The sequence below is a fragment of the Galleria mellonella genome, unplaced genomic scaffold, assembly GCF_026898425.1.
Source record: "Galleria mellonella isolate WM207_F2 unplaced genomic scaffold, CSIRO_AGI_GalMel_v1 utg28, whole genome shotgun sequence".
NCBI classification, from domain to species: Eukaryota; Metazoa; Arthropoda; class Insecta; order Lepidoptera; family Pyralidae; genus Galleria; species Galleria mellonella.
The window spans coordinates 2,521,394-2,635,546 of NW_026442064.1; the positions used below are offsets into that span (position 1 = coordinate 2,521,394).

The window sequence follows — 114,153 nt, forward strand, 5'->3', positions numbered from 1 at the left end:
ATACGATGAAAAATTGAAAATTGTTACAGATAAACAATTACATGTACATATCCATATTGACTTACAAATCACAGCCCATATAATGGAGAACTACTGCACATAATGATTATATAAATATACATGCATTGATACATTAAACAAATAATACTTAGGGGGCATCCATTAATTACGTGAGCTCTTTTTCGATCAGTTTAGACTCCCCCCCCCCCTTAGGTGAGATTTAGTGAGATTTGCCTTGATCCCCCCCCCCTTACGTGAGATTGACGCAAAAAATATTTTAACCTTAATTTATATTTATTATTCGGGAAAATAATAAATCGTTCAGGTATACTATAATTAATTTATTTAAATTAAATAAAATTCAAAGTAAAAACATAAAAACAACACTTTCTTTTAAATTTTTACTCAATCCATGGAGGCTCGTGTATTTTTTCAATCGAAATAATTGGACACATATCATCTGGGATTTCTAGTAGTGCAGGAAGACAATCACTGGAAACGTCTACGTTTATTTTTAATATTTTAGTAATATCCTTAATATTTTATATTTTTTTAAGTTGACGTGGGATTTTTGATTTACCCCCCCCCCCCCTCGGTTTAAATGAGATTTGGTGAGAATTCATTAGACCCCTCCTCCCCTATTCTGAGCTCACGTAATTAATGGATGCCCCCTTACACATATTTATAGAATATTGAATTTATTTAAAATACACGTTTACATACAATATTACGTTGAATTTAAATTATACCTATATCTAATTATTTCCCATAGAAAAAGATGCTGAAAGAAAGTGGGCCCAGCCCGAGAATCAAGCTCCAAAGTGTTACACACAGTGCATAACACTTTGGGCCCCGACTTGACCCTCGCCGCGGGTTCCTTGGAGAATGCAAACAGGACGTTAGATAGACAGAAGATAGAAAGAGGTGAAATATCTATGTACAATTAAATTAACCTACTTGATGGAAAAGAAAGTAATGATGTTGACAAGTGGCTATGTGATGAATATTTACAATATTTATTTACAGACGCCACATGTTAATAAGATATAATGGCGGAGAACCAGTGGAGGATAAAACGATGACAAAGACCTTGCAGAGTAGCTAACGATAAAATAAATGACTGAAAGAATAAATAATAAATTAATGAATATATTATTGTATTAATCACTGTATGTTACATATAAAAATAACGTATGATAATTGTACTTTATTAAGTAAACAATGTGACCTAAGTGGCAAAATTGTATCAAGAGAGTTCAGTAAAGGATTTGCAAGAGGTCAACGACCCCACGTCTCCCGGCCGCGGACCGTAAACTGGATGTGAAGGGTTCGTTGGATAAAACAATAAAAATATAAGATACTGAATAAAGATATATTATATTGTTCCCTAGTACAATAATAGATGTTTTAAAAATAATGACGTTTCTCTAATAACAAAATATTCATTGACATAAAAAGAAAACAAATAAGTTCTATTTTTAAAAGTAACATAAATATAACCTCAACACCGGAGGAACTCAAGCGGTTGATTGAACAGGTAAATACCATTTATTTATTCTACCAAACTATTTGTTCTACCAAAGTATCTATAGATTATATTACAATCAATGGCAACCATATTTTTATCATCATTATCACATCAGCGGTTAACTATTTTAATTGATTGAAAAATTTTAAAGCGTGCAGGATTTCAACTCTCACACGCTACACCATGCCGGAATCGATGCTTTTACCGACAAAGTTACCGTTTTCGTTTTCGAAATCAACAATCATTACATTCACGCTTACTTTAACACCTACTTCAAAATGTTCAATCGCTCGATAGTTATTGAAATATTATTTTTTTGATGGGTGAAAATGGTATGGTAACTCTGCCTGCGCTAGCGGGATACGGTGGCGGAACACCAGTGAAGGGTTAGATATGAGAATGAAAACAGACCAGTTAGCCCATCATGATGAATTCATCAGGAATTAACCATGATAGTTTCCAGGGGGAACCGCGAGGAGGTCGACCTGGTTGGGTATATTGCTAGCAATGGGATTCTCAGTCTCCATTACTAACAATCCCTTTCCCCCGTTATTAAAATATTATTTTCATATTTTATACCAATTTTTACCTATCTATTTTTATTAGTAACACACAAGTTTAAGGTCTGAATCTAAAATAATTACAACGGCTTTAAAACCAAAACTCTCTTACTTAATCTGTTATCCTTTTATGTACATAATAAATAAAATACAATTTCACGTGAATAGGCGAGAACAGTAGCCAACCGTATCCAAGTGGGAGTCAGTTTCGACAGCCAGTCGACGCTGCAGCCGCGCCTGCCCGACAACCTGGATGAAATGGCCACCACCACCAACGTCTCGGCCTACTTCCGCACCAAAAGGAAGGACGGCTTCCTTCTGTATCTTGGCAACCCTAAGGGCACCAATTTGAGGAAAACAGAATCTTTAAGTCTGATAGAATGAACTTGCAGGTATACTTTGGCTTTATTTATCAATCATTGTTATTGTACATGCAAAAAAAATGTAAAATTCGTCACGCCAAGAACTCAGCCGACGAGACTGAGGCAGCTGACAGGATGGCCACGAATATCGTATTTTTTTTTTTATTTATTCTTTATTGACCACATTACAAAAAAAAATGTCTGGTACATCTTCAAATTATTATTATATTATATATTTATTTAATTTTATTGCACCATAAATAAAAATATACAATGACAAGTGAATAATTCAAGTGAAATACAGTAACATAAATACACATTGAAATATATACATAAAGGTACAAAAGGCGGTGTTATCGCTAGGGCAATCTCTTACAGACAACCTTTGGTTAATCTTTGGAGAACAGATAGAAATGGGCAGGTGGCGCAAAAGTGAATAAATAATTTTTCGTGCATAAAATACAAAAACCTGTAACGTACCTGCATAACTTCCGTAGTTACATCATATAGCAAAACTTATAAATTTAAAAAAATTTAGAATAATCAAATTGTCTTCCAATTTATTATACTCACATACCCCCTTAGACATATTTTTATAAATAAATACCAATAATAAATATGGTAAATGAGAATGTAAAAAGCAGTAATATGTAGATATGTACTATCAGTCTCTCCCTCCACCCGTCTCATATATTAAATCATTCCATGAAAGCTAAATTATCATCATCATCATGATATCAGCCTTTAGCTGTCCACTGCTGAACATAAACCTCCCCCTTGGTAAGTTTTGCCAGTAATATATATATATATATATATATATATATATATATATATATATATATATATATATATATATATATATATATTACCTTGTTTGCCTTTCTTTCATTCCCTTAATCGCCTTTTATGACACCCACAGGAAAGGAAGGAATAACCTGTTCTAGGCCAGGATCACAAAGAGGTTTCGATGTTTGGGCTACATAAAATAGATATAACAAAAACAAAATATCATTGAGACAAAATATGTTTTTAATAAAGAAATCATAGCAACAATGAACGCAGTTTATCAATTATATTTATTTTCTTTAATTGTAAAAAAAAAATATAATTAAACATTGGTTCAATAAAAACAATATTATACTTCTAATATGACCTAATGTGGTAGATTAATACATAGGAATTATTTTAATTTAATTTACACAAAGCCGCCAGATACACTGACTGTAACTACAAAACATATAAACATTTCATACAAACCCGTCACAGATTTTGCCGTTATAGATCCACATATTAGTTTGATACAAACAGATATACAGTAGAATCTAGATTATCCGAACACCAGTTATCTAAATAATGAATTATCCGGACTTATTCTTTATGGTTCTAATTATCGATTTAGAAGTGGTATTATGTATTAATTGGATAAATAGGTATCACATAATACATTACCTTTATAACTCGTAATTTTATTACATCCTATTTGTTTAAATGACATATGCAAAACTCTTTACAAATTAACAAAATATTAAAATTTAATTGCATATTGTTTGATTTGTCTTTGAAAGCGATTATCCGGATTTTCGATTATACGGAATACCCCTGATTTTGTTTGATTCCGTAATCGTGATGCTATTGTAGCACCTATCTATACATAGTACAAAAACTTAACTTATATAAAGGTGCCACTACTGCCAAATTATATATAAATTTGGTCAAGAAATTTATTGAAATAAAAAAAAATACTAATGAAAGACAGTAAAAAATATAAATAAAGACAGTAATATAATAATAATAAAATGGAGGAATATCGAGATAAGAACTACTCACGATCAAACCGAGTACAAAATGACGTCACAGGCTTGTAGTGAAATCGTCACATTACAGTAGATGGAATGTATCACTGGTGCTGCTGCATGTCCGTGTGTATGGTGGCCACGGAGGGACAGACACTCGATCTGGTGCGACGCCCAGTCGAGCTTCTGGCAGTACGTCGAGCAGTACGGAGTGCGCCGGCGGAGCGAACTACGATTCGAAACTACAATTTGTCAAGTTTTGTCACATGGCCCTTATAATGTCAAATGTCTGTTTAAAGCAAATAAATATTTCATTTCATTTCATTTCATTATAAAACTTGCAAATGAATGTACAGGATGTAACCAACCAGTAATCATCATCATACGAGTATACACGAAACTTTAAAACTCGCACAAATTTCAATTCAACTAATATTTTAAAGTGCAAAAATTTGTTAAAATACTTATTATACTTATAATATGACCCCAATGTGAAAGGTTAATACATAGGATTTATTAATTTTATTTACACAAAACTGCCAGATACATGCAAAACATGTAAACCTTTCATAACAACCCCTCACAGATCTGCCATACAGTATTTATAATACATTTATTTGATACAAATCTATCTTTGATAAAATCATATCTAAACATAGTACTAAAACTGAACTTCATATAATTCAAAATAACGTGACGAATCGTTATTACAGCGATTAAAGGAGTCACTGCTGCCAAACTTATACATAAATTTTTTGAGATAACTTAAGGCCTTTTTCTAAAATTACCAAAAAATCATTACATACTTTACTTTTTTTACAACAATTATATGTTTTAAACTGTTGTCTTTTCCCCCATTAATTACAGGTATCTCTGCATCAACCGCTAAGTTTTTTGTGGCACAGAATATTTAAGACCTTTTTCTAGAAAGGAAAACTAATCAGGGTTAAACTTAACATCTAAGATTGTACTCTTGAATAAAATGTATGTATGCATTTAGTGAATTTCATTTAAATTTATTTTTGTCGAATTAGGGCTCAGTTAAATTATAAAATTTAAATTATTTCTGATAAATTTTGAAATGTAATCTCGAGTCTTTTGGTCCAATGTATCAAGCTCTATGTTGTGTAATGTTGATGTGTTATGATTCAGAATACAGGACATTTAAGTGGGATTTTAAATTAACTCTATTTGCAAACCATCTACGTAACTCTTCATTAAGCGAGACCAACAATCAGTGCTTTCTTTAATGCGATACTAGCAGTCTTTAAAAAGACCTTGTTATGAATAGATGTATAGTTTATAATCATAGACCATAACACCATACCTCCTTATTAATAAAAATTCAAATAGGTTTGAAATTTTTATATTTATTTTCATCATCATCATCATATCAAAGAAGTTAAACTTCAGGAGAAAAGACGTACTGAGGAGTGTTGTGAGCTCACAAAGTGTACTCTCAAGTAGGTCTACAGAATTGTTCGTAACTGTATGTAACAGTTACCACTTCCTATATATTTTTGCTATATAAAAATACCGATGTATAGACGCTTATTAAGACTTCATAAAAAATAATTAGAAGAACATAACACCCGAAAACAATTCATAATCATAATTTGTATATGCGAAGCCATATAACATCCTTTGAAAAGGGCATTAATCCATTTGATATATTTACACAATAAGTAGTCACAAATCATTAACACTTCCCAAATCGATTAACAGATTATAAAATGTTCACAATAATATATATAAAAAAAAAACATTACATTGACTGTACAAGTAAAAAAAAAGAATAGGAAGCGACTAAATACTATATTTGGTAAATAAAAATACATCAAATTTCACTCGCTATGGTAACTCTTAAAACGATGATTTCATTACATTATCCATAATTTTAATATATAACTTGCCAACCCGGCAAAGTTTTGGCCTCCAACGCCACCTAACCGGCCCGTTTTTCACACATGTATATATATAATACAACTGTAGAGGTCGAATGTCTGTACACAGAAAAAAAACGGTAAAAACCAAGTCAGGGGAATGTTAGAAGTGAAATAGAACGTATTTAATTTTTTTCAAAGTTTTTGTTTCTCTAAAAACATAGATATAAGACAAATTCAAGGATTAGAGTTAACTTTTTATTTTAAATTGATATGCATTGGTTATGTTTAAAATATTCTTAGTGTACTCTTATACGCGAGACAATAATAAACTAGCAGCTAAGACAAAAAAAAATGGATAATGTTATGAACATATAAATAGCAAGTTACGATTTAAAATTAAATACAACAACGTTTAGAAGAGAAATATTAATTATAACAATATTGCAACAAAGGTACTCTACCTCTGGTTATTTCATTAGAATTGCTTTATTTAATTCATTAATATGTATGTGACACTCCAGATTAGAATATTATTAGATGTTTAGGTGAAATTAAATAATTCTGGTCATTACTTGACTAGAATTATTATAGTGATATGGACTTGTACGAGATAATGCCTGGTTCAGTAAAATACATTGCTACTGTCGCAATATACAATTCGACTTTCATAATAATAAATGATACGGTCCCTGTAGAAGAAAATTCCAAAAAGATCTACTGGGAAACCTAACTTCTTCAATATAAAATAATAATAAGACAATATACTTAATTGATAAAATAATTGATAATAATTGACAATTGTGACTGTTGATTGATGCAAATACTATTGTTTTTTTTATCTCTCTATTCTTTGTATTTTTTCAGTCATATTGTAAGTATAATAAAATTATGTTTACAACAAACATTATTTAAACATAAAAATATAGGATATTTTATATGTCGCCATTAAAACTATATGTGGAAGTATAACACTTCAGAACTGTAGACATACCTCAACAAGTGTTTCCATTTTCTATTGTGGTACACAGTTCGCGATCTATAAAAAATAAAGTGCTTGAAAATTCTCACATGGTTGGCAAATTAATATTGTACTGTATATCTCATGAAGGATTGGTTGAATCTAATAAAATATATTTACTAAATAGTCTTGGCTTTGGGTGTTCTGGGTAAAGCCCACAAATTATTGTAATAATCCGAGAACTAGGCAGTTGGTATGATTCTGTGGCACATAGTATATATTATCTACCACTTTAACCTAACACATTTACAGTAGAATCTCGATTATCAAAATCCAATTAAACCAAGGGTATTCCATATAATCGAAAATCCGGATAATCGATTTATCAATCAATAATTAAATTTTGTTTTCATTATATACATCATTTAGACAATGCAATATAGAAAGAAATTACCGAGCTATAAAGATAATAGCTTACGTAATACCTATGTAAATTAAACTTTTGGTTAAAAATTATTAGTTATTAATCTTTGACATAATGAATCACATCTAATCGTCACGGCCAAGTCCCTGATTTGCTTCAGTTGTAACAACTGTATGAGATCCGATTCGTCCTGTCTTTCAAACTATTTAAAAGCAACATCCAGAGCTTCAAAAGCTTCCGCGTACGATGGTACTCGATATATATTACCAATTTCAGTCTCTTCTTCGTCTTCTCAATTCAATTCAATTTATTTATTGCATTCTACAATCTTCTTTCTTGGTATTATTCAAATTGGCAATGATTTCTTCATCAGTTACAATTTGGAATCCAAGATCTTCTCTATCGCAGTTCAGCCACCCTTTAATATTTTCTTCATCACACCCTTTACCAATGCTAAGAATTTTTACTGCTTCTGTTATTTCTTTGAAAACGTCGTGCGGTTTAATAGAAGAATTGAATGGAGTCTATAATAATTAAGCCATGCTATTGTTAATGTTTGCGATTCAACAGAGTTCCACGCTTCTACCAGCATATAGTAACAACTTTTTAAATTTATCCCTTTAAAAAATTCAACATCTTTTCTATTTCACTGCTGTCCGCTGACAAAAGACTACGCAGTAGCTGCTTTCTGTATTATCGGTTTAATGTTTCAATGACACTTTATTCCATAGGTTGCAAAGTCGATGTTATTTAGGGGGCAAAACTTTATTGTAAACTTCCCATTTTCTCGGTTTATTGTTTGCGGAATAGTGAGTTGACGCCTTATATACCAAGAATAACACATAGCACTCTTTTTCCACCTCCTTTTGAATTTCTTTTAAATTTCTTCACCTCAGGAATAAATGTAGTTTTATACCAAATAAAAAAATATCTATGTTCATCCATGTTTTTTGTTGGTTAGCGTAAGTGAAGGGTCTTTTGACATGTTTTAAACAACCTGGATTTTTTGATTTGCCAATAAGGAAAAGTAGCAACGGATGTGTTCCTTTAGCGTTCGCGCAAACCATACCCATAACTCTGCAATACTCACTTTGTGCCCCAGTGCTACATTTTCACGGGGCAATCTACTTGGTAAAGCTTTCCAATTAAAACCTATTTCGTCTGCATTGTATAAAAAATCGTATTCATCATCATTCATTTCTAAATCGATTATTGGAGCTGTGAAGAATAAGTCCAGTTATTCGAATATTCGGATAATCGAGATTCTACTACACTAACATATTTACAGCAAATTTACAAAAAAATTAAAAAAAAAACAATGCAATTTTTATGTATTAGTTGCAATAAACTGTTCATTAAATAATGCAGTCTTCACCACCTTTTAGAATATATTATACAACAATAACAAAATATCATGCTAACGACGGTGATCCATAGCGGAGTAGTATTTACAGTCTAGTTGCAGTGGAAACTTTTGTTTACAGTAATACTATTGTGATGAAATTTAGTCCAATTCATCCCTACTAAGATACAAGACTGCATATTCACCACTAAGAAAACCCTATTTGCTTCAAAATTTCAGAACACGTCCGTTACTATCGCCGAAAATAGTGGGATTCTTGGTATAGACATTTCCAGTACAATTGGGTTCCGAAATCATCTGGAGAACAAAATCGAAGTGGCGTTCAAAAAGCTCGGAATGCTAAATGAAACAAAGCAGTACTTCTCTCCGAAACAGAGACTGCTATTATATAAGTCACAAGTCCAACCCCAATTGGAGTACTGTTCTCACTTGTGGGCGGAAGCTACTGGATATCAGTTTAGTCAACTTTGATGGACCACATAAAGAGGCGTGTTATGAGAATTGTCGATGATACCAGGTTAACAGTCCGTATTGAGCCCCTTAATTTAAGGCGAGACTTTACATCTATTTATATCTTCTATCGCCTTACATAGGCGGTAGAAAATACAATTGTATTCTAAAGAACTCTTCAATATAATTCCTACAGCCACCTTACACCATTGAGCACATCGAATCAATTCTCACACTTTTGAACCAGAAAGTTCACGCACAGTGCAGTTTAAGAAGAGCTTCCTCCCGCGAACACTAAATTTGTGGAATAATCTATCTGCCGAAGCTTTCCCAAGAGACTACTGTATGGAGTTCTTCAAAAATAGGGTATTAAGGTTTTTAAGGTTTTAAGGATCAGCAACACGCGCGTGACGTCATGTCCATAGACTACGGTAAGCCCATTTACTATTAGACAAACCGTATGCTTGGTTGCCACCATAGTTGTATAAAAAAATGTACACTTGACATGGCAACATTTTGACAAAATGTTTACTTCGAGCCTACCGTAATCTCTTAGAATCACAAACACTTATATTTTATGGTGAAGATGACAAACAAGCATACAGCACGTCTGGTGGTAAACGGTTACTGTAACCTATAAACGCCTGCGATAGTAGGGGTTTCACGTGTGCGTTGCCGACTCTTTAGAAGCCTTAATATGCCTTACGACATATACGAGTACATGTGACAATAAGCGAGTCGCACATTCTCACTGCAGCGTCTGTCAGCTTAGAAGAAGTGTACCGTCAGCGAGCTTATTACTATTAGATATAGAATGTATAACTTTAGATCATAAATAAAAACACACTTTCAAAACTCGATTTAGGCTGCGAAGTTAACAAAAAGTGTATATTAACAACAAAAAATGAATATTAACAACAAGTACTATCTGCGAACTCCTATTAAGGTAGGTACCTGCTATAATATCATCTTTTATGTAGTCTCACGTAAAACTACTTGATTTCCTTTATGTTCTATTGAAACAGACTATCCCTATCAATTTATGGCGTATCTTTAATTATACTACTAACCAGAAGGTTATTGGTGCTGGCTCTCGACTATGAGCATGATAGACTGGTGCTGTTGCGTGTCCGTGTGTATGGTAGGCACGGAGCGAAGACACTCGATTTGGTGCGACGCCCAGTCGCGCTTCTGGCAGTATGTGGAGCAGTATGGAGTGCGCCGACAGAGCGAACATTCCGCTGACGCCTCGCGGTTGCAATTCGCGCACTGTCCAAATAATACTACACGTCAGGATGATTGATGACCACCTCTTCCAGAGAGTAATATAACCATTCTGACGTATATTTCTTTACAGAGAGAATAATCCTTAATAAGCTTGTAAACGTGGAAGTGAGTTTGTTGCTTTTTGGCTTGCTAACATCAACTAATATAAAATTTTGTATGCACAAAGTATTTGAAGGACTTATCATCATCATTTCATTATATATCCACTGCTGAACATAGGCCTACCCCATAGATCGCCATAAGGAAGGCTCCTGAGCCACCTGCATGTACTGACTCCCTGCAATGCATTTGAAGTCGTCACTCCATATAGTGGGGTGTCGCTGTACACTGCGTTTGCCGTACGGAGTTGTCACTCAAGGATCTCTTTCCCCCATTGGTTGTCAGTTCTTCGAGCTATGTGACCAGCCCATTGCTACTTCAGCTAGCTTATTCTTCGGGCTATGGCGGTTATTTTGGTTCTTCTGCGGATATCTTCGTGTCGGATTCTATCACGCAAAAAAAAAAAAAAACTCCAAGCATAACCCTCTCCATAGCCCGCTGATTAATTTGAAGCTTTTGCATACGGGCAATCGTGTAGGACCATGTTTCGGTTCCATGACTCACCACTGGCAACACGCACTGGTTAAAGACCGTCGTCTTCAAACTTTGAGGTATTTTGGATGAATAGATAAGGCGTAGTTTTCCGAACGCTGTCCAGCCAAGTTGGATTCGTCGGTTGACCTCTCGCCAAAATTGGACTTACCCCTTCGGACAACTTGTCCCAGGTATACATACTCGTCGACAACTTCGAGAGTAGTGTTCTCAATCGTAATCGATATAGATGTGACATGGACGTCAGACATGATTTTAGTCTTGTCCATGTTCAACTTAAGACCTACCTGTTGAGAAGCACTATTGAGGGCATTGAGCATAGTATTCAGATCCTCCAGGCATTCGGCCATGATTACTATGTCATCGGCAAATCGAAGGTGAGTGATGTATTCGCCATTGATATTTATACCATATCTTTTCCAATCCATTAGTATGCTGTGTTAACGACGTGTACAGTTGTCTATAGAACTTTTCAATCTCACTTAGAATCTCAGTTGTGGCGGAAATTATATCACCTGTATCGGTCTTCAACATTATCAGTTGGATTCGCTCAATAGCCAAATCTCTGGCGAATACTTTGGAATCTTGATTCCGCTCTCTTGACCCTTCAATACATTTGTATTGACCTGGCATATGTCACGCCGTATACATTAAGAGATTTGCATATTAAGCTACCTATATTCTGACGTAGATGTTGAAGACTGGGACCATAATTCACGCCGTTTCTTCATAAGATCTAGAATGCGATCAGAATTTTTGGGGTTTTTTAGCAAGCCCCAAAGCTTGCAAAATTTAGCTCCCACTGCTTGGACAGTTTCCACTAGCTTATTGTTGATATCGTCTGCTGTTTGTTTGAGGCTACAATTGCCACCGTCCATCAGGTCTGTTAGCTTGCTTGTCATGTCTGATATATTGCAAAAAAATATTTAGAATTTCTCTTCTTTGTTGAAACAAAAAAACGAACTGGGATACGACAATGAAATAACATGGTATAGAGGGATAATACTTTAGTTCTTAAGAATGGCAACGCATTAATCGTATCATGGGCTGCTGCAGTACCAAGGACAAAACAGAGTAAATCGTATCTGTATACTCCGTTATGTCCTTGGTACTGTTCATAAAAAACAGTTATCTCTTTCCATCAGGTGGGCCATTAGCTTTTTTGCCATTCTAAGTTGCATAAAAAACACTGGCCTCCATACATGGTCAAGTGGCATGAAAAAACATGCACCTTTTGACACTTGTAAGAACAAGAATTTTGATTGGGGGAAAAGACGTGGTTATCAAAAAAGTGATCTACCGGCCCCAACACTAGCAATATTTACACTGTCAGGTCGATATCTGCGCGGTAGGCCCGGAAATCGTCGTGGTTAATTCTCGACATATTCCTCAACTGACCTGACTTTCTCCTCGCCTATCATACCTCACTATTCTCCTGCCATTGTAAGCGAAGTAACCATTCTATTACTATCCATTACAAAGATCTCTCATGAGAACTTACCTTTTTCGACTCCGATTCATCAACGTTATGCAGTGTAACCTGCTCAGCTTCAACATGAGCGTCTACACTGGCCGCTAGCAGCGCCGACGCTCGCTCCTGCTCGAAACGCTCGATCTGACGAGCGCTAACTATTCTAACGTCTTCGATGCACTGTTTCAGCTCACCAGCCAAGCGAACCAGCCCTTGAGTTATGTCTTCTAAACGTTTTATCACGCCACCCATCTCTGGTAACCCTGTGAAACATAACGCAACTTTAAGCTATTAATTACCATTTTAAAATAAATATTCTTTATGGTAGTCTATGGGAGAGGCCTATGTTCAGCAGCACGGATGATGGCTGAGATGATGACATAAAATTTACTAATGAATTAATACAAAGGACGATTCTTGTCAAAATAAACCTATACAATTGCATAGCACAAAACATAAATGGCAAATCCCTGGATAATTCCACAGAGAATTTATCTTCAGCGAACAATCATTCTTTTGCGCAAACCTAAAAGAACTCATGGTGAAAAAAAAAACCAAGCACGGCACAGTAGTATTAGAAAAAAATCCTTGTAGTTTTATTGATATCTAAGCGAATAAGTATTGACTTATTCGCCTAGCCAGGATGGTGGTAGTTAGTCGACTATCACTAGTATTACATAGGGAAACTAGTCAGTCTCCCTATGTGGATAGGTCTACACCGAGCTGGGAGTAAAATAGTGGTACAAATACACTTTGTCACCATATAGAATTGCATTATATTCCCATCACAAATACTCTGTCATATTTTTAAGAACTCTTATGCATAACCTTATTTCCCTTAGACCATCATATCATTTCCACTACCCATATTGAAGTTCTGGAAATAACTAACAACAAGGTACAACACAAAACAACTTACAAACTAATTGCATATAAGCCTAATGATCCGACTACCTGACACTAAATTACTCGATATACATTTAAAAATTATTTTTATTTAGAAGAAAGATTAATTTATGAATTCAGGTTGTTTATGATAAGTAAATTCGCAATGCAAATAAACAACTGTCATTCAAGACGCATTGTACCACAGATGTACACAGAAATACATATAAATAAATCATTGTGGTAGATAAATTAAATATATAATAATAAAACATGCAGTTGTGTTTGCATGGCTGTGCTTTCGGTTTAAAGAGTGAGATATGGCGTGAATTTACAGGGTATAGAGGAATAATATCTGAGTCCTCAGGAATGGCAACGCATGGGGGGTATCATGGGCAAAACGATATACTCTGTTATGTCCATGGTACTGCTCATGTCTATAGGCGACGGTTACCACTTTTCATCAGGTGGGCCGTCAGCTTGTTTGCCATTCTAAGTTGTATAAATTGTGTATATATGTATGTATTGGAAGGGGTTTTGCCAGTAGTTGCCATGCTTGGCAGACGGGTTTGCAACAGCTTTGCGGTGTTTTAAGAGAAACGCTGTAGCCCATCTCTCGACAATTAAGTTTCTTTAGCTGCCCCTTACTGGAAAGGAACGGGTGGCCTATTCTATACCGGAACCACAGGACAAGGTACATTAATTCGCATTGTTTATGCAATTTGGAATAACAGTCAAGCTGACGGCCCACCTGATGGAAAGTGATAACTGTTAATTGTAGACATGAACAGCGTCAAGAATAACACGATAAATCACTTTATTATTACTATGCGACTGCAGTCTCACATCGTTGCATTGTTATACCAAAATCTAATTGCAGTGCCATACCCTTCATACTGAAACACAGCTATCCACAGCAGTTCAACGACAAAAGTACAAGCTTTTTATGACAAATAGAACGGCAAACCTGTCAGGTCCACCTAAAAATGGTAATCGTTGCCGAATACACAATTATGCATATTTTAAATACATATTCGGGAACAGAGATATTGAGAGGAGAGTAAAAGCGGGAAACAGTGTTAACGGTGCACTGCTCTCGATTATGTCAAGTAAAAATGTATCGAGCAAAGCTCGCCTTGCTATAATTCAAGGAGTACTGACACCAACACTCATGTATGGAAGCGAATCGTGGGTATGGCAGAAGAAGCATGAAAGTAAGATAAATGCTGTACAGATGAGAGCTTTGAGAAGTATGTGTGGTATTACTTTAAAAGATAGAGTAAGAAACAATGTGATTAGAGAGAAGTGTGGACTGAAAGACGATGTAGTGACAAAAATTGAAAAAGGAATGTTGCGTTGGTTTGGTCATTTGGAGAGGATGGATGAAAGAAGAATTACGAAAGAGATTTATCGAGCAAGAATGAATGGAGATGTCGGTAGGGGCCGCCCTAGACGGACGTATGTCGACCAAATAGGCGACGTGCTGAAGAAGGGCCAAATTAAAAGTACCCGTAACCGACGAGCGTGTATGACAAGATTGATGAATGTGGAAGAAGCGAAAGAGGTTTGTTTGAATCGAAGCATTTGGCGTTCCATTGTTTCTGCCTACCCTAATGGGAGACAGGCGTGACAGATATGTATGTATATATGTATATTCGGGAACTAACGCAATGAGAAAAGCTTTGCAGGTAAATAGTACCTACACACCTGCGGGTCTACCATGAAATGAAATTCCGAATTTTCAGACTCAATTTCGTGTTTTTGTTCATATCGAAATCGACCCAGTAAATGGAGCTTAACATTTCATTTGTCATAAATCCTACCATAAAAGTCCAAAGGAACGATACTTCAGCATTTTTAATATTTTTAAACGATATGTATCATGTAATTTTAACATCAAATTTGTGTTTCGTTCGGACCCGAAATTTCGGAAAACATTTCATAGTAGGCCGTCTGTTTCTTTATTGCCGTTTCGACGCGGATTACACCATTGTATACAGGTACTATTTACCTGGAAAAGTTTTTTTATCGGATTAAGTTCCGATTATGTATTTAAAATAAACAATTATGCTCATAGTGCCGCCCTCATGCACTGCCATTCCTGAGGACTACAAAATTACGCCTACGTACCTTGTAATTTCACTGCCCTATCCCACCATTCAACCGAAATGCAAGCAAAGCTGTGGTAGAAAACCAAGTTTGTGGTTAATTAAAATATATCGTTAAAGGCATTTGTGTTTCAGATATCTCTGTCTATCCCATACAGGAACTGACGCGAGGAATATTAAAAGTAAATTGATTTGCATAAAATTTAATTGCGTTTGATAAACTTAAACTTATTTCATAATTGCATTTGCTGTGCATAAATTTATTAAAGACTAGCTATTTCCCGTGACTTTGCCAGTAGTCGTTACGAGTAGCTGAACACCCTATAATCTTACTCAAGAAATTAACTATCAAATGCAAAAAGAATTTTTCAAAACTACTAATTCTAAAGCAACACGTTAAAACAAACAAACATACCCTTCAGCTGTTTTATATTAGTCTAGAATGCTCAGCCGTTTAAGGTCTAAAGTATCCATTTACCGTCAACAATCGCAGTGATTTTATATAAAATACATGCGACAATCTTTATTTATTTTGTTTTTATTTAACTCTTTATTGCACCATAAATAAAAATATACAATGACAAGTGAACAATTCAAGTAAAATACACTAACATAAATACAGATTGAAATATACACATAAAGGTACAAAAGGCGGTCTTATCGCTAGGCCAATCTCTTACAGACAACCTTTGGTTAAAGGAGAACAGATAGAAATGGGCAGGTGGCGCAAGAGTGATTTAAAAATTTTTCGCGCATAAAATACAAAAACATGTAATGCACAAAAATCTTCATGGGCATTTCCAGCAGAAACGTTGAATTAGTGATTAACTTATATGATAATTAGTAGCAGTATAATACAGATTCAAAATTATGCATATATGTAGTAAGTGATACTGCTTTCTAACAAATAAATATATAATGCAATTCATATGAAATAGATTGTTAACAATTCGCATTGGTAGTATTATTGGCAATATGCTAATTAATATATATAAGATACAAATGTTTATACAACCGAGACAAATTATACAATACCATTAGACAATTGATAAATCAATAAAATACGACTAGGGCATTTATTAGACTACACTTTTATAAAATAGCTTTTAGTCGCGACTTAATCTATGTACCGGATATACATTTTTTTTTTTGGGTGGATAAAAATGGAATGGTAACCCCGCCTGTGCTAACGGGATACGCTGGCGGAGCACCAGTGAAGGGTGAGATATGAGAATGAAAACAAGCCAGTTAGCCCATCATAATGAATTCACCAGGAATTAACCATGATAGTTTCCAGGGGTTACCGCGAGGAGGTCGACCTGGTAGAGTATATTGCTAGCAATGAGGTTCTCAGTCTCCATTACTAACGATCCCTTTCCCCCCTATACTCAGATATTACACTTACAAGTACTACAGATTATAAATATGTAGGTATTTTGTCCCATTTATTAGGAGTATGATCATCACTCCAATCAAGTGACAACATTTACTATTGTTGCATGGCTGTATCAAATAACAATTACTATCTACTGCTGACTCGCTGTCATATCGTTACAAACAAGGCTTCTATGGAGAATTCGCTTTGTCAGCCATTAGAAAGATAAATTCCCACTTGTGAACGACAATTACAACTTGAGTACATCATATGAATTTATTCGCAACTGCAGTTGAACGATTAAAGAATGCTTCGAAATATCGCTTAGCGTTAACACTAAATATTTTTTTATATTACTTAGAATAGCAAACAAACGGACGGGCCAACTGATGGACAGTGGTAACCGCCAACGGACATGAACAGCACCATGGACATCAAAGAATACACTGTGCTATACAATTATGCCTCCATACCTATGTAATTTCACTGCCATATCCTCTCAAATCGAAACACGTCCATGTAAACACAACTGCTTCACAGTAAAAACTCGAATAGGGCAGAGGTACACATACAACAGACTTTTGTAGTACATTTTATTAGCAATTTTTGATCACTTTCCAGTTTCATCATCCAATTAACTCATTGTCACCACAATTTCAAATTATTATCTGGCTTGCATAATTATTTATGCAAAACTAGCTTACCCGTGACTTCGTCCTTTTAATCGAGAGATGTTCAATGACCTGGATAGAGAGCAGCCCACGTACTTTTCTATCCCATTTAGTTCTTATATAACAAATTTTATAGTGGTTGTAGACGCCATTAAGGCACTCAGAGATAACAAACAAACACTTCCATATTTATAATACAAACTGTATCCCGCGGTTTTGCATAAATTATAAAAGGAAAAAAATTGTTATTTGTAATTGACAAAATAAAATAAAAAACTGATTTTAAAAATTCTTTCACTTATAGGAACTTGCATCGTCTCCGAATATTATGGGCTGTATTTTAATAAAAAATAAATATGAATCCGAGGCAGATAGCTAGTTATTGAATATGTTAATTTATAAGTTTTCTCAAGAAATATCTAGCATAAATTGTAGATTTAGATTTTCGCAGTCGTTTCTTGGTTTTGCTAAATATACACAATATATTGAAAAATAAAGAAATGTCAGATTCTCACCATATGTAATATGTACATACATTGTGTATGCATTTGCAGAAAACACTGTACAGACATTAAAGTAATTTCGCTGATGCCTATTAGTATAATTATGATGACAAGACTAATATGATAAGGAACATCTCTTTCGCTTTGCTTTTTATATATATAAGATAATATACAATGCAATACATAAAACCAATATCAAATAGCCCTAGTATTATTTCAATAAAAGCTACAGCAACAATATAACATTAACCATCTCCTATATATACACCAATCCATATGATAAATTTCATTCAAATCCATTCAGCAATGTATGAATAACAAACATGCAAATATCTTTACTAACGTCCACATTTACAGTATTAGTAAGATAGTAATAGTAAGGTAATATTCAATTAAACTCATATTATTTTCATACTATAATTAAATCATAGCATATGAAAGAAGACATATTTGGACATACGTAATTGATAAATTTTTACTTAACATGTGCTAAGACAAAATTTGCATGCCTTTAGATAAGGCGAAATGTGTAGCTGAGTTACCATTTAAGACCTTTGTACCACATTTCAAGCAAATAAATTATTCTAAGAAACCAGCATGACAAATAACAGTCAATATCAATTTAGGAGTAGAATATAATGTATATAAGACATATAAAATTGAATTATCTTTTTGAATTGTATTATTATTGTGTTTGAATATGTAATGGGTCAAGAAATGTAATGTGTAATTTCAAAAGCTTTAAAAAACTAAAGTCGATAGAGCTTGTATATTAGAAAAAAAAAATGGAATACATTCAAAATTTCAACCGCTCAGCTGGGGGGAAAGGGATTGTTAACAATGGAGTTTGACAGCTCCAGTGCCAGCAATATGCCCTATTAGGTCGACCTCCACGTGGACTAGAAACCATCGTGAACAATTCTTGTTGAATTCGTCACGATGGGCTAACTGACCTGCTTTCATCCTCACCTATCATCCTTCACTGGTGCCCCGCCGGTGAATACCGATAGCGCGGGTGGGGTTACGATTTCATTATCACCCATAAAAAAGAAAACCGCTCAGCTATGCAATGAAAATGAGATATAGGTATTTGGGAGATTTTATATAAAGTCTTAATCTCATTTCGAGAAATCGTAATATAAAATATACATACCATTGTTGAACACAGGTCCTTAAGGAGGATAAAATAATATAAACAACAGTAATAAAAAATATGCAGGAAACCAACCTGATAGAGGATCTGGATTAGCATCTGTGGTCTCCAGTATGTGGTAGTCAGCATTATTCTCTAGACCTTCAGCAATGGACTGCCATGTTTCTTTTGAATGACTATTGTTACTCGTTTGGTGGATGTTGTCCACGTCACTCTCTGCTATGCTACTATCCCGTTTCACTTTTGACTTCTTCTCCTCTCCGTCATGATTAGCCCTTCTTCTTCGTTTGTATGGTGTGAATAACCGAATCGGTCCCATAGCTGTATGACAAATAAAGAACTAATATTATAAATAGGAAATACTTGATTCTTTTCTGTTATAAATAAACTCATAAACAAGAACAACTGATTTTAAAGATTCTTTCACTTATAAAAAGCTATATTCTACCCATCAACAAAGTAGTTACAAAATTACATCGCTCAGATTAAAATAATATTAAAATTGTTTAAAACCTTTCTATACCATCGTAAACTATCAGAAATTATGTAGAACAAACTCAATGTTTTTGTTCTTCAGAATTTCTTTAATTTGAGGGCTTATAAAGATTCCTTCTTTTATTTTGGCGTCACTTAGACGTGGAAATTTATATGCTGGTCTATCTTAGTTATCAATAGCCTAGTTAATGATGAAGAAAGTTGACTTTTTTTTTCCAGACCACAGATTTGGTCTTAAATTCCAATCTTTCTTTATGTAATGCAAAGATCTAGCCCAAGTATCCTAGTTTCACTTGATCACATACATATATAGCAAAAATAAATTCATATTGGTCCTTACAATAAATGTTTTACTATGATATCAAATTAAAATTTCAATCTTAGCACTAAGAGAAATAGTAACTCCACCGCACTGTCAACATAGCATCCATATTTACTACAATGACAAATAATATAAGTGTAACTAATAAACTCACCTGATTGATCATCACAGCAAGCTCCGCAAGTACAGCTGGTAGCATGTGGAGTGAGAATGCCCTCATCGATCAGTGCTTGTATACTCCTACCACCAAACTTTATAGACCTCTTCCAATCCTTGCTTGAACCTCTACCACATTTAGCTTCAAATTCACTAGGTGTATACCAGTTGGACCCATACTTTATGCATCTTCCTCTGCCTCCTGAACCGAACCTCTGCTTGTGGAACTCTGCAGAAGTATTCTTACACCGAACTGGCAAAACTGGCATGTTGGCTGTCTCGGCCCACGACCGCCCCGTCGCCACTCTTGACGCAGGCGCAGATGCTGCGGCGTTCTCATCCTCATGATGAGGAGCACTTGGCGACGGCGGGTTCTGTATAACTATGTGCGTCGCTTTAATATCGGCTTCTGTAACCGGCCCACCTGATATAAACCCATTATCCACGCACAGCATAGGCTTGAAATGAGGGAGCTGGTCGGACGTTATCACGTTAAAGGTTGTCCCCGTGAGTAAAGTAGCAACAGGCAGAGATACCGGCACCGTGACCACGCCATTAGAGTCACTTGATAATCGCGAATTTTTAATAGCACTCGCCAAAACTGCACCGCCATCAGAACGCTCGGAATCGTGCTCGGCCGCCGCCGCCAGGGGATCGGGTTTGGTTACTTCGGTAATGTCCGGCATAACGACGTTGTCCGAACTCATAGTCTCCGCCATCGTTCTTCCGCCCACCTTGAAATACACCCTTTCGGTGTGACTGTATTTTGAACAATAACATGAACGCCTACAGTTCAATTACGGCGACACATAATGAAAATGAACTTCGCTCCTTCAATGTCCGCCATAGCTAAATTGAAAAACGAAAACATTTCACTTCACGCACGCGGAGGTTAGGGCGGCAAATTCAAATTTTGAATTGTTTTATTTTTCCTACAATATTGATCGTCGAATGACAATTCTGATCTGATGCTATGAATATTAGATATTATTGCGTAATATAATTTCATATACAGGTTATTCATACTATGTTAAAAATTGTCTAAAAATTACCGGCGCTATCCTTAATCTATGTCTAAAATAGAAAGTTATATCTAAATAAATTTGCAATTATTAATATACCTATACAGATTAGAGAGACTATGTCTAAAGATTAATTGGGTAATGGAATATACAGAATGAATATTTAATTTACATAGATGTGTAATGCACTACTCATTCAACCATAGTACAACAGAATAAGTAAAAGATTATTCCACTAATATAGTAAACGACAAATGTGTTTCCCGCCGAGATGTACAGTGTAATTTACAGCAATTTATGTCGGTGACGGTATATGAATAGATTTTTGCAACCACAACAAAAGGAGCAAATCATGTAACATATGCTTTAGGATTTTATTATTGTTATTTTTTTTATGGTTGTATTGTTATTTTTTTTTTTCATTATTCAAATTCGAAGACTAGTACATTTTATAAACGCAACTATTTATCCTTAGTCGTCAATAAGCACAAGACAAGTTTTGTGCAAATTAAAGTGAATAAGAACTTACATTGAATAGTTAATTTCTTATAGTAGATACATATATATAATGTTATCCAAAAACGATATAAAATCATTTTCAAAATAATACTTTATCCACTTGATCTATTAGTTTTAGTAATTTTAGTTTGATTAGTATTACATGAACGCGACTTTTATAAAGTCACTATTGATTTTTCTGAACACGGTTTTATACGATTAAATTAAGCAGGTAATATAATTCACTTTCTCGCCATGCAAATTCATATCTATTCAAGTTAGTCGTTTTACTGAACTAAGCTTCCCGTTTGAACATTATACGAAATTGCCAAACAAAATAGGAGGGAAATATCAAAATAAAATGAAAATATCTTTGAATTCTATCATAAATTAATAAGTATTGTGAAAAAGGCTTCCATTATTAACTAACAAATAAAATGTAAAATTTTCATTATATAGTTTTATCAGTAATCGTATTACTGCGAAGTTTTGCACTTATATCTACAGTAGAATGGAAGAATTACGGTCAAAACATAAGTCGATACAGAGTGCGGCTCATCATATCGCCCTAGAATGTATACACCCTCAGGTTAGTATAAATTACAATAGTCGAATTTAGTATTTCATACAGTTTATTTAGCTTTTCTTGTACGTAACTTGGGCCAGTAGATTTGATAGTCTACTGATCTATATTACTTCCTAATTAGTGACTATTATTTTCATTATAAATAAAACGTCAATTCAAATCAGTCTATTTATACCAACCTTATTTATTATTAAAATATTACACATAAATAAACTGTGATTTTTAACAAAATAATTAGGAAGTACCAATTGTTTTACAAAAATTTCTAATAATGTTATTCATTATTTATTTATTTGGGTAGTCAACGTTTATTAAAAAAAGGCAGGCAATTGCGAGTCCATACAAACAAATAGTTAAAATTTTTTTTTTTGTGAAATAATTACAAATTTATTATTTTCGTATTTTTTTTTCCATTACTTATGCTACATGACGTTGCTTCTTGTCAAATTTAATGATTCTAGATCAATAAAATGTACCTTATAGGTTTTGATTGTTTTTGTAAATGTCAAAATATGCAATATAAATGGAACATAAATGACCTGTCTTTTGATTGCGTCGAATTAGAAACTTGATTTTTTCATTGCTTTAAGAGAACGCAGACTTGAGAATGTGATATTAATTTCAACTTGATACCTTCATGCGTTCATAAGAGGCAATATATATATTTCGAGAGAGACTGTGGGGAGTTTGACCTTACAGAGTAAATTTTTAGCAATGAGACTGATAGTGGACACAAAGTCTTAACCACTTTGTAACATTTATTATCCCCCTATTACTTGACTCAAATATCATAATGTTGTGTATAGAGCTCTCTTTATATTACGAAATATTGTAAACTTTGTTCCGTCTCAATTTCATTACTATCTTAATCTAGTAGGCAGTTAAATGGATGAAACAAGCATGCAAATACTGAATCTCCATCTTATAGACAAAGAAGCAATGTCAGAACTTCAATTTTTATTGGACACATTCAATTGAAATAGTTAAAAAGGGTATATTAAATTATTAATATTATGATTACTGTAAAGCAAGTATTTTAATCTTCTTGATTTTGATCTAGGTTATTAAAGTACTGCAATGTAAAATATTTAATTGATGATTTAAATTTCAGTAGTCATGAAGGATTGCTGGAACAATATCTGCGCATAATATGGACTTCAAAGTATCAGTTGTTTACTATTGTGTGTTTATGATATTAGGGTGAAGCTATGTTTGGATTTATTGGCTATCGTGTTTTGCTATTATTATAATATATATATATATATATATAATGTATATGTTAATATTGTTCATTTATGCATTGTCATGAAATGTACATAAATATTATTTATTATAATGTATAGTTTAGTGTCATGTATATTGATGTGGGTACTTTTATACTTTGTTAAATAATAAAGTGTACTAATGTAGGTAGAACATGTTCCAACATGACATAAACTGATTCAAGCTACACAGCACGTTTTATTGCACAATATCATATAATTAGAACATATTAGTGGCGACGAAGTGTAAAAAGTAATAAAATGGACGTAAAAGCAGTGAAATTCGATGAGTTTAATCCGCAAACAGACAATTGGGACATTTATTTTGACCGTTTAAAATTTTGTTTCGAGGCTAATGGCGTCATAACAGACTCGTCTAAAAGAGCTAACTTCTTCACAGTGTGTGGTTCGCGGGTGTTTGAAACTTTATTGGCATTAATCACACCCAGAAAAGCTAGCGAAGTGACATTCAATGAAATAGAAATTGTTTTGACTAAACACTACAGTCCAAGACCAAATGAAATATCAGTGTCGTTCCAGTTTTATAAACGTGATCAAAAACATGATGAATCTGCGGCAGACTATATAGCTCAATTAAGAAAACTTAGCTCTGGCTGCAATTTCGTTGACTTAGAGCGAATGCTTCGCGACCGGCTCGTATGTGGTATGCGTGACGGACGGTTACAGTATGAACTTTTAAAACGAGATAAGTTACGTTATCAAGATGTAGTGGATGCTATGCTATCATCAGAAAGTGCGGGACGGGATGTCCGCATGATTCAAGTATCTGCCAGCGTGACCGCAGATACTACTGTCGCGCCTGTCCTCTCTCGAACGACTTACACTACATCACCGTCGGGTTCAGAGCCGATGGATATTAATGCAGTTCAGTCAAGAGCGTCCATTCGTTTTTGTTATCGTTGTGGCGACCGTCATAATGGAGAGTGTCGATTTTTAAATGCTATTTGTCGATACTGTAAGAAAAAAGGGCACCTGGAGAAAATTTGTATTAGTAAAAAGAAGAATAAACATAATAATGTAAATTTTACGGAAGAAACAAATGATTGTTTAAATGGAATCTATTGTATATCAAATATGGGTCGCACACCGCCATTGGAAGTGATGCCATTCCTTGCTGAAATTCCAGTTTGTATGCAAGTGGATACAGGAGCAAGTTATTCTATAGTAAATGAGCAAACATGGCATACAATACATAAACAGATGCCACAAAATGCACTACAGCCTACTTCACTAATCCTACGCACATGGACAGAGACTCCAGTCCAACTACTTGGCCAAGTTACACTACCAGTGCGTTATAGAAACATCGCAAAAAACTTGTGTGTGATTGTAGCCAAAGGTAAAGGACCGAACCTACTCGGTCGAGATTGGCTCGCTCCTCTGAACTTGACTATGAATATCAATTTTGTGTCAAATACTGAACAAAATGGAATAGACACGATATTATCTAAACATAAAGAAGTTTTCAAAGATGGACTCGGTACCTACCGCGGACAACCAGTTACTATACACATAAAGCCAGGGGCAACTCCAAAGTTCCTTAAGGCTCGTCAAGTACCATTTGCTTTAAAACAAAGAATAGAAATGGAGATTGATAGATTAGAAAATGAAGGAGTATTACGCCAAACATCCTTTTCTGAATGGGCTACACCAGTAGTGCCAATAATAAAAAAGTCAGGAGAAATAAGATTGTGTGGAGATTACCGCAGTACTGTTAATGAAGCCACCGAGTCAGATACCTATCCTATGCCCACAGCAAATGAAGTCTTTGCTGCGGTCGCGGGTGGAAAATATTTTACAACTTTAGATTTGGATAGAGCATACACACAAGTTACCGTAGACGATGAAACATCTAAACTCTTAACTTTGAATACCTGCAAGGGTCTGTATACCGTACATCGCCTCGCTTTCGGAGTTAAGGCATGTCCTGGAATTTTTCAACGATTAATGACATCTTTGTTGGGTGGCATCGCCGGTGTTGCAGTTCTAATTGATGACATAATCGTCTGTGGCCATACTTTGCTGGAAATGCAAGAAAGACTTGATAAGGTACTTGGGCGAATCGAACGTGCAGGACTTCGATTGAATAAAAATAAATGCAGGTTCGCTCAAGAAAGAGTTGAGTTTCTAGGTTTTGTTATAGATGCTAAGGGTATCCATCCAGCACCAAGCAAAGTAGAATCCATTACTAACACCCCTAAACCTAAAAACAAACGAGAATTACAAGCTTTTCTCGGTCTCTATAATTTTTATGAGAGGTTCATACCTCATAAAGCGACGCTACTAGAGCCATTGCATCGTTTATTAGACACACGTCAGGAGTGGAAATGGACAGAACAAGAACAAAACGCGTTTGACACGGCTAAGCGATTATTGACTTTTGATTTAACACTAGTGCACTATGATATAACTAAACCTATAATACTTACTTGTGATAGTTCAGAATATGGCGTTGGAGCAGTATTGTCACATGTAAAGGATAATGACGAATTTCCTATAGCAATGGCATCCAGAACTTTACATCCTCATGAGCGGCGTTATTCACAGCTGGATAAAGAAGCTACTTCAATTATGTTTGGGATAACCAAATTTCAAAATTACCTCACAGGAAGAAATTTCTCTATAATAACTGATCATAAACCATTGCTCGGTATATTTAATCCTAAAAAGCCTATGCCTAATATGATTTCACCTCGTTTAACTAGAATAGCAATTGCTTTGACATCTCACGACTATGAGATAAAATATAAGCCAGGTCCTGAAATAGGTAATGCAGATTGTTTAAGCCGATGGCCACAGCCAGTACCGTGGGAACTTCAACATCAGCTGGGAGAAGTACTTTTAATGGCTGAAACACCAGAAGATTTTCCATACAATTCAGAGCACATAGCCAGGGAGACGAATAGAGATAAAATCTTGTCAAAAGTTAGTTATTATATACAACGTGGGTGGCCAGCTAAAGAAACTGATGCAGATATACGCCCATTCTGGTTACATCGCACAGAGCTGTCACTGCAAGAAAATTGTATTCTACTAGGATGTCGGGTTGTAGTACCTAGTACTCTCCGTCCTGCAACTCTACGAATGTTACATAAAACACATACAGGTATTGTCCAAACCAAAGCACTGGCCAGAAGCTATGTGTGGTGGCCACACTTAAACGAAGACATAGAATCACTAGTGAGTGGTTGTACCAAGTGCCTTGAAAATCGACATATGCCTCCTAAAACTACACATGAATGGATCACACCTTCAAGGCCATGGTCAAGAATTCATATAGACTTTGCGGGGCCATATCACAATAAATATTTTCTAATTATAGTCGATGCATATTCTCGTTGGCCAGAAGTGTTTATGGTGAACAATACAACAACGACCACTGTGATTCGGTTGCTTAGAACGACTTTTGCAACCCATGGCCTTTGTGAAGTTTTAGTGTCTGATAATGGCACATCATTTGTATCAGGCGAAATTAAGGAATTTCTGCAGGCAAATAATATACGTCACGTTACTACTGCACCTTATCATCCAGCGACCAATGGTTTAGCGGAACGAATGGTCCAGACAGTTAAAGATAAACTAAAAAAAATGGATCATTTATCCTGGGACATTAGAATTCCAAATTTGTTATTAGGTCTGCGTGTCACTCCGTGCTCAGCTACGAATAAAAGTCCAGCTGAACTATTAATGAACAGACATTTGAGGACATTGCTGGATACAATTCATCCAGACAGTTTGAAACATAAAAAAACAGAGTGGCAGATTGACCACAATCAACATAAATCACACAGAGAAACTAATGAGGGACAAAAGATAATGTACAGAAATTACAACAATCAAGGCCCCAAATGGTTACCAGGCGTAGTATTACAGAAGAATGGACCGTCTAATTATAAAATTGAGACAGCTAATGGTAAAGCAATCAATCGTCATATTGATCAGTTGATTAGATACAGATCAAGAAAGGAGGAAGGAGAAGAAGGAATTGCTGGTACATCTGAATCATTGGAAGTTTCCAATAACACAGATAATAATGTTAAGAACCATCAACAAGAACAACAGGAAAGTAACAGCCAAGAGTCTGAGAGGATTATTGAAATACCAGATTCTGAAAAATGGGTTGAGATATTGGGAATCCCACCAACTTCTGAATTGGCTACGCCAGCTACAGGCAAAATAAAAAATAAGTTAAATGTGCATTCTAAAACTCCTTATGAGAGACCACAAGATCTTAAAGACAATCTGTACTTATTCTAAGTGTCATTATATTTTTATATTAGTATTATATATGTCTAAAATGTAATCATAATATCTTTCTATATTTATAATTGATTTAACTATCTTAGAGGGGAGGTATGTCATGTATATTGATGTGGGTACTTTTATACTTTGTTAAATAATAAAGTGTACTAATGTAGGTAGAACATGTTCCAACATGACATAAACTGATTCAAGCTACACAGCACGTTTTATTGCACAATATCATATAATTAGAACATATTATTTAGTTTTCAATTTGTTTCACGTAAACGATGTATATTACTGTGATTGTTTTTACACTATTTTGAGTGTGATATGCACACATCACTAAAACATATATTGAATATATCAGAACATGTGTCCCTAAAGAAATAGAGGTCCAAAATTATTTAAAAAAGTATCAATTTAAAAAAAATTCGAGATATTTATATAAAATTGGATCCTGTTAAATAGTCATTAAACTATTATGCTTTTTAATCTAATATTTGAAAATACATTTTCACTTATTTTGTTTAACATTCTAAATAATAATCAATTATCTACTTAAGTTATCAGGATCCCATACTATTTTTTGTTTAATTGTAGTCTAAAATTTTAGTTAATTTCTTTCAACATGTATAGCAAGATGGTTCATGTAAAAAGAGTCCAGCCTATTCGCTGTCACGCTCTTGATGAGGTTGGGGTTGGCCCGTATTCTGCACATGTGCAGATTTGCAAATAATTACAATTGTAAGGCTCAGTGGGCCACCAAAATGGCCTTATGTCCACCCCTAGATGTGAGCGAAGCTTTGCAAAGACACATCTAAGAGGACATATGCGCCAGAGGCTAGCTTGTCTGGAAAATAATTCTAACTGCTAATTCAAATAATAGTACAGAAACAATTCACAAACATTCCTGACGTACTGCATAATCGAGGCAGCCCCAACAACGGAAAGTATTATTGTAATGCCACAAAGAGTGCAGTAGATTTTGAACCAAGCAACGCTTTGACCACCCGCGTGTAGCACCAGCACCTTGTTCACAGTACTGTTTGTCCACCATGTCTGTGCTATTGGGAACAGTCGGCGCACGGCTCCCCATACCACGTGCACCCGTACCCCTCCCCAGTGCGCCTGCAGCATGCCTTCCAGGCCCACAACAGCCCCAAGATGTTCCATCCAAAGGGGCTTAAACCACACTTTGTGAGTATCTTTTTGGTTCTATAACTATTTTATTTTAAAACTAAATAAGGCGCCAAATGCCCTTTGAAGAAGAGTTCCGGATGAAGTCGAATCAATTGTCCTATATATATATATATATATAGGACAATTGATAAAAAATTAAAAAATTAACATAACTTTTAAAAATATTATAGTATTATGTTGATTGACCGCGACAAATAGTAGCCTATCCCCTTTATTAAAAAAAATTAAAATCTCTTCCAAACCTATTGAAATGTTTCGTCACTGCCTTTCAAATTGATATTTCGACCCAAAAACAGATAAAACAGTTCAATAACTTAAATAAATTTGACGTTTTAATGAATAAGGGTATGTCTTATTCCATCACCAATAAGTATTGTGTTTTTACGTTTTACCGAATTTTCAATTCATCTTTTTTTATATCACTGATGTGGCAAACAAGCATACGGTCCACCTAATGGTAAGCGGTTACCGTAGCCCATGGACGCCTGCAATACCAGGGACATTACAAACGCGTCGCCGACCCTGAAGAAACCTTTGTCGGACTTCCAGTCTGGTCCAACCGTTCTTGAATTTTGCACTTAGCAATATATTAGTGATTTATTTTTATTTATATAAGTAACTCCCCCTCCTAGAATATAGTAAAATACAATGAATCCTGCTCAGTCTATCGTATTTGCTAACAGACGCTGTTTGTAGGAACAGGCCTGTTCAAGATCACTGCAATTGATCGTAAAACATTTTTTTATGTACCAAAAGTCATAATAATAATTTTAAATGACTCATGCCATCCTTACAAATGAATGACAAGGCTTGAATCAATCGCTGTAAAATTTAATATGTATGTTACGTACTATATGGAATGCAGAAGGCTAGAGGCTAATTTTTATCTCGGTCAGTAAACACATCCCGGTCACGCGAACGAAGTAGCGGGTAAAAGCTAGTTAAATATAGGTATGTTTATTGTGATATAATCAATTTAGAAATTTTTGAATCATTATTTTAGAAGTACCTGTTGAGTTTCCTACGGGTTATTCTCAACAACATTCCGAACCATTGGTATGAAATTGAATATTTAAAAATGTTCGTGAACAAGTTTATTTAATGATTATTTCTGTTCTGTTCTATTTTGCTGTCTTTTTCTCTGTTCTAACAATTACTGTCAATTATCGTTTCATTTATTTATTTATTTTATTTATTTATCTTGTGATACATAGGTAACAATGGATGGCAAAACAAGATAAATCGTCTGTGATCAACCTCATCTGTCGAGGTATACAAATTCGCAATTATGTAATTGCGAAAAAATGTATAAGAAAATCAATAATGTCACATTTACAGTAAAAAAATCATAATATTAAGGAAATTTATTGCATGTATCTCCAAGGAAATCGTCGTATCGTAATCGTAATTCATATATATGTGCAGGATGCCCGGGGCACGCCAAACGAAAGCCCTATCTTGGGCAGGGCGCTATGTCTCACGCCGCGCGGCAGCCCGGTGCCGGGTCGCGTGTCCCATCTCAACGAGAAGTTCCAGGATTCCCTGACACTCACATCGGACACGGACGCGCTCGTTGCCAAAATCAGTGCCATGTTCCCTACTGTTAGTGAGACACATATCAAAATATTGTTAAAAAAGTAAGTGGTTAAATCATTTTAATTGACTTTAAATAAAAGGAGATCCTATACCCTTTTTTTATAATACTTCGAATGACAAACAAGCGGATGGCTCACCTGATGGAAAGTGCTAACCGTCTCGTCCGTTAAACATAAACAGTGTACAGTGTATTTTTTGCTATTTTAACCACACCATAGATATTACATGTGGTGTCGCTGTGTGGTCCCTGCATAGAACAGGCCACCCCTTCCTTTCCTGTAGATGTCGTAAGACCCGACTAGGGAGGGCGAGGGATGGGCAGCAGCGTCCCTCTTAAAACATCTCTAAAAGCTTAACTTGGTTGCCACCCTGCCTGCCACGCTTGGCAACTACTGGCAAAACTCCCCTTATGGGGAAAGCTTATGTTCAGCAGTGGACAGTTAACGGCTAAAATAATAATGGATATTAGATATTAGTACACAGTAATGTTAATGGTACACCTTATGGGTTGCTATTCCCATCACTGAAACAACTGCTTCACGGCAGAAACAGGTTAGATAGGAGCATCCCAACAATTTTTATATAAAGCTTGGTATTTAGTCATTATATTTTATTGTCCTATTTTTTTTAATAAATTGCTGACTCAGCAAATTTTTTATCCTATACAGTCAATTGTCGGATACATTTGTGTCACTATCTGTCCTCTCTCAAGTTGGAATAAGTAAAACACATTTATAGAGGCGAAGGGATAATTAGTAATATGGATTAATGGCCCCATTGCTAGCAATATTTCAACCTTGACAGATCGACCTCCATACGACCTCCTCCCCTGGAAACCATTCTGGTTAATTCTTGGTGCAGTAATCACGATGGGCCGTATGATCTGACTACATTCTCACCTATTGTTCCTCACAAACAAAATTATATTTTTTTTTTTATACAACTTAGAATGGTAAACAAGCTGACGGCCCACCTGATGGAAAGTGGTAACCGTCGCCTATAGACATAAGCAGTACCATGGACATAACAGAGTATACTGTTTCGTCCATGATACCCCCCATGCGTTGCCATTCCTAAGGACTCAGATGTTATTCCTCTGTACCCTGTAAATTCACGCCATATCCCACCCTTCAAACCGAAACACAGCCATGCAAACACAGCTGCATGTTTTATTATTATATATTTAATTTATCTACCACAATGACTTATTTATATGTATTTCTGTGTACATCTGTGGTACAATGCCTCTTGAATGACAGTTGTTTAATTTTTTTGCATTGCGAATTTGCTTGTCATAAACAACCTGAATTCATAAATTAATCTTGCTTCTAAATAAAAATAATTTTTAAATGTATATATATCGAGTAATTTAGTGTCAGGTAGTCGTAGTAGTATATATATATATATATATATATATATATATATATATATATATATATATATATATATATATATATATATAACAACAAGGTACAACACAAAACAACTTACTATATATATATATACAAAATTTTATTAAAATATAAGCAATTTGGTAGGTTAGCGCGAACGCATATATATTTAAGATATAATATTATATACATTGGTTGATTATATATAAATTCAACAGATATTACAATCGTGAAGCGGTAGTTATAAGCGCGTTACAAGTGGAAAAGCATCCGATAACGACCCCGGGCCCGCTGAGTATGTCGCCGTCGGCGGCTCGCCTGCAGCGGGGAGCGGTCGGCGTGTACTCGGCGCTGCAACTGGCTAAAGGTGTCTCCGGCTCTATCCAGGGCTCCAGTCACTTCACACCGCTGACGGGCACGCCGCATGGTAGTACTACTCACTGTACGGTCAATGTGAATGAAAGCAATCCAGCTAGCTAGGCCTCCAATGATTTCAATTCAATTCAATTTATTTATTGCATTCTACAATATTGTTATAAAAGATGTTAGTAATTGATACAGTACACTGTAGACCCTGTAGGGCGCAGCAATTAGAAGCGATTAGGGCGTCGATCCTTAAATTTTCATAAAAATTTTTAATAATTAAATAATTCAATTTCAATTTCTTCAATGTAATGAAATTCTAATTAAAATCCAAGTTAATCTAATGATGTTAACAATTTTTTTTTGTTTCCATATGTTTTATTTTAATTTAATGAAATTTAATGTAGTTATTCATATTTTTATATCATTTTACTAGTATACTTATCAATTTTAGTATTATTAACTAAACCAGTAATATTTATATATTATGCGTTTTTTTTTTATTCCAAATTTTTATCATTTAAATATCCATCTATATCGTAATAACATTTTTTAGCTGATAGTTGTTTTAATTGTGATATGAATACTCTATGGTTTTGTTCATTTCGTAATGTTTCCAGTAGGTGATTATAAATTTTTATAGATTTCTTAAACTAAAGTCTAAAATATAACAATAAGGTTGAGTTTTGAACTGTAAAACCCAAGTATTGCATTTATATCAGTGTGATTATGAAATTTTGTGTATATTATTCTTTTTATGATACATTTTTTTTTAATAATGCTAACCTTTTAACACACTCTTACAAGAATCGATATATTGTATCGAATTCTATTAAAAAATTGATACTTTATTTTAGAATATTAAAATACCAAAATTGAACTAACCATTGCACCGTAAATCTTGTGACAGACAGATATATTGACACATTTATAATATTATATTATATAATTTACATAAATTAGGAAATAAAACATAGAAGTTAGAACAAATACCAAATTTCTGCTTTCTTTTATTCACTTTGACCGATGGCAAGTTAAAAGTATGTGATTGCTACTTGCTAAGGCTAATGTCACATATAGTTTGTTTTAATAGAGCTTAATGGAAAGGTAACCAAGTTTTTGTTCGTCGTGTGGTCCCGTCATAGAATGGGCCAGTTCTTCCCGTTCCCGTAGGTGTCGTAAGAGGCGACTAAAGGAGGACGAGGGATGGGCAGCAACGTCCCATTTTAAAATATCTTCAAAGCCTAACTGCGGTTGTCAACCCGCTTGCCAAGAGTGGCAACTACTGGCAAAACCCTCCCAATAGGAGGAGGTGTTCAGGTGATTATTACAGAAATACTGTCCTAATGAAATTAGTAACAAATCGAAACATTCAACAGATTAATCGGTTTTTTTTTATTTGTACTACTATTTGGACATAAGCGGACTGTCTCATTGTCGAGTCAGTTATTTATTTGATTACATTTTTGTTAAGTTCCATTGAGACAAACTATTACCAATAGAGAAACCCAGCTCATAACGGCGACTGTTCATTACTCTGTAACAATATTATAACTGCAAATAGATATGAAGATATGAATAAAAGAGAATATATTACTATTAAAATTATATTACTCTAACCCAGACATTATCAAAGTGGGCGATAACGCCCCCTTGTGGGCGCTGCAGACCTAAAGGGGGGCGGTAAGAGACCTACAAAAAATTTATTAATTTACACAATAATTGATTAATTTATTCTCAAAGTGGGCAGTAGACAAAATAAGTTTGGGAACCCCTGCTCTAACCTCAGATATGGGACAAGTATACCTAGATGGGTCACAAACGAATCTATTGATAAATTTATTATTTATCATAGAAGTAATACGAAAGAAAAAGACAATAGAACTTGCTGTCTCATTCTGGCTTACGAACTCGTTGGCGATGACGAGTCTATTAGTCGATTCGTTTACTTACCAGAGAGTTAGGACGGAAATATGACTCGTGTCTATAGGCAACGGTGGCCACTTTCCATCAAGTGGACCGTCGGCGTATTTGCCATTTCTTATGTTCTGCTATAACGGTGATATGTAAAATTAAACCTATCTCCATACAATGCTTATACTCGTATGTTTGTAAGAAATAAAATGCAGTTAAGTTATATTATTATTATATTACACTTTATTGCACCAAGTAAAAAGAGAAATAACAAATACAGTAAATATTAATGAGAAGTGATACAAAAGGCGGCCTTATCGCTAAGAAATTTCTCCCAGACAACCTTTGGGTAGAGGACATTGAGAAAAAGACAAAGGGTAGGTGGCGCACTATTATATAAATATTGTCATATACAAACATATATACATACATATACATATATATACAATTAAGTTATATGAATAATGAAGAAGACAGATGTTATCCCCTTGCTTTTCTTTTTCATTGCTAGCACGACGCATGGTAGAATGTATGAACATCGTTCAATTTTAACTCCACATAGCACACCCAGCTAGGATTATTGCTTTGTCTTATTTCATTGCCAAATTTATGTACACCTATTTCTCTATTTTACAATGAAATTCAAAGATGTTAATTAAAATCTGTAACTATTATTGTTTGGGTACCTCTGTCCCATTCGTGTTTCAAACGTGAAGCAGCTGTGTTTGCATGGCTGTGTTTCGGTTTAAAGGATGGGATATGGCGTGAATTTACAGGGTACAGAGGAATAACACCTGAATCCTCAGGAATGGCAACGCAGGGGGGTTATCATGGGCGAAACAGTATACTCTATTATGTCCATGGTACTGCTCATGTCTATAGGCGACGGTTACCACTTTCCATCAGGTGGGCCGTCAGCTTGTTTGCCATTCTAAGTTGTATAAAAAAAATGTATTTTCATGTTCCAACGAATGACAACGCGCCGTTCACTGTTGACCCTCTAAATAATATATTTGTAGATACGCTTACGCTACAGCAACCATGAGAAGGACGAGGTGTAGGCGGGTGCAGTCTCGTTCTATCGTGCGAACGTAGCATAAACATATGTACAAATAAATTTGCCATTTTTCTTGTGAAGTTACTTTTCCAATCTTATAAGTATCAGTCTATGGATATATTAAAAACTATCGGCCCGTCCCGGCGTCGCACGGGTGGATATTTTTACATTTTAAAAAGTGGCCATTAAGGCTTCACACGCGACGGAAGCTTAAAAATGGAGTAACTTCTCCCGTTTTCCCAACATTTCCCTTCACTGCTCTGCTCCTATTGATCGTAGCGTGATGAAAAGTATACTACAACCTGCCCAGGAGTATGAAGCGTAATTGTACCAAGTTTCCTTAAAATCCGTCGAGTAGTTTTTGTTTCTATAACGAACATACAGACAGACAGACAAAAATTTTACTGATTGCATTTTTGGCATCAGTATCGATCACTAATCACCGCCTGATAGTTATTTTGGAAATATATTTCATGTACAGAATTGACCTCTCTACAGATTTATTATAAGTATAGATAGATAGATAGATTAACATAATGAAATTTACCAGCCCGCTTACGTGTTCTAATACAAACATACTGATATTTTAACATAGAAAGTATACAGTAATAACTAAATTAGTGCCAGTTTACATTGGGGCAGTTACTAAATCCAAACTGGAATTAAATCAGTGCTAAATTGATTTCAAGTCAGTGCAGAAATGTGGCATTAATGTGGATAATTTGAGTTAATATTTTGCAAACACTGTTCACTGATTCTGTGTAAATAGTATTTATATTTATTTTATTTTATTTTATTGGCACATAAAACAGATCACAACCATAAAAAACTTAAGTAATAATTACATTTGTGATTCGGCTAGGTTATAATCCGATTACATTATGTGCACAGCTTGAGTAATTCATTAAAAGCAAACACATAATATAAAAAGAAATACTTAAAATGTTATAATATAAATATATAAAAGATAAAACTATATAAAAAAAAATATTTTCAATCGTATTCTACAAAATAGAAAACAAGTTCTTCCTAAATATCAAATATTTTGTACCGAATATGTCGATGGATTTGTGGTGGAGCAGTAAATCGTTATAATGACGACACATCCTTACCACAGGATTGTAATAAGAAGTGTTATTTTTGTCGTCAACACTAACTTCTGTAACTAGCCCAATGTAAATTTACCCTTACACTATCGAACTAAATCTCAGTTACTCTTGATAAATTTTTAATTGGGAATCTGCACTTTATCGCTTTGCTAATACGGTTGAAATTAATCTTGTTTTGTTTTTGCTAGGATCACCTTCGCTTCTGCGGCCTGCGTCGGGCGCTTCCAGTTACTACGGTACTAACAGGTCCACAGATGGTCAAGTCAGGCACCAGTCGCCTAAAATGAAACTTAAGTAAGTTTTCTTAGGTTTTTTTTTTTTATATACAACTTAGAATGGCAAACAAGCTGACGGCCCACCTGATGAAAATTGGTAACCGTCGCCTATAGACCTGAGCAATACCATGGACATAACAGAGTATACTGTTTCGCCCATGATACCCCTCATGCGTTGCCATTTCTGAGGACTCAGGTGTTATTCCTCTGTACCCTGTAAATTCACGCCATATCCTTCAAATCGAAACACAGCATGCAAACACAACTACTTCACGGTTGAAACACGAATGGGACAGAGATACCCAAGCAATCAACTTTTGTACAAAGTCTCCCTCTGGTAGGTTTACATTGTCTGAAATTTTTTAACCAATTTGTATTCTGAGTGGCCTTATCAGTGGTCTTTGCCATTTTAGAGAAAATTCGATTATGCTTTTTATATTAAAAGCAGCTTCAAACACTTAACACCATATGGCGCCACTCTCGCTCATGTTATATATTTATATGAAAATGAATCGCTAAATATGTTCCTAAATGTAAACCTTGAGAATGCCTGGACCAAAACGGCTATTTTTTTTTTAAATATTATTTGTGAATCCGAATAAGGTTCTGATGTAGAGAAAAATTGGCAGAATTACTTGGGAAAAAAGTAAAATCTAGTAGAAAACCTTCGGGTTCCATTTTTTTAAGTCGCTTTGCTCAACTTTTGTCAACAAAACATTTGCAAGCATTACAGTTTGTTCAGAACAGTATATATATATATATATATATATATATATATATATATATATATATATATGTACATGATTATAATATACATATATAAAGAGATAGATAGATAAATAATTTATTTGCATCACTTACAGCACACAAACGGCAAAAGACACAAATGCAATGTGAAAAAAGATAAAAAAAAGATACATATACAAAAAATAAAAAAAAAAAACAAAAACAAAATCAGAATGCATAAAATTAGTAACAATTTTTTTTCTTCATACGTGTGCCACAGTAATACAAAATGGCCACAATTGAGCTTTTTACTTTGCCCTAAAAAGAGCAAAACACTGATATTCTGTTGTGGCACAAAAGTGAGCAGCGAAATACCACTGAAAAAAAAAATAATAAAAAAAAGAAAGAAATATAGATCAAATACATAGTGTGCGTTCGTTATATTCGCTTATAATTATTGTAATCATCATGTTATATGTTTATGTATATATTATTGTGTATTGGTATACATTATTGACTACTTTATTAGCTGTTATTTTCTTTACCTACCCCAATAATGAAGTACCGTGTTCGTAATTCACTGTTCATCCTAAACGTTGACTGCTAGGGATTGCTTTTAACATTAAGTCCGCCTTTTTTACCATATTTTTTTAAGTCAATAATGTTATTTAAATAAATAAACATCATACCTACCAATACAGGTACCTGAAGAGCATATTTCCCAAAGCCGAGGAAACTTTAATCCTGGACGTGCTAGCGAACAAAGACAACAATGTACAGAAAGCGAGTGAGGAATTGATCTCGATGGGCTTCCCCAAGAAGGAGACTGTCATTATCAAGGAGAAGAAGGAGAAGGAAACGCCACAACCGCCGAAGAAGGTCGTCACCATTATGAAGACGATAGAAGACAAGAATGAACGTAAGTTCCAAAATGACTCTTAGACCTCGTCTAAATTTCTTTTATGCAACTTAGAATGGCAAACAAGCTGACGGCCCACCTGATGGAAAGTGGTAACCGTCGCCTATAGACATGAGCAGTGCCATGGACATAACAGAGTATACTGTTTCACCCATGATACTCCCCATGCGTTGCCATTCCTGAGGACTCAGCTGTTATTCCTCTGTACCCTGTAAATTAGACTAGGAGACCCTTAATATGTCTCGTGTTTATTATGTACTAGTGAGCCGCCCCGACTTGGCACGGTTTTCTTTTTTTTTAATAATACAACCTATTTGAATCGCTGATGTAGCTATCTGTAGGTGAAAGAATTTTCACAATCGGATAGATAAGACTTTTACCACATAAATTTTTCAGTTAAAAACATACTGGTTTATTCACAACCGTATCAATAGCTTTCTACTTACGATGTTTATTGATCACATTTCGCGGCATTGACGCAATTCGAGGTGTTTCAAAGAACTTCAATGTATTTCAAGTCGTTCATCATTTCGAATAAACGAGACTTCACTGTAATTATATTCTGCAATGTTATCAAAAACCCCATAATTTTCAAGTCAAACAAAAGCTGCAGAAGAAGTACGAGGGCGTAGCAGAGCGCGTGATCTCAATAGCACTGGAAAGTGTGGACTACAACGAGGAACGGGCCGAGCAGATCCTCAGCGCCGTGCTGCAGGAGGAGGAGGTGCCGAAGGTTACTAAGGTGGTGGAAGTGAAGGACTCGAGGCGGCCCTGCTCGGTCGACGCCAAGAAGGGGTGAGTTGCATGCAATGACTTTTGTTCTTACTGTCGAATGAGCGGCTACCGATGAGCGAATCAATTTATTTACTATTTATACTACATTTGTCAGAGACCCAACACGATTTCGTACAAGTGTATTGGTGATCTGCTTATACAAAACATTAATTTGACTTGAATAGTAAAAAAACATATGACAGTCAAAATCTTTAGTAGTAAGTCTCCACTTACTTTTAAAGACATACTTTGTTTTTATTAAAAAATTAGCTGACAGCTTTCTAATATAAAAATGAATACTTTTTTATTTTAAATATAAAAAAATAAGAGGTATTCTGTATATATCGAAAATCCGGATAATCGAATTCAAAGTCGAATCAAACGACAATTAAATATTGATATATTTTTTTTTTATTATGTAACGGATTACACACACGTGTGTGTACGTCATTTAAACAATACGATATAAAAAAAATTCGTTAGTCGCTCAGTAAGTTATATTACCAAATAATATAAAGACTAAATGATTAATAATTGACTATTAAATTAGTGAAATCGATTGATCATGTTTTACATAACTCAAATTGATTTATTCACATGTTATTTTATTATTTAGTCTTTTGTTTCTAAATAGATTATACAATCAATTTTGATATAATAAATAAATGTACCCAAATTACTGCAAAGTGAATTGTGAGTACTCAATAAAATTAAATTTTTGAATCTTTACACAATTAAGTACATTATTCTGAACTGGAAGTCCCTTTAAAAGATAAATACTCAATTAAATAGCGCTGAAATAGGATTTAATTTAGTTCAATTATGTATATCCACGCCATTTACATCACTGCAAATGCACTAGAAAAAATACTATACTCTAGTAAGACTGTTAATTCTATACTTACAATATATGCAATAATATAATGAACTAAAACATTTAAAGAAATAAATATATATAGTAAGTACAACTGTTTCAGATTTGAAATTTTGCGTTGAATTTAATTTAATTATTGTACTCAAATCCTAATAATAGAATAAATGCTAATGTTTTTAACGTTGGTTGGATTTATATATATATATATATATATATATATATATATATATATATATATATATATATATATATATAAATCCAACCAACGTTATATATATATATATAAATATATATATAACATTATATATATATAGTACGTACTCGTCAATCATAGTATGATTAATGAGCAAAATTTTTTTAAACACAAAAGATTTTTGTTTATTTTTAAAATTGTATCCTAATTCCAACGTTATTAAGATTAATTTTGTAATTTATCAAATGGGACTCCGTGAAAGAATGTTATAACCAGCACCAATACACAATTACATTTTTTTAATTTAAAAATGTAATTGTAGGCTAAATTAATTAAAATGTTTAAAAAGAAAGTTAAATAAAAAGTTTTATTTGAAATATTCTACGCAAATTCTCCACTCAAATTGTTTGTCGACCTTTTATTGCACCAATGTTGCCATCACAAAATTTATTATATGTCATATTGTACAAAATTGATTATATAATCAACTCTTATTATATATTATTCTATCCTAAATGCAAGACACTTAATCTAACACTTCTTAACATCCTTCCAATTATTTACTTATGACCCAAATGCTTTTTAGCTTTTCACACCAGTGTTGTGCAAATATCGTTATTATGATTTAAAAAAATAACAGGGCTTTATGATTTTACATTTAAAAACTTTTTGTCCTATGCTCATTTTACTCGTAACTTCAAAATGTTGCCATTAATATTTGTAAAATTTGAACTTTGACTGTCATTTTTATACGGATGGAATATTTCTGTTTATTTATTAGTTGATTTTTACAAGAATTATGATAAAACTATAAATAAATAAAAATGCGACAGATAAAAACGCGTTTTAGTTGGCAATACATGTTTTTTTTTTTTTACAATAACTTTATTATCTGTTAACAAGCGATAATTGTACATCACTCCACATTATCATAAATTATTCCTATGATGGGGTTGATGAGTTATGAATTATTTAAATGACGCAAGTCTATAGGCGACGGTTGCCGCTTCGATCACGTGGTCTCCGTGAATTTATGTTCTATTCGAAATTTGAAATTTCACTCGAGCTGGATGGTAATCATCGACCCCACCACAGCAGTCACCCCCACTCATACATTGCGTGCGTTAGTGTGTACACCAGTGAGGATGCGCGAGACCCGAGCCCTCTGCCCGTCGCCCCAGCAGCGCGCCGCATCAAGACATGGACAGAGCACTTGAAGTATGTCTGTTTGTATGCATGCCGGTTCATGATGGGACTCTTCTCATGTCGACCGCTAACCGCCAATATCTGTCTACACACAGACAGGACAGGGGACACGAAAGAACCTAATTCACATTTTTTTTAAAGAAAAAGCTATAAAGTTGTAAAATATTAAAAAAAAAACTCTATGTTACATAAAAAAAGACTGAATTATGTAAGCTAGAGAAAACTTTATACTACTTAATTAGAATGTAGATTTTTTCCAATATAATATTAGGAAAAATCTATAACTATATATTTTAATATATAAATATTAATTGGGTGATATTGGTGGTCAAACGTCGGTATGTATAACAATCAATAGGATTTTTGTGAAGCGATAATTTAATATCGATATATATTTATTGAATATGTCAACTAAAAGACAAATTATTAGAACTATTGAGGACAGAAGGGGAAAAATGTTGGGACACTTGATACGACACGACGAACTTATGAACATTATAATAGAAGGTAAGATAGAAGGAAGGAGGGGAAGAGGGAGACCGAGACATAGTTACATCAGGCAGATCAAGGAGGGAGTTCGTGTCGTGTCATATCAAGAGGTGAAGAGACTCGCTGAAAATCGTAGTGAGTGGCGAGAGCTCCATCGACAAGAGCGCAGCTCTTAAATAGGATAAAGTTAACTAAAAAATATATGTATTATTATTATCTTCTATTATATAAAAATTAATGCCACTTTTCGTCGTAATTTTATAACTCAAGTACGGGCTCACCTATCCAAACCAAATGTTTAGGCTTTGTTCAGACTATTTAGTAGATTTATTTATGTGAAGTTTGCACAAAATCGGTAGAGCGGTTCTTCAGTCTTTCACTCAAAGTCATTCAGTAAAAGGATACTGTTTCGCCCATGATACCCCCATGCGTTGCCATTCCTGAGGACCCAGTAAATTCATTGCCATGTCCCACCCTTCAAACCGAAACACAGCCATGCAAACACAACTGCTTCACGATAGAAACACGAATGGGACAGAGGTGTCCAAGCAAACGAATTTTGTACAAAGTCTCCCACTGGTAATGTATATACGTATAAACACATATATGATATTTAAATATTTAAATAACAATCAAACATAACTAGATATGCATTAGTAAGGAAGTTATATAAATAAACAATTAAAACCTATTTTACCTTAACCTGAATTTGAAAGCGATCTGTCTATCGTATGTTATGTCGTAACACACCCTGGGTCCATATTAACCAAATTGATGGGGTGGTACTTTTATATACGAATATAGATAATCAATAGTACTAAATACTTTATTTCTTTATGTTTTTTTTTTTAATGGATGATAATGGGATGGTAACCCCGCCTACATTATCGGTATACGCTGGCTGGTCACCAGTGAGGGATAATAGATGAGAATGAATAGGCAGGTCAGTTAGCCCATCGTGATGAATACATCTGCAATTGAACACGATGATTTCCAGCGGGGACCACGTGGAGGTCGACCTGATAGGGTATATTACTAGCGATGGAACTGGTAGTCCGCATAACAATCCCTTCCCCCCTTATTTCTTTAGGCTGGTTTCCAATTCTCCGGTGCTTTGTTTTAAATGGGTGATAATGGAATGGTAATCCCACCTGCGTCATCGGTTTAAACTGGCGGAGCACCAGTGGCGAGATGAGAATGAAAGCAGGTCAGTCGGCCTATGACAAATTCAATAAGTCGTAATAACAGTGGTTTCCAGGGAGTATCGCGTGGAGGTCGACCTGATAGAGTATAATTCTCCAGTACCACATAAATAATCGTAATAATGGTCACAGTTTTAAGGGAATTTTCTACATATTATAACTGAATTTTTCTAAATTTCGCGAGACCATAACCTCCATCTTAGATCACATCGTCACTTTCGATCAGGTGAGATAGTGATCAATCGTGGGACCTTTCAATAATAAAAAAAAAGTGAGTCCATTTCATTCATCATCATCATATCAGCTCTTAACTGTCCACTGCTGAACATAAGCCTTCCCCGGAAGGGTAGTTTTGCCAATATTTGCCACGCTTGGCAGGCGGGTTGGCAACCGCAGTTCAGCTTTTAGTGATATTTTAAGAGGGACGCTGCTGCCCATTCCTCGACTATTACATCCCCTTAGTTGCCTCTTACGACATCCACAGGAATGGAAGGGGTGGCCCATTCTATGCCGGGACCGACACGGCGAATTTCCATTTCGTTATCAGCCATAAATAAAATTCGAATAACTTTAACGAAGTCTTTGAGATCTTTCTCCGTCACTTTTGTACGCTTTATTACATTATAACGACTCAATAACGTCCCAGTTTTGGCCATGAGTCTATTTCCACAAAAGTAAAATATTAGTCTGCTATATATAGTATACTATATAAGGTTATATTATAGCTTTGTAAAAAATATAATTCGATTACTATGTTTATGTAAATAGCTTGTAATTATGAAAACTTTAAACGTATTGATTATTTTTTTTATACAACTTAGAATGGCAAACAAGCTGACGACCCACCTGATGGAAAGTGGTAACCGTCGCCTATAGACATGAGCAGTACCATGGACATAACAGAGTATACTGTTTCGCCCATGATACCCCCCATGCGTTGCCATTCTTGAGGACTCGGATGTTGTTCCTCTGTACCCAGTAAATTCACGCCATATCCCACCCTTCAAACTGAAACACAGCCATGTAAACACAACTGCTTCACGGTTGAAACACGAATGGGACAGAGGTACCCAAGCAATCGACTTTTGTACAAAGTCTCCCTCTGGTATTATAAAATATTAATTGAATATATTGGTGTGGCGTCCTTGATTGTACGTATTGATGTAAACATAGTGTAACACGGTCGTCTCGCCAACACCACGTGTAAATTGAGACGGAATTGTGACCTTAATTGACGATTTTCCCAATAACATTATTGTATCAAAAAATTAAATATACTCGTAAATCGAATTTCAAATATTCTTTATTAACCTATATATTTATGAATCCATAGTGTTACGACGTCACGCCGCGCCGGCACTACGTGTTAATTAAGAGAGAATCGTAACAATAAATTGACTATTATATCAATAAAATTATTGTATCAAAAAATTAAATATACTCGTAATTCGAATTTTAAATATTCTTTATTGACCTATATATTGATGAATCCATAGTGTTACGACGTCACGCCGCGCCGACACCACGTGTTAATTGAGACAGAATTGTAACAATAAATTGACCATTTTCTCAATAAAATTATTGTGTCAAAAAATTAAATATACTCGTAATTCGAATTTTAAATATTCTTTATTAACCTATATACGAGGTCTGTCCGGAAAGTTCGTATAAAAGTGTTCTGGAATGCGAGAAAGAGGAGTGGGGAGGCCAGGTAAGCGCAGGACCCCTTCCTTATGTCCCTAACAATGCTTCAGTTCTGGTCTGACCGCCGTGCGGTGCGAACTGGCTTGTCACGCCATCTGTGAAGTTACCTCTTAACGAAACCCCGTCGGCATGGAGCCCGCTTCCGTTGAAGAGCAGCGCGTCGTAATCAAGTTTCTCTCGAAACTCGGCAAGAATGGCCGTGAAATTTTTGCCGATCTAATTCGATAAGACATCCGGGGAACCACGAACAAAAAAATCAAGAAAATCCCGCTCAAATGTCAAGACAATGTTGATTGTTTTTTTCGATGTTCGGGGGATTGTCCATCAAGAATTCGTCCCTCCAGGCCAGACAGTTGATGGAAAATTCTACGTCGATGTGCTCAGACGCCTCAAAGCTCGTGTGGCACGAGTTCGTCCAGAATTGGCGCGAGAGGGGCGTTGGATTCTTCACCACGACAATGCCCCTGCCCACACCTCTCTTGTTGTCCGTGAGTTTTTGAGTAAAAATTCCATTACGGTGACCGAACACCCCCCTATTCGCCGGATTTGGCCCCGTGTGACTTCTTCTTGTTCCCAAAAACCAAATTGGTACTTCGGGGGCGGCATTTGGGGGACATAAATGAGATAAAAAAAGCTACGACGGGGCAGCTGAGAAACCTACAACCAGAGGACTTTCAAGGAGCCTTCTCACAGTGGAAACGGCGTTGGCACAAGTGCATTATGTCACAGGGGGAGTACTTTGAAGGGGATAAAATTGATTTACCTGAATAATTGTAAAATAAAATTTTTAAAAAACTTTTATACGTACTTTCCGGACAAACCTCGTATTGATGAATCCATAGTGTTACGACGTCACGCCCGCGCCGGCACTACGTGTTAATAAAGAGAGAATTGTAACAATAAATTGACTATTTTCTCAATAAAATTATGCGAGACAGATTAAATATTTTTTTCGGGACCAGGATTTGAAATATTTTTTATAAATGCTCTAACACTAAGTGTATAGCAATCTGAAATTCAACAAGTGTTTATAAATAGAATTAGTTTTTCACTAACTTAGCTCGTAATTAATATGGATTTTTTTTCTAATTTTCATTCTTTCTAACTTCAAAAAGATGCTTGAACTTGCACTTATATATCTAACGCGATATTTGCCAATTGTAAACCGATTTTAATATTTCTTTTTAATTTAAACGCTTTTTGTTCTCACGTCGATTTCATACAAATTGTGTCAAAGTTGAAATTTTTTGTATTACAAATGTTGGATATTTTAATATATAAAAATTCCGTGTTCGTTCACCTTAAATTTTGTAAATAGCTCGACATATTTTAATGAAATTTTATAAATGTATAGTGTTTGCTCTGAATTAATAGATACGATAGTTGTTATCATTATAAGAAAAAAAAAATTCACCGGATAGGTCGAAACGTTTATCGGAACTGCAAGTATTATACTGAGCTGTTAAAATTGTTGAATTTCACTTTGTTTTACCCTTTCCATAACTTTTCTACATAGATAACTGTTTTTTACTTCATCAAATATACATATATTGACGAATTTGAGAGTCCCAACATGAACACATCTATAAACCTTGATGTGACAAGGCAATTTAACAAATCTAGGTATATGTGTATAGTGTGTGTGTATAGTGTGAGTATATGTGTGACATTGTGACATGTTTTGTGTTCGTGACTGTATTTAGATGGTGTTTTGATGGTGTGGTGCAAAAAGCATGGTGTTGTTGCTTATGAATAACTAGCGACCAATCCCGGCTTCGCACGGGTAGTAGAGTATATGTGCTTATATATATTGCATCAGCTTGTTGTGTCAAGTATGAGCTTCTTTTTTTCTTTTAAAAAATTCACATCTCCCCTCTAAAGGAGAAGAGATGGTAAACTAACCCCCGGTAGAAGCACCGCCGGGGTTCAGGGCCCCAGGGAGAGAAACCGGCGTACAATGCGGACGATTAATTATTATTTTAATTAATTACAACAATAATAATTATTCTTTTATTAGATGTAATTGTAACGTATTGCCACACTGCTTGGAGTATATTTTTTTTTGTATTTTATTTCCTACCCTGCAAATATTTGTTACTGAATAATTACTGTATATATCAAAATAGCTTTTACAAATACCATAATGGGTATAGTAAGCTATCTTTAAAAGATAAACGTATACCATGGCAGATTCTTTTGTAGAGCTATATACATGGGAAACAATAGAACCATACATTGTTTTATTATATTATATATCAAACGGGTTAGACAGCGTTATCGATGAAAGCTTCCAGGTGGCTTGATTTATTTCGTCATCATTAATAATCATAATTTTATTTTAAACAATTTACAGAAAACCTGAAGGAATGTAAAAATATACCTAAATCTTTTTCAGGAAACGCTCAATTGATTAATGAGTTTAAATTAATTAATTAGTTCATTAAGATTAGTTAATTAATTGCGACCACGTAAAAATTCATTTAGTAGTTTTCGAGTTAATTATCACAAAATAATTTCAACAAAAGTTCATTATTATTTTTTTTATTAAGTTTTATGAAACAGATTATGACAATCACTACTACACATTTTACTGAACTAAATGTTATCTTGCGGAAGTCCATATCACTGGTTAACTGGAACTAAATGGCAGTCGGAGATTGATGACAAATATAGAAGGTTGTGGGACTTCTGGTTGTAATAATGTATTTTTTTTATGCAACTTAGAATGGCAAACAAGCTAACAGCTGATGGAAAATAGTAACTGTTGCCTTTAGATATGAGCACTACCATAAACATTACAGAGTATACTGTTTCGCCCATGAGACCCCCCATGCGTTGCCATTCCTGAGAACTCGGGTGTTATGCCTCTGTACCCTATAAGTTCACTACCATATATATATAGCTGTACTATGGACATAACAGAGTATACTTTTTCGCCCATGAGACCCCCCATGCGTTACCATTCCTGAGGATTCGGGTGTTATTCCTCTGTATCCAGTAAATGCACACCATATCCCTTCAAACCGAAACACAGCCATGCAAACACAACTGCCTCACGGTAGTAACACGAATGGGATCGAGAGGACCAAGCAAATGACTTTTGTACAAAGTCTCCCTCTGGTAGTGTGTGTTTATAATGTTTAATCTTCGATTATTGGCTGTTACATACATACTAATAGCAGAATTTAACAAAATGACTCTAATCCAATAACCAGTATAAAACATTTTACCAGAGGGAGACTTTGTACAAAAGTCGATTGCTTGGGTACCTCTGTCCCATTCGTGTTTCAACCGTGAAGCAGTTGTGTATGCATGGCTGTGTTTCGGTTTGAAAGGTGGGATATGGCGTGAATTTACAGGGTACAGAGGAATAACACCTGAGTCCTCAGGAATGGCAACGCATGGGGGGTAACATGGGCGAAACAGTATACTCTGTTGTGCCCATGGCACTGCTCATGTCTATAGGCGACGGTTACCAGTTTCCATCAGGTGGGCCATCAGCTTGTTTGCCATTCTAAGTTGTATAAAAAAAAAAAACTATTAATTCAATTCAATTCAATTCAATTTATTGCATTCTACAATATTATTATGAAAGATGTTAATAATGGATAAAGTACATTGTAGACCCTGTCGGGCGCAGCAATTAGAAGCGAGGAGGGCGACGATCCTTAAATTGTCATATAGATTTAAATAATTCAATTTCAATTTCATCAATTTAATTAAATTCGAATTAAATTCCAAATTAATTTAATTATTTTATTATTTTAACGAATTTTTTTTATTTCCATATGTTTTATTTTATTTTAATGCAATTTAATGTAGTTGTTCATATTTTTATATCTTTTTAGTATCATTATCAATTTTAGTATTATTAATTAATAATTAATTATATATAAATTATATTTATATATTATGCGTTATTTTTTTATTAAAAATTTTTATCATTTAAATATTCATCTATATCGTAATAACATTTTTTAGCTAATAGTTGTTTTAATTGTGATATGAATACTTTATTGTTCTGTTCATTTCGTAATGTTTCCGGTAGATGATTATAAATGTTTACAGACATTACATAAGGGCTTGACAAATGAAGTTTAAGTCGAGAGGAAGGTAGTTGGAGTTTATTTCTCTGTCTAAGACAATATTTGGAAGGTACATCATCACGTTTTTTGTAGAAAACTTGATATTTCCTTACAAATTTGCTAATTTCCAAAATATATATGCATGGTAGAGTAAGTATTTTGTAATTTTGGAAATAAGGTCTACAGCTATCTGTTGATTTGATGTTAATTAAAATTCGTATTAATTTTTTTTGGATAATGAAAAGAGTGGGTGCATCAGTGCTATAATTGTTGTTTATGTTCTTATAAACTCATTAAATTAAAAATAATGAGACGCTATACTATATCCATCTTCGTACTTCGTCTTGCTAGTAAAATGATATTTGATTGTTAATAGAACATATTAGATTAATACAGACTATGTATTAATTTGATAGAATAAGAATTCTATTTCCCTTTACTTAGATACGAAATTACACTATTCGCTGTGTATGTAATTGTTACCTAGATCGCATGCTATGTGTAAGTTGATAGTAGCAAGCACATTTGTCCTTTACACTGCATGAAAACTTGAACCACCGACATATTTAAAGGAGTGTTCTATTAACAAAGATAAAATTCTATTCTCAAAGAAATATGGGTCGTATAAAGAAAAAATACTGACCTAGCCCTTCCAGCTGTTTTCTGGCCCATACTTCGCTGATAGAACACTACTTTAGAATGATGTTCATGATTTTTTTCTCCCAGTAGCGTCATTACAGTGTTGTAGAAGTTAGAGGTGATAACTGTTGATTTTAGATATCGCAAACAATAAAATCATTATATTCATGGTCATATTATATTTAGTTTAGCTTTCTATTCACCACACTTTTGTTTTCGAATACTTCTTCACACATATATGTAGATGATTATAACAAATAGTCTCTCTGTTTAAAATATTTACAATAGGCCCTCGGTTGCATGGTTTTCTTCTCATATAGGTAATAGATTTTTTATTATTAAAAAAAAAAAAATTAGATTCCTAAATGGTATTTATTATACAAAATTTATATCTGAGTGTGTGTTATAGTTGGAAATAGCTGTGAAATAGTTGTTCGCAATAAAGATGTATATAACAATTGATATGATATTTCAGGCCAATCCTGAAATCTAGCAGCAGCACAGAACCGAAGCACAAATCCCAGTACAGCGTGCCTAAAAACGGGCCCAACCCTACGCTGCGACAAGGCCCCAAAGACAGCTTACTTTTGTATGTATTTACTTATACGGGGTACTTTTAGTTTTTCTTAGAACGATATTATATTTTTTATTCTTTCAAAGGTCATTTAGGATACTGGTAATTATGTTACACGACTACCTAGGATTCGTGTGGATTTCTTCATTCCACCATAACTTCTAAATGTCCACTGCTGAACATAGGTCTTTCTTCCTCTTTATATATATATATATATTCATCACTCAATTTTGTATTTCATTTTTTTATCATCTCTAGCAATCATGTGTACTCGAAAATTTATATAGAGCGTCGAGTATCAAAAGCGGGTCGACTTTTTGACAGCTAATTATCAAATTAGCTGACTCGTTGTTTTTTATCAGCGTTCTATATACTTACGCACACAATGTACCTCGACGTATCCAAATTTAATTATTTAATAAATAAAATTATTTTTTACGTCTTAAAAGATGAAAAGAATTTAAAAATTAAAATAAATATAGAAATTATAAAGGAAACACTCATAACTATTTATCACGCAACAAATACGCTATGTATAAAAAAGTTGACCCGGTTTTCTCGAAACATTTGTATGCAGTCATTCTATCTATATAATCTAAGCCCGATATAGAACCTATATGTTTTGTACCTCCGATTTCTTCCATAATAATGGGTAAAATAAATTTAAATCCTTATGTTTTAGTAGAATTGGTTTAGTGATTGTTATCAATTATTACAGATTAGATTATCTTGCGTGGAATGGACCCAACCCTGACCTCAGGACAGGACAGTCTGTGAAACCTGAAGGTCCGGACCCGCGCGAGCGGCCAGTCAGCCTCGCCAGAGGACCCTCCGGCCTAGCGAAGGGTCCCGCTGGTATTGCCAAAGGATCCATTTATCAGAAACTTAACAAGAAATCGGCTAAAATGTAAGTATTTCTCTACTTTTTACATAATAGTGCCTGGCTTATGTTGTCTTAAAGATAAGGCAGTAAATTTATGGTTGTTTTTCACGGTGTCCGATAATGACTCGTTATCTACCAGACACTACAACAGTATCACGTGAGAGGGCTATGTCCCCACATGACTATTAGTAGTCGAGATGTTATTGGTTACTATGTGATAAACACCGGTTTCCATTGTCAATTTTTGTAGCCTAAACAGTTTTTTTTAATGGGTGATAATGGAATGGTATCCCCACCCGCGCTATCGGTATACACCGGCGGGGCACCAGTGAAGAATTATAGATGAGGATGAAACAGGTCAGTTAGCCCATCGTGACGAATTCAACAAGAATTGTTCACGATGGTTTCCAGGGGGAACCACGTGGAGGTCGACCTAATAGCGCATATTGCTAGCAATGGGGCTGTCAAACTCCATTGCTAACAATCCCTTCCCCCCGGCCTAAACAGTTGATCTAACATTTTTTTAGTTAATTTTAAACTTTCGCGCTGTTTACATATGTTTTAAATACACAATCGGGATTTGACGCGATGTAAAGGTAAAAGGTGATAAAGAGTATCTATCTACGTACTATTTACCTTTACAGGTAAGGTACATAGATAGATACTTTTGAAATAACCGAGATTATAACTCCTAAGAATTATCCTCCAATGGATAAGAGGGCATAGTGGATCTTATGGTAACGATGCCGCAGACGAACTACCTAGAAGAGGCTCAGGAACGAGGGTGGTAGGCCCGTATCCACTTCTTCCTCTTCCGTTCTCGCAATTTCGAATATGAATTCGTCAAAAATCCGCTGACATACAAAACCAAAGATGGATATAGGCTACTGATTGCAGACAACCAAAATTGGCCGTGCCTACGTTGAATCAACGACTATCAAAACGTTTATTACATCTAGATAGAAAAAATCTTAAAGTAATCATAGGGACAATAACGGGCTATTGTCCATTAAACAAACATTTATACACAATAGGAGCCACAGACAGCCCTCTATGTTGAGGCTATTTCGACGCCGAAGAAACGGCTGCTCACATAATCCTGGACGTGAAGCTGTGGCCCATCAACGTTTAGAAATCTTCGGAACGGTGAGGTGGCTCAGTGAGGCCTATGAAGATCCCAGGAAGCTTCTGTGCTTCTGGGCAGAACTAGGTTGGCTTTACTAACCACGACTCATACGCACAACGACCCAAATAAGAGGCTAAGCGCAGAAAATAAGAGTCCTATTTACATTACATTACATTTTAGATACACTTTATTGTTTCCTCCAAAAGATTATATATTAATAGTAAACTTATAGATATAACAATTACAAGAAATAATCACAATGAGAAAACAATGGGCGACCTTATCGCTAAAAGCGATCTCTTGCAGGCAACCTTTGGATTGAGAGGAGTAATTATAAACAGTTTGATTGGAGGCACGATGAAGATCCTATTATTTCTAATTATGGAGATGTTATACATGTAATAATGTAAATATGTATCCCTACTTATTATTATATAATATAGTACCTAATAGTACCTACATACCTGCTTCTTTATTGCCGACATTTAGACGTGGATTGGATTTATCTATAAAGACTTTTACATCACGTTAAGTCTCGATTGTGTATTTAGAATAAGACTTTTTTTTAATTAAATTAACTATATTATTATAACTATTTTACCTTATCACCTTATTCGACAAGCTCGCTAGGTGGAAACTTGTAACCATGAACTCTACAGCATGTTGATACAACATTGGAACCGTATTGAGATGTATTTTCTCTTTACCTAATATTTTGATTTGATATTTTAATTCTTATAAAGTGCCCGTAACCGGCGAGCGTGTATGAAAAGATTGATGAATGTGGAAGAAGCGAAAGAGGTTTGTTTGAATCGAAGCATTTGGCGTTGTATTGTTTCTGCCTACCCTAATGGGAGACAGGCGTGACAGATATATATGTATGTATATTTTCATGAAATTGCAAATTGAAAGTGTAGAGAAAATCCCAAAAAGAGAGATGGATGGACTGTATGATGACTGCAAATGGAGATGAATGAAAAAAGAAGATATTACCCTTTTAGGATAGTCTATAAAATAGTAATTTCACAAAAATATCTTCTTCTTGTTTTTTCCCCATATATATTTGGGGTCGGCGTAATGTTTTCGTGTGGTCCCGGCATAGAATAAGCTACTGTTCCTTTGAGTGTCATAAGATGCGACTAAAGGCAGCAGTGTCCCTCTTAACATCTCCAACGCCTAACTGCGGTCGTCAACCCGCCTGCCAAGCGTGGCAACTGGCCAAACCCACCAATAGAGAGAGGCCTATATTCAGCGGTGGACAGTTAACGGCTGTTACATCAATAAAATAATAATTGACTTGGTTTATGGTTACAATTCGTGTTTCAACCGTGAAGCAGTTGTGTTTGCATGGCTGTGTTTCGGTTTGAAGGGTGGGATATGGCGTGAATTTACTGGGTACAGAGGCATAACACCCGAGTCCTCAGGAATGGCAACGCATGGGGGGTAACATGGGCGAAACAGTAAACTCTGTTATATCCATGGTACTGCTCATATCTAGAAGCGACGGTTACCACTTTCCATCAGGTGGGCCGTCAGCTTGTTTGCCATTCTAAGTTGTATAAAAAAAAACAATACACTGTACGATTAATATGTATATATTTTTTCTACACAGCGTTGCCTGAGGTGTGACGAGTGGCGCTACAATATCTGCTATGATCCTGTAAGTTTTTAATAATAAATTAGATTTTTACGTACGAATACGTCCATAGATCACAGCTGAATTTGATCCTTCTTTGCATTATGGTGGAAATTTCCATCATAACATTGAATGCCCAAAAATTATATAAAAGACCAAGTTCACTTTAAGTTGATCGTGTTTGGATACCTTTTTAATGTCCATTGCAGAAAAAAAACATAGCTGACAATTTTTTTTTACCATTTTTCCTTTAATTTTGGACAGGAATTTTATCATCTTGATTTTTTTCACCAATAAAAAAAAATCATGCAAAGAAGGGTTTATTGCACCTGTAGTAATGATTAATATTATTTCAAAGATATATTTACAGATTAGTTCCAATCAAAATTTTGTCGAAATCTATTAAGTAGTTTAGTTTTTAAATTAAAATAACTTATTTTGTCACAGTCGCACACACAGAAAACGTTTTTTTTTTTTTTTGTTTTAAATTACTGATCCTATTTTAATAATTTTTTTATAAAACTAATCTGAAAGTATCCTGTCTTTTATTATTATTTTTTTAAACCTAAGTTAATCTTTTACGACCTCTACATACATGCACAATTGCGAAAATCTTATGACCTTAGTTGTCATTTCTGACAATTATTGAATTTTTTTTTGTTGTTACAACAATCTTTTATTATTTATTCATGACATCCTATCGTAAACACTAGGTGTCATGTCATATAGGGAGGTTAAAGATATGGCCTGGAATAGGGCTGGCATGAATCAGTTGCACAGACAGAGAAGATCTTTAACGAAAAGAGGACATCCTATTGACTAATACTTGTGGCACCTATGAAATTAATTAATAAATTTTATTTGTAAATAACATTTGCTTTATTTTGTCATTCAGGTAGTACCAACATGACGATATATCGGAATATTGTAAGTCGATTGGGGTCGATCTTAGCGTATGCAGAAAGGAACTGCAAAAAAAAAGATGTTTGATTTGTAAAAATAAATATTGTAATAGATAAATTGTGAAAAAAAAAAAGCAAAACTAGACTATATTCAGAAGGGAAAACGAAGCAATAAAATCAGCACATTCGGACGGCTTTGTTACAAGTACCAACATAATGTAATGATAATAGTAAAATATTAGCATTTGTGTAAGGAGATTTTATCATTACAATAAGGTCCAATTTTCCCCACCGCTGTGTTTCAGAACTATGACGTAACAGGTTACTTATACGTAGCTAACCGTAACTTCTTATGAACCCTGATATAAATAATGCTTATATTAGTGCTTGTTCAATCTTCACTCGTGAATTGTGCATAAAGGATCTAACTTAATCACTTAATCAATATCATCAATACTTTAAATATGTTAGAAGAATCAAAGATTGGTTACTTCTTTCCTTATGAACCAGAAACTTACTTTGTTGTACAAAATAAGTTTATGTTGCTCTCTTTTGTTGTATATTTCATGTAAGTATTATTATTATCTAAACTATTGTTGTTTTTCTTTAAGTTTCATTAATATTTTATTTGTAAATTGTAATTTGACATTCCAGTAATCGATCGATTAATATTCGTTAAAAACTGACATACGTCACAACATGGAGATGTAAGAAAATGTCTAAACTCAGTAAATTGTAAATATTATTTGATAAAAATTAAAACTATGAAGTTTATTATTAAAATATCAAAGTATTCCACAAAATGGGCGCTTTATCTTACAAAATGTATTTTTATGTGAACATTGTTATAGAATTAAATTTTGAAACTTGCTGCCTGCCACTGTATTAGACTTTAGACTCTAGCACTATCAATTTATTTATCACTATAGCCTGAACAGTTAGAAAATAGTGGCATTGATGTAATATGTAGTATAAGTGAGACTTAAAAAAGTAGAGTTAAAAAATAAGGATGAATATCCATCAACAGTATTAAACATGTAATGTAACATGCAACAAACCGCTCAGAAGTATATGGTGATCAGTGAGTACATATGAGATGTAACATTGCTGTATGATGGCATACTTATGTTACATTAACTATAACATGAGCTTGTTAGCGGTCTATACTCACCCTATCACTTAAATTTAGTCATAATTTATAGATAGGAATAATATTGTATACCTGTCCATTGCCAAAGAAGCATTATTTTGCTTTATTAATCAAACACATATTAACAGTTATTTAATTGCTATATGTAATTATTATTTAAAAAAAAAAAGATTAATTGAGCAAATATAATGTTCCCAAACCCTTGTGTTGTGTCCCGTTCTTCCGATTTGCATTTATGATAATTATTAATAAGGCATCAAGTTTCAACGTCGAGACGGCCCTCCAATCTTAAAACCATCGAAATATAAATGAATAACGCTTATGGAGCGTATATTTACAAATTATTTTTGTACATAGACTTATTATATTGTGCTGCGTCTACCTACCTGTGTAACGTATATTGTATCATGTAATGCAACGCAAATAGTTCTAATAACTTGTGTTCATGTTGTAAGTAAATAGATACTTTATTAATATAAGACTATAATAGTCTTATTAATAATACTTTTAATTCTTGTAGCACACTTTATTATCATCATAGATTAGTTACATTTCAGTAACAGTTCACCTAAATACCGGTATCAGATTGAATGGCCTGCCGGCGCATACGTTACATTACACATATTACAATGCATGTTACACACGTGTGGACCCAGCTTTATAGAATGTCAAAAGATTATAGAGTTGGTGGTCGCCCATTGGTTTCTATGGTTTAGCTAAATTTACCTGTTGCACTTAATGCGTAGTTGTGCGACAATATGTTTACATTTCTGTGCCAAAAATGGGTGTGAAAATGTAAACGTCATCAATGTTTGATTAGTCAAAATGATTCTCTAACAAAACTCTTCTTAAAACCGGCTCTAAGTATAATCTGTAGGCAAAGTAATAGTAAAATTTAGTAGGTGCAAAACCGCCTTAAAGAGTCATTCTGTTTGTTCCTGAATTTATAGTATTGAAAAGTATTTATCATAAGCACCAGTGTTCAATAATGTTATAATTAACACTAGTGTATGGTAAGCCTTAGATAAAACACTATATAAGGTGATACCTAGATCACTGGCTTCCTTTACATTTTGCTCCACAAATTACAACCTAAAAAGTGAACTATTAAAAATAAAAATATAACATGTCAAGAATCCTAACAATACCCCATTCATAACTATTCATACGTCGTGAAGCTGACCTGACGTTGTTCTGTCCATAGCTAATAGTTTATTTGGAATAAATGAGGTTTTCGTTTTTCCGGGCAATTTTTCCAATTTTTCTCTTCATATAAATTGCCGAATTCGAGTCGTTCTTAAATGTAATATGATAATATATAAGCTTTGCCTTTAGTAACATATTTAGCGATTTATTATTATTTATATTTTTATATAAAGAATTTATTATGATCAAATAAAGAATGTCTTATACAGACATGAACTCCGAAAACATTCTTTTGGACAGTCGTATTTACATACGCGTTGTTGGCGAATAGTCAAGTTGGCAAAACGCGCCAGTAGGCTAAATCAAGTCGGCGGATCGCACATATACTGTGTAAACATTCAAGTGTCATTATTAAAGCGTTCCGTTAAAAGATTCCTGATATCACCTTGTATAGAGTATTTATCTAAGGTCTAGTTTCCGAAACATGCCGTCTTTCAATGTTTCTATTATTTCCAGGTTATTTTCCATTCATTGTAATTCAAAGAAAATGGGGTCGATTCTGAAAATCTATTCTTCTAAACCTTATTCTAAAATTAACGTTTCTATTTGATATTACAGCAAAATTTTTACTCTGAAGACCAAAGAGAACTAAATTTCTAATGCGTGTAAGGGCGAATTATTATAAACTACCTCACCCGATGGAACCTAGTATCGTCTAACAGTCTAAAATTTTATTTTTCGTAAATTTTTCCAATATTTTAATAGTTACTCTGTTATTTAGGGTTGGAGACGAATCCAACAAACCATACATCGTCAAAATATGTCCACCGTTCTGAAGTTATAAATAATGTAACTAACCTGACTTTATTTAGTTTTTTTTTTTATATATTTAGTTTAAAATGGTGCATAAAACGGTAATTTCATTAAACTATCAAATTTAAATATTAGAGAAATAGCGCCTCAGAATTGGCCCCAGTGGTTGCTTCTTGTACAACTGTTATTATAGAATCACTAGGGTAGTGACACGGCGACATATCTGTGAGATAGAGGCTCAGTCTCTGTACGTAGCTAGTCTAGGTAAATCTAGTCAATTAGGTTTAAGATATATAGGCACAATCCCACATTCCATATTTTTGTGAACATTGTAATTCGTTGGTCAAAATAAATTTATTATTGATTTTGTCCAATCGTTGTTTTATTTACGTTATTATTATACATTTATATGTGAAAGCCTTAACGGCTTAACCATTTACTATCAAATTTGGTATACTATTTGGGATGCAGAAGACAACCTTTTATTTCGGTCAAGCGGACGAAGTCACGGGTAAAAACTAGTGCAATATAAAATTATGGCTTTAAGTGCCAGTAAAAAGCCATTCAAGTTTTCCATTTCTATTATTAATGATTAAATGAGTATTTAGCAATAAAAATATTTTTTTCTAAAAGGATCATTTTTAGAAAAATAATGGAAAAAAAATTTGCATCTCGTGACCTATCGGTACAAATTAATATAGAAAGCTCAAACTTTTTTCTCGTGTTTTTCAGGACACTCCTAAAAGGATTCCAATCGATTCATCTTATTGTTTCTCCAGCTTCGAACATACAATTTTTTTATGCATCTTAGAATAGCGAACAATAACAAATAATGAAATAATGTTGTGGGTATTCCAGTCGACTGAAAGCCTATCTAATGTTCCATTACGTCACTTGACCTACTTGAAATTTTCCACAGGAGTTGTGTATGCAAAGAAAAATGCTGCCCTTCGCAAAATTTCCTGCTTCTAGCCTTCGTAAAGTAGGTTGTATGACGAATGTTCAGTTTATCCCTTCTCCTTCTAAATAAGTATAGGTTTAAAAAAATACGTTCACACTCTCAAAGATATATCCTGATATTCTTAGCATGATCATGCAGTGTGTCCCAATGGTTTTCTTTTACAATTTTGGTGTTTTCTACAATTTTGAGTTAAGAGTTGAGTATTTTCGTCATGAGAGCATTGCATAACATTTTAGATGCTACAATAGATTTGAAACCTTATAGCAATGCTATTAGCATTAAAATTTGCTCAATCACATTATATTTTTAATCGTAAATATAAATGAACGGATTGCTCTCAATTAAAGCTATATCTTTCTCCAACTGCCTCAGTTCTTGCTCCATTTTTGTTTTCTTGAGTATCTTCGGGATGGTGTCCGTTAGCATTGGGAGTTGGAGGAATGCTTTCTGCATCAGTTGCCAGTTGTGTTTAAGATCCTGAAAGTAAAATAAATGTTTATTGTGGTCTAACTAAAATCCGGAGTGGCGACCACCGCAGTGTGGAACGATCTTTAGCTAGATGGAGCGACAATCTCGAATGTATTGCAATAAGCTGGATGCAAGTGACTCAGGGTCATTCATTACAGTTGTCTATGCTCCCCCATAGACAACTAGAATGGAAGAGATGAAGAGGACATTCCTCTTATGTTTAGCAGTTAACATCTGAAATGATGGTAAACCGAACTAGTCTAATTAAGCCTAATTACCTCTAACAACTTTTGTCGTTCCTCCTCAGAGACTTGCTTGCACAGACTCTCCCTATTTTCCTCAGCATGTTTGATCTTCTCCAATTCTCTTTGTATACGCCTATTCCTTTTCACCAAGTAAGCGGGCATTTTCCCGAAGTCCGGCCTTAGACAGTACTCTGGCACTTCGCCAGAGCCCTTTATCTTTTTTATATGTCCATCTCTAGTGTCTACTAACCTTTAAAGATTACAAAACATAAGCTAATAAGATGAACCTATATAGATACGTAAGTTATTAATGTAAGCTAAAATTATAATTAAGATTCTATGAGGTGTATAGAAGACATAGCCCCCTTAAGGGAGACATAGGTTCAGCAGTTTATAGTTAATGGTGAATATGAGGGGAGAAAGAGATTGTTAGTAATGGGGTCAAATAGCCCTATTACTAGCAATATACCCCGTCAGGTCGATCTCCACGTGGTTCCTCCTAGAAACCATCGTGACTAATTCTAGTTTAATTCGTCAGGATGGGCTAACTGATCTACTTTCACCTTCATCTGTCAACCCTCACTGGTGCCCCGCCAGTGTCTACCGATAGCACAGACGGGGTTACCATATCATAATCAGTCATTAAAAAAAAATGGTGAATATGATGACGTTGATAGTATCTATTAGCCTCCAGAAAACTAAAAGTATACCAACCATGAACCTTCTCTCTGGTTCTCAGGCTAGAACACAGCATAGTTCAGAACTACCTATGGTAATCGTAACCTACATTCTTGTAGTATTCTCATCTCCATGTATAATATATAAATTAATAAATTATTAATTTTGCACCTTCTATGTTACGCTTTTTATACTAAACCTATAAATACTTTCTCCTTTCGGATTCTCGAGGTTAAATGGAAGAAATCCCTTTAAGGGATAAATCCACCTGTGTACATTTTAGTATATCATAATATCTATAAGTGAATGTATAAAAGTATGTATAAATATAATAATACATCTGATATATGTGTAAGTATATTTGTTATGTATATATATTTATTTATACGTACGTAAATTTTATCAATTACTAGTACCTCATTCGAGTATTCTAACACTTCCCTAAAGTTGTCTGGGAGAGAATGCTTTTAGCATTAAGTCCACCATGTATAAATATATGTACAATAGCAAGCAAATGCTTCATATATGTACAATATACGCTATTGTACATATATGAAGCAGGTATGTAGGTACTATTTACCTGTAAAAGTTTTTATATCGCGTTAAGTCGCGATTGTGTATTTAAAATACGTGTGAATAACACGAAAGAATAAATTAACAACTACTACCTAGTTCATGCAATTCTAATCCTTATGCATGTGAATTTTACGAACTATGTATATAAGTTCAGAAACTTGCCTGGGTTCCACGGGTTTCCCTTTAGTTTTTATAGCCTTCTTTATGTTCACCACTTTAAAATTGATCTTGGGCTTTTCCGGTTTCTTCCCCGGAGGTGGGCGTTCCGGCACCGGTGGTAAGTTGCTAGACACGACACATTTGTGATCAGATTTTTTTCTCGGTTGCCCAATACCTTCACCTTTTCTTAAGAATTTATCTGGGGTTTTTAGAGGCGTTTCCGCATAACCGAATGTAAGTCGTAATTGTGGGATCTTTCTTTCCTTCAACTCCCTCTCCAGTTTGGATTCATACCTGCGATTAAAGAAAATAATAATTAAATCACATCCAGCGTTGCCGTGTTGGGTATTTTTATCGCAATTTTGGTCAAACATTTTTTGTGTTCGCGAAATTTTGAAAAATCTGTATTTTTGGGGTAACGTTGAAATTTGACGTTTGGGTGAAAATCTATATTTGCATATGGCAATCCTGATCACATCATTATTATGATCTTTTTGTTGATAACTGTCGACTATGATGGGTAACAAACACGAATACTCATAGACATATTTTTTTAATAAATAATAATGGAATGGACGAATGAGATAGGTAAGGTTGAAAGCATATCAGTTAGCCCATTGTGACGAATTTCACAAGAATTAACCACAATAAGTTCCAGAGGGAACCGCGTGGAGGTCGACCTGACAAGGCGCATTGCTAACAATGGAGAATGAGATTGTCAGTAGTCGAATATAATAATATTCCATTACTAACAAACCATATCTGCCCTATACTCGGCAACGCACGCGTAATACCTCTATTGCGGGTGTTCATAGGCTACGGTCTTACACTTACCATCAGGTGGGCCGTATACTTGATTGCCACCTCAGTGGTATAAAAAAATACTGTACAGTTAAAATCGAAAAGGGAGTTGGCATAATTTTAGTAATTACACAATACAACTATGTCAGGTAAAGGTTGAAGACTAATTCATACAAATACGTGATATCATAGGCCAAGGTAAAGCGCTAGGTAGCGCCTAAGAGATATATCAACCAAGAATCAGGAACCGGTACATTATATATATTCTTTTTTACATTACTGTAATGCCAAACAAGCACACTATCCACGTGATGGTAAATAACTGCATAGCTTATATATGAGTCACACATTGCAGTCTTAAGAAATTTTAAGAAAAGCCTTTTTTTTATTTTATTTTTTTTATTTTTATTTATCTCTCGATGCAAAAAGAGGGGTGTTATAAATTTGACGTATCTACGGATCCATGATATCGTAAACGAATAGATCAATTATAATGCGGTTTTTTATTTAAAAATCTGACGGGATCGACATGTTTCTTAAATACAATTTATGAAGATCTGTTCAAGTGTTTAAAGGTCATCTCTTCAGAGATTACTTAATGTTATTTAATTTTATTAATAAAAGACGAGAAATTAAAGTGAATAAAGCAAGAGATGTAAAATTTAAATAGACACGGGTAAAAGTCTTTGGACATTTCTTCTTATCCTTACTAATATTATAAATTTGAAAGTGATCGTTTTTAGAAGTGACCTAATAGCACTTTAACGGCTTAACTAATTACGATGAAATTTGGTATATACGAATTGTATGAGGTGGACCTTTTATCCCGGATACGAAGACTAAATTGCTGGTAAAAGCTAGTCATATATTATATATAAAGTTGAGATAATATTTGGCTAATAAATAAATGATGACGATTTTGGTCTAGAATATTGCCTTACCTTGGTGTCTTAGGCGGTTCCGGTGGTGGTTTATCAAGAATTGAGTAAATAACTTCATCGTGTTGGGATATTTCAACTAATGACATTTTAAATTTAACGGCTAATAGAAAAATAAAGAAAATTAAAATGTAAAATCTTTAAAAACGTTTAGAAAGTCCTTTCTTCTCTCTAGTACAAATAAATCATGCAGCACTAGATAAATATCACATCGGTTGCGATGGAAACCCAGTAAATACCTAAATACATAGATTAAGAATATAACTGAATTTGATTATATAGATAGAGCATCAAGTCTTTAATTAGCTGACTCTTTTTTTTCTTATTAGCATTCTATATATTAATGCACACAAAATGTCTTTAATTATCTAATAAATAAATGAGTTATTGTGCATTAAAAAAAGAGCATAAATTATAAGACAAAAATGCAACAATAAAAAAGAATCACTTATAACTGGTAAGTATCTTTAATTTTAGGTAAATTTATTAATATAAATATTCTCATTTCTTTTGAAAGAATTCGCGCTATTTTTTAGTGTTGCAAGTATCCAAAATTTCCTAACAATTAAATTATAATATCCGAAATAATGTGAATTTCTTCTCAATAAGAATTGAATTACTAACAATTGTTTGTATTTTGAGCTATTTTCTTAAATAAAACAAATACAATATTTTTTAGATATATACATAAACATATTATATAGACTATTAATTTGTTCATATTTAAAGTATGTACATTAATGATAATAATAATCACTCCAACCCTAGGATATATAAAAAAACAGTGGAAGATTTAAAAAAGAAAACAGATGATTTAGTTAATAACATATAATCAAATTTTAAAGATCATGATCCTAGATTGTACGCTGGATCATCAAATATTACTATAAAAATAGACGAAATTGAAAAAAAATTAAATTGAAAAAAAAATCCTGAACATAAGGTGATATACAGTACAAATCTTAGATTGCGAACATAAGTATATTATAGTATGTCTATGGTACGAAGAAATTTTTATCGGGTCATTGACCTCTTAAATTCAGATCGATAATAAAATAATTTTTATGTTGGCAACTCGTATTCTGTTGTCAAACTTCCAAAACAAAAAATTTCACCTCTGTTCTGCGATTTTTATTTTTAGAATTTATTTTATTTTACTTAATTGTTAAGCTTAATGTATTTCTTTAAATGTGTGTATTGAATAGAATACAAAATGCTGATCAGACAGTTCAAAGGCGGTCTACAAAAATGTTGTGTGTACAGATATCTCGGAATTGGTAGCAGGAGGTACGCGCACCGTGTAAATTCTTTGGATCTGGAAGAAAGACTTGATGGATGCTTAACTACCTTGCCATCGGAAGCTAAAGTGGTAATATGTGGCGGAGGAGTTATGGGAGCGGCGGTGGCGTACCATCTAGCCAAGCGCGGCTGGGGAGATAAAACAATATTGATTGAGAAAGAATGGTAAGAGCCGGTCGTTATAATTTTTTTAATTTATCTATGATCGCAATTAATATAATTTACAGTACAGAATATAGAGTTGTGTGATGTCTACTCATTGATGATATAATAGTGTAATAATAATTAGGTTATTTTTTTTTATAATTTCGATATGTATTTTTTAAACTTATCTAATTAATTTCTACCTTCATGCCAAATAAATCGCCTGTGATTTCTTTATCATCACCATATGAGCCCTTAACTGTCCATAGGCTTCAGGGAGGGGGGGGGGGGGGTGTTAGCCTTTGATGATGTTTGTAGAGGGATGTTGCTGGTCATCCCTCGACCATTAAGTTCCCTTATTCACCTCTTGCAACACACAGTAAAGGAAGAGGTGACCCATTCTATGCTGGGACCACATGGCTTAAATGGTTGTGATATCTTAATGTACAAAATCTATGCCTCCATATGTTCATTCATGCTAAACCCTGAAACTGTTTGACTGATTTTAATTAAATTTAAATAAATATCTTGGTAAGATAAAATGGAGATATAGGTGGTAGACACAAAACAAGGTTTGCTGAGTGAGCTATTTTTTTTATACAACTTAGAATGGCAAACAAGCTGATGGCTCACCTGATGGAAAGTGGTAACCGTCGCCTATAGACATGAGCAGTACCATGGACATAACAGAGTTTACTGTTTCGCCCATGTTACCCCCCATGCGTTGCCATTCCTCAGGACTCAGGTGTTATTCCTCTGTACCCAGTAAATTCACGCCATATCCCACCCTTTAAACCGAAACACAGTCATGCAAACACAACTGCTTCACGGTTGAAATGAGCTAGTTTATTTATATAAGTAAGGTTGTTAATAGATTATCAAAAGTATCTGTATGTATTATTATTAATAATAATACACATATTTAACAGGAAATTAACGAACTTATTCTATAGTACTAGTAGTATGTGACAAGTAGTACTAGAAGTAGTGTGAGGCAAGATGCTGTTATGCAAAGCATCAAAAGCCCCTGAAGAAAACAACTTTCGGAAACAACAAAACACAGTGAATTCTTTAATTTCTTGCTATATGTATATAGATATTGGAAATACTTTATAAATATATATAAATACTTTATTATATATTGGAATAAGAATAATTTTTATGATTAATTGAATTTACAGGGTATAGAGGAATAACACCTGAGTACACAGGAATAGCAATGCATAGTAGGGGGGTATCATGGGTGAAACAGTATATTCTGTTATATCAATGGTACTCATGTCTTTAGGTGATGACTTGTCTGCCATTCTAAGTTGCATAATTATTTTTTTTTCATTTTATATATATCTTGCTTTATGGAAAGCATCTCTTGTCTTAACAGGGTTGGTGGGGGAAGCCGTTGGTACTCCTCAGGGCTTGTTGGTGAATTCAAGCCTTCACTTGCTCAAGTGCGTCTTGCACAGTCTTCTATTCGACTTCTTAAGGAGTTAGAATCCAGAGGCCGTAAGACTGGCTGGAAGCAGTGTGGATCCTTACTCCTTGCGCGCACCCGAGATCGAATGACAGTCTACAGGAGAATGAAAAGTCAGTCAGTGTAAGTATTTATTTTTATTAAAAAATGTTTTATTTCCAAAAATATTATTATATTTTGGAAAGAACTTATAAAATAAATACTTTTAAAGCTACAAACTAGTTAACTTGTTCAATTTATTCTAGTTACTTTGTATGTGTGGATTACAGGATAGTATATATATATATTTATATATATATATATATATACACCAATTTCTGTAATTAGTTTAAGGGCCTTCGTTTTGGTACATAACAATTATTTATTTACTATTTACTTCAAATAATAATAGATGTCCTAAATGTTGCTTCTTTAATTGATATTTTAATTTGCTATCCATATATAAACAGATCATGGGGCATACCATGTGAGCTGGTGACTCCAAAGAGATGTCAAGAAATCTGGCCAATGTTGAATGTCGAAGATATTCTTGGTGGACTGTGGATACCAGGGGATGGTGTGGGTGATCCCCACCTGTTTTGTATGTCGTTAATAAGGGAAGCTGTAGATAATGGTAAGTTACCTTTATAGCACACATACTTAGAAATATGTACTTTTTTTTCTCAAAATAAAGCAGAAAATCTTTTTTCAACAAAAAGTTTATTAATAAACAGTTTATTTATATTTATAAAAAAAAACTGCAGCTACATTAGCATAGTAATTGCACATCAAAACCAAAATTCGTTTCATAGTTTGAATTTAAAATTTGAATAATAAAAAAAAGATCCCACTATGGTTTTAATAATATGAAATAATGGTTGATTAATGGTACATTAACCATGCTATTAATAAAAATTGACTAATTGACCTAATTCTTACCCATTGTCATAATCTGGTACCTCACCAGTAAAAACTGATAGCGCAAGTTACCAGGATTTTTTCATTTTCAATTTATAAAAAATATTATGATATAATCATGACTTAATTAATTTGATTAATTTAGGCGTGAGTGTGATAGAAGACTGTGCAGTAACAGGTGTTCTATCCAAAGATGGGAAGGTGTCTTGCGTGGAGACCACAAAAGGCACTATTCAGTGTAAATACTTTGTGAATTGTGCTGGATTTTGGGCGAGGCAGGTATGTAATATTAACAGTCTTATTAGACCCTAATATCAGCCACACACAACAGACATTTTAAAATCTCAAAATCTAACTACTAACTAAAAAATTTAAACAAGTTTTCATTTTTAACAACGTGGAAGTTGTTAACTGTATTTTTATTTCCATTTTATATGTAACAAAATAGATTAAAGTTTACAGAATTAAAACCGATTATTTTCTCATTTAAGATTTCTTTTTTTTTTAATACTGTATATTGCATTATGCTATTCTATGTTTGTTCATCAGGTGGGCCAGCTTGCAAGACCTCAAGTCAAAGTACCACTGTTGCCCTGCGAACACTACTATTTACATACAAAGGCGATTGAAAACTTAGATCCTATGACACCTGGTATGTTTTATTTAGTTACTAATGCGCGCAAATATCCTAAAGATATTTAGTTATGCCCTGAGTAGTCACATGGTAACTAATTATGCCTGCAAATATACGCGTGGTAACTAAATATGCTCCCAAATGTCCACTTGGTAGCATATTTAGTTACCGTTTGGTAATTACCAGAGGGAGACTGTACAAAAGTCGATTGCCCATAATGTCGATTGAGGTACCCAAACCTCTGTCCTATTCTTGTTTCAACCGTGAAGCAGTTGTGTTTGCATGGCTTTGTTTCGGTTTGCAGGGTGGGATATGGCGTGAATTTACTGGGTACAGAGAAATAACACCTGAGTTCTCAGGAATGGCAACGCATGGGGGGTATCATGGTAGAAACAGTATACTCTGTTATGTCCATGGTACTGCTCATGTCTATAGGCGACGGTTACCACTTTCACATCAGGTGAGCCGTCAGCTTGTTTGCCATGCTAAGTTGTATAAAAAGAAAAAAATTACTTACCATCAGGTGCTTGATTGCCACCTCAGTGATATAAAAAAAACTTAGTATCTGGTTATGCCATAAATAACCACTTGGTAACCACTTATGCCTACAACTATGCGTGTGGTAACTAATTATTCCCGTAACTATCCGTGAGGTAACTAATTAAACTCGCGAATATCTGCATGGTGTGGAGAAGACACACGGACGAGATTGCAGGTAAAAACTAGTTGTCCACGAAATATGTCAAGTACATAAACAATTATACTAACAGACCTATATACCCTGAACTAATTATTTCTGCTAATTTCTATTATATATAAAAAGTTGATTGTAAACAGATATCAGTGATATTTTCATCTCTTTCAGTTGTCCGCGACCCTGACGGTTACATCTACTTACGGGAAAGAGATGGTTGTATTTTAGCTGGTGGCTTCGAACCCGTTGCCAAGCCTGTTAATGAAGAAGAAAGTAAGTTGAAATATACTCTTTTGTATATTTATATAAATTTAAATTTAAATCATAATTATCCTTTTAAAGTAGTCTTTTTATAATGTTTTTCTAATGGAAATATAAGTCGAAAATAGGCCAAATAATCTAAGCAAGATGTACTCATAGGTACTAACATGTCATGTTATCCTGTCATACTAGTGTGGGGAGCTCCAAACTTTATGAAGTTATTTAACCTATGTTTTTAGGGCAAAATGTACTAGTAGAATCTTTAGCGTTTTCGACATATAAATATATTACTATTCGATACAGTAATATTATATTATATATTTTTAAAGTGGAAAATTTTCCCCAATTTTATTGCTGAAAATATTACGTGAGGCTTATTTTTACATCAATTGGGAGTCTTTTTTAATAGAATTTGAAAAAGAAGTAGGTTGTCAAGAAGTGGTATGCTCTTTATGATTTTTTACCACTGAACTCCGTCATTTATAATAGGTTTATAAATCGAAAAATTCTATGTTAATTTGAAATAGTATATCATATTGGTCCCATAGAAATTTCATGAAAATCAATTCAGTAATTTAGTTCTTAAATCAAAATAGTCAATGTTTCTTGTGGTACAAAATCTACTTGTTATAAATCATTCGACTACAACAATTTTACTATCTCAACACAGACAAACAAACAAATTTTTAATTACACTAGATTTTGATCCTAAATGTGCTATACATACAGTCCAGAATTCAGAGCAACGCCACGTGGCCGAAGACTGGGACCAGTTCCACGTGCTCCTCCAGGAGCTCCTGAAACGGGTCCCTGCTCTGAACCAAGCTGTGTTGCACAAACTGTGCAATGGGTTGGAAGCATTCTCTCCAGATTGCAAGTGGATCGTTGGTGAAACACCAGAGGTATGTACTTGTATATAAGTGCCACATAATTGCACCAATCGTATAGTACTTAAGTCTGGGTACCCTGTGTCATGAGGAAGCAGGCAAGGAAGATCCCAAGTTCAGGTTCAGACTCAAAACCAAACTTCATAAATTGGAGATTCGAGTCCGCTATACGTTGCTATATATAGAAGTTGCTAGTCATACAAATTCATCATTATTTCAGCCATTTACGAAATAAATATCTACATCTGAAATTAACACCCCTCTAATTCTTTAATTGCCTTAAAAACAGTTTTAAATCACAAATTCATACTTCCTTACAAACATTTTAAATTATGAATTCAACTTGTTACCATTTATCTTTTTAACGCCTCAACCATTCATTTTCAATTTTATTGTATATTATTTAAAATACAGAATCTTACTTTTTTCGTGAACGATGACGGAATATTGTACCAAACTAACAGTGTATAATGACGGGTCATCAGTGGAGGGTGGAGAGATTAAAGCCAAGCTCAGAATTCGCCAGGAAATTAATCACTACAGTTTCAGTGGAGGACCGCATGAAGGTCGACTTGGGTTATACTAATATACCCAATATTGCTGCACAGTAATGGGTTCCTCGTTCCTAACAATCCCTTCCATCTATGTGGTCGAGGTATGTGAAATAGTCAATGCAGCGAGACATCATGGTGATATAGTGACTGCGGGAAGTTTGATTTCACGAATACGGCTGTTCCCAATTCAGCTAAATTCGTGTCATCGGACGTTCCGCGGCCATTTAGCTCACAAGAAGTGATTCAAAATGAATCAATTGTATATACTATGTAATATTAAAAATTTAAATGTATTATATGTTAGACGTGCCATTGGATCTAGTCTTTGTTTGTATTTTTATAATTAGTATTACAATCAATAGGGTTTTTTCTCAATTTGGTTACGATTATTTAAAATAGCTTTTATTGTGAAACATAATTTTTTTTTCTGTTGTATGTGTGCTGTTAAGTATGTGTATGTTATGTATATATTTAATTGTGTATATATTATATATATATATATATGTGTGTATGTATGTATGTATATCTGTTTGTATGCGATAATATTTATATAATAGTGCGCCACCTACCCTTTGTCTTTTTCTCAATGTCCTCTACCCAAAGGTTGTGTGGAAGAGATTGCTTAGCGATAAGGCCGCCTTTTGTATCACTTCTCATTAATATTTACTGTATTTGTTATTTCTCTTTTTACTTGGTGCAATAAAGTGTAAATAAATATAAAATATTTGGTAGTGTAATAAAATATAAGTGTTTGGAATGGATCGGATTTAAATTTTTTTTTTCATATAACTTAGAATGGCAAACAAGCTGACGGCCCACCTGATGGAAAGTGGTAACCGTCGCCTATAGACATGAGCAGTACCATGATACCCCCATGCGTTGCCATTCCTGAGGACTCAGATGTTATTCCTCTGTACCCAGTAAATTCACGCCGTATCCCACCCTTCAAACCGAAACAGCCATGCATACAACTGCTTCACGGTTGAAACACGAATGGGACAGAGGTACCCAAGCAATCGACTCTTAATTTGTATGTGGAACATATTTTTAATTATGAATAAAACAGATTTTGTATTATGAATGGAACGGATTTTGAATTGTAAATGGAACGGATTTTACATTACGAATGGAACAAATCCTAAATTATGAAATAAATTTTAAATTATGTATGGAACAAATTTGTAAATTGTCACGTCCGCCAGATGTTCAACTACCACGTGGCGGCCGGCATGAAGACAGTCGGCATCTCGGCCGCCGGCGGGGTCGCGGAGGCAACTGTGGACTCGATAGTCGATGGCTACACCAAATACGACATGTACGAACTGGACATCAACAGATTTCTAGGTCTGCACAACAATAAGAGATTTTTGAGGGACCGCGTCAAGGAAGTACCAAGTAAGTTTATCATCCTTAATCGAAATATTCAATTCAATGTTTTTTTTTTTTTATTTCTATTACAATTAGAAACATACTATCGTCTGTCTCATGATTGGGTCAATTATTGTTTAATTCTATTTTAATTATGTGAATATAACACAGTATCCAAGGACTGATGGAAAGATTTACTGACAGAAACTGAGAGCTAGTTAATGGATTGACCTCATCATATGTTAACAAGATTTAAACATGACATCCAAACAGCAGATTGGATTATTGTTCTATATGCAACAGATTGCCAATTAGCAGACGAGGAAAAGAAAAAAAAATTATGTACAGAATTTTGATTGTTTTAATAAATTAAGTGAACATAGGAATCATCATCGTCATTATCATACCAGCTGTTAACTGTTCACTACTGAATACAGGCCACCCCCATAAAGAGGGTTTTGTCAGTAGTTGCCACGCTTGGCAGGCAAGTTGGCAATCGTGGAATGTAATGCTCACCTTCTGTGAAGCGGTGTAGTCGCAGAAGAAGGCGGCCGAGCAGTAGCGGGAAAGTGCCAAACGAAGGAGAAGGGGCGCGCCCAACTTCACCTCTTCCTCCCCCCCCCCCCCACTAGGGTCGAGGTGTTACCTTGAGGGAGGCACACCCTACATATGACCTTAGGAGGTGTGCGCACGTATCCGTGCCCTCCTGTGATGCTAGGGTGGGAGGGACATTCCCCACCCTAACTAAGAGAGGAGGCCTGCCTACACCACCTACAGGGCGGGCCGTCGCGTTGGATACTCGGTAGTCGTACAAACGGGAACCCGGGATCCAACATAAGCGCCTCGAGGTACGTCATGTGGTTTTTAGTGGGTACGAATCCCACACACCCCAGCTGCCCTCCCTCCGGCAGATGGGACGGTCTTTCCGAAGATTTTCCACACGGGAAAAAAAAAGCAAGTTGGCAATAGTAGTTAGGTTTTGCTGATATTTTAACAGGGACGCTGCTGCCTATCGCATGACCATAAGCTCCCTTAGTCACCTCTTACGACAGCCATGGAAAAGGAAGGGGTGGCCCATTCTGTGCAGGGACCAGAAGGCATAGAATGGGCCGCCAAAGTCACAGAAACATAGAAATATAATAGATTGAATGTGTAATAAATATGTATAATATTTTTAGGTGTGCACTACGGTCTACCATATCCGTTCCACGAATTCGAAACTGGTCGCAATTTGAGATTGTCCCCAATTTATCCGACTTTGCGAGACAATGGTGCCGTGTTTAGTCAAGTCATGGGCTACGAGAGACCTACGTGGTTCGAAACTATTGGTATGAGTATAAACCTATTTTTTTCCTATTGAAATGTTTTGTTTTTCTCTATTACTCAAATTTTATTTATTTATTTATTTCTTATTGTATTCCATAACGTGATTTTACCTACAATTATTGACCCTGTTGGGCACAAGTAGGGGAGACAAGGACAACCCTTAAAAGTAATATTTAAATATTAAGTGGATTTAATTTTTATGAAGAACCAACTTTTGCCAGTGACTTTATATGCGTGGATTTTGGAAGTAGGTAATCACTTATAGGAGATGTATCTAGCTAAACCATACACCAGATTTGTAGTTAGATTTTCACAAACATAACTAAGAAAACTGCATTTAATTTGTCGTTCTTTCCCAATGCCAGAGCAAACATACAGAGACACAGGCAAAAACTTCTAAAATTAATTATTTTTGACCCCTATTTCTCTTATTGAAACCATTTTTTTTTTCTTTCTCCTATGTAGACAGCGTCCCCTTAAAATTTTATTATATATCTTATATATGTGTAAGTATATTTGATATTTATATATATATTTATGTGCGTACCTATGTAAATTTAATATGTATGTATATCAATTAATACTAGTACCGCATTCGAGCATACTAAAACTTCCCTAAGGTGACTGGGAGAGAATGCTTTTAGCATTAAGCTACCATATCAGATAGTTTGTACAAAGCAATGAATACCGAAGAGGTGAATGCTGCTAGTGTCTTGGATACACTGCCTCGATGTGGTGCGCTAGGAGTCTATTTATAATTAATTGTTAGTGTTGCTATTTAAAATATTGTATAAGTTTAAATTTTTGTTCTGAAGAATGAAGAAAAAGTATAAATAAATAATGTTATTGTTACTAAGTACATAATTATTCCTATTATTATCTGTATGTCTTGTTTCTTAATAGACAAGGACGGCAAGGAGTCGCCCCAGAAACCGCTGCCGTTCAAAATTGCTCATACCAAGACCTTCGGCAAGCCGCCGTGGTTCGACATCGTGCAGCGTGAGTACTGGGCGTGCCGCGAGGCTGTCGGCCTCTCCGACTACTCCTCCTTCACAAAGATAGACATACAGGTATTTCTGGTTATTTGATTAGGATTATATGTGTAGGTGTATTATAAGTATATACATATGTTTAAGTATATATATATATATATATATATATATATATATATATATATATATATATATATATATATATATATATATATATATTTTTTATACATCTTAGAATGGCAAACAAGCTGACGGCCCACCTAATGGAAAGTGGTAACCGTCGCCTATAGACATGAGCAGTACCATGGACATGGTTTCGCCCATGATACCCCCCATGCGTTGCCATTCCTGAGGACTCAGGTGTTATTCCTCTGTACCCTGTAAATTCACGCCATATCCCACCCTACAAACCGAAACACAACTGCTTCACGGTTGAAACACGAATGGGACAGAGGTGTCCAAGCAATCGACTTTTGTACAAAGTCTCCCTTAAATAGACTTTCGCAAAACAACACCTAATTCAATAGGAAAAAATTATTTTTTATTAAATACTTATGCTATTGGTATATTGTGGATATTTAAGTTTAAGTTGTTATCCCTTTTCAGAACTAGTTTCATGCACTCACGCCTCCGTATCTGTGATAATTTTTTTTATATATTTTTTTTTTCATTATTTTACAAATATGGAAATGGTAATTATAAGAATAGAAGTAACATAGAAGTACCTCTTATGCATTACCATTTCTAAGGACTAAAGAACAATAATTTATAGAATGTTTGTTTGTTTGTTTGGATATCACATAAAAACTATTACACCAAATTTGGATGTGATTATCACAGCTGTGTTTCTAAAATGTCTAATTTAAAATCTATAAAGTGGTTTTTTTTATGGGTGAAAATAGTACAGTAACCCCGCCTGTGCTAACGGTATACGCTTGCGGAGCACCAGTGAAGGGTGATCGATGAGAATGAAAACAGGCCAGTTAGCCCATCATGATGAATTCATCAGGAATCAACCATGATTTCTTTTTTTTTTTTTTTATAGAACTTAGAATGGCAAACAAGCTGACGGCCCACCTGATGGAAAGTGGTAACCGTCGCCTATAGACATGAGCAGTACCATGGACATAACAGAGTATACTGTTTCGCCCATGATACCCCCCATGCGTTGCCATTCCTGAGGACTCAGGTGTTATTCCTCTGTACCCAGTAAATTCACGCCATATCCCACCCTTCAAACCGAAACACAGCCATGCAAACACAACTGCTTCACGGTCCATGATAGTTTCCAGGGGGAGCCGCGAGGAGGTCGACCTGGTTGGGTATATTGCTAGCAATGGGATTCTCAAGTCTCCATTACTAACAATCCCTTTCTCCCCTCTATGAAGTGGTTACCGCCTTCTAAAGTTGCATTTTAATAATAAATGATATAAATTTAATAAATATACGTAATTTAATTATTCGATTAATTTAATTCAATTAATATAATACATAGTAGGTATAAGATTATAATACTGTTACTCTAGTGAAGTTTCCATTGGTCGTACTAATAAACACCGACGGCAGTCGAAAGGTCTGGAGGTGGTGGACCTGCTGCAGCACCTGTGCTCCAACGACGTGGACGTGCCCGTGGGCAGCATCATACACACGGGCATGCAGAACGAGCGCGGCGGCTACGAGAACGACTGCAGCCTCGCGCGGATTGCAGAGAACCAGTGAGTGCTGATAGAGTTTTAGTTGTTTACATGGCAGGTGCCAAGTTTCCTTTCCTTCCCGTGGGTATCTTGAGAGCTGCCTAGGGAAACTTTTTTTTATACAGCTTAGAATGGCAAACAAGCTGACGGCCCACCTAATGGAAAGTGGTAACCGTCGCCTATAGACATGAGCAGTGCCATGGACATAACAGAGTATACTATTTCGCCCATGATACCCCCCATGCGTTGCCACTCCTGAGGACTCAAAATGTTATTCCTCTGTACCCAGTAAATTCACGCCATATCCCACCCTTCATACCGAAACACAGTCATGTAAACACAGCTACTTCACGGTAGAAATACGAATGGGACAGAGGTACCCAAGCAATCTTGACATTTGAGAACGAAATGTAAAGTATCACATACAAGTTCAAGAGGTTTAATTGGTACTAAAAATCCATAGTTTTTTTTAATGTATTTACATGCTAATTAAATAAAAAAAAACCCACTTGCTAAATGTGACGTCTATTAGGAAAATCCCCTAAAATAAACTACTATAAGAAACGCTTTCGTTCCTTATGGTGGTCTATAGGAGAGGCCTGTATTTAGCAATGGATAGAACAGCTGACATGATGATAAAGATATGGGTATTCCAGTAGCTGCCGCGCTCAATCGATCAATGCGAATTACTCTGACAAATCCAGCAATAAAGTTCATTGTTTTTCAGCTACATGATGATAGCTCCAACTATCCAGCAGACGCGATGCAAGGTCTGGCTGAAACGTCACCTGCCCAGCAACGGCTCGGTGACACTCTCCGATGTGACCTCCATGTATACAGCCATCTGCGTCATGGGCCCCTTCACCAGGAGCCTCATGTCCGAGCTCACCGACACGGATCTCTCGCCCTCCAACTTCCCGTTCTTCACCTTCAAGGAGCTGGACGTTGGATTGGCCAACGGGATCAGGGCTATGAACTTGACACACACCGGGGAACTGGGTTACGTGCTCTACATACCTAATGAGGTTGGTTATTTTTCTATAGAAATTAATCAAAAAGTTTTAACCGACTTAAAAAAGAAGGAGGTTCTATTATTATTATTATTTAGGTTATATTTTTTTTGTCTGTTACCTCATAACTCCGTCAGTTGTAAACCGATTTGAAATTATTTATTATTTATAGGATTACCAACATAAGATACAGCGAAACATTTCAATACAATACACTGGCAGATTAGATCTAACTGTTCTTACATTTATAGGCGACCACAACATGCCTTGTGTTTGATAAACATTAAAATAGAATTAAATTATTAAATGTCATTATATGAGTAAAGATATTAACAATATGAATAATAATATAATATAAATAATGGAAATTGTAATTAAATTATTATAAATAATTTTTTATTTATTTTTTGGAAAACGTACAGCTGAATTACAGTCAATACATAATCAAAGTTATATGTATGTTAAGCCATGAATCGTTTTCACATTTGCGTAATGACACAATTGATCGGTTTTTATATGCAAAATATATACATACATACACATACATATGTATTGTGCCAACATTTAAAAAAAACTAATTTTGCCATAATTTAAGTTTCTTTATTTTGGCCTAATTGTAATATTTTTTATATTGCAAAAAAAATATATTAAAAATGTTGTAATATTTTTTTTATTAATAAAAAATGTTAACCAGTTCGCGCTGCACGTGTACAACCGTCTGGTGACCGAGGGTGAGAAGTACGGCATCAGTCACGTGGGCTACTATGCGTCGCGAGCGCTGCGGGTGGAAAAATTCTTCGCGTTCTGGGGACCGGACCTCGACACCAAGACCACGCCGCTCGAGTGCGGCCGCACGTGGCGGGTCAAGTTCGATGTGAGACATTATTGTATTTAAAACTAGCTATTCCTCGCGGCTTTGCATGCGTAAATCGTTACACAAAGTATCCTATTAAGTTAGGGTATAATTTACCCGTGTACCCAACAATGGTAAAAAATCCATCTCTCTTTCTTCATTCTCTAAATTCCATTCCACGAATTAAAATCACAATTTTAATTTTTTAATTAGTAGCGAACTTTAAAATTCCCATTTAAAAGTCCCATTTGTGTTTCAACTGTGAAGCAGTCGTGTTTGCATGGCTGTGTTTCGGTTTGAAGGGTGGGATATGGCGTGAATTTACTGGGTACAGAGGAATAACATCTGAGTCCTCACGAATGGCAACGCATGGGCGGTATCATGGGCGAAACAGTATACTCTGTTATGTACATGGTACTGCTCATGTCTATAGGCGACGGTTACCACTTTCCATCAGGCGGGCCGTCAGCTTGTTTGCCATTCTATGATGTATAAAAAAATTTTAAATATGGAGAAAAATATCTAGTTCATAGAAAAGTATATTAAAAACTGGTTTAATTTTCAAATATGCAAAAAGACATTCTATTTACATGAAAGTATATTAAAAACCAGTTCCATTTTCAAATATAGAGAAAAACATTTTATTCATACGAAAGCATATTCGAAAATGCTTCCATTTTCAAATATGTAAAAAGACATCTTATTCATATGAAAGTATTTTCAAAACGGGTTCCATTTTCAAATCTACAGAAGGACATCCCGTTCATCGGGCGCGACGCCCTGCTGCGGCAGCGCGAGGAGGGTGTCCGGCGGCAGTACGTACAGCTGCTGCTGACCGACCACGACCACGAGCTGGACATGTGGTCGTGGGGCGGCGAGCCGGTATACCGCGACGGCAACTACTGCGGCCGCACCACCACCACCAGCTACGGATACACGTTCAAGAAACAGGTCAGTCAAAACAATGCATATATTTTTTGCATTTACTAACACATTTGGCGATACTTTTTTATTTATATAGATTTTTTTTAATACAACTTAGAATGGCAAACAAGCTGACGGCCCACCTGATGGAAAGTGGTAACCGTCGCCTATAGACATGAGCAGTACCATGGACATAACAGAGTATACTGTTTCGCCCATGATACCTCCCATGCGTTGCCATTCCTGAGGACTCAGATGTTATTCCTCTGTACCCAGTAAATTCACGCCATATCCCACCCTCCAAACCGAAACACAGCCATGCAAACACAACTGCTTCACGGTAGAAACACGAATGGGACAGAGGTACCCAAGCAATTGACTTTTGTACAAAGTCTCCCTCTGGTAATAAATAAAGGTAGTAAATACTCTCAAATTATATAGATAGTCGTCATATCAGCCTTTAATTGTCCACTGCTGAACATAAGCCTCCCTCTTGAGGGGTTTTTCCAGTAGTTGCCACGTTTAGCAGGCGGATCGGCAACCGCAGTTTTTTTTTATAGGATGATCAAGGAATGGTAACCCCGCCTGCGTTAACAGTATACGCTGTTGGGGCACCAGTGAGGGGATGATAAAGCAAGTCAGTTAGCCCACCGTGACGAATTCAACGATAAATTAGTCACGATGGTTTCCAGGGGAAACCGCGTAAAGGTCGACATGATAGGGTATATTGATAGCAATGGGGACTTACCTCCCCTCTACTAACAATTCCTTCCCCCCTGGCAACCGCAGTTAGGCTTTAGAGATGTTTTAAAAGGTACGCTACTGCCCATCTCTCGCCTTCTCTTAGTCGCCTCTTACGACACCCAAGGAAGGATTGGCCTATTCTATGCCGGGACCACGCGGCAATTATACTATGATATATCAGGGGTTCCCAAACTTATCTTGTCTACTGCCGACTTTGAGAATAAATTATTTTTTAGCGCCCACATTTTTGCACCTACTTAAAAACCACTATTACTTCAAGATCAACAAATCACCCCCCAAGCATCTACACAACGTTCCCATTTTTTTTTTCTGGATCTCTTACCGCCCCCCTTTACGCCTGCAGCGCCCACAGGGAGGCGTCATCACCCACTTTGGGAGAGGCTGCTCTATACTAATTATTAATATGCTATATTACGCAGGTGTGCCTTGGTTTCGTGCAGAATATTGACTCGAAAGGCGTGGCACAGCCCGTCACCAACGACTACCTGCTCAGCGGACATTACGAGATTGATATCGGTGGCATCAGGTAAATATTTTTTCTCAAACATGCTTGGAAATGTGAGCATTATTTTGACAATCTTCTTCGAGATAAATCAAAATTGCCGTACTGTCCAGATACATGCGGGCAGCGGCCGGCGAAAGTTGTATGAAAATTCATATCTGTAGTGTTTTGCGGCCAGATAAATTACTATGTAAACGCATATCTGTCCTGTAATTAAAAAATGTAGTGACCTTTTACTTCGAAACATGGCTACCAAGGAGGTAACTGATAAAAGGTTTTATTTAAATTTCGTACTGACTTGCAAATAGAAAGCTGTTTATTGAAAAAAAAAAAACAAAGGAACATTATGGCGCGTGAAAAATTATTATTGTTCTCTATTCGTCATTGAACTTAGAAAGTAAAATTGTGTTTTTGATTTCCGCGCATTGTTTGAGAAAAGTACTATACAAGTCTTGGCCACAACTAGGCATTGATGGACTCACGTATGTGTGCTTCGTCTACGCCTCGGCCCACATTTACACGTTCGTCCATCAATGCCTCAGTTGCTGGTCGCTGCAGTAATGTACTATATTAGTGAAACATACAATTCGTGAGACATATTAATAATAATGGTAATAGCATATTAAGAAGGCAGTTGTATCCCGTTAACAATCCATATCCCACCAAGAACTAAGGTGTTTTTCTTTTAATGGATGATAATGGAATGGCCCGTCCGCACTAACGGTATACGCTGGCGGAGCACCAGTAAGGGGTGATGGGTGAGAATGGAAAGGCAGGTCAGTTCGCCCATCGTGATGAATACACCTGAGATTCAGTACAATGGTTTCCAGGAGGAACCACGTGGAGGTCGACCCAACAGGGTATATTGCTAGCAATGGGACTGGTAGTTCGCGTTACTAACAATCCTTTCCCCCCAGGACTAAGGTGATATACCTCAGTACCCTGTAATTTTACTGCATTGAAGCTCCATTGGATTCCAAATTTGGATCCAATAGAAAACGAATTTTTTTAATGCAACTTAGAATAGCAAACAAGCTGACGGCCCACCTGATGGAAAGTGGTAATCGTCGGCCATAGACATGAGCAGTACCATAGACATAGCAGAGTATACTGTTTCACCCATAATACCCCCATGCGTTGTCATTCCGGAAGACTCAGATGTTATTCCTCTGTACCCTATAAATTCACTGCCATATCCTACCCTTCAAACCGAAACACAACTGCTTCACGGTAGAAACACGAATAGGACATAGGTACCCAAGCAATCGACTTTTGTACAAAGTCTGCCTCTAAAAGTTTTAAGTGTTTAATAAATAAATAAAATAACTGTCCATTAGGTACGCGGCCAAAGTGAACCTTCACTCGCCGAATCTGCCCACCAAGTATCCGGACAAGGAGCGCGACGTGTACCAAGCGACGAGGAAACTGCACGACCCACAGCAGTTCCTCGGAAGGCATTACCAGCCGTGAGCCTCGGACTCGGCACAAGTAACAGTACCCCGCACAATATGGCCGCTCCCTCCATTTAATGTCAATTGCAAAGGGTCTTACTATCCTATATAATCATTACAGTGTATTTCAATAAAATTTAATATAAAAATAACTAAGTATCGTTAAAAATAATCACAGATCCGCTATCATATCCATATTGCATAAGTAATGAATAAAAATAATTAAATATTCAATTTATAATTTGTACTGTGGTCGGAATAACTACATAGGACAGATAAAAGAAACACTAGGTGTCATGTCGTATAGGGACATCAAGGATATGGCCTGGGATAGAGTTGGCTGGAAGGAGATGCATGAATTAGTTGCACCGACAAGAGGAAACTCTTAAATGAAAAGAAAAAGACTATGGTCGAATCGATTATTCGTTTATAATTTTTATTAAGTTTTATTGAAATAAAATACATATAATATTTAGAACAAGATATGTCACCTGTGATATCAAAAATATACAGCTTGATATCAAAATACTTACCACTCTTGTATTGATCGATGATATTTGACTAGTGAAACTGAACGCTTTGATCAAAGGCGCGCGGCTGGAAATCGACAATTTTAAAACTTGACCTACTAACTTGACAGTTCTTTTTTTGAATTTTCAAATGTTGTCTCTGAGAAAAGTTTTCAGCTTCCCTGATAGAATACTGTTTAATAAAGTAAGTAAAGATTTTGTTATCAACCTGTATATTAAAAGGGAGTAATTAAAAGTGATAAAGACTTAATAGACTGTTAGTAACAACAAAAAAAAATGAGATTATGTAATTTGTACTATAAAAGACATGTTGTTTCTTGCCAATAAATATTTTTCATTATATTTCTATAAATAATAACGATTAAAGATCTATATTCATCTCATAATTAACAATTAGTCGAATACTAAGCAATATCATGATACTCGGAAAATGAAATAAATGTAAATTGTTTCCATGAATAATTTCATTATTTATTTACTAAGAAGCATCACATTATACTCAGACGTTAGAGGTCTCATTAAAATAATTAAAAAAAAAATTAGAGGATCACCATTCAATTTCTTTGTAGTTTTTGGAATCTATTGAATTTTCTCTGTAAATTATTTGTGACTATTTTTTTTTTATACAGCTTAGGATGGCAGACAAGCTGACAGCCCACCTGATGGAAAGTGGTAACCGTCGCCTATAAACATGAGCAGTACTGTGGATATAATATGTTAATGAACTAAATACAAAAATGGTGTATTTTTTATACTTACAAGGAGTCACGCAATTTTTTTTGGTACAATTAATGATATTCTCAATATATGAAAGTGGTGGCCTCTAATGAAATCATCATAAAATCATTATATGGTATTTAATTATAGTAATATTTATTAGTTTCATTCTTCACGCCTAGTCCTTCTTGAGGATACTTAAAAAAAAAAACTCATTAAACCTTTACTGTTTGATTTAATACATTTTCATATACACAGCGCTGCAAGCTATGGATTTACATACAGTATCATTCATCCATACATAATGTGGCGTTGATTGTTCATATAAACAAATGATGTATCGTTTCCCCCCACAATGTATGTAATATTTTCGAAACTTACTCAATTATAAAGACAATAAAATGTTATTTTGAAATTAGTAATATTTGAATTTTAGATTGTAGGTAAATGCAATGAATCTTATATTATTTATGAAAACAATTTTATATGATTATAATATAGTTTAGTTCTTAATAAGTTAACAAATTCAAGATATTAATGTATTTTTGAATATTCTTGCTGTAAAGTTGAAAGGAAATAAAAATAATATTTATATAAATGTTTTATTTTATAAATTACCTACAATACAATAATTCTAAAACTACATTTACTACATTAACCTAATATGAAAAAGTATCACCGGGTTTCCCTATGAAATATGTAACTTGTTGACATTAGTGCCTTTAATATAATGCTAGTTGTTGGAAACAAATTGTATAAGAATAATACTTTAATCACCAGGTTACTGGAATCCTAACAATTTTTATATATATTACAATTTTTGACGTTTAAATTCATTTTAACCCCTAATTCTTTTTTTGGAAAATAGGAGTTGCAACTCCTATCATCAAAATTGTTTTTTCTATGTAACTATGATAGATATTTAAATTAAACCAAAGCGAAATTTGAAAACTTTATATTACATATTTTTAATTTTACAAATAATTATAAGGTAGCAAAAACAAAATATAGAAAAAACAAAACAGGTGTTTTTAGTGACTATTTCTTATGATACACCAATAAAATAATAAATACATATCCAACTAGCATTTACACAGATGTCTGATGTGTGAAACATATTTAAACAGATAAAAATTCTTTTAAGTAACTATACAATAATAACTAAATTAACTGATACTAGTTGAGACTGTAATAAATCGCGTTATCGATAAATTGTGACAAAACACGAAACTGCGTTATTTTTATACTACTCTTGAGTGTTGCCAGTCACATACACTAATAGTAGATAAAATAAACAAAATAATTCGAATCAAATAACCATTGATATGAACTTTTGCAAATTAACACATTTAAGTGTAAAATGAAACAACAACTTTAACCGTTTCAGTGCCATTGATTTTTAATTATATCTACTTAAAAATGCCAAAGAAATCTTTGTCGTGTCGATGTCATTTACCCTTGTCTCTAAAAAAACTGTATCTCCTCCAAAAAATATCCAATTTTTAATATTTTTTTTTTACAGCGAGCTAAACAGCGACTGATTTCACGAACGCTATGACGCTCGTGGCACTTTTAGTTGGAATGCGCATGAGCGTGATAGCGCTCATCGGCACTCAAACGGTTAAGTAAAACTCATTAATTATTTATATTCAGCCTTCCAAATTGAGCACTATTTATAAAAAAAAATATTGATAATTATAACAACAGTGTATTACACTCTGTTGGTAATTACCAATAAAAAAAAATATATATAAATCTCAATACAAAATATGTGTTTTATTTATTGTAAAAATGCGCTCAATTTATAAGATCGTACAAGTAATCAATATTGTATGGAAAATATAATTAATAAGAATGGAGGCACACAGTCCTACTCATTTTACTTCATCACTGCAATAGTGACACCTCTAAGGACACTATAAGAGACTACTACAATAGAAGGAAAATTAGACATAAGGATAAAATTAATAAAATCATACACCAAGTCACATATCCAGTGCGGAAATGGAAAGCCAATCTTCTCTTCTAAGGGGACGACACTTGCCCCTAATTGGTCGTTATGGACGGATGGGTTTAGCGGCTAACTGCAAACAATAACATACACATTAGATTAATAATTTTTATGGACTCCAGAATCCCAATAAGTTTAATACTTAATACATAAGGTCTATTTCCTTAGTTATCTAGTTCTATTATAGAATTACTATATTATATTCTTGTGACCATTTCCTAATCATGGCTAAATAATATATATATATATATATATAAACAGGGTATATTTAATATATATAATATGAAAACTATAGGATTTTTTTTAAAAGATAGTTAAATTTTATTGACCATTATTTCAGCAAAAATATTTGAGAATAAGAATTAAGATAAGTAAAAACTTGTTTTCCATAAGAATATTATAAAGAGGATTTTTTTTTTGTATGTTTGTAATAAATAAAATCGAAAACTTCTCATCCGATTTTAGCCTCTTGGGGGGTTTGCCAGTAGTTGCCATGTTTGGTGGGCAGATTGGTAATCGTGGTAAGACTTTAGAGATGTTTTAACAAGGATGCTGCTGCCCACCCCTCAAGTTCCCTTAGTTGCTCCTTACAACATCCATTGGAAAGGAAGGGGTAGCCTATTCCATACTGAGACCGCATGGTAAAATCACAGTACCCATACAAATGAAAAATTATCTTGTACATAAATAAAAAAATAACGAAAATCATGAAAAGAGCTTTTTTCTTTCAACATTCTGAACCCATTAAAAAAAGCATGTAAACAAATTTATTTGAATAAAAATTTCTATAAGATTTCTTACATGTAGGTACATACTCAAAAAGTCATTGAAATTTTACTCATATACAAAAATTTATAGAAGTGTTCAACTAAATTTTAAAGGAAATTTTGGGAATTGAAGATAGATAGGTGCAACATAGAAAAATAAAACAAAACAGTTGCTAGTGACTGCAAATTGAACATACATTAACTAGAGAAATGTTATATACCAGGTGTGGCCAACTGATCAATAGTAATAGACCCGTCCATTGCGACTATAAGTCCAGTCAATCACGACAAGGAATAATAAATATAATATTTTGCTGATCCAGTGGAAGATGCACACACAATGATCACACTAAAATTATTTCAAGTTTTCCGTTTTCCCTCTTAATAAAATAAAAAATACTACAATACTACATAATTGTGTACTGAACTATGTTGTTTTATTTGTGATTTCAAGAAGTATGTAATTGGTAGATCGTACAGGGTTTCGTCAGTAAACAGAAGATCTTGGGTCTAGTCAATTCGGCCACCCCTGGTATATGGTTATTTATATTTTCTATACATACCGATATAGTCGGTCTTCTGAGTTTCTCCTTAATAATATCACACGGTGACATAGTTTTGAAATCAAATCTTACAATATCTGTCTTTATCTCTTCTCTCAGATATGGTGCTGCTACTCGCCTTAACCGGGATGTTAATACTTTGCCAAAAGCGGAACATTTTCCACTTCTTACTTTGCATTTTAGTATAAACGACATATCTGTTATACACGGCAGTATAGGCTCGGGGGTCTTAGCACGCTCTGGAGTGTAATCACCGTAATCGCCATTCATAAACCGTGCTTCCAATAGTGATTCTAAAGAACTACTAATACTTGCGCCTCCCTCTGCACTAGGAGGGCCCGGGCCACATGTAGCACCGATATCTCTATTTATTGCAATTCTCAAATCAATTAGACAGTCATTATTGTCCTCCACTTCCAATTTTTTCATTTTCTCAGCCAATTTTGCGGCTTCCTCTTGCTGCCGTCTTAACTCCTTCGCCTTATACATGTTGGATACTTGTTGTGCGAGCACATTAGTAATTGGACTTTCAGTATAATTGAACGTAGGTAATGGCAGTCTACCGGAAAACGAGGCGGGCAAATAGGGTACATGTGTGCCAGACGAGGGACTACCCTCGCCAGTTAAAGTTGGCAAAGGTAAACGCCTAATTAAACCGTTAACATCTTCAGAGACATTATCCTGCATGGACGTTTTGGAAAGGTGGCTGTCTACCAAAGCTTGTAGAGACGAAAAGGAGTCTGATTCCGACATTTTTCATTTAAATACTCTTTAATTATATTCGGATTTGATAACAATATCTACGTCACTTCAGTTCACTCTCTTTGTTTCCTTGCTTATTATTATACTAAAATAAATTGTTTCAATTAAGATGTGTAAGAGATTTTAGAACTATGATTTGTACTCAAAATTTCCAATATGTATTATGAAATCTTAAAAACACAAATAGAAAAACTTTTGTTTACGACAATAAGAAAGCAAATATATACATATAAAAAATTAGACAGCTAATATGTTTTTCTGAATCTACTCATAGACAATCTTGTGTAACTTCCATACAAGCTATTAATGTATGGATTTGGTTAGAAAATATCATGCCAACATTTAGTTAAATGATAAAATGACAATAGAGCCAACTAACTAAGATATTATCAAATGCGATGTAAATGTCTGCCTCCTAAACTATTCGTGAAACAGATTTAGCTTTGTATTTAATGTTTCTTTTTATTTTGACGTGGAAATTACGACTTTATATAATTAATATTGACTTTGTTACGAGGTCTACTCTAAACATTAACCAGACATTACGAGAAGTGTTAAAACTTTGAGTCCTGTTGGTATTTAGCTTGAGATATCAGCTGATATTTCCGTAGTGAAAGGGGAATAGGATAAACACAATATAAAAGTACGATAAAATTTAATAGAAGAGCAAATACAAAAAAGCAACGATTGTTTCTAACAGTGTGTCAACTAAATTTAAAAACATATCTTTTTAAATTACAACTGGCCAGTAGTTTATAGCTGTAGGAAAGTAAACCTATTTCTAACATGTCCACTATCAAAAATTTTGCGAAATTAAGATTTCATGGTAATATTGTATAAAATAATAAATTTAAGAATTTTATTCTCCGTTTTATTTTTGCTAAAAAAATGGACATAGGAACGTGCAATTTAACATAAAAATCTTGTAATAAAAGAAATATTTAATATATTTGCGTAACAGTGAGAAATATTTACATATTAATAATATCTAAAAACTAACTATAGTAACCCTATAACCCTATTCACCTTTACTTTGAACATCAGGCCATCATAATTGGAAAATAAGGATTTTTGTGTAGATTTTTAAGATACTCCTGACCAAGTCGGATTACGTAGCTTGTATGAAGTGCGGTCTCTTAATTATATTCTTGGTTATATACTTATTACCCATAGACAATACTAAAAAAAAAACAGATTTCGGAATTAGAGATGGGCAATCCACCTGGGTGGGTTTAAAGTCTGGTGGGTAAAAACCGGGTGTTTTGGGTTTATTGGGTTTAAACCCCATAAACACCCAAATTTTTGGGTGTTTATGATTTTGTACTTCATCATCGTCATCTCAGCCGCAAGACGTCCACTATACTGGACATAGACAATATTATTATGCAGCCTACAGAATAAAAAACTTTTAATTTGATTTTGAGTTTATTAAGAAAGAGATGAAAGTAAAATGTAAAACTACAGTCAATCACTGTCAGATTCAGAGTTATTACAAGCGATGAATTGTATAGGTTCGATAGGCTCTATTTCGTCTAAACTGTTATGTTCATTTACTTGCTCAATGAAAGCTTCTAAGGTATTTTCTTCATTAAACTGAATGTCCTCGCATTCAGCTTTATGTTTAAGATTCCAGTTATAACAAATGAATGAAATTTTTTCAGTTCTTTCAGTTGTAAGTCGATTTCTTTTGTTATTATGTATGTAGCCTTGGATACTAAAGGAACGCTCAGTGGCTGCCGAAGTACAGGGAGCTGATAGAATACGAATCGCTACTTTGCTTAACTCAGTGGAACCACAAATACCTTTCCACCATATTAGGGGCTCAATGCTATCTAATGAGCTCCATACAAATCCTCTGGCCCAAAAGTTTTCTTTAGCTTTATAACACGCCAAATCTGCCATTACATTTGACAAACTTAAGTGTTGGCTTAAATTGTAGATAAACTCCATACCCTTAAGTTCTTCCTCTTGAGTAAGTTCGACTCCTAGAGTCCTGGGGTCTAGAATATATGCTGCAAAATGTATTGGCCTCATTGCCATATTGCATCTTGAAGATACTGATGTTAGAATCTGCTGTTTGCTTTCTTCGCTCAATGTCGAAATCTCATTTAATGCAAAACGTATCTTAGCTTGTACATCTCTAAATGTAATGTATGTGCGATGCAAACGATTCTGGTCGCTCTCTAAGTAAAATATGCTTTCAGTGACTGGTTCCAAAATACTTATACATTCCCCTGTCTTCGTCCAGAAATCATCACTTAGAATTAAATCTTTAATATCTCTTGAAATTACCACATCTTCTCTAACTGTTAATATTTGCAAAGCTATCTTATTTGCTTTCAAACTTTTTAACGAAGTAACATGACTTCCCCATCTTGTAGCACAAGGCAATTTTAGTGTTTGTGTAGAATCTTCACCCTGCCTTGATTTTATCAACAAGGAACTTAATCGTTGACTCCTTTTAACAGTTTTTATTATATTTATGGCTTGCATAATAAACACAGTTACTTCTTGTATCTTTACAATATCTTGGCACAACAAGTTAAGGATATGTGCACAGCAACCGAGAGGAACAACATGTGGATATTTGAGTTTTGTTAATTCGAATGCCTTTTGTATATTTCTAGCGTTATCGCCAATAAGTACAAGAAACTTATTTGCTCCATACACTTTCATTACTTTTTCAACTTCTTGGCTAAGGTATTCACTAGTGTGAGGATTACTTTCTGTATTCAAACTTTTAACGTATGCAGGTTGAGGTTTTGATATAAGAAAGTTTATTATTCCTTCATTTCTTAAATTAGACCAGCCATCGCACTGAAGGTGTAAGTAACTACAAGCATTTAGTTCCTCATTTAACTCAAAACGCATTTCTCTATATATTTTATCTAAGTATTTTGTCGCTAAAGCTTTACGTGAAGGTATTTTAAATTTTGGTTGCAATTTTTCGAAAAATTGTATCCATAAAGGATGTTGCACCATCGATAATGGCGTCCCTGTTACAAATATAGCTCTCGCTAATTCTGTTTTTATATGATCATCGGTGTCTTGAAACTCAGCATTTATTGTAGTGTTAGCAGACGACGAGGGGCTTATAAAAGAATCATTTGTCTCTATCTCTGACAGTCCAGACATTTTGGTTTTGGACGAGCTATCTTTTATAAGTTTCATAGAGTCTTTTAATGTTTCTGGAGATTTTGGACAAGTGATAAGATGTTGAAGCATTTTGGCAGCATTACTGAATTTGTAGACCTTATTACAAAGCTTGCAAGAAACAGACTTGTTTGGTAAAGTACGGTAGTGCTCCCATATGCGTAAATCTTTAGGTCTCCCCATTGAACCTAAAAAAATGAACGATGATTAGTTGGTCTGACGAAAATTCAACAATAGAGTGCCTATTTTTTTACAATGATTATTTCTTGTTATTTACAATAAATTTATTAAAAAAATAATAAAATAAATACAAAAAACCTTTGTAAAATTACATCTCCTCGGAGGATTAAACGCAGACGCTAGTTTATTATCGTATTGTTCTGTATTTTTCTCAGCAACTTCTTTAATTCGATTAGGTACTTACGCATATTATGTTAAAAATAAATATCTAGTACACATCTTAGGCTATCCACCATTATTATCCAATGACGACTCTCAGCTAACTATGCACTATCATCCAAAATAAACGTGTATGGAAAATTTTATCCCAGTCGGTTGAGGATTGAGGATAATTGCATCAACATACGAACATACCTACATACTTTTATTTACATAACGCAAGCTAAATAAAAGCTTGTAATAATACATCTAATTTTAAGTTAAAATTGTTAAGTGATCATGATATAATTGTATCATTCAAAAATCCACTTACCTTTAATTATTTCTTGTTAAGTATAAATATTATTTCAAATCTGCTCCCTTAATATGCACTTTTTTACTGCTTTTCCTACCTAACACGTTACCAGGAAGTCACGTTACCAGAGTCAGAGTAATAGTGAACACGTTTGACAGTGATTGTCGTCGCCTCATATTCAGCGTCGACGAATAGGGGAATCCCCAGTCATAATGTATTGCATGCGTGGCGGTCTTACTTCAAATCCATAAACAAAGAGATAATTACAGAACTCGATACTAGATGGCGCTGTTTTTGTTTGAAGAAAGTTTGCGGGCTAAAATACATAGAATTTCATCAATGACTTCCACAAAGAACAACATTTCTGTTTTTTCTAAGTCCGTATCTCTTCCGTATATTTCATAAGATATAAGCTTGGGCTACATTGTTATGCAACGTGATTTTGTCGCTGTCTTGCTAGCAGGGTTGACAGATATACGATTTAAATCGTACTCATACTATTATTTGTCTATTTTTTAATGTACGATCGTAAAGATTATGATCGTAATTCGCACAAAAACATACGACTTTTTGGTTACCTGGCAACATTTTTATTATGAAACGAACATGCTCACATCATCAGTCACATGCAACAATTTATTGGGGATTTCCCCTTCACATCTGGCAGTCCTGCTTGCTAGAATATAGGTAAGTCAGCCACAGTTACTGACGATCGATATTTAAAGGGTATTGTTTTTGTGCTAAATATTTCATAAAAACGTTATTTAATACTTTGTGGATTATTAATTTAGTTGATAATCACTGGAAGTAAAATGGATGCTAATTTGAGAGATCAAGATCTTCGTATAAAACAGTTAATAAAAGAAAATCTACGTAAGTACTCTTTTTATACCTAGGTAGGTAAGGTATAATAAACACAAAAGGTACTTAGATCGCGTGTGTTCGAAGCATTTATTCTAATAAATTTAATTTAAAATTGTAGAAAGAAAAAAATGTCTGCCAAGCCGTAGCCGAAGCCGATCTCCAAATATATTTGGCGATAGTGAGACCCAGTGTCCAGATGATTTACCCAGCGTCGTCGCAACAAAGAAAAAAACGAGGATAAAGTAAAAGAAAATTTACTGAAAGAAGAAACAAACTGTTCTAAATGCTTAATTTATGGAGAAGAGGATAAAAGAAATGAGTATTTCGGACTGTTAGTGGCTCAAGAATTTAAATATATACGGCCATGTGTGCGAACGAGGTGTTATGAAGAAATTTTAAAGTATCTACGGGAAGCAAAAGGCCAACATGTTGATCAACTGCAACATGAAAACACTGAAAATTAATTACTTTCATTTTATTATATATAGATTTTTAAAATTTCCTGAAATATTATTAGTTAACGTTTTATTTAATATTGTAGAATTGATCAATACAATTTATAAAAATAATTTATTGGTATTACTTACATATTTTCAAAAAAATACGTAAAAACCTATTTTTTTGGGTGATTATGGGAGTTTATGGGTGTTTATTGGGTTTTTACCAAAGCACCGGGTTTAAACCCGGTGCTTTGCCCATCTGTATTCGGAATAGAATAGATGGTGTGTGTTGCTCATTGTATTTATGACATTGTTAATGTGTTAGAGAGAGAGAGAGAGATACAAAAATGCATCAGCTTTTGAATAATCCTTATATTCTTTCATGAAAAGGACTCTAGTAGTCAAATTCATCTAGATAAATCAACTTAATTTTATTGGCCGTATAAGCCTAATAACTCGCTTGCATACTTTCTACATAAACTGTATCTCATATATAATCTAGTAATGTAAAATTTATTATTTAAAAATAATTGATATATCGAAATGAATATACTTATATACTATATAGTATAGACTTTTAGTTTCATATTTCCACACTAGCTACGTACATTTATAAATCTAACTGACCACAGTAGCTAATTCTCAGTGATTTTGTCAGGATAGGCTCATTGACTGAAACATTTCTCTCAAGTTAATATTTCACTACAGCAAAATTTCTCAATCTTATTATGCTTTACAAAAACATTTGTTGATAAATACTCAAGAAAGGAATTATAATACTGTAAACATATTAAATTGTCTAAATATAGGAACCTCTTATAGAGAAATATGTATATATGTTCAAAAATAGAACAGAGTTGACCATCGATAATAACTGCTCGAAATATTGATTATAGTGTTGAGTTATTGTAATGGTATTTCTGTTCTAGATTTGGTATTTATTGAAAAAAAAAATTAAGCATTTCTTACAATAAAAAAAATATGAAATGTAAATTATTCGATTAACATTATGTGGAATCGCGCATCGCTAATCTCTACCCCAGTTTGACATTGACAGCTGTTACAATAGTTGCAATCCATCCAGTGTTGCCAGATTCGGTGACTTTCGCTTTTTAGGGTATCTTGAAGAGTATTGAGACGACCAAAAATTATATACCTTTTCTACATATTTTTTCTCAAAATATGAAATCTTATTAATTTAATATAGAGTACTGATACATTACATATCATTGATGTGGTATGGTTTCAAATTTGTTGTAAATGAAGTTTTCCTTAAGATACTTTAAGAGAGACCATTTTTATCTAACTTAACCTTTTCAAGTTTCTACACCAAAATATGATAATAAAATGGTAACCCTATTTACGCTGTCGATATAGGTTAGCTAGGTGCTAGTGGAACTAAAAGATGACAGATAAATACGTCCATCATAACGAATTTATCAAGAAATAATGGTTTCTAGGGGATTGCGTAAAGGTCAGCTCACATGTTATATTGCTAACAATGGGACCACTAGTAACTAGTTAATAATTATAATGAGAATAATATTGTTAAATATAATAATGTTTTTACTAGCATTATTTAAAAAATAAAAAAAGTCCTCCAAAAACTAAATTTTGCGATTAGGTTTTAACCACAAAGTTAAAAAAAATGTGGCCTTAAATCAGATATTACAAATTATAATATCTGTTTATTATAATAATAATTATTATTAGATATTTAATGTAAGAACATAATAAAGTTTATTTTTTCTTATATCTGAGTAACAAAACTTCCGGCGTGTGAGTTCAACTCACATTTCAGCGGTTTCATTAGAAAATATTTACAAGCGCGTTACGGAGTGAGGAGGTAATCAATGGGCGTTTGGGGCTATATATACTTCAATAAAAATATTTGAACGATTTTAGGCTATAACGGCTCCGATTTTTGGCACTTCTGATTTATTTTATCTGGCAACATTGAATTCTACATCCGTTGTTATCTTGTATTGTACTATGTTAAAATTATGGTTTACGTGCTTAAGGTGGTAAAAATAAAAAAATAGTGAAAGAGTATAGAACAATTGTTTGATAAAATACCACGAGAGACTTTATAGCTGCTATGCAGCAGAGTGAGTTTGTTGACAAAGAAAAGTCGCTTTGCTTTCATCATGCCAGGCGCAAATTATGAACAGCTGCCTCTAAATGCTGATACAGAAGAAGGTGTATTTACAAGTAAACCAAAGAGAAAATGGTCTGATATTTGCGTACAAAAGAGTCTGCTGTCCCTTGGCTTGATTCTGTTGTACTTTTCCCTGTCCATCGGCCTAACGTTTTATCAAAGCTGGCTGCTTTCAGTAAGTTTATTCTTATTTAATACAATTTTTTATTAAACAAATTCATTAAACTTAGTTGCAACTGTTGGCAATGATGTTACACTTTATCTAGGTTCTTTGACATTATTACAAATATAGAATAAAATATAAACTTTTATTAGATTCTCCTTAAATAGCTACATATTTTCTGTACAACTTTTTTGATGGGCTTTTGAATGTGTGACTTGTGATGTAATTAATAAAAATAATAACAGCAGAGTATACCCATTGTCATATAAAATAGTAATAGGATAATTACTGCAAATACAGCCATACATATATATGTACTTGTTACAGCCAAATCACTGGAAATGTATTTTAGAATTTATTTAGTATTCTAATTCTTTGTCCTAGTAACAATAATAGTATTAATTAGTTGTTCATACTATAATATAAAACTAAAGATTTTTCTTTTACCTATCTGGTTGAATGAAGGCGGAAATTATTATTTACTTATTAAGAGACAAAATTTCATTCGTTTAAAAGCTTTGGAGCTCAACATGAACAAATATTGTAACACAGCATTTATACATATTAAAATAATCTTCCAATTGAAGCATTTCTATTACTTAAAATTTACTCATATTTTTTTTTTTACAATAAAAAGAAATTATTACACAAAAATATCTCTATTAATTAGTTAATAATTGATAAAATATTTTTCATTAATAAAATGTTTGCCACTAATGTTGTATATTGGTTATTTTGCCAAATTTAAGGTTAAGACATAGTATATACCACTATGTCTTAACCTTAAATTTGGCAAAATCACTGATGTGTGAGTCTCGTGTGCAGCTAGTAGAAATTTGACAATATCTTTTGGATTGAGACTAGAGGCTAAATATATTGAAACCACAAAGCATGTAATTATATCAATAGAAAGACAAATCAGATGCTTTAGCATGTATTATATAAAATACATTCAACTGAATTCCTAGGAGTAATAATAAGATACAGTTATAGTTTTAAAATAAAACATTTAAAGTGATATTAATTCATTTTCATTTAAGAGTTTCCTCTTGTCGGTGCAACTAATTCATGCATCTTCCTCCAGCCAGCTCTATCCCAGGCCACATCCTTTATCTCCCTTATTTATTAAAGTGATATACATTGTTATATTTATTTTATAGTAAATAGTAAAATCTCAATGCTATTATTTATTTTTATTACATTTATTTCACAGTTGGGCTATTTTGCATAAGAATATGGTTAGTTTATCAAGTCTAGAATGATACTTAGAATGTAACAGTTATTGCTACAGACCTCTGAAAAGGCTGTATATATATATATATATATATATATATATGAATAAAAAATATATAGAAATAGAATGTATATATATATATATATATATATATATATATATATGAATAAAAAATAATAGAAATAGAATGTATATATATATATATATATATATATATATATATATATATATATATATATATACATCCTTTTCAGAGGTCTGTAGCAATAACTGTTACATTCTAAGTACCATTCTAGACTTATATATATATATATATATATCTGTTCTTTAAGCCAGTTCTATTGTACTTTATTCTTTTGGTCGTCTCTCACTATATCTTGGATGTATATATATTTATAGGCTATTGTGCATAAGAGTATGGTTAGTTTAACAAGTCTGGATTACCAGAAAGTAACAGTAGTTACCCCAGACATCTGAAAAGGGTTCTGATGAGTTCAGGTTCCGAGCCATCAGGTTGACCAAGTTCTCACATGAAGTGTGATAGTTGGTAATCAGCACATAAGCCGGTGTTTCATCAGCTGTCATATATCCTACGATTCTGTATATATATATATATATATATATATGCACTTCATGCAAGAATTTTGATGCAGCAAATAAGCTGGTATTTCCTCAGTCTTCATGTATCCTCCAACTCCATATGTGCGTAGATGTAGACTACCAGTTATTACATATGATTCACACATTAAATATTTGCAGGAGTTCAAGTTTCCACTAACTGTGGTGATGTATCACCTGGTGATAAAATGGGTCCTTTCGGTGCTGGTGCGGCTGGTGCTACACATTATCACTGGGACTCCTCAGCTGATGCTGCCGTTCATCACCTGCCTCCGATCAGTGGCGCCCACGGGGCTCGCCAGCGGCATCGACGTCGGATTCTCAAATTGGGCGCTCGGGCTGGTCACCATTTCCCTCTACACCATGACTAAATCTACAACAATAATCTTCATATTGGGATTTGCCATACTCTTGGGATTGGAGAAGAAGGTATTTATGATTCTTATTTTTTTTTTTAATATAATTTGTAATGGCAAACAAGCTAACGGACCATCTGATGGAAAGTGGTAGCCATCGACTATACATGTATGTGTAACCACACAGCATGTGTAGTCTCGCAGCACTAAGAATATATACTGTCTATGTAACTGTTTAATTGAAATAAAGAAAAAAAGAAGAAAAAAATTTATATTATTAGGAAAAAGACCTAGAATGAATGTCCTATGTTAAACAAAGGAACATCCTATTTGTGCTATTGCTGATCACCAGGGAGTATCAGCTTGTTTGCCATTCTATGTTGCATAATGAAATATTTATATTTATTATTATTTATTTGTTCACTATACTTCCAATATACAAAGAAATATTTGATAATTTAGATATTACACAAGACATTGTTTTATGTCTTATATTTATTTATTAGGAAGAAAAACAGCAATTCTCCTTGATTGAACTTGAACCAGTGCTATGAAGCGTAACTTAGGAAAAAAATACTAGGGAAGTAGGTATATTGAGAAGGTTACAAAATGTAAAGCCGTAAGAACGCTTAGGTCTTTTGTATAGAAAATATATTGGACAAAATTAATAGGACAAAGATGTCGTGATGTGTTATTGTAGGAAGTGAGGTATGAATGAGAGGAGTAGGAGGTGATGTATGATAATAGCCGCTAAGAGGCCGGCGGTACCCACACGCCTCCCCCGGGGTGTATGGGTCTCTATAAGGATTTCCCCACATAAAAAAAGGAGGTGATGTATGAATGTTACAAAGGAGAGTGGCCATGTTGCTTTGAGCTTTCTACTCGACAGTTCAAATCATCACCCACTGTAACTAAATGTATGTTTTAAGTAATGTCTAATTAATAATCTTAAATAATAAAAGCACAAAAAGTAATAAAAACATAAAACAAAGCAAAGTACATTCTTAAAAGGCATCATTTACAGGCCAGTAGATAACTGCAGTGAATGCCAATTGGAAATAAATCAATGGTACCTCTTCATTTACTCGACATAGGGGTAAGGGATCAGCAGGTCTACCATGACATGAATTTCCGAAATTTCGGACTCAATTTCGTGTTTTTGTTTATACCAAAATCGGACCAATAAATGGTGTTTAACATTTCGTTCGTCATACATCCTATCATAAAAGTCCAAAGGAACAATATTTTAACATTTTTAATATTTCCAAACGGCATGTATTATGTAATTTTGACAACAAATTTCTGTTTCGTCTGGCTCTGAAATTTCGGAAAACATTTCATGGTAGGCCCTCTGATCTCAAATCGATTTAATCGAATATTGATCTTTTGCTTATTTAATATGTTCTTTATATTTTAGACTACATATTACGTGACCGGATATACTCTAGACATTTTGTCAGTCAGACTTAAACTATAATATGTTAGAAGACAATAATTTTAAATAAACAGAAAAATCGAATAGTATGAATCGATTTAATTATTATGATAATGAATTGTATTCGAGCGTGATTATTATAAAAAAATAAATAAATAAAAAAAAGAATAGATGCATAACTTAGTCTGGCGAGAAGACACCAAAGACAAATTATGTTAGTTTCAATCTGGATATACGGAGATTTGCTATTAATTGATAAAATCATATTAATAAGAGATAAGAATTATTGATAAGAAAGCAATGTGACACAAGTTAACCTTTACCGATATTACTCATGGGCATTCCCCTTCTCACTCCAATATGTTCAGTTGTTTAGGTATTATTTAATAATAAGTATCTAAACATTATTATGCCTTGTGGTCCCGGCGTAGAATGGACCACCCATTCCTTTCCCGTGAATACTGTAAGGGGCGACTAAGGCAACTTGATAGTTTAGGGATAGGCAGCAGCGTATGTCTTAAAACATCTCCAAAACCTAATTGCGGTTCCCAACCCGCCTGCCAGGGGGGAAAGGGATTGTTAGCAATGAAGACTGAGAATCCTATTGCTAACAATATACCCAACCAGGTCGACCTCCTCGCGGTTTTTTTTTATGGGTGAAAATGGTATGGTAACCCCGCCTGCGCTAACGGGATACGCTGGCGGAGCACCAGTGAAGGGTGATAGATGAGAATGAAAACAGGCCAGTTAGCCCATCATGACGAATTAATCAAGAATTAACCATGATAGTTTCCAGAGAGAACCGCGAGTAGGTCGATCTGGTTGGGTATACCCAATATATTGCTAGCAATGGGATTCTCAGTCTCCATTACTAACAATCCCTCTCCCCCCTGAATTATCTATTGTGCATGACATATTTTATGCTAAGCGAATTATTGAATTTCTGCGTATCATATGAACGTAAAAGTGGTAAGAAAGAAGAAAGTTTATTGTGATTAAACCTTCGATGGCAGTTTCACAGGGATCTAAATAATGAAATTTATAGAAAAAAGATTACAAATTAATAAGTATATAAATATTATATATATATATATATATATATATATTATGATAGGATGTCAATTCAAATTGCTTTTGTACGAAATGTCTATAAATGTATACAATAAGTCGTGTTGCTGGATCTGCTTATGGATAAGCCACCATGGCTTTAGTTGTTAAGCATTTAATAATAGATATTAACTGTACGAGTATGGGGGGAATGGGATTGCTAGCAATGGAGTTTGACAGCCCCGTTGCTAGCAATATGCCCTATTAGGTCAACCTCCACGTGGTTCCCCCTGGAAACCATCGTGAACAATTCTTGTTGAATTCGTCACGATGGGCTAACTGACCTGCTTCATCCTCACCTATCAAGCCTTTTACCTACCCAAGCATTCGATATTTGTACAAAGTCTCCCTCTGGTAAAAAAGTAGCCTATATCCTTCTCCATCCCATGAGTACGTGTATACCAATTTCATAGTAATTAGTCCAGCCGTTAAGGCGTTATAAGGTAACAAACAAATTCACTCACATTTATAAAATTGGTAAGGATACGAATGGTTATTCCAAGCTGAAAAGGCCGTCAACTTGTTTACCATTCCAAGTATATAAAAAAAAAAAAACAAAAACTAGCTTCTGTATTTATTGTTTGTTGTTTCCTTCAAGCGCCAATAATCAGTCAATTAACTAAGTAAAATGAATAAACATTTTATTTTACTTATCCTTATTTTATATAAATTTTTTTATATATTTTTTTCCTGGCATCCCATCTCAATTAATCCTGTACAATTTGATTTTACATCACCATTATTGTATCCACCGTTAACTTTATTACTGAACACATGCCATCCCCAGAAGGGAAGTTTTTCCAGTAGTTGTCATGCTTGGCAGGCGGGTTGGCAACCGCAGTTAAGCATTGCGATGTTTTGAGAGGTACGCTGCTGCCCATTCCTCGCGCTCCCTTATACGCCTCTTACGACATCCAAGGGAAAGATAGGGGTGGCCTATTCTATGCCGGAGCACACGGCACCAATTTCATATGCTGATTGCAAATTGTTAAGATCTGTGCAGAAAAGATTATAAAGGAATTTTGTGTCTGTAGAAAACGTAATGTATAAATCGCCTAGATAAAGTACAATTGAATTTGTCGCTAGAATTGTTTTTACTTTTTTTTTTTAAATTGTCGCTTTTGATTTACGCGTTAAAAAGCTGTGCGCTATCGGATTACGCTGTCTATTTATCACCATGGTGTTTATGGTGGTCTGATATATGCAATGAATATGGCTTGTTGATTTACCTAGAGAGATTGTTTATTATATATTTAAATGTAGAGGATGGATGAAAAAAGAATTACGAAAGAGTTTTATTGAGCAAGAATGAATGAAGATGTCGGTAGGTCCTTAGACGGACGTATGTCGACCAAATAGGTGACGTGCTGGAGAAGGGACAAATTACGAGTACCCGTGACTGGCGAGAGTGTATGAAAAGATTGATGAATGTGGAAGAAACGAAAGAAGTCTGTTTGAATCGAAGCAATCGGCGTTCCATTATTTTTGCCTACCCTAATGGGAGACGTGGGGAGACGTGAGGAGGCGTGACAGATATGCATCTGTAAATGTAGTTACATTTCTGTCGAATTGTATTTATAAGTTTACATCCGTTTGATAGGATTGATTGATATATTTAATTTTATATTAATAATAAGGAATTAACTATGATAGTTTCCAGGGGGAACCGCGAGGAGGTCGACCTGGTTGGGTATATTGCTAGTAATGGGATTCTCAGTCTCCATTACTAACAATCCCTTTCCCGCACAGTATGGTAGGTTATGTAGCTTATCTATGGAGGTTGGTTTTGATTTGTGTAAAACCGCGTAGTTGCACTGATATGTGTCCTGTTATAAAATGGCAAAAGCGAAAGAGCGTAATTGAGCTGACAATTTGCAGGCGACAAACAGCTTTATTCTTTAGCAATAAGAGCTATTTATTTTTAACATATGAATTCAAATCATTATTGTTATACAAATTAAGTTGATGACGCTCCTTATGTGATAGCGATTCAAGGCTAACGCTGAACATACGTAATGCCATAAACAATTAATGTTGAGCTCATTAGTAGGAGCAAGTTTATTTTTAATTTTTTTAATAATGTGTATTTAATAGATATAGCTGTATCCAACATACACGATCTACCAAATACAATAGCTAGAAAAAAATATTTATATACACTTAACTCCAATCTGTACTTATCTATACTTCTAATAAATCTGTAGAGAGGTCAATTCTGTACATGAAATATATTTCCAAAATAACTATCAGCGGGTGATTAGTGATCGATACTGATGCCGAAAATGCAATCAGTGGAATTTTTGTCAGTCTGTCTGTCTGTATGTTCGTTATAAAAACAAAAACTACGGACGGATAATCGACGGATTTTAACGAAACTTGGTACAATGATTTAAAATTTACAAGTGAAAAGAATTTTTAACGTATTTATAAGTTTTATTTGCGAGTAACATATATGAGGCTGTATTTTATTTAATTTTTTAAAATATTTTATTAAAAAAAAAATTGTAGTTGTACCTAGTATTTATGTGTACTAAGCGGGGGGGGGGGGGGGGGTGTTAGTAATACGGACTATCAGGCCCATTGCTAGTGGCGCAGGCGAGGTTACCATTCCATTATCAGACATTAAAAAAAAAGCTGTACAAAGCTGGGTACAGTTTCTTCCATAAAAAAGAGAAGAGTCGTCACTCTATAACGAATTATAAGATTTTCAAATAATATCGTTTTTCCAGTCGTGGTCGCTTGTGGGTATAGTGTTCATGATCGCCGCCGGTCTAATCATGTTCACATACAAAGCGACTCACTTCAACCTGGCCGGCTTCAATTTCCTACTGCTGGCGTCCTTCGCCGCCGGCCTCCGGTGGACCTTCGCGCAGCTGCTCATGCAGAAGTCCAAATTGGGCCTCCACAATCCGGTCGACATGGTGTTCCACGTGCAGCCGTGGATGTTCATATCGTTGTTGCCCTTCATGATCATATTCGAAGGTAACTCACATGTTTTTTATTTGAAAAATGAAATGGAATATAAATTATGCTTATTTAAACTTGTGTTTTTGATGGATTTTTTTTAAATTTGTGATAATATAATGGTAACCATGCCTGCGTTAACGGTATACGCTGGTGGGGCACCACGGAAGGATGATAGGTGAGAATGAAAAGGCAGGTCGGTTAGCCCATCGTGATGAGTACACCTGGAATTCAACAGGTTAGTTTCCAGGGGGACCACGTGGAGGTCGACCTGATAAGGATATATTGCTAGTTATAGGTCTGATAGTCCGCATTACTAACAATCCCTTCCGCCCATATTGCATTAATAAGACTTAATAGTCGAGGGGTGGGCTGTAGTGTCCCTCTTAAAAGATTTTGATTGCCTAACTGCGGTTGTTAGTCCGCCTGCCAAGCGTGACAACTACTGGCAAAACCCTTCTTTTGGAAGTCTCATCAACTCTCAACTCAGATATAGCCATTTTTAACGATTAAAAAATAAAAACCTTATATTAAATACATTGATACTTGTCGATAAACAATTAATTTATTACTTTTAATATACGAATTTTAATATATTCACTATATATAGAATATGTCATTTTGTCTGTTCATTCATGTCGGTTCGCTGCCCATTTAATGGAGACATCTCTAATTTGCATATGTTCATTTTAGCTTAAATTTCAGTGACTTAGTTACGCTTTCTAATAACAATGCATTATTTTACGTCGCCTGTATAAAATTCTGTTAATTGTTATTATAATTAGAAAGAAATTATAATTATTTTAAAGGTTTATGTTTTTTTTTATAGTATAAAATATATGAAAAAAATGATTATATATTATTGCCGTGTCATCCCAACATAAAATGAGTTTTCTTGGGTACCCATTGGTGGGTACGGGTATGGGTCAGACCCATTCGTGTTTCTACCGTGAAGCAGTTGTGTTTGCATGACTGTGTTTCGGTTTGAAAGGTGGGATATGGAAGTGAATTTACAGGGTACAGAGGAATAACTTTAGTCTTCAGGAATGGTAACGCATGGGGAATATCATGGGCGTACAGTATACTCTGTTATGTCCATGGTACTGCTCATGTCTATAGGCTACGTTTACCACTTTCCATCAGGTGGGCCGTCGGCTTGTTTGCCATTTTATTCTATTCAAAAATACCGCTAATTTGCGTTTTACTTTTCCTATAATATATATATATATATATATATATATATATATATATATATATATATATATATATATATATATATATATATCTTTATAAACTATAATTATTTCAAATTTTTTGCATCAGAAACTTCAGGGATAAACCCTCCCTCGCTCAGTGATTTTTTCTAACATTCTCGATCATAATTAAACATAAATGAATAAAAATCAGTTTGAAAATGTACAAATAAAGCACTTTTATATGATTTTATATGATCCCCATTTGGACTTGTAAGTTAATTTTGAAACTTTGGACCTCCTAACAATGAAAATAAAAATATTGTTTAACGCTGTGCCAGACGGACGGACGGACAATGTTGCACCTTAAGAGTTCCTCTGTACCTTTTTGATATGGAACCCTTAAATCAACAAATTATTGCGTTTCAGGTTTCGAGTGTTTCTACGAGCTGCAGAAGCAATCGGGGAAGGAGTTGGTGCCAACGATCCTGAAGGTCTCCGTCGGCGCCACCATCGCCTTCGCGATGGAGATCAGCGAGTTCCTGGTCGTTACCTACACTTCTAGTCTTACGTTATCCATTGCTGGTATATTTAAGGTAAGGCAATTTTATGTGGTTGGACCTTAAATTATATAGTTTATCTTCATATACATGTTACGCCAAAAACAGATCAAATTTAAAGATTTCAAAATTTAAACGATACCTATAAATATTCCAGGAAATGTGTATCCTAGTCTTGGCCGTGAAAGTGAGTGGTGACCAACTGAGCCTGATCAACGTAGCCGGCCTCGTTCTATGCCTTCTAGGCATCATCGGCCATATAGTACACAAAGTGCTGTTCATAAAGACAGTAGTTGGCAAAGTCAGTGTGGTGGACTCTGAAGATTTTGACCAGATCAACCGAACGAGGGCGTCCAAGACCGAAGGGGATCACCACGAGCCTCTACTAGAGGAGAAATGGCAAGTCAGCGACGAAAGCGATGTAGATACGAGCACAATATTACATGAGATCTTGCAGCGACGGGACGGTAGGTAGGGTGTTAATTAGATCACACCTGGCCACAAGTATGAGTTAACTGCGTTTTGAATTAAAAAAATTGCATTTTTTAAATTCAGAACCACACCAGTGCTTTATTCGCTCCAACTTATACTTGTAGCCTTTATGCGCGGCGAGCTTGGAATGGAAATTTAAAAAGCGAAGTTATTATTTTTTTTTTATTTACTTAAATTGGGACATTAGTCAAACAGCCTAAAATCTTACAGGTGAGAAATATAACATTACGAAGAAAGTAATGTATTTTTACAATTTTTGTATAGTTCTTATATTAATATTTACAGTTATACTACTAATGTAGGTAATGTATTAAAATGAAACTTTATTAAATAGATAATTAACAGAAACATCACAGGAAAGGAAAAAAAATGTGATCTTAAATACCACGTTTAGTAAAAGATTTATTTAAATTTAATGCATTTGAATTTATATGTTGTATACCGTGATGGGTCAATCAAAATGTGATAGGTCTGATATAGTGACATAATATGAAATTATATGACGATTGCGATTATAAGGTAAGATTTTATAAATTTTTGCGGTCTTTACAAAAATATCAGATATGGATAAAAATTTATCTGTGGATCTTTATTGTATTTCTGGTATATGACACCATATATACTGTATTAGTTTAGGTAAGGCCATGAAATGTGATTGTAAATATTTAGTATATTTACGTCTGTACATAGACGAGTTTACAGAAGAGGAAGGCAGATGATTTTTGTATATTTTTTTCTACTAGATTTTTCTAGAAGTTTTATACATTTTTTTTTTAATTTTACTATCTCTCGTCCTGTGTAAATTGTTTTTAAACTACCTTATTTTATTGAATCCTGTGTTAAACAAGCCCGGGCGCACACTGAGCCGGATGCCTGTATAATGTAATCTGTGGTCAAGTACTTATAATGTAAGACCGTGTACTCTGCTTAGTTTGGAATTATTACTATAACTAAAGTGTATCTGTCCAGAGCTTTTTTTTTTTTAATATGATTGCAACTACTTCTTTGACTAAAATGAACCTGAAAAAAAATTATTTTAAATCGATCGTTACTGGAAACAAGGTAATTCTGACCTTATGCAACACAGCGTGCGCGCGGGTTAACAGAAGCTCGCCCGCGTACTTTAAATATATTAAGAACGAAAAGGATTTGATATTTAATGTATAAATAACCACATTTTTAACTAAAAAACTAATCTAACTCAAAAGTTTGTAAATCTAAAATTAGTATCTTAGTATCTAAAAAATAGCAGGTTTTACAACTTGGTTAAGAATAAAGTTACGATGTCCTCTGTTGCGCAGGCGCAGCGGGTACGTTCCTCAACGTTAATGAGGGTCCGGGTTCGTTCTCTGTTGGGCCAAATTAGAAAGTGATTTTTCCGAATTGGCCCGGGTTTCTTCTGGGTCCTGCTCACAGATATGCGTCTAGTTTCTCATATCACAGGGTATCCTAGCGTGTGGTCGTTTGGCACCTATTGTTTTTTTTTTTTTATTAAAAAACACTCCTTTCTACATCTGAAACAAAATCTAATATTATATGTGTAAAATTTTGAGTTAGATCAGATTTTTATATCATATATTGACAATTGTATAAAGTGACATTTGTACGTTGCGACGCCATATTGTATAATTCCGTCACGATTTACATTGCGTGCACGCGTGTGTATTAATACATTCACGTGTGTATGTGTGTTAAGTTAATCGACAAATATACGGTGCAATATTATACCATGGTCATCATATCAAACGTTACATGTCCACTACTAAACATAGGTCTCCTTCTAATGGGGAATTTTGCCAGTAGTTGCCACGTTTAGCAAGTGGTTTGAATACTGCAGTTAGGCTTTAGTGATGTTTTAAGAGGGACACTACTGTCCATTTCTCGACTTCGACCGTTAAGTTTCCTTAGTCGCCTCTTACGACTTCCACGGAAAAAGATGGGATGGCCTATTCTATGCCGGAATTACACAGCGAAATATTATATAATCTGTTCTTGATTAAAAAAATGGCGACTTTTAAAAAAAAAATTATAAATATATTAATAGCAATATTATCGATTAACACAAAGTCAAAATTCTATGCTTGATTACATTCATGAATTCTAATTGTACGTGACGAACATGGCACGGCACTATTCTATCCTTTCGATATAATAGTAAAAAAGCAAAATGTATGCAATAGTGTGGGGACACTATTATTCTTTTTTGTTTTAAGTTTTTAATCGATCGATTAACTTACGAAAGTTACGTATTGTACTTACGTAAGCCTTACAAATGTAAGGAATATATTTTATTTCTCTTTATATGTTTGAATACACTTGTACTACATTCACAGATTTATTTTAAGTATATTCTGTGAGTTGATGTTGTTGGTAACTTGACTAATTGTTTTTTTTTTATATATATTTATATTTTTATATTCTATTAGGGGTTTACTTTGTACGCGCGGATTTCAAAAGTAGGAGAATCAACAAAGACTATATCTGATACCAAATTTTAAAAGTACCAAATTTTAAGTTAGACGTTAATGAAAAATCTATGAAAACTTTATCCAATTTGGTGCAGTAGTTTTTGCGTGATGCTTCAACAAACATACAGACAGACGTTTGTCTTAATAAGACCTCTCTTATCGATTTTTTTAAATGTCACCCATATACAGATATTGTCTGATTACAATCTAATATATAAAATTCTCGTGTCGCGGTGTTTGTTACCAAACTCCTCCGAAACGGCTTTACCGATTTTCATGAAATTTTGTGTGCATATTTGGTAGGTCTGAGAATCGGCCAACATCTATTTTTTATACCCCTCAATGATAAGGGTAAATAAAATTTTTACCCCTAAAAATTTTTTTTATATTTTTTTGACAAAATTTTTAATTGTGTTTTAAATATGATTTAGCATCAGAAAATACATACAACTTTAAATTTTCACCGTTTTACGATCAACCCCTGTATTTTAATCGCGATTTTTATATTTCGCAATAAGTGGTAAAACATCGTTTACGGGGTCAGCTAGTTTTATTATATTAATGAGATTGACATGTTGTTTTTGACATATTTTTCCCTATACGTTCTCAAAATATACGAAGCTTTACGTTACTTGTATAGTTGTTCTGACCAATTTTGCTGTATTAAGGCATTTAACAAAGGTATAATATACGTTTTTATAGCGTTATTAATCCCATTTAGGGTTAAGAAAAAGATACATAAAAAACATAAAAACTGTTGAGATCAGGACGGAGAAAATGTTAGGACATTTGATACGACACCACGAACTTATGAATAACATAATAGAAGGTAAAATAGAAGGAAGAAGGGGAAGAGGGAGACCGAGACATAGTTACATCAGGCAGATCAAGGAAGGAGTTGGTGTCGTGTCGTATTAAGACGTGAAGGGACTTCTTGAAAATCGTAGTGAGTGGCAAGAGTTCCACCGACAAGAATTCCTAAATAGGAATGAACTAAATTTTTTAACTGTGCAAGCTGCTAGACTTTGAAATATATATATATATATATATATATATATTGTTTAAAATATTATTTTTACACTTTATATGTTGTGCTTTATATACAAACCCTATAGACACATTCTCCTTATGGGCTCTCAAGGTTGACTGGAAGAAATCCCTTTACGGGATAAGTCTGCCTTTGTACATTTTGGTATAACCTAATATCTATATTATAAGCGAATGTACAAAAGTATATAAATAAATAATAAAACGAATTCTTTTCCCTTGATTTATATTGCACTGTATATTTCTCGATACATTATTCACTGAACGTATCTTATGTAACGATGAATGTAAATGATCAATGCAAACAATTATATTTGAATTATATTTGATAAGCATTTATAAAGTGAATATAGTATAGTATACTTAATAATGATAATATATTTTTGCATTTGATGTAAGTATTGTAAGAGGTACGTAAACCGCTTTCCATGTGACAGCTATGTGGCGGTACCAATTGTTACGAGACCCGAAGATTTTTAGCTAAATATGTTTTTCTTTTTGTTGTTGTTTATGTAATAAATGCTATTGTGAAAGCATCGTGTTCGAGAGAATGCTTTCTGTGTACGACATAATGAATCCTATTATGAATTAGTTAATGTTAACATTCCATATTTAATAATATTAATTAATTTTTAATATTAATTGTGTATTGTTTATTTGTTAAATTTGACCTATTTGAATGTACACGACCATAAGCATAAAAATGTAAAAAAATATTTAAGTTATTTAACTTGTAAACTAATTAATTAATTAATTTCTTTTTTATTATTTGATGAAGAATTGCAATTAAATATTTAATTTAATTTTAATAGAATGTTCGAAAGAAATTTCAATATTTCAAGAAAATGTCAGAAAGAGCTTCTAGTACTTCTGTTAAATATTTTTAGTTCCAGCAATCAGTGTGTAAAAAGATTATAGAGAAGAAAATTAAAGCATCCGCTTCACCTTGATAAAAAAAAAAAAAAAAAAAAAACGTTTATGTGAAATCTATGCAATCTGTTAATGGAATTTTATAATTTTTACTATAAATTTGCTTGATCTTTGATACACTTTGATATCAATATTTTAGGCAGAAGCATAGTTGCAAACACGATTACGTAATATTTTATTGTGTTCATATTTCCAGCTGGTTGCATAGATTCTTTTTTTTTCGTTTTCGTTAATATAAGGGCAGTGGCGACACTTAAAATATAACACAGTTATTAAAAAATATAACTATGGGATTAAAAATTCTCCATCTGTTTTGTCACGTCACTGTAGACTTAAAAATCAACTTTAGTATTGGAAATAAGACTGAAATCTAAAAATTAATATGTCAATCGTAGATAATATTGACATAATGTTATATTAATAATTGACTCGTCTGTTTTTTTTTATGCCTGTGGTCATTATGCAAATATCCACAATCCATCTTTCTTCCAGTACCTATACATTCCTTTAAAATTGAATTTCGAATTCCAATATTTTTATTTTACATTTTTTTTTTTAAATTATTAATAGGAAGGCTAAGATTGAAATTGACAGCCTATTTTTCAATGATTGTATTTTTTCCCCTTAAAATATCTTAAGAATTTTATTTTTAAATTACGTGTAAAAAAAAAAGTTGTATATTACGCATTGGCTAATTGTACGTTAAATATTTTTGTTGTATTATTGTTTGTTTTTTCTTGATATAAAGTTACTATGTATATATGTTTAATTATACACTTGATAGCAAGTAAATCGAGTTGTTTGTCCTTTTTGAATCCTTGTTATGATTTTCCTCATACAGCGCTGTATACAACGTGACGTCGTTGTCATTATTTTTAGGCGCGAATTTCAGTTATACCAAGCGGTTAGTATCGATTTTCTCGCCATGCCTTTGCCTTTATTACACTAATATTTGTCTGTTGTTCCTAGAACTATTTGGAACATAAGAGAGATGGCACAAGATTGTTCCTTTTTTAACAGACTTTAAAAAGAAATAAATCCTCAATTCCTCTGCTTGTTTTACATTTAATGTGGCTTTAGTTTGAATAAGTAATGACCTAATAGCACCATTAAAGCATGAATTTTGATCTGATGAAAAAAAAAATCAATATAATTTTCATCAAAAAGATACAATTTCGTGTTAGTGATATCATACTAATTTGAATTTGTTTTATGCAACAAAATATTAAATTATTAATATTATATCTAATTTCGAGTTAAAAAATTCTGCGTACTGTATGTAGTATGGTGAATATAACTGCTGACAATTATCTAACTAGAATTAGTGTAAATCTAATTTCTGAAGTAAATCAAACTTAATTACAATTCTTTTTTATAGTTTTAGTGACATATTAGCTGAATCAATACAGAGTATAAGGAATACTTATAATTTTTTTAAATAATTTCTAGAAAGTATGTAGTCCTGATTTTTTTGCTTTCAAGTGTAGCTATAAAGTTTATCCTTTAAGCAATTACAAAGTTTCTAGTTATTATACGTGATCGTTCACATTTAAAGAAAATTACCTAATTATAATTATACATTTCTTAAACATTTTTTTTTGAAAATGGAATAATTTAAAAAATAGTTATTCACAAACTATTCACCGTGAAGTTTTGCAACTACGATTCGATATTTGTATCGATTATATCCTGAAACTCGAATGATGATTGACTCGCGATAAAATCGATACAAAAACGCCAGCGTTAATGACGGTGATCACGTCATAAAAATTACGCATTTTCACAGATCCAATATCAATTTGTATAGGTGCATATGTATGAAATGAAACGTCTTCTTTAAACGTCAAAAGTAATTGACTCGACTGTTAAATTACTAAAGCCAAACACTTTACATAACTTTTGATAGTCTATGGCCATATTTGTTTTATTTTGTAGTGGGTCGGTTCAGAAGTGCCATTCTTCTAAATCTTGGTGTTGGCAGTAGTTGCCACGCAGGGAGGTTGGCAATTGCAATTAGGCTTTGGTGATGTTTTAAGAGAAATGTAGCCCATTCCTCGACCGTTAAGTTTCTTTAGTCACCTCTTACGACACACACGGGAAAGGAAGGGGTGGCCTATTCTATACCGGGACCACATGGTAAAATTACATACATGTAATTGCTTATTCCTTTTTTTTTTCGACTGGAACCTGCACTGCTAATACGCGGCAGTTTATTTCCATTATTGTTTTATTTTTTATTTTTGTGCTGTTTGATAGTTTTGTTTCATTAGCTTGTAAAATTCAAACCGAAACACAGCCATGCAAACACAACTGCTTCACGATTGAAACACGAATGGGACAGAGGTACCCAAGCAATCGACTTTTGTACAAAGTCTCCCTCTGGTAAGTGGTGGGGGTTTACGCAGGTATCAGTGAATGATGATTCCTAGGGGAGGGGACCGCGTGGAGGACTATTATTAACAAAAATGATGTTGCTAGTCCTCGTTACTAACAATTCCTTTCTCCTCAATGTTAATGGGTTATGGTATTTTATGACCTATTTACAAGTGTAATAAAACAGTAATAATAAAAATATGGGGGGAAAGGGAATATATATATATAATATATAATTATTATATATAATAAATATAATAATAAACCCCGTCTTCGTCAACGTAGCTAGTGTAAATGCTAGATGACAGGTGAGAATGAAAAGGCAGGTGAGTCCATCGTGATGAATACACCTGGAGTTCACCGCATTGGTTTCTAGGGAGGATCGCACGGAGGGTGCCCTCTAAGGATATTTTATTTTATATTTTTTTATATATACATAAATATTATACATAGAAAAGACTCAGACTAATGCAAACACAGATATTTATATGTAATACATTATGTGGAGATTGAACTCGCGACAATTAGAAGATGAGACGGTGTGTTAAATAACTACGTCATCACGGTATCAATTAATAAGTGAACAGGAATAGCATTGTATTTATGTGGGGGAGAGAATGAAACCACGCACTGAATAGTGTTAATAAAATGAACAAGTTACATAAGTCCAAAGGGGATGGTAAGATCCAAACCAGAAAAGGGTTTTAAGTTGAGCAAAGAGCAACTGCGTCTGTGATAAATTTTTATTTCTTAATTTCCCATCTAAATACCTAGTCAATTTACATTATTTCACTTGTATTTTTTATAAAGAGCATTTGTAAATGTCCGTTAAAAGATCGTTGAATAATTGCAAAGCTTCATTGTAATAATAGTTCCAGGTGAGCAACAGAGTACATGCAACCCGAAATTATTAATTTTTTAAAAAGCTAGTAGCCAAACTTAATTGCGAAGGAGTTCTCGTGCCTAGTTGTCCACTCAGTCTGAAAAGCTTCCCATTTAAAGATGTAGCAGCCTCCATTTTCCTCAAGAACATATTCTTACACGACGTATTCAACGTTTTTTCGGTCAATGTTTTGTTCGACTCCATCGAATCCAACGAATTGATAATCGAATCAGCATCCGTATCCAAGTTTAAGATATTAGTGTGAGATTCTTCGCGCCACAATTTTTGCAAATTTAGCGCCATCAGCTCTAACTGTACTTGTGACAGCTCCCTTATCACGTCGATTTGAACAGACATCACGTTGTCGCAACTCTTCAGTAGAGAGTTTAAAGTTTCCAGCACATCGGCTCTTCTCTTCTGTATGCTGTACTGGTTGTCTATATTTCGCTCGAAGAAAGCCAAGTGCTCGTACAATTCAGCGAGTTGCAGCGAACATGATATGTACTGAGCAAAGTGATGTTCGAAGTCGTAGTAATGTTTTGCCCTCATCAACCACTTGTGTGTAAACGCGAAGAGTTTTCGAGCTTCTTCCACGTTGCATACTATATCTAGAGGTACCCTGCTCTCCATTTCTTTCAAGTCTAAAGTTGGGAAAGTAAATAACTTTTCTGGGGTATAATCTCCTTTACCAGTCTTCTCTGCGCCTTGGTCTTTCAGGTTCTCCTCTTCGAATTTCTCCGTATTATCTATGGGTTCGTCCATAAAGTCTACAGTTTTCCATAAATCAGCTCTCGAGGTAGGTTGAGTGAAATATTTGTTTAATATCTTTTTCTTAGATAGTTTGAAGAGAGTCAACCCATATTTTACCCAATGATGACTTAGTTCTAAGAAATGCATCTCGAAATCTGCCTTCTGTAGTACAAACTCTTCTGGCATCAGTTTGCAGTTGTCATGACAAGTTCTCAACACGTGATAACCAGCACAAAGATGATGTCTAGCATTGCCAATTTGATTAAGATAAGTGAAGTAGTTACCAAGTCTGGCAGTTCTCAATGCCCAGTCTTGGGGTGTCCCTTCTTTCATTTCCAACTGTCTTCTCAGTGCAGTATGATTATATAACGTATATTTGTCGGGTAAATTCAGTTTGTTATATAAAAATGCTTGCATTTGGACATTATTTGTAATGACTTTATCAATCTTTTCTGGGTTGACTCTTTTGACGTTTTCGAGAGATTCAACAGTAAACAGGTCCTCGGCGTCTACGTACTTGTCAGATGGAAATTTGCTAATTTTGTCATAAAGGTCTTCCATATTCTCCAAGAGATCCCGAACAATCGTGATTTGGTCTAGTTGGATCAAGTAATAGCATAAAAGATTCTGAATTCTAAGCAAGATGAAAAGACATTCTTCTCTCAGAGCATAAGGTTTCAATTTGTCAAACGCGACTTGAAGGATATTCTTCTTCTCCATAAGAGATATAGGTATTGTCTTCGCGGATAAGAGGGCTAAGTAACCTTCCATTGCGAGGGATCTCACAAAGTTGTCATGGTTTTCTTTTCCTAATACTACCAGTTCGGTGTTAAGGCTCTGAAAATCCTTCTTTAGGCTTTGAAGGCGTTCTGACGAATTTTTATTCTTGATTGCATTTCTTACATTTTCAAATGTGCTGGTGATGCGACACAGTGTTTCCATTTTATACAAAATACGAATAATTTTAATATTAGATAGACGTAATGTCTGACTTTTAAAAGAAACTAGCAACTGTTCTATTTTCGATGTGACAATAAATAATGATAATATAAAAAAAAATAAAGACCCTAAGTTGCCAGTCATTCTATTGAAATCTCAAATATTTAAATAGTTTTTTTATATTTTACACAGAGTAATAAGTCAAGAGCATATAAATTCACTATTATCTTCACGCTATTTACTTACGATAAAATTGTTTTCATGATTTTTATGTGCGAGTTATACATTTAACTTTACTAAAATATTTATTTTTACTCACAGCCGGTGGCTTAGCTTCCGTGATATAATAAAAAAAAACTTCCGTAGTAACTAAATATTCAAATTACAAACATCTTTACAAATTATCCCATCTTAACCCCTCACTGGAGGTCGACCTCCACGCGGTTCCCCCTGGAAACCATAGTGGTTAATTCTTGTCCAATTGGTCACTATGCGCCAACAGACCTGCCTTCATCCTCACCTGTCACCCTTCACTGGTGCCCCGCCAGCGTATACCGATAGCGTAGGCAGGGTTGCAATTCCATCTTCACCCATTAAAAAAAAAAAACCCCTCACTGGTGCCCCGCCAGCGTATGCCGATAGCGCAGGTGGGGTTACCATTCCATTATCACACATATATATATATATATATATATATATATATATATATATATATATATATATATATATATATATATATATATATATATATATATATATATATAACACGCACGGTGGAGGACCGCCACTCGTCCAGATGGTTAGGATGAAATTTTAGTTTATGGCGGGTTGTGCGATGGTGAAAATCAGCAGCAGGTATCAATCCGAACAATTCTTCAGAGCATGATAAATTCGGTAGAAGATGCACAGAGATGCAACACGCTATGCAGTTTCAGTGGGTCGAGTCGGTTAGTTAGTAGTTAGTTAGTTCATCCTAGTTTATATATAAATATTAACAAATAGTTTTCTTTTCTTTCTCTATCTTGTACAACTAAAAAGTAAAATAAATTTCCATTAATAAATTGAATCAATTTAAAAGCTGTTGTAATTGATTACAATGGGCATTTTTATTGTTCCTCTAATGTAATTTGCCATGAATAATGATGAAAGCGTAGGTTTTATTGCCTTTTCAATGTTGGACACTGTCTTAACTAAGTTTTTTTTTCTATTTCTTTCGTAAATAATGTTAATTCGTACTTAACTATGCATAAATTTATTTGGTTAGATATACTGGTATTTTAAACAAAGTTCTTAGACGATTAAACGTAGGTCTTTTTACCAATTAAAGTACAATGTGCGAAGTTCCCTAACGATGATGTCCCTCCATCTTTATATATTATGTCCATGTTTATATATTATTTATATACTTCAGGGTAGAAGTATATAAATAATACATAATTCTACCCCTGAAGTCATATTGTCATATTCCATTAATTTAAATTCGAAAAAACCATGCAAGTGCAACTGATA

At 34.3% G+C, this 114,153-nt stretch overlaps 8 protein-coding genes across 19 annotated transcripts; 3 read left to right on the top strand and 5 right to left on the bottom strand.

The window, feature by feature from the left end:
- Positions 1 to 3,458: 3,458 nt before the first annotated feature.
- On the bottom strand, positions 3,459 to 21,295 carry LOC113514037 (deformed epidermal autoregulatory factor 1-like). Of its 6 annotated transcripts, none has more exons than XR_004224041.2 (6): positions 20,340 to 21,295; positions 19,444 to 19,689; positions 12,704 to 12,936; positions 10,395 to 10,593; positions 7,121 to 7,165; positions 3,459 to 4,472 (listed from the first exon to the last, which is right to left on the bottom strand). XR_004224041.2 is itself a non-coding variant. In XM_052895493.1 (5 exons), the coding sequence occupies exons 1-4, from the start codon at positions 21,058 to 21,060 to the stop codon at positions 7,142 to 7,144; spliced, it is 1,224 nt and encodes a 407-aa protein (XP_052751453.1). In that variant the 5' UTR covers positions 21,061 to 21,295; the 3' UTR covers positions 3,459 to 4,472; positions 7,121 to 7,141. The 6 variants fall into 6 exon arrangements, 4 of the variants coding, with proteins under 4 accessions (XP_052751453.1, XP_052751454.1, XP_026753852.3 ...); XR_004224042.2 differs by having other exon boundaries at positions 3,459 to 4,485; XM_052895493.1 differs by lacking the exon at positions 10,395 to 10,593.
- Positions 21,296 to 22,093: 798 nt separating this feature from the next.
- On the top strand, positions 22,094 to 57,329 carry LOC113522320 (uncharacterized). Of its 7 annotated transcripts, none has more exons than XM_052895486.1 (13): positions 22,095 to 22,450; positions 23,559 to 23,609; positions 29,053 to 29,172; positions 30,601 to 30,812; positions 32,381 to 32,589; positions 36,794 to 36,899; positions 38,308 to 38,525; positions 39,122 to 39,320; positions 41,495 to 41,584; positions 50,167 to 50,280; positions 50,984 to 51,172; positions 53,887 to 53,934; positions 54,806 to 57,329. In XM_052895486.1, exons 2-12 carry the CDS (start codon positions 23,598 to 23,600, stop codon positions 53,894 to 53,896), a joined length of 1,479 nt encoding a protein of 492 aa, XP_052751446.1. In that variant the 5' UTR covers positions 22,095 to 22,450; positions 23,559 to 23,597; the 3' UTR covers positions 53,897 to 53,934; positions 54,806 to 57,329. The 7 variants fall into 7 exon arrangements, with proteins under 7 accessions (XP_052751445.1, XP_052751446.1, XP_052751444.1 ...); XM_052895489.1 differs by having other exon boundaries at positions 22,096 to 22,450; positions 23,559 to 23,628; XM_052895485.1 differs by lacking the exon at positions 23,559 to 23,609 and having other exon boundaries at positions 22,094 to 22,450; positions 32,381 to 32,529.
- A 798-nt stretch (positions 57,330 to 58,127) lies between these two features.
- Positions 58,128 to 62,961, bottom strand: LOC113521606 (enkurin). The gene is made up of 4 exons (XM_026907189.3): positions 62,751 to 62,961; positions 61,012 to 61,302; positions 59,629 to 59,845; positions 58,128 to 59,359 (listed from the first exon to the last, which is right to left on the bottom strand). The coding sequence occupies exons 1-4, from the start codon at positions 62,834 to 62,836 to the stop codon at positions 59,189 to 59,191; spliced, it is 765 nt and encodes a 254-aa protein (XP_026762990.2). The 5' UTR covers positions 62,837 to 62,961; the 3' UTR covers positions 58,128 to 59,188.
- An 850-nt stretch (positions 62,962 to 63,811) lies between these two features.
- LOC113516922 (pyruvate dehydrogenase phosphatase regulatory subunit, mitochondrial) lies at positions 63,812 to 81,973 on the top strand. Its single transcript, XM_052895449.1, has 16 exons — positions 63,812 to 64,211; positions 65,572 to 65,784; positions 66,111 to 66,274; positions 66,704 to 66,837; positions 67,108 to 67,210; positions 68,058 to 68,159; positions 68,877 to 69,049; positions 70,791 to 70,983; positions 72,135 to 72,284; positions 73,186 to 73,352; positions 74,841 to 74,989; positions 75,696 to 75,993; positions 76,673 to 76,852; positions 77,582 to 77,782; positions 78,940 to 79,046; positions 80,360 to 81,973. Exons 1-16 carry the CDS (start codon positions 63,961 to 63,963, stop codon positions 80,490 to 80,492), a joined length of 2,718 nt encoding a protein of 905 aa, XP_052751409.1. The 5' UTR covers positions 63,812 to 63,960; the 3' UTR covers positions 80,493 to 81,973.
- A 333-nt stretch (positions 81,974 to 82,306) lies between these two features.
- LOC113520361 (uncharacterized) lies at positions 82,307 to 86,089 on the bottom strand. The gene is made up of 2 exons (XM_026905683.3): positions 85,062 to 86,089; positions 82,307 to 83,804 (listed from the first exon to the last, which is right to left on the bottom strand). Exons 1-2 carry the CDS (start codon positions 85,812 to 85,814, stop codon positions 83,778 to 83,780), a joined length of 780 nt encoding a protein of 259 aa, XP_026761484.2. The 5' UTR covers positions 85,815 to 86,089; the 3' UTR covers positions 82,307 to 83,777.
- A 940-nt stretch (positions 86,090 to 87,029) lies between these two features.
- Positions 87,030 to 91,236, bottom strand: LOC128200824 (uncharacterized). The gene is made up of 2 exons (XM_052895509.1): positions 89,689 to 91,236; positions 87,030 to 89,164 (listed from the first exon to the last, which is right to left on the bottom strand). The coding sequence occupies exon 2, from the start codon at positions 89,157 to 89,159 to the stop codon at positions 87,288 to 87,290; it is 1,872 nt and encodes a 623-aa protein (XP_052751469.1). The 5' UTR covers positions 89,160 to 89,164; positions 89,689 to 91,236; the 3' UTR covers positions 87,030 to 87,287.
- A 1,699-nt stretch (positions 91,237 to 92,935) lies between these two features.
- LOC113519604 (solute carrier family 35 member C2) lies at positions 92,936 to 108,489 on the top strand. The gene is made up of 5 exons (XM_026904726.3): positions 92,936 to 93,307; positions 95,289 to 95,576; positions 100,775 to 101,027; positions 102,632 to 102,798; positions 102,920 to 108,489. The coding sequence occupies exons 1-5, from the start codon at positions 93,122 to 93,124 to the stop codon at positions 103,235 to 103,237; spliced, it is 1,212 nt and encodes a 403-aa protein (XP_026760527.2). The 5' UTR covers positions 92,936 to 93,121; the 3' UTR covers positions 103,238 to 108,489.
- Positions 108,490 to 110,808: 2,319 nt separating this feature from the next.
- LOC113521562 (KIF-binding protein-like) lies at positions 110,809 to 112,717 on the bottom strand. The gene has a single exon (XM_026907125.3). The coding sequence runs from the start codon at positions 112,645 to 112,647 to the stop codon at positions 110,983 to 110,985; it is 1,665 nt and encodes a 554-aa protein (XP_026762926.2). The 5' UTR covers positions 112,648 to 112,717; the 3' UTR covers positions 110,809 to 110,982.
- Positions 112,718 to 114,153: the final 1,436 nt, after the last annotated feature.

Coding starts and splice junctions, on each gene's coding strand:
- LOC113514037 (XM_026898051.3), bottom strand. CDS start 21,060: ATGGCGGAGACTATGAGTTCGGACAACGTCGTTATGCCGGACATTACC. Junction 12,937..19,443: donor TAATCCAGATCCTCTATCAG/GTTGGTTTCCTG, acceptor TATGTTTCACAG/GGTTACCAGAGATGGGTGGC. Junction 10,594..12,703: donor ATGAATCGGAGTCGAAAAAG/GTAAGTTCTCAT, acceptor TTATTTGGACAG/TGCGCGAATTGCAACCGCGA.
- LOC113522320 (XM_052895484.1), top strand. CDS start 22,373: ATGGAAGAATTACGGTCAAAACATAAGTCGATACAGAGTGCGGCTCAT. Junction 30,813..32,380: donor ATCAAAATATTGTTAAAAAA/GTAAGTGGTTAA, acceptor TAAATTCAACAG/ATATTACAATCGTGAAGCGG. Junction 38,526..39,121: donor GATAGAAGACAAGAATGAAC/GTAAGTTCCAAA, acceptor ATAATTTTCAAG/TCAAACAAAAGCTGCAGAAG.
- LOC113521606 (XM_026907189.3), bottom strand. CDS start 62,836: ATGTCATTAGTTGAAATATCCCAACACGATGAAGTTATTTACTCAATT. Junction 59,846..61,011: donor GGGAAACCCGTGGAACCCAG/GCAAGTTTCTGA, acceptor TAATCTTTAAAG/GTTAGTAGACACTAGAGATG. Junction 59,360..59,628: donor AACGACAAAAGTTGTTAGAG/GTAATTAGGCTT, acceptor TTTTACTTTCAG/GATCTTAAACACAACTGGCA.
- LOC113516922 (XM_052895449.1), top strand. CDS start 63,961: ATGCTGATCAGACAGTTCAAAGGCGGTCTACAAAAATGTTGTGTGTAC. Junction 64,212..65,571: donor ATATTGATTGAGAAAGAATG/GTAAGAGCCGGT, acceptor TTGTCTTAACAG/GGTTGGTGGGGGAAGCCGTT. Junction 66,275..66,703: donor AAGGGAAGCTGTAGATAATG/GTAAGTTACCTT, acceptor TGATTAATTTAG/GCGTGAGTGTGATAGAAGAC.
- LOC113520361 (XM_026905683.3), bottom strand. CDS start 85,814: ATGTCGGAATCAGACTCCTTTTCGTCTCTACAAGCTTTGGTAGACAGC. Junction 83,805..85,061: donor TCAGAAGACCGACTATATCG/GTATGTATAGAA, acceptor TATTGTTTGCAG/TTAGCCGCTAAACCCATCCG.
- LOC128200824 (XM_052895509.1), bottom strand. CDS start 89,159: ATGGGGAGACCTAAAGATTTACGCATATGGGAGCACTACCGTACTTTA.
- LOC113519604 (XM_026904726.3), top strand. CDS start 93,122: ATGCCAGGCGCAAATTATGAACAGCTGCCTCTAAATGCTGATACAGAA. Junction 93,308..95,288: donor ATCAAAGCTGGCTGCTTTCA/GTAAGTTTATTC, acceptor AAATATTTGCAG/GAGTTCAAGTTTCCACTAAC. Junction 101,028..102,631: donor CTTCATGATCATATTCGAAG/GTAACTCACATG, acceptor ATTGCGTTTCAG/GTTTCGAGTGTTTCTACGAG.
- LOC113521562 (XM_026907125.3), bottom strand. CDS start 112,647: ATGGAAACACTGTGTCGCATCACCAGCACATTTGAAAATGTAAGAAAT.